At 44.2% G+C, this 144,179-nt stretch overlaps 1 protein-coding gene across 1 annotated transcript; it reads right to left on the bottom strand.

The window, feature by feature from the left end:
* Positions 1-74,632: 74,632 nt before the first annotated feature.
* On the bottom strand, positions 74,633-138,388 carry LOC144687422 (troponin T, cardiac muscle isoforms-like). Its single transcript, XM_078553558.1, has 11 exons — positions 138,332-138,388; positions 136,849-136,893; positions 118,675-118,696; positions 113,342-113,399; positions 110,845-110,961; positions 108,764-108,841; positions 104,470-104,583; positions 102,242-102,354; positions 100,499-100,589; positions 96,271-96,314; positions 74,633-75,059 (listed from the first exon to the last, which is right to left on the bottom strand). Exons 4-11 carry the CDS (start codon positions 113,390-113,392, stop codon positions 75,008-75,010), a joined length of 660 nt encoding a protein of 219 aa, XP_078409684.1. The 5' UTR covers positions 113,393-113,399; positions 118,675-118,696; positions 136,849-136,893; positions 138,332-138,388; the 3' UTR covers positions 74,633-75,007.
* Positions 138,389-144,179: the final 5,791 nt, after the last annotated feature.

The following is a 144,179-nucleotide window of genomic DNA, read 5'->3' as shown; positions in this document are numbered from 1 at the left end:
TCCCGCTCCTATTTCCAACAGATCCTATTTTTGCTGGTTGAGGTTAAAGGGGCAGGATGTGATTCATAGATATGGGATGGAATTTTATGCCAGCACAATTTAACAGTCCCACCAAAGTCAATGGAGTTTAGAATGGCTCTCCGCATTTTACTGCCATCTCCCGCCATGATAGGGCCTTAAAATTCTGGCCATGGGAAACTTAACCCAGCAGGGCTATTTGAATTCAGTGCTGAGCTCAAGCAGACCCCATTTTTGCTGGAGTAAACTCTGTTTCCCGCAGTGTGTGACTTACCAATTTTTAACGATGGACATGAATGTGCGTAAAAGGTAGTTAAGGTCTGTGGAACTGTTAAGCTGTCAAGTTATTTAAATCTCCTGCTCATTAAATTTTGAAAAAAAACACCCGGCTGTGTCTCTGAGTTGAAAAAACATTGATGCTTCCAATTTCAATAGCTGTTTGTTGACATAAGCCTGAGGGTTATCATTAAATTATTCAGCAGGCCTAACAGCATCTGTGGAGAAAAAAAAAGAGTTAACGTTTCGAGTCCTTATGACTCTTCTTCAGAGCTAAAGAGAAGTAAAATGTAATTAAATTTATACTGTATAAGGGGAGTAGAGGGTGAAGCTGGATAGAAGGCCAGTGATAGGTGGAAGCAAAGGAGAGATTGCCAGAGATGTCATGGACAAAAGGACAAAGGGGTATTAATGATAGTAGTGATACTGGCTAAAGGAGGTGCTAATGGTGGCATTAAGGTTGGACACCAGAATGTGATAATAGCAGGACAAGGGTAAACACTTTGGAAAGAACAACATGAACAAGTGACAGATGGCCCTTGTGGGGGTGGGGTATGGGGAGGGGACAGTTGTGGGAAAAGTGATTGAAATTAGGATAAAACAGTGAATAAAAATGAATTTAAATAAAAACAAATAAAAATAGTGGATAAAAAATACAAATTAAAAAATGAAAAAATAAAAATTAAGAAATGAGAATGAATGAAGGGGATATAAAGGGGGTAACGATGGAGGAGGGAGTTCATGGTCTGAAGTTGTTGAACTCAATGTTAAGTCTGGAAGGCTGTAAAGTGCTTAATCGGAAGATGAGGTGCTGTTCCTCCAGTTTGTATTGGGCTTCACTGGAACATTGCAGCAGGCCAAGGATGGACATGTGGACATGACAGCAGAATGGTGTGTTGAAATGGTAAGCGACAGGGAGGTCTGGATTATGTTTGCAGACAGACTGAAGGTGTTCTGCAAAGCGGTCACCCAGTCTGCGTTTGGCCTCTCCGATGGAGGAGACCGCATTAGGAGCAGCGAATGCAGTAGACTAAATTGAAGGAGGTGCAAGTGAAGCACTGCTTGATTTGAAAGGAGTGTTTTGGGATCTTGGACGGTGAGGAGGGAGGAAGTGAAGGGACAGTCGTTGCACCTTCTGCAGCTACATGGGAAGGTGCCGTGGGAGGGAGATGAGGTGTTGGGGGTGATGGAGGAGTGGACCAGGGTGCCCCGGAGTGAATGGTCCCTATGGAATGCCGACTGGGGGTGGGGGGGGTGAAGGGAAGATGTGTTTGGTGGTAGTATCATGCTGGAGTTGGCAGAAATGGCGGAGGATGATCCTTTGAATGCGGAGGCTGGTGGGGTGAAAAGTGAGGACAAGGGGGACCCTATCATGGTTCTGGGAGGGAGAGGAAGGTGTGAGGGCAGAGGCACGGGAGATGAGTCGGACACAGTTGAGGGCCCTGTCAACTACAGTTGGTGAGAAAACCTGGGTAAGGAAGCAGGAAAACATGCCAAAAGCACTGTTTTGGAAAGTGGCATCATCAGAACAGATGTGACAGAGGTGAAAGAACTGAGAGAATGGGATGGAGTCTTTACAGGAAGCAGAATGTGAGAGCTGTAGTTGAGGTAGCTGTAGGAGTCGGTGGGCTTGTGATGAATATTGGTGGACGTGTATCACCAGAAATTGATACAGAGGTCAAGGAAGGGGAGGAAAGTATCAGAGATGGACCATGTGAAGATGATGGAGGGGTGGAAATTGGAAGCAAAATTGATAAATTTTTCAAGGTCCAGACGAGAGCATGAAGCAGCACCGAAACAGTCATCGATGTCATAGTGAAAGAGTTGTGGGAGGGGGCCTGAGTAGGACTGGAACAAGGAATGTTCCACCTATCCCATAAAGAGACAGGCATAACTTTTATTTGGAGGAAGTGAGATATGTTAAAGGAGAAATTGTTCAGTAAGAGAACAAGTTCAGCTAGACGGAGCACAATGGTGGTGGATGGGGATTATTCGGGCCTCTGTTCAAGGAAGAAGCGGAGAGCCTTCAGACCATCCTGGTGGGGGATGGAGGTGTAGAGGGATTGGGCGTCCATGGTGAGAAGGAGGTGGTTAGGGCCAGAGAACTGGAAATTGTCGATATGACGTCGGGCAGCAGAGGAATCGCGGATGTAGGTGGGAAGAGACTGGACAAGGGGAGACAGAACGGAATCAAGGTAGGAAGAAATGCGTTCTGTGAAGCAGAAACAGGCTGACACAATCGGTCTACCGGGACAGTCCTGTTTGTGGATTTTGGGTAGGAGGTAGAAGCGGGCTGTCTGAGGTTGGGAGACTATCAGGTTGAAAGCTGTGGAGGGAAGATCTCCAGAGGAGATGGGGTCAGTGACACTCCTGGAAACAATGGCTTGATGTTCGGTGATGGGGTCATGGCCCAGGTAGAAGTAGGAAGAAGTGTCTGAGAGTTGGCGCTCAGCCTCATCGAGGTAGAGGTCAGTACGCCAGAGAACAACAGCACCACCCTTGTCGGCAGGTTTGATAACAAAGTCAGAGTTGGACCTGAGAGGATGGAGTGCGGCAAATACTCTGAGGCAAGCTCATAAGGACTCGAAAGGTTAACTCATTTTTTTTTCCACAGATGCTGTTGGACCTGCTGAGTTTTTCCAGCATTTCCTGTTTCTGTTTCAGATTTCCAGCATCCACAGTATTTTGCTTTTATCATTAAATTATTACTGTTTGAATGCTTCCACAAGCTATCATTATCACAGGGGCAGGCCTGTAAATTCAGTTTAATTGACAGCTCCCAGAGGTTATTACGGGATTAGCTGTGGGGCTATGAATACAAATGTTTGTTTTTTTAAAAGGGACTAATTATTTGAAGAAATTTAAGTGTATTGAATGGGCTTTTTTTAATATATATAGTTAAGTCTGTAATAGATACTTAAAACTATTTCATCGGATTCCTGAGGTCTGCACACAATGGATACTGGGTCAGTTGGCATGGATAGTATAAGGGCAAAGGGTGGTGGGTGGGGGTCAAGAGTTGGCTTAAATTGGCACTAAGTTTGCATAGGGGCTATAAGGGGCTATGGGGATGAATGGGGGGTCACAGGTGGACATGGAGAGTTTGAGGGGTCATGGGGAGTGGGTAAAGAGGCATGAGTTAGCACGAACGGGGCTTGGGGATTGGGTGAAGTGGTGAGGGGTGAGGGATAGAGGGCCTATCCACTTTTATTACAATTGTGCCTTTTAAACAGCCCACCTCAGCACCCAGCAGCCCCTGTGGCTGTCTCCACACTTTATTCTGGGGGTAGCGGACCCAACTGTGGCACCAGGCTGTAGACTATAGCCCACCCGCTCAGAACGAACATCCTGCCATTCAGGTCTGTTTCTCCCAAGATGGGGGTCCTGAGCTGGGAATCCTCCCAACCCTGCACACCCAAATCAGGAGCAAAAACCCAGGCCTGGGTGCCAGTTACCCCCACCCATCCCATTTCCATTCCATCACGTTCCCATTTTCCTCCTTTTGAGCACGAAGGAATTGGGATCTTGCTTTAACTATGCAGATTCAGCCCAGTGATGTCAACAAAGCCAGATCTGCAATATCAAGCAGAGGCCTAAAGAGAGGACCGATCACGGCCCAGTTTGCAGTGAAGGACAATAATGGGTTAAATCCTTGTGTGAGATTCTGCTAAGTTACAAGTTTGAGTGGAAGCAGACAGTCACATGGCCCAGTCAACAATTCAAGGCGCAATAAACATCTTGCAACCACAATAGAGGAAGGGGTCAAGGCCTGATGACCTTAAAAACCAGGGAATGGAGAGAGATGGGCTCAAGTACTGTGTAAATCACAGGGGGAGAAGTCTGAAAGACTGGCCTTCCTGAAATTGATTATCGGCAAGAAATAGGTGAGTTTGTGCCTCTCGCAGAATCACAGAATCACAGAATCACAGGGGTTGTGCGGGAGTGGGCGCGAGCGGGTGTGTTTCCAATCGGCGTGCCCAGTTGGGGGCGCGCCGCCATTTTACGTGGGCAGGCCAACTAAGGTCCACCCAACGCGATGTCCGTCCGGAAGCGCTATGCACTCCCTGTGCATGGTGGGGGGGGGGGGGGGGGGGGGGGGGGTGGATTCCCTGAGCTGGGAGTGCGCTCTTTTGCGCATGCACACGAAAGAGGGCACAGATCTGGGCAAAGTGCTGCCTCAGGGAGATTGGCTCAAGATTCAAAAGTTCATCAAAGGCAGAAAAAAATATCCCTGACATGTCCCCTCATGTGACACTGTCAATGTGTTGGGACCTGTCAATTTCTTTTATTTAAACATTTTTAAACAAATTTTGATACCCTCATGAAACCTCATCCTGCCCGTGGATGAGGTTTCATGTTTTTTCTGAAGGCCGCCTGGGCTCTTCACCTGCCCGCCAACCTTAAGGTTCGACAGGCAGCTCAGTTGATTCTCTTAATTGCTTGTTAACTGGCCTTAATAGGCCTTTGACAGTTCGGCGGACACGCAGCCGAATCGGCCACACGCCCGCCAAGCTGAAAATCTAAATGATGCAGGGTGACATTGGAACGCATGCCCAACGTCACCCTGTGTCATTTTACGCATCAGCAAGCGGGCCCCGCCCCTGCCCCCCGACAGAATCTTTACAGAGCAGAAGGAGGCCATTCAGCCCATCGAGTCTGCACCAGCTCTCTCAAGGAGCATTCTGCCTAGTCCCACCCCCCTGCCTTATCCCCGTAACCCTGCACATCCTCTCATTTCAGATAGCAATCCAAATCCCTTTTGAATACCTCGATCGAACCTGCCCCTACCACCCTTTCAGGAAGCTCGTCCCAGACTCCAACCACCCCCTGGGTGAAATAATTTTTCCTCCCCACATTTACTCCTTTTGCCAATTATTTTGAATCTATGCCCTTTAGAAGATTTAAAAAAGGACATCAAGAATGAGGACATAAGTTGTTAATCAGAACTTAAGGTTTGGAACATTGCCACATTTGGAGAGGAAATGGCCAAGCCAGCAGCAAGAAATGGCATAAACATGAACATAAATCAGGGTATATTACTGTTCCTGCCAACAGCCGAGGGAGATGGTAAAGCTTGGTCAGCTTGATTAATTATTTGAAGAGATTTAAATGTATTGAATGGGCCTTTTTACATATATATTGAAGTCTGTAATAGATACTTAAACTATTTCATAGGGTTCCTGAGGTCTGCACACGGTGGATACTGGGTCAATTGGCATGGAGAGTGTAAGGGCAAAGGGTGGTGGGCAGGGGGGTGAAGAGTTGGCATAAATTGGTACTAGGTTGACATATAAGGATGAGGATGAATGGGAGGTCATGGGTTGGCATGGAGGGTGTGAGGGGCCATGGGGAGTGGACAAAGAGGCAAGAGTTAGCATGAATGGGGCACCATCGGAAGACCACTGAGAGGTAATTGTAAGTATTAAGTTAGGAAGTTAAGTTACGAGTAAAGGGGTTTAGCCTCTAACAGGGCAGGGTCCTGGGGAACACAATTGTAATTGCAACTGTAACTTGTGATTGCTGTGTATGGATAATTCAATAAAGTGATTATGAGTGATCAGAAGAAACGTGTCTCACTGCTTTTTCTGTTTGAGTCATACAGCTGTAATTGTGGTGTCATGAACTAGAGTGTTGAGGGTCTCTGAGTGAGGAAGAGAATTCCCTACACAGCCTTCCCCCATTTCCCACTGATCATAGTTCTGAACCCCACTAAGTGCTGGGGACCGTCTCCATGGTTCCCAGATCCGGTCTTGTGTCGCTTGTTTGAGGCCGCATTACCAGCCAGGTTGTTGATATGGCAGGAGACTCCAGAATGTTAATTAACTGAGGCCCTATCTTTAGGATTGGCAGTACTTCCATGTCCCCAACCTTGCTGGGTTCTTCGGCTGCTTATGGTCTCCCCTGCACCTTTCACACCTCCCCGTAAATATCAGGGCCAAAGTCTACAGAGGTTTAGAGCGGAGGGAATCACAGGAGGGAATTCTCTTCCTATGTATTGAGCCAGCCCCATTTCAGCGAATGTTGATTTATAAACGTGATGCAAAGCTGATACTGGGGGATGAGTTTACATAGATTTACAAGGGGCAGTAGGATCAGATTGAATTGCACTGGAATCTGCATCATTCACCAATTACAAATTTACAACTGGCCTGTTTATCAATCCACCTTTTAGAAGATCAGAGAAATGCACACGGGGATGCAGGTGAGTTCACAGCTTACCTTACACAAAACAACGGATTTCATTGTCATGGCCCCCAGGTCATGTATTCTATAACTAGATATCGGGCAGTAAAGGTAAACTCCTGACTGTAAGGGACTTGGGGACAGATATGAGGGAAACCAGTGACACTGATCCAGAAATAATATTTGATGCAAACCTAAAATTTGAACAGTGAGAAACTTTCAACAATTAAAAGTTTCAATTTAAAGTGTTCAAAACTTCTTTTTTTTCGCCCAAAGGAGTGAATTTGTACTGGTGTACATTCTCAACACAGCTTTACAGGATGGCACATTTTAATCGTGAACATTGTACTATAATTTAACATGCTTTAGATCTGAGGCAGGGTAGGAATGACCAAGTCAAGCAGAGGCACATGCATTATAGCCCACTCCTGTGAAGGGGTGGGTCCATTTTCCTCATACAGGCTCATCGGTTTCTGCCTTTCTCTTGCTCTGCCGATGTGTGGTGTGGCTAGCAATTGTTTTTAGCAGATCTGCTATTGGCCAACAGTATACATGCTACACTTTGTTTCTCTGTTTGTTTGGTAGAAAAGGTTTTCAATCATTTGTAGCATGGGCTTGATTCCATGAATCAGCGCTCCTGGGAGCAAAGCTTTGCATGTGGATGTGTCAACAGTGAATTTGGGTGTGGAGTTCAGCACTGGCCCTGTGGGCACTGACCAGTGTGCAAACCAGTCACATAAACCACCAGTGGTTTGTATCAGGACCACCACTGATTAAAACCTAACCCTTCTATGTTTTAGCATCTCAGTGCTTATGAGCAACATACTAGTAGCAATCTCAACAATCTGCAGTATGTAAACTCTCAGCAGTGGCAGTAGGAAGTGTATTACTGCAAATGCTTTGAAATAAATGGCTAATGTTTTGCTATCAATGTAGCCAGCAGCCTTCTACTATCTGATTCTGGCTTTTAAATGATGTCTATTGTGGCCAGGTTAATTAAATCAATAACAATAAACATCCATTCCATTTCAAATCAGGATCTCTCACAGTGATGGTCACTTTGTGGTGCCTTTGTCTGATGCTGAAATGATTTAAATAATTGTGCTGGGGAATGTGAGTTATCAATCCTTCTTCACCATGGCTTTGAACAAAAAGCATTTTAGCTTTTGCTCATGTTTTACTCTGTTCGTACCATGTTCAATGCAAAATAGCAACAACTCTTTCCAATAACTTAATTAGGGCTACAAGATCATCAGAGGAGGTATCTGCTGCTGTTAAACCTGCCTCTTTTTATCATTTCAGCACTTCCCAAAGGATTCAAGACTAAGGAATTTGCATATTCTGTTCAATCTAAATCTGAAACACTAACAAAAACATTAAATCTAATATTTTGATGTAATAATTATGAGTCAGCTGGTAACACGCTTCAGGGTGTACAGTTCCAGATAATAAACTCCTCAACTTTTCCTAAATAATTACGACATAATTAAATGCAGAACAGAATGATTCCAGAAGATGTGCGGACTGTCTGATACTATCACGGAATAACTTCAGCAGGAGTGAAGCAGAAGATCCAGAAATTAGGCCAGATCCTGGAGGTGCTCAATTCCCACCTGCATGGGGGTTTTGCCTGGGTTGAAACCTCTACTGTCTCAATTATGAGCCCCTGGATCAGAGGTCAAGAGCAGGGACTTCCTATGCTGGGAATTCCCACTTACTCAACTGCTGAGGTAGCCTGTGAAGAAGAGTCATACGGGCTCGAAACGTTAACTCTGTTTCTCTCTCCACAGATGCTGCCAGACCAGTATTTTGCTTTTATTATCTGAGGTGCCCAGTATGGTCGGTCAGGTGAGGCATAACAGAAGGCTAAAAAATGCAAAGTTATCCCCATTGGCAGATTCTAGTCAGTGTTAGAGCTTTGACCCTTTAGGGCTCGCCAGTCCCTTCCCCAGTTCCTGAGATTTTGTTTTAAGTGGTCGGAGCTAACACAAATATAAGGTGCAGTCAGAAGGGTAACTGATCTCGAATTAATTCAAAAAGCTGTTGTAGGTGAAACAGAGAGGGTGGAACAGAACATGGTTGAGAGATGTGCCTCAGTAGGGTCAGCAAAGGAGAGCCTGAAATGATGCAGCTGAAAAAGACTGAAGCGTCTATAATTATTTTCACACATCTGACAATTAACATGCACCCAGACGGCTCCCAAACATTCTCACAAGCTTCCTGTAGGTTAGATACTTTATGATCGGATAAACTATACTTAAGGTCAAAAAACCTTTAAATACACAGCTCAGAATATTCACTCAAAGTATGACTTCTTCTCCTTAAAGTTGCTTTCAACAGAAGCAGCAAAGCTGTGGTAGGCGGAGGGACACATCAGATCAAACCATGCCAATACTGCCAATGCAGCAACAGCAGCATATGTGCCTTGAATTATCCCCTGACCCGTTCTTCATCTTACTCTTGGATAACAACCCCATGAGCAGAAATGGAGTCTTTCAGAACCAAGCCCCATCACACCACTCAGTGTCGTCAGCGCTTGGAACGTGGACTACCTCACTGACACACACCAGAGGGAGGTCAACATAGGTCACTTCAGATGGATGTGAATGAGACAAAAGCAGGGCCAGATGTCTGCTTGTTCTGTTGGACCGCTTGCCATTCTGTGCTCACAGGGACAGCAATGAAAGTTTATATATGCATCAGTTACTTGCATCCATAATAAAAACAGTTGGAAGCTAATTAGATAGGGTTGGGCAATCAGGTTTCTTTACTCTGCAGACTGCATTTGAGTAGCACTTGGCATCATCATTATGGGGAAGGCCTCAGATATATAGATAACAAGTTGCAGATTCTACCATTAATACTGCCACTGATGGTGCTGAGACATTGAGCTCTTTAGTCCATGATATGATAATGGTTAGTCTCAACTAAACAGGACTCTTAAAAATGATCGAGGGATTCAGAGACTATGAGGCAATGTAAATGTTGTTACTTCCTTTTCCTTTCTTACTCTGAATATTTTTAGATTCTGTGTATCAGAATCAAAATCCTGGTGCTCCCTCCCTAACAGCACTGTGGGTGTACCTATACCATATGGACTGCAGCAGTTCAAGAAGGCAGCTCACCACCAACTTCTCAAGGGCAAGGGGGGATGGACAATAAATGCTGGCCCAACCAGCGATGCCCACATCCCATGAACGAATAAAAAAAATCAGATTACTCTCACAATTGTGCCCTAGTTCTCTATAATCACTTTCACTTCTGAACTCCAGGAAATGTTTTATTTATGAAGGGAAAAGAACAGAGAATCCTCTCTCAGATGATCTGTGCTAATGAATCCCATTTCTCCATGGAATTTTCCTTTCCTTTGGAAGGCAGTAGAGTAACATGGCATTCAATTTAATCTTTATGTACAAGAATGTACTTATTTTAAGTCCATGGCACCCATATCTTAAGGGGATCTTGGATTCCTCATTTAGTTCAGAATGAAGAGAAGTTGGACTTGTAAATGTGAGTGAACCATTCAAAATATGATTCACAATATTGCAGAACAATAATGTTCCCTCCAGCAAAGAACACACAACTCTTCTGTTTTGAAGCGCAGCAACATAATTGAGGAGATATTTATCATATCTCCTGGAGAGAGTTTGCAGAATGTTAGAGATAAGCCACCAAATTCTCCTATTATCTAGGGTTATTTAGTGAGGAAGCAATAAGCCACATTCCTGTGCTCAACGTCAAAACATTTCCTTCAGCCCGGTTGCCTTGCTCTCTGATTCTTCGCTTGTGAAAAAAATTAATGTGGTTTTTGGCCTTGATGATTAAAATTTACACCCCTGGCTACTCAGCTTCCAATCCACCTGGTCAAAGAGAAAATTAGCCCTTTGCTGTCTGTTCATACCAACACCATGTTAAGAATTAGCACAGCTCTCCATTCATGTCCAAGTTATAAGGTGCATACAGTTCTGCTTAATAGTCAATAATACTTTTAATGTTAGAACACAGCAGAGTTTCCCAGCCCCCTTCCACCTTCAACTCCCATTTCAATATTTAAAGAACTTGGCTTCGTGCTCAAGCAGTAAATATAATGGGCTAGGATTTCTGCTGGTTTAACTGGTTTTCTCAAAGTGATCTGGGCGATATCGGCCAGACCAACACAAATGATTGTGGGGATCTTGAACACATTCAATCAAGTGCAAACTAAGGGCGGAATTTTACAGCCCCTCCCGCCGGCAGGATTTTCTGGTCCCACCGAAGTCAATAGACATCTGAACGGGGCTTTCCGGTCCCACCCCTGCGGCGATGGGTCTGTAAAATTCCGCCCTGCGTTTTCACAACCCTGTAAGGCATTTTTAAAGATCCTTCCACCTGAAGCCGGCCCAGCCCACAAAACAAGCCGCCCCCCCCAGATCAAAATAACGAGGATGGCGAGTTTCCACTGTTAGCCCCCCTTTAAAACCAACCGAATTGGGCTTGATTTTTCATTTAGAACTCACAGGCTTACACCCCACAATATTCCATCTGTTGTTGGCCAATGACGGGGAGACCATCCACAACTCCAAGTATACCCTTGAATCCACTCTGGGAAAACACACTACTTGCAGCAGGCTCCATTTCACTAAAAATTGTTAAAATTCTACTTTCTGAGTGTATTCCTTCTTTGAAAAATAGGCCTTAGGGAAGATGGGGCCTAACAATTTAAAGAATAAGATATTGCTTTATGTCTTACTTGCCAATGGAAATCTCAAGTGCTCCTGGATCAGCAGCCAATTGTGATTTAGTACACGTACTGAAACTTTGCATGTAAACCCAATATTCTCCTAATGCATTGATGCAATTTCTCATATGGAATAAAAAATGCTTCTGTTTTCTGGCATTACACCGGGAGCGTTTTGCCACTGACACTGTGTCACGCCATTTTACTGCTAAATTTTCAGGAAAACTGATGTTCGTAAGAAGTCTGAAGCTGATTTTGAGACTCATGTTTGAAATCTGCTCTGCTGTTCTTAGGGAAAAGATCCTTTGTGGGTAATGAATGATGACCTACCTTTTTTTTGTAACTGGGAAGCTGCTATTCCTTGTTGGATGCTTTGTTTTCCTAATCACAGATTGGATCATGGCTCTGGAATGTGGAACTCGATACTTTTGTGCGAGAATAATTGTACTGAGCTGGAACCACAACAGATTTGGTCATGAGTTATGCCTTTTATGCATAATAATGTATTTGGTTTCTTTGTTTCTAAACTTCTGAAGCTCATTATTTATTTTAAACTCTGCTTAATGTGCTGTGAGATGGCGTAGCCACAGGGTGTTGCCAAAGGCAACAGCAATGAGGGCACACGTCTTGTGAAATTGATCTATTGGTTCTTGAGGCATAGAACACAAAAAAAAAGGCCTGGGGAATTTATTGCAGGAGAACCAGCGGTCAAATAAAAGCAAGGCTTTTGAGGCAGCATTGACAGCTGCATTCAAGTTACTGTTGGCGATGCTGAGGATTTGTGAATGGTATGTTTTAAAGTTTTTCTTAAAATTTATTAAGCATCTCGGTTATAGCCTCCCCAATTTACTGGAACCAATGTGTTGTGGGGTGACCGAGTTGTACTATTAATGACAGAGTTGATCCGCAGATACTTCTTGGGTGGAAACATTAAGTTTATTTACAATATACTCAGCAGCAACTACACATATGCTTTCAACCCTAACTCCATCTCTACGCTAAGATAAAAGCAAAATACTGCGGATGCTGGAAATCTAGAACAAAAACAAAAATAGCTGGAAAAACTCAGCAGGTCTGATAGCAACTGCGGAGAGGGATACAGTTGACGTTTCGAGTCCGTATGAACCTTCATAGGAACTAAGACATGTAGAAATGAGATGAAATATATGCTGGTAGAAGGGGGTGGGATAGGAGAGCTCGATAGAGTGCCAGTGATAGGTGGAGGCCAAGAAGAGACTGCTAAAGATGTCACAGGCACATAGACAAAAGGACAAAGGGGCGTTGATGGTGGTGATATTATCTAAAAGATGTGCTAATGGGGACATTAAGGGAAGCAAGCTAGTGGCAGATGGCCCGAGTGCGGGTGGGGTGGGGGGAAGGGATCTAAGTGGGCTAAAAGGTGGAGATGAAAAAATAGATTGAAATAAATTTAAAAATAGGAGGGAAAGGAAAAAAATATAGTGTAAAAAAAAATTATAAATTATTGGAAAAAGGGGGGATCGGAAAGGAAGTGGGGATGGAGGAGAGAGTTCATGATCTGAAATTGTTGAACTCAATGGCTGAGCGTTAACTCGCAGACACTTCCTCCTACCTCCCCCTGGACCATGACCCCCACCACTGAACATCAAGCAATTGTTTCCAGGACTGTCACTGACCTCATCTCCTCTAGAGATCTTCCCTCCACAGCTTCCAACCTCATAGTCTCCCAACCTCGGACGGTCTGCTTCTACCTCCTACCCAAAATCCACAAACAGGACTGTCCCGGCAGACTGATCATGTCAGCCTGTTCCTGCCCCACGGAACTCATTTCTTGCTATCTTGACTCCATTCTCTCTCCCCTGGTCCAGTCTCTCCCCACCTACATCCGCGATTCCTCTCACGCCCTACATCATATCAACAATTTCCAGTTCCCTGGCCCCAACTACCTCCTCTTCACCATGGAGGAGCTATCACTTGTGCTCCCCACAATAAGATGCCATCCTGACTGTTTATTTCATGTCTTCTGTTGAAGTACGGTTTCATTTCATCAGATACGGGCTCCTGTGAACCACCATGTAGCCCTTGTTCTCGTACTTGAGTTAGGACTGGGTCCCAACTTGTCCAATCTCTGATCTGTCGAGTACATACCGGCAAGGAATCCAAGAAATTTAACAGTAAAACAAGTTCCTGTGGAACTGGGATGTGCTCAGCATTTTCTTGTAAAGGCAAACGGCTAAGGGCATCGGCGTTAGCGATTTGATTGCCAGGCCTATGTACAAAAGTGTATTCGTATACTGCCAGAATTAAAGCCCATCGTTGTTTTCTTGCTGAGGCTATGGGTGGAATAGCCTTACCCTCACTAAACAATCCTAGCAATGGTTTGTGGTATGAAACAATTGTAAAATGACGACCGTGTACGCACTGGCAAAATTTCTTGATGCCAAAGATGATGGACAGGCCTTCTTTTTCTATCTGTGAGTATCTCTTTTTGGCTATAGTGAGTGCTCTTCATATGTAACCTACTGGCTGTTCCGTACTGTTATCCATCCAGTGAGAGAGCACTGGTCCCACTCTGTAGGGAGATGCATCACATGTCAGCACCAATTCTTTGGTCTGGTCATAATGCAGTAATAGATTGGACGAGTGCAACAATTGTTTCACCTTTATGAAAGCTTCTTTCTGGGGCACCTCCCAAGACCAACATTTGTTCTTTTTGAGTAGAGAATGCAAGGGGGGCCAGCACTGTAGACAAATTGGATAAGAACTGCCCATAATAGTTATCAACCCAAAGAATTAATTGAACTCTGAGGTGTTCTTTGGCGCAGGTGCCTCTCTTATGGCTCTCACTTTCCCCTCAACCAGGTGAAGGCCCTATTAGTATTTCTGTATCTTCTATCCATGTGCCCTCTTCTTTCTAGCACAGACTTTAATCTCAGCTTTCTTTTTGACTTCACTATTGGCCAGACTTCTCTCAGATGCAAACTCAACTTGTCTGAGTTTGGTAGTTGAGCTACCCATGACTTTATTATCTACTCGCCACTTGGAAAGTTCTACGGCTTTTCTTTTCAAAGCCTCTTTAGCTTCATTCAGCTGATTCCTCAGCTCTTTGCTAGACAGCTAGCTTCGCTGAGCTGGCACTGCCTTGGAGCTTATCTGAGCTCCTGTCTCCTAGCTGTATCCAGCTATACATGACTCCCAAGGCTTCTTGTAAGCCCTCTCCAATTACCAGGGTTTCCCCTGAGCCCTCTCTGATTACCAGGGTTTCCCCTGAGCCCTCTTCGCATTTCTTCTGCTGTGCTTCCATTCTACTGTTTGAGTCAGCCTTCATTTCTTCATGTTACTGAATGGTTACACATTCCTTGTGCATTTGATCTTGAAGGACAATCGACTTTTCTTTCAACTGTTTAATTTCTTGTTGCCCTCCCTCCGGGGTCCCCTGTTGCCTATGGCAGAGTTGCCCCATCTCTCTGGGGTCTCTTGTTGCCTTCCACAGAGTTCCTGTCTCTCTGGGGTCTCTTGTTGCCTTCTGCAGAGTTGCCCCCTCTCTGGGGTCTCTCAGAATTTTCTGTCCATAGCCATTTTTCGTGTATTTATCATTTTAAGTGCATTGCCGCTTTAAAAGCAGTCACTGTTTTTTAAACTCAGGCTGTCTATGCAGCTATCGGCTTTTCTGTGCTGTGTTTATGTTTCCCATGCTTTTCCAGTTTTGGCAGGATCCCCATGATCATGAGTCTTCTTCTCTTTTAACTTTGCAAAACTTTCAGAAAAAAATGTTCGGGAAAAACCCAGCAGTGACTTGCTTCTCCCTTTTCTGGGCAATTCTGCAGGGTTTTCCCCTTTTACTCCGCAGGCTGTTTTAATGTTGGATGTCCCTCACTTCGGGAGACCCAGCGGCCTCATGGTCCAATCGGGCCATTTTATTTTGTTTAATTTTAAAACTGCAGCACTGCTTTCTGCTCTGATTGCTGCTTCCTTTTGACTTGCAAGCTATGTGCCAGCCTCTCCAATCCACTGAGCCTGTGGTCTGTCGCCCACTCCACTCCCAGCTGCAGAGTCAGTCTAACCTCAGTGGTGGGGAAACCATTGGAAGCAATGCTGAGGGACAGAATTAGTCTACACTTGGAGAGGCAGGGATTAATTAAGGACAGTCAGCATGGTTTTGTTAAGGGGAGGTCATGTCTGACCAATTTGATTGAATTTTTCGAAGAGGTGACCAGATGTATAGATGAGGGCAATGCATTTGATGTAGTCTACTTGGACTTCAGCAAGGTTTTTGATAAGATCCCGCATGGGAGGCTGATGACAAAGGTAAGAGCCCATGGGATCCAAAGCAATTTGGCAAATTGGATCCAGAATTGGCTGAGTGGCAGGAAGCAGAGGGTGATGGCCGAGGGGTGCTTTTGTGACTGGATGCCTGTGCCCATTGGCTTTCCACAGGGATTGGTGTTGGGTCCCTTGCTGTTTGTGTATTATATAAACAGTTTAGACTTGAATATAGGAGGGTTGGTCCGTAAGTTCACGGATGACATGAAAATTGGTGGGGTGGTAAATAGTGAGGAGGATAGCCTTAGATTACAGGAGGATATAGATGGGCTGGTCAGATGGGCTGATCAGTGGCAAATGGAATTTAATCCGGATAAGTGTGAGGTGATGCACTTGGGCAGGACAAACAAGGCACGGGAATACACAATGAGTGGTAGGACCCTGAGAAGTACCGAGAATCAGAGGGACCTTGGTGTGCATGTCCACTGGTCCCTTAAGGTAGCGGGACAGGTAGATAAGGTGGTTAAGAAGGCATATGGGATACTTTCCTTTATTAGCTGCGGCATAAAATATAAGAGCAGGGAGGTTTTGCTGGAACTGTATAAAACGCTGGTTAGGCCACAGCTAGAGTATTACATGCAGTTCTGGAATCCACATTATAGGAAGGATGTGATTGCACTGGAGAGAGTGCAGAGGAGATTTACCAGGATGTTACCTGGGCTGGACAGTTTTATTTATGAGGAGAGATTGGATAGACTGGGGTTATTTTCCCTGGAGCAGAGGAGGTTGAGGGGAGACATGATTGAGGCATATAAAATTATGAAGGGCATAGATAAGGTAGACAGGAAGGATCTTTTCCCCTTAGTGGAGGGATCAATAACCAGGGGACATAGATTTAAGGTAAGGGGCAGGAGATTTAGAGAGGATGTGAGGAAGAATTTTTTCACCCAGAGGGTCGTGGGAATCTGGAACTCGCTGCCTGAAAGGGTCGTAGAGGCAGAAACCCTCATAACTTTTAAGAAGTATTTGGGTGTGCACTTGCGATGCCATGGCATACAAGGCTATGGGCCTAGTGCTGGAAAATGGGATTAGAATAGCTAGAAACTTGTTTGACCGGCGCTGACTCGATGGACCGAGGGGCCTTATTCTGTTCTGTAGACCTCTATGACTCTATGACTATGACAATGAAAGTACAGATTCTCTCCCTTTTCCAATGTTTTGCTCACCCGTCCTACGGACTCTGACTCCGGGGTCCTGCAATCCCAGTAGTATTCTTCCAATGTCTGGAGTGCTTCAGGAAATTTCTTAGCCATTTGGAACAGGGCCTGTTTCTTCTTTAACCTAAAGCAACAGCATACCTGGTGAGTATATCTTCCTTTCTTTTTAACTTGATTTCTTCTGTTTAATCCTGTTTTATCCTCATCGCCAGTTTGTTGTTGGGTGGCTGAGTTGTACTATTAGTGATAGGGTTGATCTGCAGACACTTCTTGGGTGGAAACATTAAGCTTATTTACAATAACTACACATGTGCTTTCAACCTTAACTCTCCTATTGGTTACTACTGATCATGTGATCTTGCCTAACAAGTATTATTCTTAAAGGTACATTACACACTAAATAAAACCATATTTACTACATATAGTAAAACATTCACATTAATGTCTAGTCTATGGCTTGCCCAATGAAGCAGCATAATTAATAACCTTGATAAAGAACAGAAAGATGCAATCAGGAGCCATTTAAGCAGCTCAAAGAGCACAGGGGCTGGAAGTTTCTGTGGGGGCACAATCGAGATGTTATTCCTGAAGTTAAGCACATTCTGCCATTATTATTTATACCCAGGTTTCCTGCCAATCCTGTTAACGTACGCTGGAAAATAAAAAAGGACATAAACATGTGGAAATCAGCACAAACTGCTGGGGAACCTAAGCAAAGTGCAAAACTCACACCCTGGCCCCAATTTTTACAGGGAGGTGAGGAGGGAGCTTGGAGTGTTCTGGGAGGGTGCAATTGTAACAGCTGGGAAACCCATAAGGACAGCGATTCAGGGGTTCTGGCAAATTTAAAGACAGGGCCTCATTTGAATTTTTCAGTTTGAGAGGCTGGTTGGCAGTTGGTCAGAAAGGCCTGCGACATTTGGCTACAAGCAGGGAGCGCAGAGGAGGAAGTAAGGGAATATAGAGTTTCAAATTGCAGGTCCAGGGTTCTGGGGAAGCTGTCTTGCTTCTCCTGGCCCACAAGTAGCGCTGGAAAGGCAGTGAGCTGCTGGGATCAGTCATTCTCACCTCCCTTCATCTGTTGGGTTTCCTGAGTCCTGAGAAACCCAATCCACAGCCATTAAATATAAGGATCTACTAAAATTTAAGACCTCCGGCAACATGAATATATTTAAATAACTGAGGCAGAACAGGACCGGGTTTCAGAGTTTTGAAATTTAAACCCTCCATGCCCCTCTGCCCCTGTCTTAGGAGGGAGAGGTGGGGCTAAAATTACCCCATATATTCCCACTTTAAAAATGATAATTAGATTTTCAAGCCATCTAACTACTATCCATACACATTAGTTGCAAGGTTAAGAACATGCAATCATGGAAGACATTCACTTTTTAATGTTATTTATATTGATGAAATAAAAATGCATCCAAAGAAACAAGTGGGGGGCTTCAGCAATGGTAATGCTGTTGAACGTCAAGGGGAAATGGTTACATTCTCTCTTGTTGGAAATTGTTATTGCCTGGCACTTGTGTGATGTGAATGTTACTTGCCACTTATTAGTTGTAACGATTCATGTAGCGATGAAAAACTTTTTAAAAGAGATATAAATTTCCATGTGACCATCTCAAAAAGATTATCTGACAAGATTTCACATTTTAAGACTTTTATTGTGACAAACCCACTAAAATCAACATAGACTAAACATTACTTAGTAGGGAACTATCAAAACTACAGAAAAGGTATCCCTCCTTAACTTCATAGCACAACCGAAAAACCCATGCTGCATTTACACATCATACTGCACTCTCTGCAGAATTTAGTCTGGAGTTAAAACCCAAAGTTCCTCCTGGCCCTAACAGGATCTCTTCTCCCTGCTTCACTCAGGTGAATCTTACGTTGTCCTTTTAAACACAGCCTCCTTCTCTCAACCCTCTGAACATAATTGAATGGGCTTCCTGTCAAAAGGTTCCCTTTGGTGATTCCATGGCCTCTTACAATTCACAATTCTTGCTTCCTCAAACATGGGTTCCGCACTCACCAGCCCTCCCCTTGGTGGTTACCTCAAAAACAGTTATTTTCCTCTGCTTGGCATAGCAGCACCGCTTGTGGTCATCTTCCCCCAAAGTGTTCAGTCTGACTGCCGCTGAGAGTTTCCAAGTCTGCACGGCCAGTTGCTTCTTCTTTCATGTTCAGGTGTTAAAGCTACCACCTGACTTTCAATAGTGCTTGACCTGGGCCCCCTGTCCCCATGGCAACCGGAACACATGGGCCTGTTGCTGGTCAGAGCTCAGTACAACTTCAAACAATTCCTCATTCCAAAGCATTCTGTTTTGCCTTAAATTAAAAGATTTTAAAACATAACCGTTTTTTAAAGTAGTGGGCCTAAGGCAGCCTTAGGCTGAATGTTTGTCCATGTTTTACCGCGTATGGGCAAGGACTGTTTCAGTATCTGAAGAGCCACAAATCATGATGAACACTATGCAATCATCAGCAAACATCTCCACTTCCGTCCTTATTATGAAGGGAAGGTCATTGAGGAAGTAGCTGAAGATGGTTGGACCTAGGACAGTACCTGAGAAACTCCTGCAGCAACGTCCTGGGACTGAGATGATTGGCCCCCAACAATTATAATCATCTTCCATTGCATAACATTTGACTCCGATCAGTGGAGAGTTTCTCCCCCTAACTCCTATTGACTCCACTTTTGCTAGGGCTCCTTTATGCCACACTCAGTCAAATGCCGCCTTGATGTTAAGGGCAGTCACTCTCATCTCACCTCTGGAGTTCAGCTCTTTTGTCCATGGTTGGACCATGTAATTTAGGCCATAATGAGGTCAGGAGCTGTGTGGTCGTGATGGAACCCAAACTGAGCATCGCTGAGCAGGTTATTGCGTGTACATGCCACTTGATAGCACTGTCAATAACACCTTCCATCGCTTTGCTAATGTTTGAGAGTAAACTGATGAGGCAGTAATTGGCCGAATTAGATTTGTCCTGCTTTTTGTGCACTAGGATATACCTGGGCAATTTTCCACATTGTCAGCTAGATGCCAGTGTTGTAGCTGTATTGGGACAGCTAGGCTAGGAGCACATCTAGTACTAGAGCACAAGTTTTCAGTACTACTGCTGAGATGTTGTCAGGAGCCATCGCCTTTGCTGTGTCCACTGCCTTAGTCGTTGGTGATATCACATGGAGTGAATTAAATTCGTTGAAGACTGGCACCTGTGATCCTAAGAACTTCAAGAGGAGGCCAAGATGGATTATCCACTTGAAATATCTGGCTGAAGTTGTTTCAAATGCGTCAACCTTGTCATTTGCACTGATGTGCTGGGCTGCCCCATCATTGCAGATTGTTACAATTAGGAAATACATACAGCAATCTGCACGCACAGCAAAGATTGTTAAAGAGGCTTTGCACAGGAAAATGAATCATTAATTCATATGTAAGATCATCAAATGATTAAAGAAAGACAAAATCGCAGTCTTTCCCCAAGCCCATGATAAGAAACATTCTGCTGTTACATCTTATCACTCTTCTCACTGACTTAGCAATGTTCAGATATTCAATGGTTAAACACCAATTCCACACATCAGCAATGGCCAGATGTTCAATGGTTAAATGCCAAACCCACACATCAGCAATGGCCAGATGTTCAATGGTTAAATGCCAAACCCACACATCAGCAATGGCCAGATGTTCAATGGTTAAATGCCAAACCCACACATCAGCAATGGCCAGATGTTCAATGGCTAAATGCCAAATCCACACATCAGCAATGGCCAGATGTTCAATGGTTAAATGCCAAATCCACACATCAGCAATGGCCAGATGTTCAATTTTCAAATTATGGTTGCAAATCAATTTTGCATTCCTGGCCCTAAGAGAATGAGAGAAGCAGGTAATGATCAGTAATGGCCTAAATATAAGGTTGGCTGGAATTTTCCCATCCTGCCTGTGGCGGGCCGGAGTGGAGAATCCAGCGGCAGGCAAAAAGTCGGAAATCCGCCGGCGTAAAAACAGCTTGCAATTCTCCCGATGGTGGGTTTATGGCAGTTGGTTATCTCGCCGGCTGGTGGCGTGAAGGCCTCTTGCATTCATTAACATCTCATGAATGTTCATTAACACAGCTGCTCGCCAGAACCTTGTTACACCTTCCAATCTTGCATCACACCAGCAGGAAATTACGTCGGCCTCAAACCCATTTGAAAGTCAGACCTCAGTTCGCTGGTAACTTTGAGGTGAGTGCAACATACATAGCCTAACTGCCAAAGTGCTGCACCAGTTTTGTTGCGATGATCGACAGTCTGCTGGGGCTTTAGGGTGAGTCTGCTCCTGCTCTTTGCCTACATTGTCCCAAAGAACACCACTGTGTTCATGCAGGCCTCCACTTTCAGAAACTAGCACTTGAACCGGGGATGCACTGTGAGGCGAGGGTGGGGTTGATGAACACAAGGTGGGCAATGGGGAAGGAAAGCTGTGGAATGGCAGTGACGGGGAAAGGCGAACACGAGGGGGCCTTTCTGGGGTCACGCCCTAACTTTGTGTTGCTGCTGGAGTGAACAGGAGTCTGCTTAGAAAGAAAGGAGGAAGGCCTCCTTGCGATGAAAGCTACTTAAAGCCAATGGCTTCATTAGAGCTGCTAAAGGGCTACTCAGAATTCAGTGGCTTCACATCACAGTCACTGCATCTCAAGAGTAACACATAGGAATGTAGAATTTGGGAATGCAGGCAATACTGAAGGAGGCACAGCTGCTTCATATATGGCGTTCCATCAATGAAGGCCTACCACCTGTTCACCACATTTGACACTCCTAATGGGCCAAAGGGAATCCACTCATTGACCATGTTGTGGTTGTTGGAGGTCAATTATCACAGCTCCAGGTCATCACTGCAGGGGTTCCTCAGGATAGTGTCCTAGGCCCAACCATCTTCAGCTGCTTCATCAATGACCTTCCTTCCATCATAAGGTCAGAAGTGGGGATGTTGGCTGATGATTGCACAATGTTCAGCACCATTCATAACTCCTCAGATACTGAAGCAGTCCATGTGCAAATGCAGCAAGACCTGGATATGATCCAAGCTTCAGCTGACAAGTAGCAAGTAACATTCGCGCCACACAAGTGCCAGACACTGACAATCTCCAACAAGAGAGAATCTAACCAACCCCCCTTGACATTCAATGGCATTAGCATTGCTGAATCCCCCACTATCAACATGCTGGGGGTTACCATTGACCAGAAACTAAACTGCACTAGCTATATAAATGCAGTAGCGACAAGGGCAGATCAGAGGCTAGGAATCCTGTCACGAGTAACTCAGCTCCTGACTCCCCAAAGCCTGTCCACCATCTACAAGGCACAAGCCAGGAGTGTGATGGAATACTCTCCACTTGCCTGGATGAGTGCAGCTCGAACAACATTCAAGATGCTTGACACCATCCAGGACAAAGCAGCCCACTTGATTGGCACCCCTTCCACAAATATTCACTCCCTCCACCACCGACCAACAGTGGCAGCAGTGTGTACTATCTACAAGATGCACTGCAGAAACTCACCAATGCTCCTTAGGCAGCACCTTCCAAACCCACGACCACTACCAACAAGAAGGATGAGGGCAGCAGACACAGGCGAACATAACCACTTGGAAGTTCCCCTCCAAGCCATCCACCATGCTGACTTGGAAATATATCGTTGTTCCTTCACTGTCACTGGGTCAAAATCCTGGAACTCCCTCCCTTACAGCACTGTGGGCGTACCTATACCAGAGGGTTCAAGAAGGCAGCTCACCACCACCTTCTCAGGGGCAATTAGGGATTGGAAATAAATACCAGTGATGCCCACATCCCATAAATGAATTTTTAAAAATTGATTGGTCATTAACATGCCACATCAGAGATCGGAGCACAGAGCTAGGTTGGGTCACTCATCTCAATTAAACTTTAGCATCCCACGCAGAGCTCAAGGTGTTACATATCTGCGATGCCATCTTGGTTACCTCGATGTGTGTGCTAGTGTCTCATGGACAAGGCGGCATCAGCCACCATGCAAGTCAGGCAGGAAAAACTATGGACCCTTATAGTTGCCATTTGTGTCATCTTCTGAGCTTCATTTTCTTGCTTCTCAAATCATTAATGTCTTCAATGTTTCCTTTAAGAGAGAAGGCAAAAGCAGATATGGATCCAGGGCTGCCTTTGTCAGGGTCCTAATGCAATGGAGGAGGCAGAAGAGGGAGAGGCAATTCTGTGCCCTGCTCCAGCAGGAGACCATGCTTGAGGGACATGGTCAAGCGGAGCCAGAGCATGAACAGGAGGGTCAGGAGGAGAGACCTTGACAACGCAGGCAACTCGCCAGACGTAGGGTTTATTGTCCAAGAGTCTCCTATTTACAAATGAGTGAGAAGTAATTCCATGCATGTCTGTACTCATCCCGAGCTCTGTTACATCACATATGCCACATTCGTCATGAAGACCTGACACCATGTGGAATTGGAGGGTATCCCCTACCATCTCAGGCTGCCCAAGAGTGCATGGTGCAATAGACTGCACCCATGTGGCTAAATGGGCTCCATGGCAGCAGTCCCTAGTGCTTATAAACTGCAAGGGCTATCATTCCATCAATGTACAACTGGAAGCACAGACTGCACATTTGTGCACGGTACCCTGGGAGCTGCCATGAATCCTACATCCTGAGTCATTCCCAGGTGCCTGAGATTTTCGAGGGGTCTGTATTTCTGCAGGGATGGCTGCCTGGGGGTAAGGGGTACCCACTGAAGCGCTGACTGATGACACCAGTGCACCACCCGCAGAGTCCTTTTGAGGAGAGGTACACCACTACTCACAGCTCCACATGCTCCCTTATAGAACCATAGGGCTTCTGAAGATGCCCTTCAAATGCTTGGACTGCTCATGTGGCTCCCTACAATACACTCCTGATAGGGTTTCCCACATCATCGCAGTATTGTGCCCTTCACAATCTGGCACTGCAAAGAGGTGAACCCCAGCCAGAGAATGAACTGAAGGAGGATGAGAGCTCATTGGAGGATGAAGATCCAAAAGCCCAGGAACCTCAGGAGGCTTCTGAGGGTCAGTATGAGCGCAATCACACCACGGAGGAAGGAAGACGTGGGAGACGTGCCAGTGATACGTTAATTGCTGACAGCTTCCAGAGAGACTAAAGTTAAGTGAGGGAATATGACCACATCTCTCCTAGCCCTCAATACCATTTACTTTCATCTCAGGGGGGTGTCCACCCACTCGCAGCGAGATCAAGTCCCACATTCACACTTGCATGGTCTGACCTCGTGAATTGCCAGGCCGTGATCTTTACTTTGATCCATGGGGCCCTGTGAGTGAGTTCACTCTGGGAACTGAGAGTCCACTTAGGAACAAGAGCAATGAGAGAGAAGACTTGAACCTTTCTCCACCATCTAATGATGCAAACACTGCTGCGACTGAGATGGGGACATGCCTGGGGATCTCCTCCTCCCGTGCATGTCTTGTCTTCTACCACTACCACTGAGGAGACACAAATGTTGCTAGATTATCGATGCTGATGAGCTGCCCTCACTCAACAGTGTTCCTTGAGGAAGAAGGGTTAGAAACGCTTATGTTGCATACTTCAAATAAAGATTTAAACACATCTCCCTGACATCACACAAGGGGTGCGGATACTCGTTCAACTGAGGTAAACATCACAGGAATGTGAATCTCACAGTGGGACACTATTACTGAGTGGGAGGAAGGCTAAACCTCAAAATAAGAGCATTACACGAACAAAATCACAATGCCTTCAGTTGCCCAAAACATTGATGTAACCATCAAATGTATACACAAAAGTGCAAGTTCTTTACATGCCTAGCACACCCCTGACCCAAAAGTGACATCAATTTTTCTTAATTTTCCTAACTCCACTGCTATGTCTGGGTGCAGCCCTGATATCCGCAGCAGATTTGGAGGCAGCCTGCTGGCTGCTACGTCCTGATATCTGTGATGACCTTGGTGGACATCCTCTGGTGGCCTGAAGCCTGGAGGGCCCCGGCCTAATAAGGGCCACCTGCTCAGGGGCAGAAGTGCCCTGGGTGGCCTGAGAAGCTGGAGTGGATGGGGTCACAAGCAGAGGGGGCTGTGAGCGGCTGCACACCCTTGTAGTGTCCTGATAGGAGGCCCATTGGGTGTCCAGCTGACACTCATCCACCCTTTGGGCGCCCGAGGGCCCCGCCTTGACTCCTTCTGGAAACAGTGAACCTGGAGGGCAGTCAAGGTGTCTTGTCCCCATATCATCTACATCTTGATGGTGCCCAGCAGAGTGTGTGGCCATGGAGTGCAGGACCAAACGCAAATCCGGCAAAGCCTGCTGGACCAAGGTCTCCAGGGTGGTCTGTAGCTTTCCCATGGTGACCTCGAGGTGCTGGCATGTCGGAGCCACAACATCAGACAGAGTGCGGATGAACTCCTCCGTCATTCACTCTCGTCTGCTGAGTGACTGTTAAATCTCTGTCTGACATTCCACTGCCTGTCATTGTATCTCCACGGTTGGCAGCCACTTCCAGAGGCTCATCATTTGACTTGGACTGAGCGGGTGGCTTATTAGATCAGCCATGATCTCATTGAATGGTGCAGCAGACTCGATGGGCTGAATAGCCCACTTCTGCTGCTACGTCTTATGGTCTTATGTGGCTGGTCTCCAGCAGCCCTCCAAGTGCCGGAGACCTGGACTGTCCCTGTATCTGACTGCTGTGGGGACATGTCAGTGAGGTGTTCCCCAGAAAGTGAGCCTGAGCCTAATCTACATCTGTGCCTCACCGACATGTGTGTCTCTAAGCTGGTGGAGGGTGCTGTGATGGTTCTTCTAGAGCTCCCTCTTTGGACGTGGTCTGGGGGCTCGGACTGGTGCTCGACTGGCTTGGGGGCCTCGATCTGCTGGTGCCTAGAAAATAGAGCTTCAATTAATGACCATGAGCTAGCTAAAACTGCCATGTGACTCACTGTGAATGTCAGGATGTGATGAGGTGATGGAGCTGTGATCCGTAATATGTTGGTGGGAGAGGCCGATCTCCCCTTCCCCACAGGAGCAATTTCTGTCCTCCCAGCCAGCTCGGCTGTAACCTCCTCAAACTCACTGAGGGCAATGATGTCGGCCATCCCTCCCCCGGCCTGCGATCTCTCACACCTGTTGTGTGCCAGCTTGGCCTGTATGAAGAAGAAAGTAAGGCATGTGATGAGAAGGAATAGCGCATTGGGTGAGATGCATGGCCCCTGTGTGTGGTGAGTCCTTCCCAGAAGGACCTGAGGGTGGAGTGTGAGCAACATGATAGATGGGATGGTGGTGATTTGAAAGTCTCAGTGGCAGAATGAGTGTTGATATGTGGCCCCCACTAGTGGCTTGTGTGAGATCCCTGAAGAGAGTAGCTGTTTGAGTGCATGATTGCCATGATGAGAGTTTGATATTGGAGGAAGGTGAAGGATGACTTACCCTGACAGAGCAGATGGGATCATTCATCCTCTCCCTGCGCATTTTGGGTGCGGTTGCCAGCTGCGCTCACCTGCCCTGTGAAGCCTCCCAGGCCGGAGAGGTGAGGTTGCTGCACTTCTGCAGCCATCCCTGGGATACAGGAATTGCCTGTGCACCTGCACTCCTCTGATCAAGGCCTCAAGGGCCTGGTGGGTGAAGCAGGGCACTGCCTTCTTCTTGAGGCTCTCGGCCTTCTTCTTCTGGCTGCAAGACATCTCTGCACGTGTCCGGAAGACCAATGGGCTGGAGCGAGTGAGATTGTGAGTTGGATTGGCCTTTAAATATGGTGCCCAAACATTCGACCTCGCCAGCTGACGGCGGGCGGACGAATCAGCTCCCGACCGCCGGGTGATTCGGCCCAATACCCACCTGTGCACAGTTAACAACCCTCCAAGCGCAGAATTGGGCCCGAGTTCCCACCATTTTGGCCAGCGGGGTGGGCACCGCCAAAACCGCCTGCCTCCACACTCAGTCTTACAAATGGAAAATTCCACCTGTTATGTCCAAATTGTTTCAAGTCTTAGACCCTTCAAACCCAAACATGAAAAGCATACAATTCTCATTCTTATTCAGTTCTTGAGTGGATAGTGACATGAGTGTATGTCTTTTCAATACTTCATCTGGATAGATAGCTGAGGTTGTTGTGCCTTTTAATTACGAACTCCCTAAAATTTTTGAAGGAACTTGAAGTACTTTTTCACTGGAAACACATCTTCATTTTGACATGTTGAACGAGAATAAAAATTGAGAATTTAACCTTGGTGTGGCAAACATTGATCTCCTTTCAAGTATAAGTGAAGTGTAGCCCTCTTATTACATACAGTTTGCTAGCCGCATGTATCATATTACATGAATCAAAGGTAAGAAGTTTTGAGAAAGGACTGAAGGCCATAGATAAAAGGTGAGCAGTGAAAATGGAAAGTACAAAAGCAAAATGAGAGACTTAAGTGTCATGATATATTAACTAGTTGGTTGTTCAGGTGTAACTCCTTTGAACACTCTTTATACCCTGAATGCTTGCACTGATATTAGCATTTGGAAATACCTCATTACATCTTGTAATGACTATATGATGTTTATTAATAGATTTAAAAATTAAGTAGGACCACAGTAGTGAATTGTGCATGATTTATAGCTAAGGTGTTATGTTGCAGACTCAAACTGATATTATTGGGATGCCAGGACTGTCCAGTTGGCTTGTTTATCAACATTTCTGTGTGTATGTTGAAAGCAACACTCCTTCCCTACTGGGATGTAGATGAATTACCACAGGGCTTCTCAAGTTATCACTGCTGCACAGCCCTGATCACCATAACACTACAAAGTCAAAACAGAGTACATTCCTTTGGTTTAACACTGATATCCGTGTAAACAGGGTAACAAAGTAATGCTGCTTTTTTGCACTGCTGCTGTGCATAGTTACAGCTGCTGAAAGTGATGTCTATTTAATGGAGAGTCTGCTGAATTCATTTAGGCAGCAGCAATGATGAAGGCAAGGTGGTTGTAGTTTATACAACAAAAATATTTGAACAGCCTTAGATCAAATCTTTGCCAATAACTGGAATACTAAACAGTAATGAAGAGGAAACATTACCAGTGAGAGTGGTTAATCCGGAATATGAAGAGAAGCGAGGGAAGGGTATATAGAGAGAGAAAGCACAAATGAGTGTGATCCCCATGACACTGTGGCCAGACTTGGCGCTGCTTGATCAGTTTGGGCCCTCAGCACTGATAGAAATTGCTCCTCGGGGAGGGTTGCTGGCGGCGATCACACCTCCACTGGCAGCTCACCCAACAGTAAAAAGCAATTTAGGGCCACATACCTTGCCAGCCCTCGAGCAAGTTCCAGGAGGGAGGAGACTTGGAGTGGGATGGAATACAACTCCTGTTGAATCGGGGGTGAGGTGGGGTACTCTATCCAAGAAATGGGCCTCTCAAATGTGGCAATCAGATTAACAGCTGTACGATTGGGTGCAGGCTATCCCAACTCATTGTATCTGGTGTTTGGGCATAAAATGGGAGTAACACACAGCATTTTCTACCGCTTTCAGATTGTGAACTTGGTGTCCTGAAGTAACACTGGCCTTAAACTTAAAAGTGAATAATGTTGTTCCTGACGCATAATGACTGCCTTGGCACTGCAGCAACACTACATTTTCCTCCTTCTTCCCCCATTAAGGGTGACTGCCTATTTAAAGGATGCTAACAACACTCCAAAGAACAGTTAATGAAGGTACATCAAAGAAAATTACTTCTGGGCTGAGTTATACTGAGAGGGGAATTCTTGTTCACCACTGAGAAAAATCTGACCCTTTCTCAATGAAGAATGCAAATGTCTAGAGAACACTTAAGAATGGTAATTTCTTTATAAAGATAGAAGCAAATGAAATCTAAAGACCATTAACTAATGTTTACACCACAGTTCTGCAATTTGATGGAACTTCCTATACTCTGGACTTCACTTCTCTTGCATTGAAGGGCCAATTCCAGATTGTCAGTAATCAAGTGAACCTGCATTACTTAATTGTCACAAGTTCAACTTTAACAATGACGGTGTGCCCTTCCCACAATGTAGAATTTCAAAAATTGTTTTATTGACCTGTCTGGGAGAGCCTGACCTAATGGTGGCCAGAGAATGGTGCCCTTTAGCAGTTCACACTACCACAGGCAGCCATTTACACTTAGCACTACCAATGCAATACCTTTGATGCTACAAGAAACCTCTTAATGTATCACAGGAGGATCTAACGTTGTCTCAGCTATAGTATAACACTGCTAAGTCTGGCTATAATGAATGGAAGCATCCCTGCAATATAAATTTTTGTTGGGTAAACAAGGAACTTCACTCAAAGAGCACATGTCATTGATAAGGTATAGCGCTGATTTTACATACTCCCTTCAAGCATTGCCCACTGCAGGGGTTGGGGAGGAGACTGAATTTACCCCCACATTTCTGTTCCAAACCTTACACATATAGGGGCCAATTTTGCAAGGCCCCATGGGGGTCTCACAATGGTGGGACATCAGCTGTAACAATGGCCTGGATTTTGTGGTAGTAATGATAGTGAAACTATCAGCATTCATCAGCGGTACTCATCTGGAACTGAGACCAAATTCTGGGGTCCGTGCATATAGAATCATAAAATGGTTACAATACAGGAGGAGACCATTCAGCCTGTTATGTCAATGCTGGCTCTCTGCAAGAGCAAGACATGTGCAATTAAACATGGAAATCCAGGGGCAGAATTTTTCTCTCATTGGGCAGGCGCTCACCCGACCTGAACGAGGGTAAAATAGTGCAAGATGATGTCAGGCAAGCATCCCGACGTCATCGCGCACTCTAGCAATATTTCGCTTGGTGGGCGCATGTGAGAGGCAGCAGCGCGCCTGATGACAATTAAGCAGCCTATTAAGGCCCTTCATCAATTAATTGAATCGAATTTTTTCGCTGCCCATCCAACCATTCAGTCAGCGAGCCAGTGAATAGGTCAAGTGGTCTTTGGATCTTTGGCGAAACCTCATCCACGGGCTGGACAAGTTTTCGACCAGTGATTTTAAAAAAATCTTTTAAAACTCATATTTAACAGAGTCACATGAGGGGACATGATTCCATTATTTTTTAATTCTTTATTTTGATTGTTATGAGTCTTCAGCTCCCTGAGGCAGCTCTGTGCTTCAGGAAGCTTTTATTGCGCGCACCCGCGCACATGCGCGAACTTCTGCGCTCGCTCTCCTCCCGCCCCCTCCGTTAATTGGCCAGCCAGTGTGAAATCGCAGTCGAGGCCCGATTGCGGGCACTGGTCTGCTTCGTGACCCCTCCCAGGCCCCCCCGCCCAACGAGGGCAAAATTCTGCCCCAGAAGTTGCAGTTTCGCTGTTAGTAATTCTAATTCCTACCCCATGCTGCAAACAAGTACAAATTACTGAACTGATGAAAACTTGCCTTTTAACTCTATTAATCTCGCTGTAAAAGTCCTTGAAAAAGTTACGTCTTGTGGACTGGTCAACCGCATCAAGGGCCTGCAAAATTAATTGTAAGGATTCTGGACACTGCACTCACCCACTCTGCTGCCTACTGGGTTCTTAGTTATTTCAAACCCATATTGAGTATCATGAACCAATGGCTCACAATCAATTGATTTGTTGCCTGTCTTTTCTTAAACTGCTGACAAGCTGCCTGAACTTTTACCGACACTCTGAAACTATCGTTGGATGTCTTATATATGGCCTATCACACTGGGTGTGGTAAAATTGGTCTGCTTTATTTGAACTAACTGCATATAAATTATGATTCTGAATAGGCATAAATTATGGTAATTAATCAATAGCCAAAACAGAAACACAATAGGGAAGTGACTTATTAATGGAAAGAAATGGGAGATAGCTTGAGTCATCTAATTTTTCTTCAATTCTTAATATTGCTTTAATTCATTCCTTACCAACCTTTCACATCTGTGTACATTTTCAATCACAGCACTGAAAAAGGAAAGGTGTTTGTATTTGTACAATATCTTTCAGATCTTCAGGCTTGTCGCAGCTGATGAATGACTTCTGAAATGTAATCACTGTTCAAATGTAGGTAATTCCAGCAGCGAAGCTGTTTCTGGTTAGAGGAGGAAATGTTGGCTTGGACATTAGGAGGTCTCCTGGCTCATCTTTCACCTGAATAGTACCAGGACCTTACTTTAATACCTTAACCAACTGATGGCGTACTGGCTGTAAAGGACTCTTCAGTACTGAATGCCTGTGTGGAATATGGACTTAAATTCTGGAGCGCTGTTCAAAACAGAGGCAACAGTGCTATCAACAGAGCCAAGCTGCATCTAGGGGTTGGTAAACATATGCGGGGTAGCGTGCTAGTCAAGCCATAAACATTGATCCAAGAATGACAAAATATATTTAATAATCATGTAAGATAATCTAACATCACGATAATTTGGAACATTTGTTCATTCTACTTTTTATATGCGAGAATTATACTTTAATGTTATAGGTTTGATGCTTTAAGGATAACAGACAATGAATAAAAGATTTCTGTACGCTGACAGTAACTCATGGGCCAAGTGAAACATTGTGCATTTGGGAATTCAAGCCCGAGCCCTTATGTTTTGCATTTGTAGCCTTTAAGATCAAAGGAGCTGTGCCAGCTACACGGTATTGAGAAGGAAACTGGATCTTCAACATCAGTTTAGTTTAAAAAGGTCAATTCAAAAACCTCTCTATGTTTACTCTAATGTATTTGGTCAAGTAAGCATTACAGGTGTTTGCACCGAAGAGAAGATTAAATCATTAATAAATATCAATAGTCAGTTTAGTCAATTGTACTAGTTAACTAGGTAAATTAGGTCCAGTGCTGCAATACTCAACCCCACAGTGACTAGTAGGGCTCCAGGTCGATGATGTATGTATATAAATGACAGCTTAACATTGTTAATTTATAAATAAATCAATAAGGACAATTACTTATGTGGCCAGGTGTTTCTCATGTTGGTCATTAATTATTCTTCTTTCAGTAATATAAAACTATGCCCCCCAAACCATGAAAAACAACATCATCTAAAAGTGCATAGTGTTTGAGCAGGCCAATAATAACAGTGCAATCTCAGTCTGGGGTCCCTGGATACCTGGGGATCTGCATAGACTTTTCAGTGAGGCTACAAGTACATTTCGGGCAGAGCCTGGTTTACCTGTGGATGTCTGGAGGGGTGCTTGGAGTGAGCCGGGGACTGGGAGCAGATTGCAGCCACCACACGTGCAACACAGAGTCGACTGGCTCTCACCTAGCAGGAGAGTATGCTGGGAAGAGTGCTAAGAGCAGGATGAAGATCTGTAATTAATCTGCAAGCAAATGTTTATTTCCTTAAAAGCAGGATTAAAACATTCTTCACATGCATCACTTTCATATTATGACTTGCCTTTGACTTGCTGTAGTGAGTCAAATACAAGTGGCACAGAGGATTGCTGCAGATTGAAGGAATCATGACAGCTGCCAGGGTTATTGGTATTCAGCTGCATGACGCTCTGCCTCTGGCCCCACCGCAGGCCTGCACATTGAAAGAGTTGAAGCCTACCCCTTTTGGTTCATGTAAATGGCTGAATTCAGATGAGATGTATGGAATGCCAAGATGCATGCAGTCAATGCCACCCTGCACCATGGGGAAGCCTGCAATGCATGCAAACCCATATGCTCACTCCTCTTTAGCATTAGCACAATCCCCATTAGCACATTCCTTAGATAATATCACCACCGTCAACACCCCTTTGTCCTTTTGTCTATGACATCTTTGGCAATCTCTTCTTTGCCTCCACCTATCACTGGCCCTCTATCCAGCTCTACCTGTCCCACCCCCCTCTACCAGCTTATATTTCACCTCATTTCTCTATTTCCTTAGTTCTGATGAAGAGTCATACGGACTCAAAACGTTAACTGTATTCCTCTCCGTATATGCTGTCAGACCTGCTGAGTTTTTCCAGCTATTTTTGTTTTTGCTCACTCCTCTTGCTTGTCTCTGGCAAGAGGGAATGAGATGAAGCTATCCCTCTGTATATACAGGGCCTCAGTGACCTCCATTATGCAACAGTGACTGTAAACTGCGATATGTTATAAAGCACTTAGAAAATGGACACTGGATGTCCAATTTAGCCCCTATCATACCACACTGGAATTCTTAGTAGTGAGACACTGTTTCTATGCATTGAAATTATTAAATAAATTTATCATACAGCACCGCCTTAGGAATGGCAAAGGAGCAAAAGGTGGCAAGAACCTAAGGAGAAAGAACATCAAATTGGCATTTGTTTTAAAAAATGCCTTTAAAGTAATTACAATAGCTTTAGATTTTTTTAAAAATTGAGCATAACACCACCCAGTGGTCAGATTCTTTAATTACAAATACGAACAGGTATTTATACCACAGCATCAGGCCTTTCAGTCCAACAGGTCCCTGCTGGTATTTATGCTACACATGTGCCTCCTCTCACCCCACTTCACCTAACCCTATTTACATATCCACTAATCTTTTCTCTGTCAGATCCCCTTAAATGCATCTGTGCTATTGACCTCAACTACTGCTTATGATAGCAAGTTCTACTTTCTAGCTGTGTAAATAAGTCTCCTTTGAATTTTATTTTGGATGTAGTGGTGACTATTTTATATTTATTGTCCCTAATTTTGATTTACTGCACAAGTTTCCTCTAGGCTTATCCTATCAAACCCCTTCCCAACTTTAAAGAAAAGCTTTATTAGGTTACACCTCAGTCTTCTGTTTTCTAGAGAAAGGAGCCCCAGTCTGTTTAATCTTTCCTGGTACTATTCCAGTAAATATTCTTTAGTGCCTCTATATCCTCTTTTTAATATGGAGAAAAGAGCTGTTCACAGTACTCAGCAAGTGTGATTTAAACTAGGCTCTATACAAGTTTAACATAACCGCTCTGCTTTTCAATTCTATCCCTCAAGAAATGAACTCCGGCGCTTTTTTGCTTTTTTTATGGCGTTGGATAAAGGTGTTTGGCAGAGTAAGGGTTAAGGTAGGACTGGAGAACAGTATCGCCCACATAGTGATGTATACAGTCACATGATAGGAGGCTGTGTGTAGAGTACAGTCTGGAAGGAGTCGGTATGGAGACAGCACCCATGCATGGCAGTACCTTGGATTTGTACACAGTTATGGGTCAACGATAAACGGTTTATGTTCAACCATACAAACCTCCACACCTCTCTGTGAAACACCAGCAACCTTTACAACATGGTGGCAGTGAAGGATGGGTCCCAAAATCCCAGAGAAGCTGGTGAAGGAGCCCAGAATCTCAAAGCATGAAGAAGAAAAGGAACTGAAGCCTGACCTGAGAGAAGTGTGCCTAAATTGAAGGCACAGTTGGAGATCACCTCAAAAGAAATTGATGACAAAGTTGAAAAGTGCCTAAATAAAAATCTCCACTACAGACATGGAGGCTGAAGGATTCCATTGGGGGACGTGGAGGTCCATTGCCAGACCTGATCAAAGGCAGAGTCAAGGGTCCTAGCTAGATCTATAAAGGCTCAGCAAAATCCAAAATAGCAAAAAAATAATCCACAGTGCAGATTAAAAGCCAGACCTGATCGGACGTAGAGGCAAAGTCAAAGGACCTAGCCAAATCACAAGAAGACTGAGCAAAATTCAAAAAACAAGAAAAGAGGCTGGAAAAGAATAACCCACTGTGCAGATAAATAAAAGACCCTGAGTGAACCCAGTGTCAAGGATGAAAAGTGAGACCTGAGTGAAAGCAGAGTCAACAGACCTAGCCAAATCACAAGAAGGGTGAGCAAAAAAAAAACAGTAGTAAAACTGAACTTACCTTTTAAAGTAGGCAGCCATCGGGATCAGCAAATCCAGAGTGCAGCTGGAGGAGGGCTGCTGTGAGAGTCCCGGCCGGCACCATAGCTTAAGATGGCCGAGCTGAACTAGAAAAAGAGAAGTTTAGAAAGAACGTGGCAGGCAGGGTTAAAAAGTCACATTCCACTATCTCTCCTCTGATTTAGAAATTCATTAGACGGCCCAAGCTTTTTGTTTTAAACGGTTGCTATAGAGAGAATTTTTTTTTTAAGCGGCCGCGGCCTGCAATCGCAGTGGGAGCCCACCAAAAGTGACAAAGCGTGGGAAGAAACACAGAGAGAAAATAAAACAAGAGCTGTGCAGCCATCTTGAAGAAAAAAATTTGAAGAGGTACTCACCTGGTACAAAAAAACCAGCCATGGATAGAAAATTAAAACTTCCAGACCAGTTTAGGGTAAGACAAGAGCCAAACCAGACCCAAAATTGGGAGCCTTGGAAAAGGACATTTTTAGATTACAGGAGTACATCAGGATTAAGTCGGAAATCGGAAGAAGTGCAAATAAATATGTTTTTATACTTATTGGTGTATTTGCGGATGAAGTGATCCTAACACAAGGTATGGATGAATCTTCAACCACATTTAGTGAGATGTTAAAAGCCTTTGACAAATATTTTAACCTCCAAGTTGTGGAGAGCGCAGACCTTAAAGGAAGGTCTGGAATACCCCCAATAAAGTGCAAGGGAGACAGGAGACCCCAGATTGAGGGAGACAAGACAGCCAGGACCGTGGGAGGCAATACTCAAGCAGACCACAGATGGTGGCAGACCATGTCAGTGCAATGAAGTGAATGAGGTGAAGAGTTTAGCACAGAAAAAAGAAAAGGCTGAGAAGCAGCCGAAAAACTTAAAAATACAGCTTTATGAGAATGCTGACGCATTACCCAAACTGCAACATCAGGTGGCAGTGCGGAGTGAGCAGATGGCTGTGAATGAAGGAAAGCTATCTGAAATAACCCAAAAGAAATAAACCTGCAAAAAAAAAGCAATTCCACAGGGAAATGTTTGTATCAAACCTGAGTTGAAGGAACTCAACCAGAAGTACAGCCAAGGGCAACAGCAGACAGAAAAGGCACTCAAAGTTGCTGCCCTGAAAAACGCTTTGAAAAATCAATGCATAGCCCTGGAAAAACATGAGGAATTAAAAAATATGTAGCATATTACTTCAGCAAAAGCAGTGTTAAAGCTATCAGTAGTGACAAAACAATGCACTGAAGCGCACCAGGAGTTGGCAAGATGTCACCAAGAAAACAAACAGTTGAAAGAACAGTTGATTGTCCTTCAAGATCAAATGTAAGAGGAGTGTGTAACCCTTCAGCAGCATGAAGAAATGAAGACTGTCTTGAATAGTAGAAATGAAAGAACAGAAACAAACCTGTTGAAGGACCTTCACACATTACAAGGATCCCTTAGGTCAAAGTTTGTTCCTCTGGAAAATTACCAAGAAAAGCAAAATGTATTAAATGTCACTCTCAACGAACTGAAGGATCAGTTGACAGGGAAGACTTAGCAATGTTCAATATTCCAGGAGGAAGTCAAGAGGTATAAGAAAGAGATTGAAGAGCTGAAGAACCAGCAGAATGGAAAAGATGAGAAAGGAAAACCGTAGAACTTTCCAAGCTGTGAGCAGACAATGAAGCCATGAGTAGCACAATTACAGAACTGAAACAAGTTAAGACTTTGCCTAGAACAGACCTGGCCAACAGTGAAACCAAAATGAAGGACAAGGACAAAGCTCTGCTGCAGGCAAAGAAAGAAAAGACAGGAATAGGATCAGAAAATGTAAATCCGATGCTGAAAACTCAAACAACTGGAAGAAAAAGCACAGGATACCTCAAATATACTGAGAACTATTGAGCTGCTGAAAAACGAAATGGCTAAAATTGTGAAACAAGTGGAAATGGAGGTTCCATTTTTGAAATGTCAATGTCCAGCAAGAACATGGCGGACCCCTTGGAAAAAGTAAATCTGAGTCTAAGAATGAATGGAGTTTACATTCCCTTTGGCAAAAAGGACAAACCCACGGTGCCTGAACAAAACAAACATGTTGTTGATAAAGAGGAAAGCAACTCGAAGGAGTGCAAAAAGTGAATCAAATGGAGATAACCAAGTACTGGAAACACAGGGCGCCACAATTTCAACTCCAAACTGACAGAGTCAGCCCAAAGCAATTCCAACCACCATTCCTCCAAACACGGCAGAACGAGATCTGGAAGAATTATCAAGCCTCCAGATCACCTGAATTTATGAAGTCAGAGACTTGAGTGGGGGAGAAGGGGTAGCAAGTAAAGTAAAGATTGTATTGTAGATGTATTTGGGTAAGGGTTTATGGGAAGGTGTCAGATAAGGGTGTTTGACAGACTAAGGGTTAATGTAGGACTCGAGAACAGTACCGCCCACAGTGATGTAGAGTCACATGAGATTAGACTGTTTGTAGAGTAGAGTCTGGAAGGAGCCTGCATGGAGACAGCACCCTTGCATGGCAGTACATTGGGATATGTACATAAATATGAGTTAACAATAAACAGTTTATGTTCAACAAGCCTCCATGAAACACCAAACAACCTTTACAACATATGGCTTTATTAGCCTTTGTTGCTATATTAGTGACTTGTATATCTGTACCCGAGATGCTCCCGTTCCTCATTTAGACACTTATTTTTCAAGGAATATGTGACCTCCTTATTCTTCCTACCTTGATGTGAGATTGTAATTCATTTGCCAATTACATGCCTATTTTGTTGGTTTATTAATGTCCTTCTGTATTTTGTCACAGTCCTACTCTGTGTTAACTGCATCCGACAATCTGGTGTTCGCACATTTTAAAATTGTACTACTGATTCCCGAGTCCAAATCCTTTATGAAAATGATAAGCGGATATCATTGGACCCAGCACCCATCATTGTATAACAACATTTCCTACCTTTTGTCTGAATAGCTAGCTTTAACCCCTACTCTTTGGATTTGCTTTATCGCCAGTTTGCTTTCTATTCTGCTACATGTCTCCTAATTTCGCAAGATCTGACCTTGGTTGTGAGTTTACAATGCCTTTTGTTAATGCAAATAGGAATTCATTGCAGAACAAGAAATGTCATTCTAGAACATGACCCTGCCATGTGGTTGGGAGCAGAATAATGTCCTGAATCTATAAACAGGTCGTAGCAAGCAGATTACATTTTGGATGCACTCTATGTGCCTGACACCCACCTGTCAGGAACAGGAAAATTGTGTCATCTAAGTGAAGTCCTACACTCCTTCTCCCATTCAATGGCTCTGCCATTAATCAGCTGTGGAACTTTCATTAAAAGATTTACAAAAATCAAAAAATATGTTAGCCACATGTCCACCGGTAACGTCTTCAAAATTACCCCCTTGAGTTCGTAAAATATGACCTCCATGCTCTGCCTTTCTTCTACAGGTTATGCTTTTCCAAGTGTTCCATTAATTGAGTTCCCCAGATTGCTTCAAAGACTTTCTGAAGAGATATGTTTTACGTAGTGATCTATGGTGTACTCAGTACCCCCTGATTAAATAATTAGATATTGTCCAACCTTCATAAATCTCATGAATTTAGTAAGCTTACATGAATGTTATCAAATATTAGTCATTTCCATGCCTAGCTATTTTATGATAACTTGTCCAAACCAAATACCTTGTCCATTTTAAGAGCACCAGACACTTTTAGAACCATCTGACATTGCACAGCAGGAGTCAAGCCCATGTGTAGGAAAAGTGGGGTCAGGAATAATCGGTCAGAACACCGACATAATTCAATTTCCCCTTTTAAAGTCATATATTCCACTTGTCTATTTATATTTTCAATGGAAATCCCTCAATCCACATTTATAATTGAGACTGCCTTTTTAAATTTGTCACACTGTAATTATAACCTCCCACCAGTGGTGGTGCTGCATAGCAACAGCGGCTGAACTGAAGAAATTGGCCATAAGTTGTGTAGGACTTTGGGACGTAATAAGCTGTTATATAAATGCAAGTTCATTTGTTCCTAATTCTATTACGGTACCAAAAATCCAAGGCACCCTGCCATTTTAAGTCAGATCATAAGCCCGCCCCTGGGTTGTTAGTCCATTAAATGAACCCTTTACTGAGAAAATCACAACGATGCTATATTTCCACCAACCATTCATCGGCATTGACAGTTCTTAAGTTTCATGAATGCAAAATAAAGCTGTGTAACGTTGCCATCACACAGCAGCCCACAGTTCATACATTTGAATTTGAAAACCCACGCTAGAACTTGTTCTCACAGCATTACTCCCAAGTCCTCTTATATAATTTCCTAGTGGGTTTGCATAGATTTCTATTCAGAAAGATATAGCTGTCAGAATTCAAGGAATACAGATGAATGAAAAGTGCAGAATCAAATGCTGTTCTCCTAAAGAATCTCATTAGTTACAATACTATTCTCTTATGAAGCAGGTCTTTGCAGTCCTGTGTGTAATTTCTTTGTCTGATTAAATGCATACCTGTAAAGGCTTTTTTATCATTTGTTCATGGGATGTGGACATTATTAACAAGGCCAGCATTTATTGTCCATCCCTAATTGCTCTTGAGTAGGTCGAGTGGAAGGTCTTGTGACACAGTGGGTAGTGTCCCTGCTCTGAGACAGAAGCTCCAGGTTCAAGGCCCACTCCAGGACTTGATGGCCAAGGAATGTGCATTCATAACGCAGCCAAACAAGTCAAGAATCAACTTGTAAATCCTTCTAAACATATACCAGTGCCAGGCAGTAAGAGTGGGAGAAATCCCTGGTCAGCCATGTGACAAAAAGAAACTGGAGCCTCTACCATCGCTATCTAGAACTCCAGGCTACAACATGCATATAAAAGTGTATGTTACCACTGCAACACAGGTCCCTGGGAAGTTGGATGGTTAGTGTGGATCAGATTGCTGCCAGTAGCATGGGGTTCGATCCCCATTCTGCCTGGGGTGGATTCAGGACCTGCCTCCTTGCCCTACTCGCAGTGGAGGTCATGGTGTGATGGTGAGCCACCTTCTTGAACCACTGCAGCCCGTGTGATGTAGGTACATTCACGGTGCTGTTAGGGAGAGAATTCCAGGATTTTGACCCAGCGACAGTGAAGGAGCGCCGATATAGTTCCAAGTCAGGATGATGTGTGACTTGGAGAAGCACTTGCAGGTGGTGGTGTTCTCATGCATTTGGTGCCCTTGACTATTTAGGCAGTAGAGGTCGCAGGTTTGGAAGGTGTTGTCAAAGGATCTTTGGCAATGCAACTTGTAGATGGTACACACTGAAATCATAGTGCGCTGGTGTTGAAGGGAGCAAATGTTTAAGGGGGAGTATGAAGTGGCAATAAAGCATGCTGTTTTGTTTTGGATGGTACTGAGCTTCTTTACTGTTGTTGGAGCTGCGCTAATCTAGACAAACGATTTGCAGATTGTGCATAGGCTTAGGGGAGACAGGAGCTGAGTTACTTCCAGCAGAATTAGGGTCAAGGTAGCATGATGGTTATGTTATTGGACTAATAATTCAGAGGTGTATACCAATGATCTGGAGAAATGAGTAGAAATCCAATTAATTAAATAAAATTGTGACCATGAAAACTACTCAAGCAGATTGTCTCAAAAACCCAACTGTAAGTCCTTTCTGGAAGGAGATCTGGTGTCCGTACCTGATCTCACCTATATGTGACTCCAGACCCACAGCAATGTGGTGGGCTCATTAACTGCCCTCTGAAATGGAAAGCAAACCATTCAATTGTATTCACAAAGGCACCACCACCCCCTAAAGGCCAATTAGGGATGGACAATAAATGCTGGCCTTAACAGAGATGTCCACATCTTGAGAATGAACAAAATAAGATACTCAGCCTCTGAGCTACTTGTGTAGCCACAGTATTTGTGTGGCTGCTTTAGCTAACTGCTTTAGTTTCTCGTCAGTGGTATCTCTCAGATGTTGATGTTGATAGTGGGGGATTCAGTGATGGTAATGCCATTGAATGTCAAGGGGTGATGGTTAGATTCTCTTTTGTTGGAGGTGGTCATTGCCTGGCACTTGTGCATCACAAATGTCACTTTCCACTTATCAACCCAAGCCTGAATGTTGTCCAGGTCTTGTTGCTTGCAGATATAAACTACTTCAATATCTGAGGAGTTGCGAATGGAACTGAAACATTGTGCAATCAATAGCAAAAATCCCAACTTCTGACCTTATGATAGAGGGAAGGTCATTGATGAAGCAGCTGAAGATAGTTGAGTCTAGAACACTACCCTGAGGAGCTCTTGCAGACATGTCTTCTGGCTGAGATGATTGACTTCCAACTACCACAAAGACAGTATCAAACTTTAAGAAAAAGCATATAATTATGTAAAGATGGGCAGCAGGTGAGAAGATTGGAAAGAATATAAAGAACAGCAAAGAATGACAAAAGGGTTAATAAGGAGGGAAAAATTAGAGTATGAAAGAAAGCTAGCTAGAAACATAAAGATGGATATTTAATAAGAAAAGAGTTAACAAAGTGAGCATTGGTCCTATAGTAAGTGCGTCTGGGGAATTGGTCATGGAAAATAAGGAGACGGCAGATGGCAGATGAGTTAAACAGGTATTTTGCCTCGGTCTTTACTATAGCGACACAAGTATCATCATGGAAATAGATGTATATCAGGAAATGGAAGGGAGGGAGGAACTTGAGAAAATTACAATCATCAGGGAAGTGGTATTGAGCAAATTGTTGGGCTGACAAATCTTCAGGTCCAGATGGACTTCATCCTAAGGTCATGGTATAGGGGTAACATATTGGCATGGATAGAAGATTGGTTAGCTACCAGGAAGCAGTGAGTTGGCATAAATGGGTCTTTTTCTGGTTGGCAGGATGTGACGAGTGGTGTGCCATAGGGATCAGTGCTGGGCCTCGACTTCTTGCAATTTATATAATTAACTTTGATGAAGGGACTGAAGGAGTGGTTGCTAAATTTGCTGATGACACAAAGATAGGTAGGAAAGTAAATTGTGAAGAGGACGTAGGGAGGCCACAAAGTGACATAGATAGGTTAAGTGATTGGGCAAAGATCTGGCAAATGGAGTATAATGTGGGCAAATGTGAAATCGTTCATTTTGTCTGGAAGGGAAAAAAAGAAGCTTATTATCTAAATGATGAGAGATTGCTGAGCTCTGAGATTCAGAGGGATCTGGGTGTCCTAGTGCATGAATCACAGGGGGTTAGTGTGCAGGTGTGGCAGGTAATTAGGAAAGCTAATAGAATGTTATCATTTATTGTGAGGGGAATTGATTACTAAAGTAGGGAGGTTATGCTTCAGTTATACAGGGCATTGGTGAGACCACATCTGGAGTATTGTGTACAGTACTGGACTCCTTATTTAAAGAAAGATGTAAATGTGTTAGAAGCAGTTCAGAGAAGGTTTATTAGACTAATACCAGGAATGGGTGGGTTGTCCTATGAAGAAAGGTAGGACAGGCTAGACTTGTATCCACTGGAATTTAGAAGAGTAAGAGGCAACTTGATTGAAACTTTTAAAATCCTGAGGGGTCTTGACAGGGTGGATGTGGACAGGATGTTTCCTCTTGTGGGAGAATCTAGAACTAGGTGTCACTGTTTAAAAATAAGAAGGGGTCGCTCATTTAGGACAGAGATGAGGAGAAATTTTTTCTCTCAGAGGGCTGTGACCCTTTGGAACTCTCTTCCTCAAAAGGCGGTGGAAGCAGAGCCTTTAAATATTTTTAAGGCAGAGCTAGATATATTCTTGATTAACAAGGGGGTGAAAGGTTATCAGGGGTAGGCAGGAATGTGGGGATGAGGTTACATTCAGATCAACCATGATCTTATTGAATGGCAGAGCAGGCTCGAGGGGCCAAGTGGCCTACTCCTGCTCCTAATCGTACGTAAAGGATTAATATGCAGGTACAGCAAGAAATTAGGAAAGCTAATAGAACATTATTGTTTATTGCGAGGGGAATTGAATACACAGGTAGGGAGGTTATGCTTCAGTTACACAAGGCATTGGTGAGACCACATCTGGAGTAATATGTACAGTATTGGTCTCCTTATTTAAGAAAAGATGTAAATGCGTTGGAAGTAGTTCAGAGAAGGTTTACTAGACTAATACCTGGAATGGGTCTTATGAGGAAAGGTTGGACAGGCTAGGCTTGTATCCACTGGAGTTTAGAAGAGTAAGAGGTGACTTGATTGAAACATATAAGATCCTGAGGGGTCTTGACAGGGTGGATGTGGAAAGGATGTTCCCTCTTGCGGGAGAATCTAGAACTAGGGATCATTGTTTAAAAATTAGGGGTCGCCCATTGAGGACAGAGATGAAGAGAAATTCTTTCTCTCAAAGGGTGGTGAGTCTTTGGAGCTCTCTTCCTCAAAAGGAGGTGGAAGCAGAGCCTTTTTTAAGGCAGAACTAAATAGAATTTTGATAAGCAAGGGGATGAAAGGTTATCGGAATAGGTGGGAATGTGGGGTTAAGATTGCAATCAGATCAGCCATGATCTTATTGAATGGCCTACTCCTGCTCCTAATTTGTATGTTTGTATCTATGTATGAATGGGGAACTTCAATGCCCATCACCAAGAGTGGCTCAGTAGCGCCACGAATGACTGAGCCAGCCGAGTCCTGAAGGACATCTCTGCTAGACTAGGTCTCCAGCAGGTGGTAAGTGAATGAACACAGGGAAAAAAGTTACTTGCCCTTATCCTCACAATCCATCTGTCCCAGATGGATCTTTCCATGACAGGATTGGTCGGATGCACAGTTCTTCCTTGCACAGAGGATACCCTCCATTGTATTCTGTGGCACTTCCACCATGTTATATGAGATAGATTCAGAACACATCTAACAGCTCAAAATTGGGCATTCATGGGGCACTGTGGATGTCCTAGTATCTCAGTGCTCTGAAATCTCTCACCATTTAGATAATATGCTTCGTTTTTATTCTTCCTGCTAAAATGGACAATTTCACATTTAGCCACATTATATTCCATTTGCCAGATCTTTGCCTACTCACTTAACCTATCTATATCCCTTGATGGCCTTCTTATTTCCTCTTTGCAGCTTACTTCCCTACCTATCTTTGTATCATCAGCAAATTTAGCAACCACACCTTCTGTCCCTTCATCCAAGTCATTTACATGAATTGTGAAAAGTTGAGGCCCCAGCACTGATCCCTTTGGCACACGACTCGTTACATCTTGCCAACCAGACAATGACCTATTAATGCCTACTCTCTGTTTCCTGTTAGCTAGCCAATCTTCTTTCTGTGCTAATATGTTAGCCCCTACACCATGAGCTTTTATTTTCTACAATAACCTTTGATGTGTTACTTTATCAAATGCCTTCTGGAAATCTAAGTACAACACATCCATCGCTTCCCCCTTATTCACAGTACATGTTACTTCCTCAAAGAACTCCAATAAGTTGGTGTACATGATTTCCCTTTTACAAAACCATGTTGACCTTATTCAACCATGCCCTTGTTCAATAAGGGGGGGAGGCAGAAAGTAGGAAATTATAGACCAGTTAGTTTAACGTCAGTCATTAGGAAATTGCTGGAATCCATTATTAAGGAAGTAGTAATGGGGCATTTGGAAAGTCAAAATGCAATCCATCAGAGTCAGCATGGTTTTATGAAGAGTAAATGATGTTTGACTAATTTGTTAGGGTTCTTTGAAGATGTGACAAGCAAAGTGGATAATGGAGATGCTATAGATGTAGTATATTAGGACTTCCAGAAGGCCTTTGATAAGGTGCCACACAAAAGATTAATACACAAGATAATATCACATGGAATTAGGGGTACTATATTAGCTTGGATGGAGGATTGGCTAACCAACAGAAAGCAGAGAGTCGGGATAAATGGATATTTTTATGAATGGCAAGCTGTAACTAGTGGGGTGCCACGGGGTTCAATCCTTAGGCTCCAACTATTTACAATCTATATTAATGACTTGGATTCAGGGATAGAAGGTATCATAGCTAAATTTGCAGATGACACCAAAATAAGTGGGAAAATAAGTTGCAATGAAGAAATAAGAAATTTACAAATGGGTATGGACAGGTTAGGTGAATGGGCCAAAATCCGGCAGATGGAGTTTAACGTGGATAAGTGTGAGGTTATTGATTTTGGTCGCAAGAATAAAAAGGCGACTTATTAGTTAAACGGAGAGAGACTTCAGAATGCTTCAGTACAGAGGGATCTGGGTGTCCTCGTGCATGAATCGCTGAAAGCTAGTATGCAGGTACAGCAGGCAATAAGGAAGGCAAATGGAATTTTGGCATTTATTGCTAAAGGAACAGAGTATAAAAATAGGTAAGTGTTGTTGCAACTGTACAAGGCACTGATGAGACCGCACCTGGAGTAGTGTGCACAGTTTTGGTCCCCTTACTTGAGGAAGGATGTAGTTGCATTGGAGACGGTTCAGAGGAGGTTCACTAGATTGATTCCAGAGGTGTGGGGCTTGTCTTATGAGGAGAGATTGAGCAGTTTAGGCCCATACTCTCTACCAAGTTTAGAAGGATGAGAGGAGATCTAATTGAGGGATATAAGATGCTAAAGGAGATAGACAAAGTAGACGTGGAATGAATGTTTCCTCTTGTGGGGCTTTCTAGAATGAGAGGACATATTTTTAGACTAAGGGGTGGTAGATTTAAATCAGAGATGAGGAGGAATTACTTTTCTCAAAGGGTCGTGAATCTGTGGAATTCACTACCTCAGAGTGCAGTGGATGCCAGGACACTGAAAAAATTTAAGGAGGAAGTAGACAGATTTTTAATTAGTAATGGGTTGAAATGGAAGAGAAAGCCCCAAAAAGCAAGAAGACTGCAGCACCCCAGTTTAATGATGCGTCCCTCAAGCACTTTTTGGAAGCAGTGGAGGCCTGCTGTGATATCCTCAGCCCCCACTCTGGCCGCAGGATGGGCGACAAGATCAGTAATCCAGCATGGGAGGCAATGGCAGTGGTGGTCAGTGTCAACTCCCTACAAAAGAGGATAGCTACCCAGTGCCTAAAAGAATGAACAATCTCCTCTGTTCCACCAGGGTAAGTCACTCAACTCACACACTCACAAGCCCATCAGACATCCACAGGGATCTCAATCACTGACATTTCAAGGGGCATCATCATTCACTCTCTCACACACACCTTCAAGGACACACACCTCGGTGGGACCTAGCTTTAGAGTAGCCTCGGGATCACAATCTGGTGAGCACATTGCAGTGTCTAATCCACAGCAGGCGGAGGCAGGGACTTTGAGGGTTTCTAGCACTCGGGGGACTGCTGGAGGCCAGAAATCTGCTGAGTCCGAGTCAGATAATGAGCCTCTAGACTCAGTCATACCTCAGTTGCTGGAGCTGCAAAGGCAAGCTCAGGAACATCAGGACTAGATCTCTGCTGCACTCCTCAGATTGCAAGACACGATGGAGGAGTCCGTCCACCTTCAGGCTGAGGTGATAGCGCCAGCATGCCAATGCACTGAGGCCAACACTGGTAAGATGGCGGCCACCATGGAGACCTTGGCCCAGGACATTGCTCCTGCACTGCTGCGTGGGCTAAACTCCATCACTGATGCCATAGTTGGCTTCCAACAGTATATACACGAGAGGGTTGCGGAGAGAGGTCGATCTCACTCCAGCTACCCCTTCTCCTCAAGGAGTCAGCCAGCAGCCCTCGGGCACCCATAGGGAGAAGAATCAGCAGGTGCACACCCCGGGGCCATCCATCCAGGTGACTCCAGGAATGTCCAGCCCATCCGAATCCCCTCTTCCTGTGAGCCCAGCAGCTCTAGCTCCACAGGCCGAGGAGGGTGCCACTGCCACACAGCAGGATCCCGAAAGCAGGCCAGGGCCCTCACAGGTCTCAGCCCTCCAGAGGACGCCCACCAAGGTCATCACAGACAGGGCGTAGCAGTCAGCAGGCTGCCTCCACCTCCACTGTGGATGTCCAGGGAGCACTAAAACATAGCGGCAGGTTTAGGAAAGCTAAGAAGATGTATTTGCACAGCCTGGGCATGGGTGTTAATCACTTGTACATAATGTTCACTATTGTCAAGAAGCTATCAAGAATGTCTCCCTGCTTATGGCTCCTTCTTCTGATGAGCCGTGTTCATGTCACTCAGATGTGAAATTTTTCCGCACCGCCTCGGACTCAATTGTGAGGAGCCGGGAAGGCGATGCAGTCTCCACCCCACATTCCCGCCCCATTCCACAGCCCACTCTGGGAGGGTTATTAATCTCTGCCCTTGAGTTCAAATCCTCCCATGGCAGGTGGGGAATTTAAATTCAGTTAATTAAGTAAAATCTGGAATTAAAACCAATAATTTTGATCTTGAAACTACCGGATTATCATAAAAACCTATCTGGTTTGCTAATGTCCTTTCAGGAAGGAAATCTGCTGTCCTCACCTAGTCTGTCATATATGTAAGTCCAGGTTAACTCTTAGCATGGCCAGGCAAGACACAGAAAACCAAAATCAGAATAAAACCAGTCGGGCTACTGGGCATTGACCTAGGCACCAGACACAATAGCCCAGTCGATCCTGCAAAGAGCCAGGAACCATGCTGGCAGCCAGTGGGCTGCCTAATTGGGATTTAATCCCACCGGGGCTTCCAGAAATGATGACGATGGGGTTGTTACCTGCTCTGCAGCCAGTGAACCACCACAACCACGAATTCCACCTCATGTCTCTCGATCATTACCCCAGGCTTTGGGTTACTAGTCCAGTAAGATAACCGCTATGCTACCATATCCATATAGTATTCAAAATTATATTGAATAATTTGTGTTAAATGACTGTAGAGTAAATCATGCATTTGCAATGGTCTGAGACAGATAATTATAGTTCAGGTTCCAGACAGGTAGAACTGTGTTTACATTTCCCTGGCTCCTTCTTGGCTGGAACTGTAACCACTTATCCGTGTGCTGCTTGGACACGAAAGTGGATGAGCATGCTAATAGTTAGATAAAGAGTGTGAAGGGGAGAATCCCTGCTCGCTCCATATTTAAATTGTCAGGTACTTTAGTAAAGTACCCATCCAGGTCTGAACTGAAGTTCAGTGAGATGACACCCCCCCCACCCCCTCCATTGGAGTGTAACTGCACTTTACTCCGAGGTCAGGTCAGAGCAAGATTTACACTAAAATGTCAAATGCTGTGCATTCTGAAAACAGAGCATGTTGGAGATATCCAACAGGCCAGGGACCATCTTTGGAGAGAGAAACAGTAAAAGTGTTTCAAGTCAACGACCTTTCAGTTCTGATGAAGGTCATCAAGCGAAACATTAACTCTATTTCTCTCTCCCTAGACGCTGCCTGGCCTGTTGAGTGTTTGCAGCATTCTATATTATCCTAGGTTTACACTGCCAGTGGGACATGGTTGCAACACTAATCTGGCAGTGTCGATGCATTCTGTGGTAACTTGTTGGTTTCAAGCAATCCTGAAGCAAACTGCGTTAGGTATTTTTAACTCTAAATGCATAAGATGCCAGGAGCTGCTGCCTGTGAGTTCAGTGGTAAAACCCTAGATTCTGATTCCTTTTGTGTTTTCATAATATTTTGATGGAAATAGGTTTCTTTCTCCAGGTAATTATAAATTTCAAATGTTGTTTCTGAAACACAGCCAGTAAAAACAAAATCCCCATCTAAAAGCATTTTGAGATCTGCTGAGCTGCTTTGATTGCTAACATTTCGAATGAATTGGTGGCTTTGATGTGTTGACCTCAAACAAAGGGTGAAACATTCCAGGACACCAAAACATAAAAATAGAAAAAATTGACATACTTTGTTCTGCACTTTGAATATATGAATTATTTGCTTTGCTTCATTGAAAATATTTATAGTAATTTACTGCAAAATTAAAGGGAATAAAACGTGTTTGAAAATCAAAACCGTTTTTACAATTGATATGCTCCACTTATCGAATCTTACGAGATTGGAAACATACATAGTGCCAGATTTTCATGGGGTGGTTGGGTGGTGGCAGGAACTCGACACCTGGATGAATTCGGGTCCCAACCCCATGCCTCAACAGCATTATTGGCGTGACACTCTTTTTAAATGTAAATGCCCGAATTTGACAAGAGGTGAACTCAGTGCTCAATTAGTGGTGCTGAGCACCTCCTGGTGGTGGGAGCTGCCTGCCTGGCAGCAGCTCATCAGACAGCCAAGAGGATAAATGGTTAGAATGAGGGCAAATGAAGGCATGTTCCAGTGCAGATTACCCGAGGGCCTTACAAACTTTCACCGATGGAACAAAAAGTTTCTTTTGGCCCCGTGGTGAACCCGATAGCTATGCGCTGTTTGAGTTTGCCAAAATAAGCATCATTAATATCAATGCTGACTGCTCAGACCCATTAACAAGCTCCTAAAGAAGCTTAATGGCCCGTTAAATGGTGGCGAGCAATTCCTCCTTCCCTCCACATGTTGAAAATTTCAGACTGCCCCAGAGGCATCGGGATCTCGGGTCGATCTCTGGGATCCTGATTTCAAATGATGCCCCCATTGGATTGCCAACAGTGATTAACTGAATTCCTGGAGTTTTCATCACATGACCTCCCCCCCCCCACCCCGTGCTCCAGCCATTCTTCGGCCAACACATCCGTTCTTGTGACGTACGGCCTTTCTCCTGCAACTGGTAAACAAAGAGACTCATTACCCAATTGGATGACACTTGACTGTCAGCCAAACAGCCTTTTTCTTTCCTATTTTCAATATTTTTTATATCTGGTAAAGAGAAAAGCTCAAGGAAAGTGTCAAAACAAACAATCTTTTTTAATGTCCCTATGATTTTTCTCCAGGGTTGCACACAGCAGTGTCCTGGAAATTGATCTTCACTTCCTGGAGACTCCAGGCCGATCCTGGATGATTGGCAACCCGACTCACCACCAGGCCCCGAACCTGCCGGGATTTGAAAATTCAACCCTTAGTGTGGGAATGTTCCTGGGAGTTCTCTGACCGGTCAACTGCGTCTTCAGTTGGAGAGCCACGTAAACGCCGCAAAAATCGGGAATGCTTTTTTGTCGAGGATTTCTGTGACTGGTCTATCAAAGCTATGCAGGGTGAGCAGGAGAATCCCTTCAGGAAATCATACCCATAGGCCGGGATTTTCCAGTCCCGCCACAGTGGATGCGGCGAGCCATTCAAATTTCCGTTGAATTCGGCAGGACTAGGAGATTCCGCCGACGGGAAGGGCTGGAAAATCCCGCCCATAGCCACCGATGAGCTTTACTCTAAATTGTCAGCTTGGCTCAGTTGGTAGGGCTTTTTGCTGTGAGTCAAACATTTGTGTGTTCAAGCCCCGCTCTGACTTGATGACACATAACCCAGGCTGACATTTCAGTGCTGAGGGAGCGCTGCATATTAAAAGGTGCCATGATAGAAATAAGGCTGGTGGAATTGGTATAAGGCAGCTGGACAATATGCATCACAGTGAATCAGCAGCCTGATTTAGATTGCTCTCAGTTTTATTTTTCCTGTTGACTTTGATAGAAAAGAAAATTAGTCCTGGTGTAAAACGAATTGTCAATTTGCTCTTGCCCATGAGACCTTAAAACACAAAACCAGCTCCTACAGCAAGCTGGAACAACATTCTACATTTAACAGAAGTCAAAAGCTTCATGCCATCCAAGAAATCTAGTTACTGAGCCTAGACCTCACTCCAATTATGCCTTGTCTTGAATTATAGCACATTAGTTTTCTTCAACAGTGTTTCCATAGGAATTCCCCTGGTTGTTTACTTATAACGAAGGATCTCCTCACCATAGATTCCTAATTAAGGCGACCTCCTGCCCTCCTCACCAAATAGTCTAACCCAGGGCCTCCTGCAGTAATAGATCAGTGGGGTATCTCCTTACTTATGTTTCATGATTGAATCTATTGAAACATCCTCTTTGGCTATCTATGCATGTAACCTGCCCCCCAACAAAGGTTTTTCTAACCAGGTGTTTATTAGAGTGAAATGTAAATGACCGTATACTTTCCAGTGATGAGGAGTTCATTGCCTTAAAAATTGAGGGCTGGTGGTTATCTTGCAAAAATAACTTCTTTTTACATTGGACTTCTCAAGGACAGTCACACTTTCATTATCAGTAGGACAACCCTTTCCCTTCCTCCATTATCTTTTCATGGAAAGATTCCACACTACACGTGTCAGAAGTTACAGTCTGATTACAGACTCCTTAGTTAGATCTTTAGGAAACATTCAGCAGTAATACAAACAGTTTTAAATAACTGACAGGCACACATCTTCATTAACAATTTTCAAACCTAGCTTGTAGCTTTGTCCATCAACATAGCCATGCAATTGCAGAATAGCTGGGATTTAATCGAGCCTACCAAAATGGGCATTCTGGTGGGGGCAGTGCAGGCCAATCAGGTGGGACAACTTGCTCCTGATTCCTGGAAACAGTAAAACTGTCCGGGAAGCGCACAATGAAACTCTTTCGAGTTATCAACAGTCACAGATTGCAACTCTTTCGAGTACAATCACAGTTCTTGGTTTCCGGGAGTGGGACATGAACCCACAACCCTCTGATTCAAAGGTGAGGGTGCTATGAACTGAGCCACAGCTGACATCTCAAGCGCACAATGAATCCCGCCCACTGGCAGCAGGGTGTCAATTAGGCTCATTAATGAGCAACTGAAAACCAAATGTGCCCACCTGAACTTAATGGTAGCCCAGGGATTTAACAGGACCCGCATGGGTCTCCCAAAAGCCACCCAGCAATGCCAGCGGCCTATCAGGGTGCTCTCTCATTCACAAGCACTCAGTGTCCGAACAAGGGACCCAGCAACAGGAAGGGAGGGCCTCTGACATCAGCCCCTGCCTTCGCCTCTGACCACTTTGACCCCCTCACGGTGACAGTCTCCCCACGACCCCCATCCCACCCACACTCACCGTGGATCTGGCAACGGGTCCCTAGCGAAGGCCTCAGTGCATTGTCGACAACAGCCACTGCCCTCGGTGGCACTGCCGGCTATGGTGAGCTCAGGTCTCTGATTGGCCAGCAGCTCTCAGGGACAGGATTTCCGCCTTACTGGGGACTGCGGGGAGACTTCTCTACAGCTTCCCATGAAAAGAAAAAAAGATTTGCATTTTTAGAGCACCTTTCAGAGTATCCTAAATCACTTCACAGGTAGTTTTGAAGTGTAGTCACTGTTTAATATAGGAAACGTGGCAGCTAATTTGCACAGAGCAAAATCCACAAGCAACAATGTGATAATAACCAGATCAACTGTTTTAATGTCATGATTTATAAAGATTGTGGAGAGTGGCGAATACTTCATTTTAAAAAGAGCATGGAGACTTCATTTTTAAAAAAGAGCAGACAGGCATTTCTGTGGCTGTATACGTGGCTCCAGGATGGTATGTTGCCTCCCTAGTGCCCAGGGCCAAGAATCTCACAGAGTGGCTGCAGGACATTGTTTTTGGGGGAGGGTGAACAGTCAGAGGTTGTGGTTCACATTGGGACCAATGACATAGGTAGGAAAAGGGATGAGGTCCTGAAAGCAGATTTTAGGCAGTTAGGAAGGGAATTAAAAAGCAGGCCCTCAAGAGCAGTAATCCCAGGATTACTCCCAATGCCACATGCTAGTGAACATAAGAATAGGAAGATTGAACGGTTCAACACGTGGCTGGAGAAATGGAGTAAGAGGGAGGGCTTTAGATTTCTGAGGCATTGGGACCAGTTCTGGGGCAGGTGGGACCTGTACAAGAAGGACGGGTTACACCTTAACAGGACTGGGACTAATGTCCTCATGAGGAGGTTTGCTAGTGCTGTTGGGAAGGGTTTAAACTCGATTGGCAGGGGGATGGGAAGCTGAGGGGAAGTTCAGAGTGCAGAGGAGAAAAACTAGTAGTGGGAAGTATCAACTAATAAGGAGGATATAACAGAGTAGTATCAGGGTAAAAAGAATATTTGGAGTGTTTGATAGAATTAAAGTAGGCAATAGGAAGCTATTAGATGGGGTCAGAGTAAGAGGGAAAGTAAAAGAGCCTTAATGTGCATGTATGTGAATGCACAGAGTGTGGTTAATAAGATTGGTGAACTACAGGCACAGGTTGACAAATGGAATTATGATATTATTGCTATAACAGAGACCTGGCTCAAAGAAGGGCAGGACTGGGTGTTAAATATCCCTGGGTACAAGGTATTTAGGAGAGACAGGAAAGGAAGAAGTGGGTGGGGGGGCGGGTGGGAGTGGCAGTATTGATTAAAGATGGCATTACAGTACTGGAGAGAGAGGATGTTCCAGAGGGGTCAAGGACAGAATCTCTCTGACTAGAGGTAAGAAATGAAAAAAGTGCAATCACATTGATTGGTGTAGTATATAGACCACGGAAGGGATGTAGAGAAACAAATTTGCAAAGAAATTACAGAGAGGTGCAAGAATTATAGAGTCATTATAATGGGAGGCTTCAATTATCCAAATATGGACTGGGATAGGAATAGTGCAAAAGGACGAGAAGGGTAAGAGTTCCTTGCGTTCAAGATTATTTTCTGCGGCAGTATGTTTCCAGTTCAACAAGAGGTCAAGCACTGTTGGACCTGGCTCTGGGGAATGAGTTGGCCCAAGTGGATCAAATATCAGTGGGAGAGCATTTAGGGGACAGTGACCATTGTATCAGAAGTTTCAGGTTGCCCGTGGAGAAGAACAAGGAGCAATCCAGAGGAGGGATAATTAACTGGGGGAAAGCCAACTTAGATGGGGTGAGAATGCACCTGAGTCGAGTGAGCTGGAATTAAATGTTGGCGGAAAAGGCAATGGCTGAACAATGGGCTCCCTTCAAAGAGACAGTATTGCAAGCAATGTCAAGGTATATTCCCTTGAAGGGGAAAGGTAGGGCAAATAAACCTAGAACACCCTGGATGATGAGAGATATAGAGGTGAAGATGAAAAGGAAGAAGTGTGTGTACAACAGATGTCAGGTAGAAAATACAATGGAGAATCAGGCTCAATATAGAAGGACCAGAGGAGAAGTGAAGGCTATCTTTACTTAAAATTGATAAGGCACCAGGACAGGATGAGGTGCATCTGAGAATACTGAGGGAGGTCAGAATAGAAATTTCAGAGGCACTGGTGATAATCTTCCAGTCTTCCTTAGACACAGGAGTGGTGCCTGGAGACTGGAGAATTGCAAATGTTACACCTTTGTTCAAAAAGGGGTGCAAGGATAATGGCGGCAACTACAGACCAGTCAGTTTGACTTCAATGAAACACTGAAACATAGAAAATAGAAGGAGGAGTAGGTCATCTGGCCCTTTGAGCCTGCTCCACCATTCAATATGATCATGGCTGATACTCTATCTCAACGCCATACTCCTGCTCTCTCCCCATACCCCTTAGTGCCTTCAGAGTCTAGAAATCTATTTCCTCCTTAAATATATTCAGTGACCTGGCCTCCACAGCCTTCTGTGGTAGAGAATTCCATAGGTTCACCACCCTCTGTGAAGAAGTTTCTCCTCATCTCAGTCCTAACTGGCCTAACATGCATCCTGAGATTGTGACCCTTTGTTCTAGACACACCAGCCAGAGGAATCATCATCCCTGTCAGAATTTTATATGTTTCAATGAGATCCCTTCTCATTCTTTAAACTCCAGTGAGTGCAGGCCTAGTCGCCCAATCTCTCTTAATACAACTATCCTGCCATCCCAGGAATCAGTCTATTAAACCTTTGCTGCACTCCCTCTATGGTAAGTATATCCTTTCTTAGGTAAGAAGACCAAAACTGCGCACAATACTCCAGGTGTGGTCTCACCAAGACCCTGTATAGCTGAAGTAAGACATTCTTGTTCCTGTACTCAAGCCCTCTTGCAATGAAGGCCAACATACCACTTGCTTTCTTAACTGCTTGCTGCATCTGCATGCTTGCTTTCAATGTAGGGAAACTTCTGGTAACTATAGTTCGGCACAAAGTCAATTGTCACTTAGACAGGTGCGGGGTAATTAAGGAAGGCCAGCATGGATTTATTAAGGGAAAATCATGTTTAACTAGCTTGCTGGAGTTTTTTAAGGGGGTAACAGAAAAGGTTGATAAGGGCAATGCTGTTGATGTGGTGTATATGGATTTTCAAAAGGCATTTGATACAGTGCCATGCAATAGACTTGTGAGCAAAATTCTAGCTCATGGAATAAAAGGGAAGGTAGGCACTTGGATAAGAAATTGGCTGAGTGACAGGAAACAGAGAGTAGTGGTAAATGGTTGTTTTTCAGATTGCAGGAAGGTTTGTAGTGGAGTTCCCCTGGGGTCAGTGTTGGGACCCTTGTTCTTCTTGATATATATTAATGACCTAGGCTGTGGTGTGCAGGGAATGATTTCAAAATTTGCGGATGATACGAAGATTAGAAGCATTGTCAACTGTGGTGAAGATAGTCTTGAACTTCAAAAGGACATAGACATATTGGTGGATTGGGCAGACGGCAGATGAAGTTCAATGCAGAGAAATGTGAGGTGATTCATTTTGGCAGGAAGAATGTGGAGAGACAATCAAAATTAAAGGGAGAAACTCTAAAGGAGGTGCAGGAACAAAGGGACCTCAGTGCATATGTACATAAGTCATTGAAGATGGCTGGGCATGTTTAAAGAGCAGTTAATAAAACATATGGTATCCTAGGTTTTATTAATAGGGGCATTAGGTACAAGAGTAAGGAGGTCATGTTGTACTTGTATAAGACACTAGTTAAGCCTCAACTGGAGTATTGCGTCCAGTTCTGGGCGCCATACTTGAGGAAGGATGTGAAGGCATTGAAGACTATAGAGGAGATTCACAAGAATGATCTCAGGGATTAAAAAACTGTAGCTATGAGGATAGATTGGAGATGTTGGGTTTGCTTTCCCTGGAGAAAAGAAGGCTGAGGGGAGACTTGCTTGAGGTATTCAAGATCCTAAGGGGTATAGACAGGGTTAATAGTGAGAAACTGTTCCCACTCAAGAGAACATCAAGAACTAGAGGGCACAGATTCAAAATTACGGGCAAAAGCAGTAGGAGTGACGTGAGGAAAATTTTTTTCAAGCAGAGAGTGGTTGGAGTCTGGAACAAGCTCCCTAATAGGATGGTGGAGGCAGCTTCGATCGAGGTATTCAAAGGGGAATTGGATTGCTATCTGAAGAGAAACAATGTGCAGGGTTACGGGGATACGGCAGGGGAGTAGGATTAGGTAGAATGCTTTTTCAGCGAGCTAGTGCAGACTAGATGGGTCGAATGGCCTCATTCTGCACTGTAAAGATTCTGTGATTCTGTGAAAGATTCTGTGATTCTGTAAATGTTGGCCGGGACACCTGGAAGAAAACCTATTTGATTAAGCCATGGACTTGTATGTCAAGACAGGGCCTTGATTTGACATTGTAGCTGAAAGATGGCACTTCTGACAGTGCAGCATTCACTCAGTGTGTTACTGGCAATGTCAGCCTGGATTATGCACTCAAGCTTCCAGAGAGGGACTTGAACCCCAAACTCTGTCTTAGATTTGAGAGTGCTGCCCACTGACATGTATTTGTATTTTAACATAACCGATAATTGTTTATATGCAAGTTACATTGGCGAAAGCTGACCGTTTCCATTCATGTAGCAGGGTTAACCATCTGTAAAATTCTTTCTCGTGGAAAGGTGAAACATCTATCAAATATCTGGGAGGTAACTCGTGATGATTCATCATGTCACATATTCCTTGGGTAAATCTACTAAATGTGAAAGAGGAGACAGCAGTCATTTCTTAATCCTGCACCTGACTAATTCTTCAGTGTATCCTAAGGAGGTAAATGTCATTGAGCTGTAAGTTGCCACTTTTTCATGCCACTTAATGGTGATATGTATCTGTCTGAAAAAAATTCTTTGCAGTGTTTCACCTACCATGGAGGTCCGGAGTGTCTCCCAGTGCAGCAATGACAAATAGGGTGACTATATGACACACCATTGTACCCCTGGTTGGTGGTCTAAGTGGAAACTCTGCTTTTCATTGTTATTTACTATACAGCATAAAAGGCCATTTTAAAATATCTCTTTCACCAATGCGCAGTCAATTTGAGACCCACCACAAACAAGTACCTACAGTAACATTAAAAGGGTCTTGCAAAAGGTCACTGGAACTATCTAATGGAAGATAAAAGTTTAAATTATCCTCCCTGAGGGTCTTTCCATCTTGTCCTGCAAAGTGGAATGAGATTGAGTACTCAAAGGAGTCTCTCAAAAGCAGTTATGATTTATATATGTGAATTCTATCTGTCCATTGTTAACAGCATGAAATATTTTGCTTAGCCATGCAGGTACATTTGTTAGTATAATTTACCAGGCAATGTTTTATTCCATTTTCCTTCATATTTGATTCATTCCCAAAGTGGACAGATTGTTGTTGTCCAACCATGATATCAATTACTAGGACTTTCAACCTCTGTTTCACCGGAACCTGATTCATTGGAATGAATGGGATAAAATCAGGGGCTGGGTGTGTGCAGAATGAGTTGTAGCCTGTCTCATCTGTGTGCAGGACCCACCACAAACACTGGCCCACTTCACAGGCCCTTTGTTCTAAATATATGGGCAGGTGCGACAGGATGTGATTATGCTCTCCTGTTATTCATCCTGTGCCTCAAAGTTGCTGAGTATTGCTGAAGAGAGAGACATGTCGAAGCTTTTCATCTTTCACTCATCGGGACGCTTCACAAGAAGACCAATACAAGGAGAAAACAACAATTTATACTGTATGAGAAGAGAGTGCTGATTCATTGGCAAGTAAACTCTGATTGGTAGAGGCACTTCCATGGAGAAAGCGCCAAATCATGGTGGCTGACTGTTAACTGCCAAGCATTGTTTGAAATTTAAACCAGGCACCTTGACCCAAATTGGTCAAGGCATCCCCCTGAGGAATAAGTCAGCGAATGGCTGTAACTTATTTTGTTTAGTTGAAACAGGTGCAATGCGTGTACATGCTCTTTCTGTCTGCAAGGAACAGGGCCCTGTGTATTATTTTATGTAGCTTGCAGTATATGTTTACAGAACATGTACACACATTACACCTGTTTCAGCTAAACAAAATAAGCAACAGCCATTCATTGACTCATTCCTCAGGGCAACGCCTTGACCAATTAGGGTCAACCTGTCTGGTTTAAATTTCAAACAATGCGTGGCAGTTAACTGTCAGTAATCATCAATTGGTGCTTTCTCCATGGCAATGCCTCTACCAATCAGAGTCCACTTGCCAACCAATCAGCACTCTCTTCTCATACGGTATAAATTTTTGTTTCCCCTTTGTATTGGTATTTTTGCAAAGTGTCCTGATGAGTGCAAGATGAAAAGCTTTAACATGTCTCTTTTTTCAGCAATACTAAAGTTACTGTAGTGTTTTACAGTCATACATTGTTCAACATTCAAAAAATTAACACCTCTGTTTTGTTTTTCTCTGATTTGTTCTAACTGCAACAATATTGTCTCCATTATGACAAAGAAAGCTGAAGTGGATGATACAATCTTGTGGATGCTGCAAGAACAAATTGTATATTTTTCTTTAAAGCATTTAAAATATTGATCAGCAAATCCAGGAGGACTTAAATTATGTGTTTGACTAGAGGGTTGTCTAAGAGCTCAGATAAAATTGTATTTAATGGGTGGATTGTGAGGGGAGGGTCAAACATTACAGATTGGAAATACATTGTCAGGATGATAGTCTACCTAAACCATGGAGAGTTAATCAACCACATCTTGAAGCCTATTGACAGCCTCATAGTGTGTCCCTCCTGAATGCTAAAGTCCTTTCCTTGACCTGTGATCCAGTCTCAGATGGTACATTTAGGTCTTTGAAAGCCAGCCTTGGCCCAGTGAATAGCGCACTTGTCTCTCTGTCAGAAGATTGTGGACTCAAGAATCCACTCCAGAGACTTGAGCACAAAAACCTAGGCCAGCACTCCAGTGCAGAGGGAGTGCTGCACTGTCTGAGGCATTGTCCTTCGGTTGAAATGTTAAACCAAGGCCCTGTCTCCTCTTTCAAGTGGATTAAAAGCTTCCATGACTCTATTTTGAAGAAGAGCAGAGTAGTTACCCTGCTGTCCTGACCAGTACTTGCCCTCAATCAACATTACTAAATGAGATTATCTGATCATAGGTGTCTGTGGAAACTTGTTGTGTGTGAAAACTGGCTGCTGCTTTTCCTACATAAGTTTAAAAGTATTTCATTGGCTGTAAAGCATTTTGGGGCTTCTAGGTGTCATATAAGTGCAAGTCTTTCTTTTTACATTTGGTCTGTTCCTTGTTGCTTCAAATCTCTCCTACCACCACCCAGCTCTCCTGCTACATACCTTTAGTAGTCATGGATTGGACCACCATCCACAGCCCGCCACCCCACCTACCTGCCCTGAGAACCTCAGTGGATCAATAGATCCCTGTCTCAAAATTACTGTTATGAACACACTGTACAAAATAGTTACAAGACTCCTCTATGAACTAATGCTGGACAGCACATTGACCCATTCTATTACTTCATCCTTTGCTATATCAGTCAGTTGCTTGGAAGGAGGGTGTCAAGCAGGTTACCCTCCCTATGCCTTTTTTGTGTAAGGAGCTGCATCATTTTTTCAACAATTTTCTGCCTCAGATTTGTTGATGCAGCAAGAAAAATATCCTTTAAGAGGCGAGCTGTGCTGGATATTCCCCTTTGATAGCTACTCGCTGGGAAGGAAGTCTAATCCAGGCTAGGAGGTCATTCTGTCTGTCTAATCAAAGTCCTATCTCAAGCAAGGACCAGGGCCTTAATTTTTGCTCTTGCGTCAGGAGCTCAGAGAAATTCCCAACTCCACAAACCCGACTCCTGAGGAGCTGGCCCGGATGTTCAGATTTTCGTTCAGGGGAGGTTGGTGGGTGGGTGGGTGGGAGCGGATGTTCATGGAAGTTGGGCCTCTACCCTCCGAAACAATGTGGAGGCAACCACGGGAGCTGCTGGATGTTGAAGTGGGCTCTCTGAAAGGCATGCCTCGGTGCTCCCGGACTTGTAAGGAAATTATTAAAATGAAAAACAGCTCTCTAGCACCCTTTGCACCCCCTTATGTTCCACACACACTCCCCATGCCCCATCCATGACAACCTATGCCACCTCATGTCCACCCCACATTCCTCATGGCCCTCAGACCCACCATGTTAACCTATGCCCGTCTACACACCCTTATGGTCCTTTATAGCCCCTATGCCAACTTAGTGCCAACTCATGCCAAGCCATGACCCCTCCCACTCCCCTTTACCCTCACACCCTCCTGCCAACTCACCCAGTATCCACCATGGGCAGACCCTGGGAACCATGCTAAGATGAAATAAATGTCTAAGTGCCTATTGGTAACCTCACTATTTAAAAAATGCTCTCATGCGTAAAAACCCATTAATTACATTTGAATTCCTTGAACTACTTAATCCCTTATAAAAGCAAACATTTCATTCAAGTACTTAACCCTCATAAAAACAAACAATTGTATTCATAGCCCCACATCAAGGATTATATAAGCACAGAGCTGTCAATCAAACTGTGAACTGACAGGCACCTTACTGTGATAATAATAGATTGTGAAATTAGCCATGCAGCACAAATTCTATAATGATAACCCTCATGTTTATGTCAACAGTGTGGGATAGCAAGTATTGACTGTTTTTAACTGCAGACTTTTCTTTTCAATTTAAAGGCCAAGAGATTTAAATGTCTTGACAGCTTCATAGTTCCAATGAGTTTACCCACTTTCTATGCACATTAATGTCTAATTTTAACAAGCTCAAAGGACACTTTACCTCTCCCAAAAGTGTCCCTGGACCTATTCAAAAGGGTATATTACTCCTCTAAAAGGGTACCCTCCATGTTCAAAGTACTCCGGTAAGTTTAGATCTTCACTTGAAAAGTGTAAAGCCCACAAGTCATGTCTTGGGCACCTGCTAACAAATAATGTATCTATTTGAAGGTAGCTGTACTTTTACTTGTGCAACTGCCTCTGTAAACCACAGATGTGCAAACTGCAATCTACCACCATTACCCCCAGTGGAAATGGTGGATGCTGGGTTCAGGGGCAGGACTTCTGGAATTGGGGCTGTGGTGCCATTTTGGCTAGGCCAAAGGCCCTCTTTATCATTGCGAAAATTCAGTGAAAGTTCAGGACAATTAAAGCTCGCTCTGGTCTAAATCAGGACTAGAAAATCTGCCTCATTATGTTTTTGAATAACAAGAACAGTTTTCAACTAATTCTGCTGAAAGCTCATCAACCTGAAATGTTAACATTGCTTCTCTCTCCACAGAGGCTGCCTGACCTGCTGAGTATTTTCCAGCACTTTCTGTTCATATTTCAGCTTTCAACTATGCCAATTGATTTTTAGCAACTGAAGCAATGGCAGGGCTTGTGAGGGCCACAAATTAAACTGATTGACTGCCCCTCTAACTTTCAGATTTTATGGCATTCAAATCGTTTGCTTGAGGGCAAATTGTGACATTTTTTGCAAGTTACTGACCCTACATCCCAACAGGGAACTGCACTTGAAGTATAAGCACATGCCGGAGAATTAGCACTGTTGTAGCCCTGTCTCTGACCTGTGCTCCCTTTGAGTGTGGCATCACACTGGGAGTGCTGAATGTGCCTAGTGTTCATTACTATAAAATCTAAGGAAATAGCATTTCAGTTACTAGTTTTGGAAAATAGCTTCTGGATTAAATATTTAGAGAAATAGAAGACGTAATAAAGCAAATATTGTAACACTCATTCAATCAACTTGACGTACAACTGCTAAAATTCTACAAGTAGAATGGCCTCATTTGCACTGGTTACAAAATAACAGCGTTAATCTGAGTCCCATCTGAAATTCTGAACAATACTTAACTTTTCCAGCATTAGCGAATTGTGTTTTTAAAATGTAACAGATCAGTAAAGTGTAGGAAGCTGAGGACAGGAAGCATTCATTTCACCTTTCCACCAAATCCAGTGAAAATATTTAAACAGCAGGCACTGTTTTGATTTCCTTTTGTCCGACAGGCAAGTTTTCAAAATGTGAAAGGGAAATACTTTTGTAAATAATTTACCTCTCCTTGGTCTCGCATCTGTTCAAGAAACACTGGTAGATTGTTCCCCCAGTAGCGCTGTTATATTTTGCTTGATCAGAGTATGCTTGCAATAAGAAAGTTTCCATTACTGAGATGGATTTACTACAGGCAGATGTCGTTGCTCTATATTCAAATTAATATATCCTTATAGATTAACATCAAGATCACTCAGTCAAAGCAGTTATACTTTTGCTTTTTGTGTTATATGCAAAATCTTGCTCAGTTGTATAAGTTAACTAGCTTTTTAAATAGTTTTGTCCATCTTTATGACTGAAATGTTCCACACTACAGAGTCTTTCCAACTGGTCTTTTATGTTTTAAAATTATAGAATTTTTGCACATGGAAGGAGGCAATTTGACTCATTGCATTGGTGGCAACTCTTTGGAAGTGTGAGTCACTCAGCTCATTTTCCATATGTTTTCCCCATTTATCTTGTATGTTCCTCTCATTTAAATACTATCCATATACCTTTTAAAAGCATTATGAATTCTGCTTATACATTTGTATCTAGTAGGGCATTCCTCATTGCAAAAAAACCCTCTATGTGAAAATAATCTACTTGGGAACTTCTCCCTTCATTTTACATTTATACCCTCTGGTTATCAATTCCCTGACCAGTGGGGGGGGAAAAAACTTACCTATCTACCATAGCAAAACTGTTGTGAGAATGGAGTTGGAAGATCTTAGGTCCCATTTTACTTTGGTCATTTTGATCTGTTTATTACCTGAAGACTGACATGGGAAATTAACTCGTGGAGTTTGTAGAATTAGTTTCCTGTATAATGTTGTCATAATGAAAAGCAGACCATTAAAAGAAAGGAGGCATTTATAACATGCTTTTCATGCCCTTAGGATGTCCCAAAGTGCTTTACAACCAAGGAACCTTAAGAATATGATTCCTATGTGTTAGTCTCAACTTGTGATGTGATAAGTCTAGTGTCCATTCATTTATTATCATTTTACAGCCTGCACCTTTAGCTGACAGCTTTTGGTTGATAACTACCGCTCCTTCTGGAAACCTTCAACATTATCCGTTCTTCTCAGCAGTTGTTCTTATCTTATTATTATTTTGTCAAATCTCCCAGCACGTGCATTTATTCAGAGCGACACACTGCACTCTTGTTGAGAAAGTTGGGTCTAGTCACAGTTCTTAGAAATGTGAGATTTAGAATCAGCTCTGCATGGTTCAACACAGCCTCAAGAGTTTTGAGTCAGTTTTTGAAAATGACATCTTTTCATTGCCTTAATTAAGAGTCGCTGATACCTGTACTTTCAACACTTGACATGCCAATGTGAAATACATGGAGATCCAGAAGGTTCAGGAAACAGCTGGTTTCCTGTGGGTTACATTTTATTCAGTGGCTCAGTGGACAGCACTCTCGCCTCGGAGTTTAATGGATATAGATTACGTTTCACTCCAGGACTTGAGTACAGAATCAAGGCTGGCTGAGCGAGTGCTGCACTGCTGGAAGTGTTGCCTTTCAGGTGAGACCTTATACCAAGGCCCTGTCTGCCTTGTCAAGAGAATGTAAAAGATCCTTTGTCACTACTTCGAAGAAGAGCAAGGCAGTTATCGCCAGTGTCCTGGCCAATGTTTATCTCTCAACCAACATCACGGTGATTTTCTGGTCATTATCACATTGCTGTTTGTGTCTACCCTATCAATTAAATACCTCAATAAAATCACTGCTCAATCTTCGATATTCAAAGGATTACAAGCTAAGCTTATGCAACATGACTTCATCATTTAACCTCCTAAAACCTAGGGCTGGATTTCCAGTTGCTAGTGGGAGTGGCAATGGGTGCAGTGCGATTTGACAATTGCATTCCTGGAGGGTGGCACTCGATCCTGCTGCCTCTGGGGCGGTTTGTGATTTTCAAAGGGCTTGCAGTGGGGAGGGAACAGGAAACCTGCTCACCACCAATTAAGTCCCTTAAACTCCTTAAGGAGTTTGTTAAGGGGCCTCTTCAGAACAGAATGGGATTTTCAATCTTCCTTCCAGACGAAGCTGCACAGTCTGGTGCATGTTAGTCGTCACTGCAGGGCAAAACAAAGTTCACTTCCATCTGAGTTTTATTGTGCAATTTGAAGAGTCAACTAGTGCCCGCTCGAGCGCTGTACCTTGCCTTGGCCACTTTTCACTGTCTTTATCCTTTTGGTCCTGTCATACACTGCCTGTTCTCCTCAGAAAGGTAGTGGCAGCCCCTAACATGGCCTCCGCTTGCCTTTGTCGCTAGCCAGACAAGCAGCTCCCACCTCCTGGAGGTGTTCAGCGTCTCTAATTGAGCACTGAGCTCGTCTGCTGCCTAATCAGCCCATCGACATTTAAAAATTGGATCACAAGAGTGATTCAGTTCAGGCACAGGGTTGGGACCTGGAATTCACCTGGGTATCAGGTTCCCGACTCCACTTTGAAAACCTGGCTGCTAGTGTCATTGTTATGGCACAGTCGATGGTAAATGCTAAGTTGTTCAAATCCCAAAGGGAAATTTGAAATAACTGCCACAACTCATATTGCAATTTGTATAAATTTCAAGATGCGTGCCTTGAATTCAATCATTATAAGACCACCAAGTCTTATAGGTTTTTACAAAACTAGATTAAACACTTATTAATAAGAGAAATGATTTTAAACACGTATGTGGATCTACAAATTATTACTATGATAACTTCTAAATCCCCTACGTACTCTGACTCCCAGTTATACTTTTGTTAAGGCAACAGTAAGATACGCGATTGTAAAAGACCCAGGCAAAGAGACATGATAGCCTGAACAAGTCGAATTCAAACTGTTCTCTTAACTTCAGTTCTTTGAAAACAGCAGCTTGAGGCATAGATGCTGAAGGCTTTTCACACTTGTAAGATCTTAAAATGCCTACCCTTACTCACAGCCTTCACTCCTTTATACATATTTTCCCCTTTGAATGCAAATTCCCATTGTTTCACTATGTCTTTGGACTTTATCTTCCTGATAATAAAAATCCCTCATAGCACTAAGTTGTACCAGTAATCTTTGGGAAAACTAAACACACTGGGCAGCATTTTCTGGTCAGTGAGCGGGGTCCGCTCGCCGACGTCTACAATGATGCTGGGCATGCGTCCCAAAGTCACCCTGCGTCATTTAGATTTTTAGTTCGGCAGGTGCGCAGCCGACTTGGCTGCATGCCCACTGACCTGTCAACGGCCTATTAAGGTCATTAAAAAAGTAATTAAAATGATTAATGGACCTGCCCGTCCAACCTTAAGGTTGGCGGGCAGGCAAAAAGCCCAGGCGGCCTTCCAAAAAAGCCTGAAACCTCATCCATGAGCGGGATGAGGTTTCATCAGGGATTTAAAATGTTTGGAAAATTTTTAAATAAAAGCAATGGACATGTCCCAGCTCATGTGACAGTGTCACATGAGGGGACATGTCAGGAAAATTTTTTCTTACCTTTAATAAATTTTTAAAAGCTCAACCAATCTCCCTGAGGCAGCACTTTGCCTCAGGGAGATCTGTGCGCTCTTCCGCGTGCATGCACGAAAGAGCGCACAGGCCTGCTCAGGGAATCCACCCCCCCACCAACCCCCCCACCGCCCGCACAGGGAGTGCACAGTGCCTCTGGTTGGAAGTCACGCTGGGTGGGCCTTAATTGGCCTGCCCACATAAAATGGTGGCACCCCCCCCAACTGGGGGCGCTGATCAGGAACCCGCTCGCTCTCACCCGCTCCCGCACATCCCCCTCAACAGGGGGAAAATGCTGCCCACTGTTTCTAAACTTCACCTGGCTAGGTGACACATTTCACCCCTCCTTTTAAAGCAATCTAGTCTCGTTTATTTAAAAATGCTAAAGTCCTTTTACCTTACACTCTAAACTTCCCCCATGTTTACCATGTTTATATCAAAGCCTTTAGACCAGCTGCCTTTAATTCAATTAAGTTTCTCACACACACACCCACACATAGATAGACACATCCCACTATTACTCAATTTTACAGAAAATTCCAATAACATTATGAGAATTATTAGATCTTCCTGAGAGTCTTAACCATTACCACAAGTTCAGTAAACCCTGCTTACATCAGATGTTTTATTTTATTTTATTTCTTATGAGATGTCATTTTACTGATTATACTCCTGTTGCAATAATGGGATTGAAAATTGTGATCTCGGGGTCTAGGGCACAGCACATCTCATTCATGGCCCAAGTGGTTTTCCATCCTTTGAAATTAATGGCTGGAAAGTTCTTTTAGACTAAAAATCAAGTGTATTTGGCATCAGAACCTGAATTTCTGATATTTGAAACTGCAAGAAGAGCAGATGTTTGAAAAATTACTCTCACGTAGTCATTCATGTGGCATCTTGGAGTCAGATTCCTTATTGTCGTGAATTTTTGCTATAAATGGATGGATCGCCCATGGGTCCTTGCACCCAAAGGTGAAGCCAGGTTGAATCAATTGAATCCATTCATAATCCCTTCCTTTATTTTCCTGAATTTATTTACTTATTTTACCATTTTTAATCATTCTTTTTTATCCTCCTTTTCTTTAATTGTTTTAATCCTATTGATTTTGCCTTTTTGCTTTATTATTGAAGTTAAAATGTACAAAACAAGGTGTTTCTGCTTTTTTTTGTTTCATTCAATTCTTCTGAATTAATTTTTAAAAATAACTATAGGTACAAGGAAAAACTCTCCCAGTGCAGAGCTTGGCAGACCATGTGGGCACATTAGGAATATCAGCATGTTGGTGGGAGTTCATTTCGGCCTCTTGGATTTTGTGCCCAAATGCTGATATAGACCTTAAGTGCATCTTGTTCTGGACATGATCAGTGCTAAATCAGATAATCAACCCCACAAACTGCATTCTCATCTTCACCTACTTTACTTAATGTTATCCTAAGTCACTTTGCTGAGTAACTATGACTGAAAAAATATTAACTTTCAATTCTCTTTGGTGAAGACTTTTTATATTGGGTGATTGAGCTTTGTTATAATAAAAATTCCATATAAAAACAGCATGTGGCACAATCTTAACCTGCATGTTGCTAAGTGCAAATATGTCTCCATTTTTGTTCACCTGACCAATACATTTTGAGTCAAAATGCAATCATTTTAGTAAGATAAGTAGGAGACCAGAGTCACGAAAAATGGCCGGTGGGGTGGCGGGGGGTGGGGGGGGGGGTGGACAGAATAGCTGGACACTGGTAATTGTAAATGAAGAGAAAAAAACATTGCTAACTGGAAATCTGAAACATAACCAGATGTTATTGGTCAGCTATCAGAGCTGAATGTGTTTCCAATATTTTCTGATTTTTTTTTTGCAATTACCTTATGAAATCTTATTTATTGTTAATTATTTATTAATTAGAACAGATTAATAAAGGATTAATTAGAGCATAGACAGAATCTGAGTATGGGCGTAATTGTCCCAGATTTGCACTAAGTGCGATAGCGGGTGGAAAAAATACATTCCACCCGCTGTCTGCAATGGTGGCTTTTCACCCCAATCCCACCACATAAATTATGCATTCCCGGGAAAGACGCTGTTTCAATGGTGGGCAGGTTCTCTTTTGCCCGCCACGCCATTACCTTGCCGTTTCATCACGCTGGGCACCATATTTAAAGTGCAGCTGCACGCACACCTCTCAGTGCTCCCACTCCAGCACTGCTGCACAGAAGACGGGCAACATCACCAATCCAGCATGGGAGGCAGTGGCAGAGGTGGTCAGCGCCAATGCCCTCAAACCAGGACAGCCACCCTGTGCTGCAACAGAATGAATGATCTCATCCGTTCCGCCAAGGTAAGTTACTCTTCCCATCACTCTCACAAACCCATCACACATTCACAGGGATCTCACACCTCAAGAGACAACACCACTAACTCTCACACACACCCTCACATCTCCAACAGGCTCATATCCTCTGGAGCTCGTGTCCTTATCCCGTCAATGTCTCCACTCACCACACAAATATTCCACACAGTGCCATGTGTCCTGCTCACACTCTCTCCATCTGTTTTCATGTAGGAGAAGCCTGCTCACATCAGCAGAGAGAAGTCTTAGACCGGGGGTGGAGTGGCCCACATTAGGCCCTTCACTCACTTTGAGGAGCATGCCATCACGCTGACTAGTGAGGACATGTCTGCGGTGATGGTGAGGTCAGCGGCGAACACCCTCCTGAGGACCCTGCACCACATCATCCCCCTCTCAATGCACATGTGTTTGCTCTCTCTCCTGCTTTTGACTCTGCTGCCATGCACTACTTATCTCTACTTTGGCTCACAGGGAGCTCTGCCAAGCAACTGACACCCTCAGCCATCCAGAACCTCAGCTCCATCAGGTCCTCACCTTCAACCAAGAGGACTCCTCCTCCATTTAAGAGCTGGAAATAAGCAGCCTGGAAGACCCGTCACAGCGCTTACCCACACCCTGCACCAGCGCAGAGACACACACCTCGGTGGGACTTAGATCTAGAGCAGGCTCAGGTTCACAATCTGGTGGTCATCACAAGGACATGTGATTGTAGCAGGAGGAGGCAGGTTCAGCTGAGCTCCCCAGCACTCAGAGGGCTGCTGGAGAACAGGCATCTGTGAAGTCTGAGTCAGATGATAAGACTTTGGATTCGGCCTTCCAACTTATCATGGATGGTCAGCAGAATGCAGGGTAACATCACGCAGAGCTGTTGGAGGCCCTCAACAGAGTGGCACGTGAGTCGGAAGAGTGCGTCCGCCTGCTCTCTGATGAAGTAGCGCCCACATGTGTGCATATGGAGGTCTCCATGGGAATGATGGCAGATGCCATGGAGACCCTGGTCCAGCAGAACATGGGGATATGCGCAGACCTGCACTCCATTGTGGTAGCCATGGTGAGTTCCTGCAGTGGCAATGTGAGAGGGAAATGGGGCACATTGACATCCCTCCTGGTGCTCCTTCCCCTCAAAGAGTCAGGCCGAGGCCCTTGGGCACCCGAAGGGAGGAGGAATGGCAGCTGGACACCCTTAGGTCATCCACTCAGGAATCTCAGAGGCTGTCCTCTCCCTCCGAGTCCCCATTGCCTGTGACCCCCTCAACCTCATCTTCTGTCACTGCAGAGGGAGCAGCTGGCCCACAGAAGGACAGCCAAAGCAAGCCGGGGCCCTCAAGGCCTCAGCTCTCCAGAGGACCCATGCTGAGGTCATCAGAGGAAACAAGGCCAACCATTGCACAGGCCGTCTCCACCCCTGCTGCAGATGTCAGGGCAGCACCTAGAAGAAGTGATAGGCCTGGAAAAGTTAAGAAATTCTGATCACAACTGGTTGCATGGGTGAACATATTTTGTCACTTTATAATCTGAAAATATATTCACTTTTACTGAATAATGTGTAATGGTGTCTTTCAGCTTCATTTACAGGCTTTGCAAATGCTCCTCCTGCTGCCCCCTACTAGCAGTTCAGCTGCACACAGCAGGAGTGATTCTGGAGGGAGAAGTGTGTATGTGTGGCAGGGCCTTTCAGAGTCTCGTGCAAGCACTCTCGCAAGCACACAGAGCCTTCCTCCATCACCCTCATCTCACTGTCCTGAGCATTTTCAATGCTGCCAGCTGGGGTTCTCTTTCAGTTGTCCATCTGAGCCGACCTGCATCTCCGACCACCCCCTGATCACACTCCCGTGCAGTACCTGTGCCCGTCCAACACAAGGCTCCGCTCATTTTCGATTTCAGAAGCATGGTGATTGTAAAGTGTGTTTTCAGCTCCCCCTTCCTTTCCCCTCCCCAAGTCACCCATGTCCTTACCCCCATCATTGTTGACCCCCCCGCACTCCAGGTATCATCTTCCACCTGCCCACCATCACCTACCAACCAGAAACCTTTTCTGCCTGGGATGTCCAAGTGAACATGCACATTCCCCTTCTTCCTGAGAATCCCACCCCCATCCACATTGACCTCCCCTACACCCTCCCTAGGGTCCATGTCTGCCTCTGAGTCCCCACCAACCACCCTCGCCTTCACTTCTACTGTTACCTTCGTGCCCTTACCCTCCCTCCCTACTGGCTCCCTCTGCCCTCTCTTACACTCACCATTCCCTCCTACCATGCCCAATCTCAGTTTGACAGTCATTGACTCCACAGACCCCTCCCTTCCACGTTCACCTAGACATCACCCCCCCTTAGCCCCTTCCTCCCCCCGGGCTTCTTCCACCCTCTGAACTCCCACCTCCCCCTGGACTCCTTCCTCCTCCCTCCCCCAAGTCCTTCCCTGCTCCAAACCCCTTCCTCCCCTGAAGTCCTGCCCCTTTCTGAACTCCACCCCCCCTCCGAATTCCTTTCCTCACACCTTCCTCCCCCTTACAAATACCTCCTCAGTTGCCACATTCTCCATGTTGCACCCTCCTCTCCCCATAGTCCCTCCCCTTTCCCAACCTTACTCCGCCCCGACACCATCATTCCCTCCCCTCCCAACCTCAACCCCCGTCACCATTGTTCCCCCTGTCCCAACCTCACTGCCCTCTAACACCATTGACCCCCCCTCCCAACATCACTCCCCCCTGGTTTACCTTCCTCTCCCAGTCAAACCTATACCTTCCTCTCCACCCCCTCGATGATCATTCGTAGCAGCCCATGGCCAAGATCCTGATATTCCATGGTGGAACCATGGTGGAGCCATGTCCGTGAGAATCCACCCAGCATGCGACGCACATGTTCCTCTAGGGTCGGGTAGCTGTAGGGCTCCAGCATCTTATAATCCTTGCATGTCTGCACAGTGAACAAGACCCTAACGGTAAGTCCCAATTTCTGCACGTCACAATTGTCAAGACGTGTTCTGGGCTGGCGTGTTTTTCTGCTGGTGTGCCCGGATGATCCAGCGTGGGAGGGATGATTCCGGTGAGCAGGGTTTATAATTAGATGCAGATTTATTAAAATGACGTTCCTGACGTGTGGCAGGAGAAAGACGGCCGCCATTGACAGGGAGAGCAGACGATCGCAAACTGGTTTCACGACGTCGTGAAACTGATTTTTGACCTTCTGGCCATATTGTCTGCTCATGCCCGGCATAACACCCGATGTCAATGGGGATGGAAAATTCCGGCCACACTCTATACTTGATTCAAGGTAAAATAATCCAGAATTTGTACACAAGTCATGTGGAAAATTTATTCATTTCCTCTATTTTTGATGGTTTATTGACTTGTCTCAAATTTTCCAAATATTTCAAAATGTTTTAATTTGGAAAGTAAAATGAAGGTATACTGTATTATATATGTAAGGCTTATGCTATTGGGTGTCACATTATTGGACTGAATCTTCCGATGTCTAGAGCGGCAAAATCTGGATTTAAGTCTGTGTTGCATGTCGGGACCCTGCAGAGGTGCTAGTGCACAAACATGCACTGTAATTGCTCAGGAAGTTTAAACTTCCAATGGGCTGATTTGGGCTGCCTAGGGCACTATGTGAAAATCTCTTACACTGATTTCAATGTCAGGGACTTAGGCTAGATGCACTTAACCAGATACTTACCTGGAAATGCTATACAGTTTAATCTCTGGTGTAGCTCAGTGATGAGCTAGCTTAACTGAACTGATCACCACAACAGACTCACCCAATCACCATCCCAACCCGACCCGGCCACTCTGCTGACACAAGCCAAGCACACCTCCACCCGACGGCCCACCCAACACAATTATTCACCCGAGCCCGCACCTGCATCTGCACCCACCCCCCCAGACTTGACTACCCATCCCCTCACTAACCCACTCACTCATTGTAAGGCTTGAGGCCTTTAAAAACCTATCTGAATATGGCAGCTGCTGTAGTAAAAGAGGGCATATTCTCTCTTTGTCCATCTTCTATGCTCACCAATCTTTCCCTGGAGAGGCTGTGCTGGTCCATTTCTGTCCCGTCTGAAAATGTGCAATATAGCCTGGGCGCAGAAAACGTTGCGGGCAGTGACAATGCACCCAGAATCACTGCTGACCAGAAGATCTGTGCCATTATTTATTGTGATTATACCTAGTGTCGGATGCCATAGGAGTCAATCAATAATAAGCCAAAGCTGTTGTAATAGAAAAAAAAGGTAACATTTAAAAAAAATTATTATAGAAGCGAATCAAATGATGTGTTGATGTTTGCGCCATTGCAAAAGGTGGGGTGTAGAAGTGGGTCAAAGTAGCTCAGCTCCAGTAAAATGATTTGAAAAGGTGTGTCAGGTTACATCAATTTGTAACACTCTCACCTTCAAGTTGTAGGTCAAACTCTACTTCAGAACACAAATGCATAGTCTAGCTAACAACATTTGGAAATGTATTGTTGGCATGGTTGTCCTTTGTATAATGCGTTAAGCAGAGGCCATGTTTGTCTGTTCAGGTAAATGTAAAAGGTGGCATTATATGTAGAACACAATGGAAGTTTTCAGTATTACTGTCAACATTGCTATCTCAGCCAATACCAAAAACAGATTGGCTGGTCATTCACCTCATCTGATGGGTGGCGAGTTTACTGCTAAAATGACAACAAATTTAATTGCATACACTTTATTAATATGCTACTAATGTTATAAACCATTTAGCAATTTGTGATGAGGAAGACATCCTGTGAATTATGAATTGGCATAATTTACTGGACAATTTTCACTGCTCCACCATTAGCCTTGCAAAAACATCTCACCCTCAATCTCCCTGTGAGTTTCATAAAGTTACTGCATTTTTGCATTAATTACTAGTTAAATGTGCCATGGAAAGCTATGGCTCCTTTTTAGCGGCATTAGTACTTTTAACTGAGGAGACTTATGTTCTTGCAAAGCCATTTAACCTCTGCGGCCCAGAAAGAGAAGAATTTAATCTAAAAACAGAAAATTCTGGAAAAACTCAGCAGATCCGACAGCATCTATGGAGAGAGAAACAGTTTCCTTTTTCTTTATTCTTAGTCTAATCTTTCTTACCCTCTTTTTTTCTATTGTTTGATTCTAATTCATTCCTTCACCCACATTCTACTTATTATTTCTCAATCCTAAAATCTCATTGGTTAAGGACATTGCTGGGTTCATCGTTCATCTGTCTCCCAGATGTCCTGTTGTTCCCATTATCAGCTTGCAGCTCAAACAACTTATAGGGCAAAAGTTTTTCGAGCTGAACATGTACTGACAAAACATAAGAGATCTCATCCCAAGATACCCACTACAGCAAAATATAGGCCCTGCTGTGGCTCGTGTGCAATAACTGCCATATTTGCCTTATAATAGCAGTGACTGCACTTTAAAACTATTTTATTGCTTGTAATGCACTTTAACATGTCCTGAGGATGTTTTTTAGTGTTACATAAAGGCAATTTCTTTCCTTGCTTTTACGATGTCCATCCAGAAGCAGTGGGAAGATTTTTAACAAACCACGCACCATCCCCCATCCCATGAAAATGGCGGTTAAAATGGACATTAAGTCATTAAAAATCTGAATCTTAATATCAACTTGCCCACTTCTGCTTTTAGTGGAGGTGGGACTTGGGAGGGTGAGCCACCTCCAGGAGGTGAGGGTTAAAATACTGTGGATTCTGGAGACCTGAAATAGAAACAAAGTTCTGGAAAAACTCAGCAGCTCTGGGACCATCTGTGGAGAGAGAAACAGAGTTAATGTTTCAAGTCCAATATGACTCTTCTTTGGAAGTGAAGTCACATTGGACTTGAAACGTCAACTCTGTTTCTCTAGAGAACCCTCCACAGATGTTGACAGGCGTGGAGATTTTTCCAGCGCTTTCCATTTTTATTATAATGAGACAGCCTGTCTCATTCTTCTGCACCATTTTAAATTTTACTCTGGAAAGCCAGTTTCCTAAGCTAATGAAAGGCAAGGACTGTTCGGATCCAGGTGGTGGGTGTCAATATCCTGCAGTCAGACAACCCATCCCAGACCTTTTGTAACTCCCCAGGTCCTGCAAGACCTTTGATCTCTCCTCTTTTCCCATCCCCATGAGGCCCCCAACCTCATCCTGGGTGTGTCAAGCTCCTTGTCCAAATTCTCATTGCACACTTGAGACATAACCTACTGCTGATGTTTGTCATGTGAACTAACCTCTCTGCCTGAATTCATGGTGTGCACTCCAATCATGCAAATCTTCAATTCACAAAATTCATTCCCTTTTGTAAACACTGTGTTCAAGTAGGCATCTCAATTCATAGCATTACTGTATATTTTGACAGTTCTTGTCAAATCAGATCATAGATCCAGAATACATGTAACATCTGTCCACACCTTCACCAGGACCACATTCAAATGACACCCATATCACAATGATACCAATGATCACATTCTGAAAAAAATCACATTTATTAGTTTCATCTTTAAAAGATAAAACTATTTGGAAGTAAAATAAAAGCACAAATGTTTGAGGGAGGCATTTGTCTATTGACAGGCCTCGCTAGCTTCCCTTCTGCTCCTGCTGGTGGGAGATCCAAGGTATTTTGAGCACCAGGCCTATGTTTCTCTGTTAATGGTCTGCTGCAACTCTCCAGCTCAATACTGGATGACCAGAAGGTTGACCTGGTCAGCACTAAGATAGGTCCATGTAAGATTGATTGCTGGAGCCTGGGGCTGTAGTGGTCTAGATTAATCTGTGAAACAGCAGAGTACTCCTGGCCCCACAAAAATAATTTCAAGTTTTACCAATGTGGGGCCTCTTTCTCTTGACTTACTGGATTGACTTAGTGGGGCATCCATGCAGCACAATCTGCTTAGCAGTTTCTCAAAGCACCCAATTCGTATTAGATAAATGATTCAGGCAGGGGTCCAAGTCATAAATACAAGGCCAGAGTTAAAATGGTGGTAGACCAGGAACAGGCTGGCAAGTTGACGGTCTTGATTTTAAATAAGCCACTGTCCCATTTCTGTGGAGAGCAGCGAGTTTAAAAACCTCTTTTGTTAATTATTTCATAGAGTTCAAAAAGTGAGCACTGGTTGTGAGCAACATGTTGAACTTGCCTCACAGTCTGTTGTTAATGTAGATCCAAAAGACTTGCAGAATTTTCTGCTATTATATACAAAAGAATATTTTTAAAACAACAGTTTTACATTGAATCTTGGAATAGATTCTGTGCCAGTAAAGATATTAGACCACACATAATTTTGTAAATAATGTTTTAATGTGCACATTTACAATTTTCTTCACCACTGAAATCAGCAATAATATTATTTTCAAACATGGTGACTTTGAAATACATACTTTAGAGGGACAGTAAACTAATTCGAATCCATTCATATTTTCTAAAAAAACCAAATATTTTAGACACCACAGAGACTGAGATATGAAGTAATCATATAACTAATATGAGGGACTATTACTCATTTAATTCTCCACATTAAAAAGTGAACTTACTATTTTATGACAATGCTTTTTTGAATCATTTTAACATTGAGAAAAAAATGCTCAGTCTATAGTTGGTGGGAAGATGTATCAGAAGACGGTGCTTTCTTTGTCGATGTGCCCAATCCATTGTTACTTCCAACGACCACCCACTTTACCCTTGCCACGAGGTCCTTTTGCACTGCTGTAAGTTTGCAAACAAAAATATCATTCACTAAGATGTAATTTAAATAATATTATGTTAAACATTATCTATTACCTAGTTCCCAGTCTCTGATTCTCGCATAAATATGAAAACATAAGAGCTATTTCACCTATTTCTATTAAATATAATAAATTAAATTGTGCAATTCAAGATTAATAGCTTTGTTTACAATTTTCTGATAAGCAATAATTTAACAAGTCTGTTGTAAATTGATGGAAACAGTCTGAAGACCAGAGGGCTGCATTAGCAGGGCAGCTAAAACCCCACCTTGTAGCTGAATATTTCATTACTCAACTTGAAACAGCCCCAGATGGGGGATAGCAGTAAATAGACAATTAATGATTGTTTTTACTTAAAAACAAAGACAAAAATTCAACAACTTCATAACTTGAAAAAGAGATTGGAGATTGCAAGGGTACATGAAGAATTTCATGCTTATACTATCCTTTTACAACATTTTCTCCTGGAAATTATCAAAACCATCCAACAGGTGAGAACTTGTTATATTGTAGATTTTGTGCTGTATGTGGGACAATAAACAATACCAGCCCTATGAGGTTGCTGTTTATCATACATAATTAGCAACAAGCGTTTTTTACTAGGTATACAATTCTCCACGTTGGGGGGCTTGTGCAGGGGCAGGTGCGCAGCCGATTGGTGCCCCTGATCAGCCGGGCGCCGCTATTTTACGCCTCAATTGGCCCACCCAGCGTGACGCACACCCAGAAGCGCTGAGCGCTCCCTGTGGGCAGGGGGAGTAGGTTGAGTCAGAGAGTGCGCTCTTTCGCATATAAGACATTGAATAACTTATGTGAAACTGTCACATAAGCTGGGACATGTCCATTAATGTTAATAAAATTTTTTCCAATACTTTAAAAACATTCCTGAAACCTCATCCTGCCCGTGGATAAGGTTCCATGAAAAATGCGAAGGCTGCCTGGGCTCTTCGCCTGCCCGCCAACCTTAAGGTTAGACGGGCAGCTGAGGTCAATGATTTAATTGATTGTTAAACGGCTGCGCGCCTGCTGAACTGAAAATCTGAATGACGTGCGGTGACATCGGGACACACGCTCGACGTCACCCGTGTTATTTTACGCCTTGGCGAGCGGGCCCTGCCCCCGCTCCGAAGATTCTATCCCAAATATAGATGGTTGTTGGAACACGACACAGCAAGCCCTTGCAAGCGCTTTTGTCACATTGATTCAAAAAAAAAACAATTATGTTTTATGATGTAAACTTTTTATAAGATACACAAAAGGTATTGGAGCTAGAAGAAAGAATTTCAATTATTAAGCAGTGGAAAATATAAACCTGCAAGATAGGATCCAGCATTTGTTGGCTGTTAGGTAGCTGCACAATATTACTGTCAGTGATTGAATTACTGTTCATCTCTTCACCATCAATGAATGATCAATGCTGCACCTTCCTCTCCCCTAACTGAATGGCAGAATCAACTTCCTGAATTTTTATTGGTAAGGATCAGTAAAGATGCATTAAGATAAAAAGAAATAAACTTGCATTTACTGCTAACCTTCCATGACATTAGGACGTCTCAAAGTACTTTGCAGCCAATGAAGTACTTTTTAAAGTGTATTCACTTTTGTAATATGAAATTGTAAACTTGGCAGTCAGTTCACACACAATATCCCATAAACAACAATGAAATAAATGGTCAGATCATCTGCTTTGGGGTTCTTAGGTGTTGGCTGATGGATTATTCTTGTTCAAATTGTGTCTTGGGGTCTTTTCCATCACACTGAGGGGGCAGATGAGGCCTTGGTTTAAACTCTTATCCGAACGACTATATCTTTGATAGCTGCAAGTGCCACTAGACTATACGCTCAAGCTTCTGGCATAAGCTCACAACCTTCTGACTCCGAGACAAAAATGTCTACAGCAATTGATGACGTCTAACAAGGTTTCATTTCAATTATTCCAGCTCCACTTTAAAAATTCTGGAACCTATTTTTGTCTTCTCAACAGCACAAAATACAGTTAACAAAAGCCCGTCATAATAAATTAAGAAACATCCACAAGGGAGGAGGAATATGAAAGAACACGAGACATCAGACTGCCATTTAAGACAAAGGCAAAATATACCCTCAAAACGCCATTGATCAGAGCTATAATTGTGATTTAAGTGTAAAGGCTTGCCTGCAAATTTTACTGCACTTATTGTTGACAACCAAACATAACGGCCAGAATTCTTCGCTCAGTGTGCGAGCGTGCACCCGATATGCTCGAGTGTAAAATGACGCACGATGACGTTGGGCGAGTGTCCCGACGCCACCGCGCACTCGCGCGATATTTCGGTCAGTGGGCGCGCGCGAGAGTCAGCAGCTCGGCAACTGAGGCCTTTAACCAATTAATTGAGTACAATTTTTCGCTGTCCATCCGAACGTTCAGTTGGCGGGCGGGCGAAAAGGCCAAATGGCCTTTGCAATTTTGGCAAAACCTCATCCACGGGTGGGATGAGGTTTCGACCAGCGATTTAAAAAAAACTTCTTGCACTCCTATTTAACATGACTCCTGCTCATGTGACAGAGACACATGAAGGGACATGTTTTCATTATTTTTCATTTCTTTATTTTGAGTGCTGAAAATCTTCAGCTCCTTGAGGCAGCTCTGTACCTCAGGGAGCTTTTACTGCATGCACCCACGCGCATGCGCGAACTTCTGCACTTGCACTCCTCCCACTCCCAGCCCGACAGCGCTGAATGTTTCAGCACACGTGTCACGCTGACTGGCCGTTAATTGGCCAGCCAGCATGAAATCACTGTCGGGGCCTGATCGCGGGCGGTGGTCAGCTTCCCGACTGCTCCCGGGCTCACCCGCCGTGCCTGCCTGACGAGGGCAAAATTCTGTCCAATGTTTCTTTAAGTAATTTAACATTTTGTTGAATAGGTATTTAAAACATATACAAGAGCTTGAACAGGGAAAGTGAGTAATGTTGGGCATGAAATTCATTCCTCCAGTGGTTCTGTGCAGGTCTACCTGCAGATTTGTAGTGCGGGAAGTGCTGGTGACCACTTCCAACATGCCCCAAGTCAACCAGAGTGGTGCCTGCAAGTGCTTCTGAAGTCGCTGAATGTGCATGACCATGCTGTCAATAGGCTGATGCAACACCAAGATACTAAAACTGGTCAATGAATGTGCAGGGAATACCTTTCTAATGCACTCCAGAAACAAGTGTGTGGAAGAAAAAGAGGCCATGTTTTGCGGCTGGTTAAAAGGGCCAACCAACAAGTTGCAGTTTAGGTGTTTTTGACTGGTGCTGAGGTGAAGTTTGGAAGGATTGTGTTGAGTTGCTGGAGCAGTTTGGGGGTTTCTGCTGACCATAGAAAGGCAGAAAACAACATTGTTTTGCATAGGTATCAGCAGTGGTCACAAGGCCACTTACTCTGCAGCGTGCGCAACTTAGGCAGAGGAGGGAGAAGGAGGAGGGCGCTCCTCATAAGGTCCTAACCCGAGAAGGTCTTTCAGGTACACAACTCCAACTGCTGGTGAGCCAGGAGCACTGCATCAGGAGGCTTCATTTTACTAAGGAGGTGGTGCCAGAGTTGTGCCACCTCCTTCATCACAATCTGGAGCCTCAAACCAGGCTGAGGACGACTCTTCCAGCGGCTGTGAAGGTCACTGTGACCCCTACGTTTTACACAGCTGGATCCTTTTGGCTTGTGTGCCGGTGACACCAACAATGTGTCACAGTTTGTCATCCACAGGAGCATCAGGGAGGTGATGGAGGTACTCTACAAACGGAGAGGGACTTTATTCACTTCTCCCTCAGAAGGGAACACCAGGGTGAGAGGGCTTCCCACATCAACTGCATCACTGTTATGCTGCTGGCCCTTCATGTCAGTGAGGAAATTATACTGTAACCACAAGGACTACCACTCAGTCAAAGTGCAATTGGTGTGCGAGCCAGAATCAGCAATTCCTACCTTCTTCAGGCCTCAAAGACAGTCAAAAGGATGGTTGCTCAGTGGCAAGGGATAAACCGCTCCCTCCAAACATAGCTCATGACTTCCTTCCGCCATCCCACCATGTGAGATCAGGGAACCTTGGATGGAAGCCATGGAGCCACAGACAACACACTGGAGCAGCAGATTTTGCTGCTTTGATCACTCGGAGAATTTCTGCAGTACTCGCTGGAGGGGGTCTCCACATGTGTGGTGTGTGCAGCATCCTCCACAGCCTCAAAATTATGAGGGCCCAGCCACTACCCTCCTGGATCCAGAATCACAGAATAGAAGAGTCCCTTCGGCCCATCGAGTCTGCACCAACACGTGAGAAACACCTGACCTACCTACCTAATCCCATTTACCAGCACTTGGCCCATAGCCTTGAATGTTATGATGTGCCAAGTGCCCATCCAGGTACTTTTTAAAGGATGTGAGGCAACCCGCCCCCACCACCCTCCCAGGCAGTGCATTCCAGACTGTCACCCCCCTCTGGATAAAAAAGTTTTTCCTCACATCCCCCCTAAACCTCCTGCCCCTCACCTTGAACTTATGCCGCCTTGTGACTGTCCCTTCAACTAAGGGGAACAGCTGCTCCCTATCCACCCTGTCCATGCCCCTCATAATCTTGTACACTGCGATCAGGTCGCCCCTCAGTCTTCTCTGCTCCAACGAAAACAACCAAAGTCTATCCAACCTCTCGTCATAACTAAAATGTTTCACCCCAGGCAACATCCTGGTGAATCTCCTCTGCACCCCTTCCACTGCTATCACATCCTTCCTATAATGTAGCGACCAGAACTGCACACAATACTCCAGATGTGGCCTCACCAAGGTTCTATACAACTCCAACATGACCTCCCTATTTTTGTAATCTATGCCTCGATTGATAAAGGCAAGTGTCCCATATGCTTTTTTCACCACCCCACTAACGTGCCCCTCCACCTTCAGAGATCTATGGACACACACGCCAAGGTCCCTTTGTTCCTCAGAACTTCCTAGTGTCATGCTGTTCATTGAATACTTCCTTGTCAAATTACTCCTTCCAAAGTGTATCACCTCACACTTTTCAGGGTTAAATTCCATCTGCCACTTATCTGCCCATTTGACCATCCCGTCTATATCTTCCTGTAGCCCAAGACACTCAACCTCACTGTTAACCACCCGACCAATCTTTGTGTCATCCGCAAACTTACTAATCCTAACCCCAACATAGTCATCTATGTCTTTTATATAAAATGACAAATAATAGGGGACCGAGCACAGATCCCTGTGGTACACCACTGGACACTGGCTTCCAGTCACTAAAGCATCCTTCTGTCATCACCCTCTGCCTCCTACAACTAAGCCAATTTTGAATCCACCTTATCAAATTACCCTGTATCCCATGTGCATTTGCCTTCTTTAAGTCTCCCATGTGGGACCTTGTCAAAGGCTTTGCTGAAATCTATATAAACTACATCAACTGCACTACCCTCATCTACACACCTGGTCACCTCCTCAAAAAATTCAATCAAATTTGTTAGGCATGACCTCCCTCTGACAAAGCCATGCTGACAATCCCTGGTCAAACCTTGCCTCTCCAAGTGGAGATAGATACTCTCCTTCAGAACTTTCTCCAATAGTTTCCCTACCACTGACGTGAGACTCACTGGCCTGTAGTTCCCTGGCTTATCTCTACAACCCTTCTTAAATAGTGGAACCACATTAGCTGTTCTCCTGTCTTCTGGGACCTCCCCCGTGGCCAGAGAGGAATTAAAAATTTGGGTCAGAGCCCCTGCGATATCCTCCCTTGCCTCCCTCAGCAGTCTGGGACACAAATCATCCGGACCTGGAGATTTGTCCACTTTTAAGCCTGCCAACACCTCCAATACCTTGTCACTCCCTATATCAATTTGCTTAAGAAACTCACAGTCTCTCTTCCAGAGTTTGATACCTTCATCCTCATTCTCTTGGGTGAAGATGGACGTGAAGTATTCATTCAATACTCTAACGATGTCCTCTGGCTCCATCCATAGATTGCCCCCTTGGTCCCTAATGGGCCCCACTCTTTTCCTGGTTATCCTCTTCCCATTGATATACTTATAGAATATCTTGGGATTTTCCCTACTTTTGCCAGCTAGAGCTTTCTCATATCCCCTCCTTGCTCTCCTAATTGCTTTCTTAAGCTCCACCCTGCACTGCCTGTACTCCATTAGTGCATCTGCTGATTTGCTTCCCTTGTACCTGCTGAAAGCCTGTCTTTTCCTTCTCATCATAACCTGAATATCTCTGGTCATCCATGGTTCTCTGGGCTTGTTACTGCTTCCTATCACCCTAGAGGGAACATGTTGAGCCTGTACCCTCCCCATTTCCTTTCTGAACACCCCCCACTGTTCCTCTGTAGATTTCCCCACAAGTAACTGTTCCCAGTCTACCTTGGCCAGATCCTGCCTTATTCTACTAAAATCCACTCTTCCCACAATCCAAAACATTTTTTTACAACTTGTCGATTTCTTTGTCCATAACAAACTTAAACTGTACCATATTGTGGTCGCTATCGCTAAAATGCTCGCCCACCACCACCTCAGCCACCTGTCCGGCTTCATTCCCCAGAATTCGGTCCAGCAATACACTCTCCCTTGTTGGACCCTCTACGTATTGACCTAAAAAGTTCTCCTGTACACATTTCAAGAAATCCACTCCATCCAAGCCCTTTACACTATGTCTATCCCTATTAATGTTGGGAAAGTTGAAATCACCTAATATAATTACCCTATTGTTATTGTTTTGACACACCTCCGCAAATTGTGCACATATTTGCTCCTAAATTTCCCACTGGCTATCTGGGGATCTATAATAAACACCTAATAATGTGGTTGCCCCTTTTTTATTCCTAAGCTCTACCCACAAAGCTTCATTTGATGCCCCCTCCAAGATATCATCTCTCCATACTACAGTAACTGACTCCTTAACTAATAATGCAACGCCTCCTCCTCTTTTACCCCCTCCCCTGTCTCACCTGAAGATTCTATATCCTGGAATGTTGAGGTGCCAATCCTGCCCTTCCCTCAACCACGTCTCAGTGATGGCCACTATATCACAATTCCACATGTCAATCCTCACCCTTAACTCAGCCGTTTTACCTGTAATATTCCTGGCATTAAAGTAGAGGCCATCCAACCTTGCCTTACTCCCTTGAAGCTTATTGCAGCTGTACTCCCTCTGACTTGATTGTTTTACTGTATTATGATGTGTCCCTATTCTGCTAACATTCTGTGTCCCCTCCCCCTGCCGAATTAGTTTAAACTCCTCCCAACAGCACTAGCAAACCCACCCGCAAGAATGTTAGTCCCGCTCTGATTCAGATGTAGACTGTCCCGCTTGTACAGGTCCCACCTTCCCCAGAAACGGTCCCAGTGATCCAGGAATCTAAAACCCTCCCTCCTGCACCAACTCTTAAGCCATGTATTCATCTGTGCTATTCTCCTATTTTTGAGCTCGCTAGCACGTGGCACTGGGAGTAATCCAGAGATTACAACCCAAGCGGTCTTGCTTTTTAGTCTACTGCCTAACTCCCTGAATTCTTGATGCAAGACCTCATCCCTCTTTCTACCTATGTCATTGGTACCAACATTTACAACGACCTCTGCCTTATCACCCTCCCCCTTCAGGATGCTCTGCAGCCATTCAGTGACATCCAGAGGCCAGATCAGGAGGAGGCAACAGGGGGGAGACCACGTACACCAGGCAGAACTGGACAGAGTAAGAGAGTTCATATTGTGAGGCTTTGCTGCAGTAAAAAATAACTTTCTGACCCTAACATGGATCCAACCACTCTCTTACATTTCATTTCAGACTTCCCATCACAAATTCCCCTTCACTAACATCATTCCACGAAGGCCAACAACAAAAACCTTCACTCGACAACTTGATACAGCAACCCATCAATAATACGAAAAAACACAGAACTAATCACCCTTGTGCATATCTTAGTGACTGTTTTGTGAGTTCCCGTACCTGGCCTAGTGCTCCTAAGCAGAGCTACCCCAGTGGCTGCAGCATGGCTGCTGGAAGACTGCTAACTTGCACTAGAAGAAACTGGAGATGGCCTTGGGGGATGCCCTCGAGCAGCTCTGGACCTTGAAGGCCTGGCTTTGGATGGCACCACATATGGGTGACAGAATCTTGGTTGGATGCCCGAGAGGTAATGGCAAGAGCACCAACAGAGTGGTAGTAGTAGGAGCATGATTTCTGAGCGAGGACGGCAGATTTATTCTCCACGGTGTCACTGCCACTCTCACTCCCAAGGGGTGGTACCTCAGCGATCTCATAATCTGCTGCAGCACAGATTGTTGGGCTGAGAGAGTTGGCATTCCCCATTGAGCATGGATATCCGCATCGATGACGCCAGCAGAAAGGGATCTCACGACCTCTGTCCGAGCTTCCACTGCAGCACTGGTACAATGGGAGGTCTTTGCCTGTGCAGCATTGGAAGCTGAGGTAGTAATTAGCAGACATTCGCTCATTGGGTGAGTCTGACAGTGCTGCATGGAGGTGCCATCCACTTCCATGGTGGAAAGGTTGGACTCCAAGCGCTGCACACAGTAGAGTTGGGCTACTCCATGCTCTTACCCAGTGACTGTAGGCTATATTACAGGCAACATCTTGTGTTTTCCTTGGTCCACCCCAACAAGGCCCTCATCTTACAGGAGAACTGGTGTGACTACACCCTCAGGGGAGTTCACACATGAGTTGCACCATCCCCCTGGCCTGGCTGCAGTCCACTCATGTTTGGTGATTCACCACGTGTAGGTCCTGACTCTAATCTAGCCTCCAACATTCACGCAACGCCAGTATCTGAGCTGATGGCTGCAAGTATTACATGAAATGACAGCGTTTCTTCCTCTGAGCTGTCTTCCTCCTCTAACCCTTCAATGTGAGACTGCAGTCTTGACAATCTCAAAGCACCAATGCATCAAGGGAGGGGAAAGGTGATGGAAGGAAAGCAGAAGGTCACAGTCGCTCCATTATCAGTTTCCATTTCCAGACCCTTTCAGGGTGAGGAATCTGTGGAGAACGTGTGTAAGGCAGCAACTTACCATCATCCAAGATGGCCTCAGCAGGGTTGGGTGCCAGTTGCTACGTGGCACTGATACATTTGAAACTGTGGACCATCTGCTTGAGGCCCCTCAGTGGATTCTTGGTGGCCCTCCACCAATCATCTGGCCCTGCCCCCTGTCATGGGCAACCTTCCTCTGTAAGAGAGAGGGCACGATGTCAGTGACTGTGTGTCAGCCTGGTTGGGAAATGTGCCTGCCATTGCTGAATAGCTGTAGGTTTGCAGAGGTGTGTAGAAATTTGTGTGGTCGAGGTGTAGTATAAGGATGCTAGGTATGAATCCGGGGTGTCAGATGTGCTGCTGGGTGAGCGATGGGGATGAGTTGCATTGAACAGTGTGAGGTGCATTGTGTGGTGGGAGAGAGATGTGATGCGCAGATTCAATCAACCACTTTGACCATCTGACGGAGCTCATTAAATTTTTCCCTGCACTGCTGTCAGGTTCTGGGAGTCACACTCTGAGCATTGGATTACCCTTGCCACCTGTTCCCATTCCCTTTGAAGGCTTAGTCCAGAGGGCTTCCTACCCTTTGCCAGAAACATGACCTCCTTCCTGGTCACTACCTGTTTGTCTGTCCATGGCAGTGTCATTACAGTCAGGAGTGTTGTAATATGCCTTTAAGAGTGTTGTAATATGCCAGAAACATGACCTTTGCCAGAAACATGACCTCCTTCCTGGTCACTACCTGTCTGTCTGTCCATGGCAGTGTCATTACAGTCAGGAGTGTTGTAATAAGCCTTTAAGAGTGTTGTAATATGCCTTGTGTCTTGTACAGTAAGGCCAAGGTATTACATTATTATATTAACATGACATTGTGATCAGCGGTGATAAGACAGGTGGCAGCAAGATTAAGTACGGCTACGACATGGTGAACAGCCTTAGATCATGCTACATGGCATGAGAAGACCCTCAATATTGTGGTCATACTGCAACAAAGTCGCAGTGCCGGAGTGTGTTGAAAACACAGCATTGAGAGTGAGAAGAAAATCTTTGGAGGTACAGTGCCGAGTTGGTGCCTAAATAAAGAGCTGGTAAGCAGACGGATCCCTTGTGGTGTGATTTCAGCATATAGCTGGTCAGTTCAGTGAGTGGGACAGCGTGTCGAGAGGACTAGCACTGGGTTAGCTCAGTCGGGAAAGGAGAGTGAATAGGGTGGACCCGATTGATAATGAGCGAGGGAGAGTCAATCCAACAAAACCAAAAAAGGCATAAAAATCGGGCCAGCAAGGTTGTGAGTATAACAGCTGGCTTCAGAAGTTGTTGAACAATAAATTGAAGAAAAAGCAAAGACGCCATTACTCCATGGTATGTTCCTGCCACAGTTTGTCTTTGTAGGCAGAGCTTCAGAAAAACGTACAAAAGTGGCTACAGTGAAACTCATCCCAGGTACTACTGAAGAAAGAAGGTCAAAGGGATATTGTCAGAATGTTCACAAAATTCCCCAGTTTGAATTAGGATGCTGCTGACTTGCTATCCATTTCACAATATTTAACAGCATACAGAGCTATGGTTTCTTGATCCCAGTGTGTCTGAGTCAGATAAGCAAGCGCAAACATATAGCTACTCATGGATGGACGCAAGTACGAACTGATCCTCACAGGTCGATGTGCTGGGGCATAGTAGTATTGTCACTGGAAAGGGTCAAAGTGCAATGCACCAGAGCAAAGGCTGAAGCAGCTACAAAGAGCCATGCACTGATCCAAACAGACTGTACACTGCGGATACCTTCAAGCAATAAGAACAACCATCCGGTGTCCCATCAGAAACATTTACAGGAGGTAACTGACAAACCTGAAAATGACAATGGAGTGCACGATGAGGCGAAGAGCGTTGGACGAATGTTTCACACCGTCAATCTTGTGGAAAACATAGATGCCATCACACCGTCCAAAGTGTTTGCCAAGATCTGAATTATCTGCCCTCTGTGAATTCTAAAAGACATGTATTCACATACTTGGAAGGCTATGGCGAAACCTACCACTGTGAAACTTTCAGCGTACAACCGTTCACTAATTCTGTGTGCAGGATCCATACTCCTAGAAATGAAAGGCCCAGTGATTGCAGGTTTACAGATATGTCATGACTTCACACAAGTAACAATCCATGGAATCAGTCAAACATCACAAGGCAGATCAACCTCAGAAGCTACTCCTATCACCTCAGCTCACAAGAAATATTGAGAATGTCGCAATAATACTGGCAGTTTCAAGGAACTGCAACATTACACTTGCAGGAGAATGCATGTCTGTCAATTGATCCGCCAGATAAGTGCAGCATCCACGTACAAGAAAAACTGAAAGTCAAACTAGACAAAATGGAGAAAGATGGCATCATTAAAAAAGTACAAGAGCACACAGATTTATGCAGCTCAATTACATGTCTCATAAAGCAGGGCAGGTCATTGAGAGTATGCCTCGATCCATGACTTTTCAACACAGCTTTGAAACATTGTCCTTACAAAATACCCACATTAGAAGAGTTAAATCCAAGATTTGCAGATGCAAAATTCTTCTCGAAGCTTGATGCTAAGCATGGTTACTGGCCAGTACACCTTGTGGTGTTTCCCAACAAATTCCCAACAGTTTATAACATTTTGTACCCCTTTTGGATGACACTGTTTTCAACTACTTCCTTTCGGGTTGTTAGCTAGGATCTCTTTCAAGCCCAAATGGACCACATTACACACACTGTACCAGGATGCATCTGTATCACAGATGACATAGCTGTTGTGGGAAGAACAAAGCAAGAACATGACCATAATCTGCCCTTATTAATGCAAGCGGCGCGTAACACAGCATTGGTGTTCAACAGTCTGAAATGTGACAAAGTGCAGTAGCAGATCAATTTCTTCAGTTCTATTTATTTCAGTGTTGACATATGGCCTGATCCGAGTACGATAGAGGATATTACAACCATTCCAGTCTTCAAGATGTCTAGGGGAAAAATTTTCCCCAGTTGGGGGTGTTGTGCGGGGGCGGGCACGAACCCAATCAGCGCCGCTGATTGGGGACACGCTGCTATTTAAGTGGGCAGGCCAAATAAGGCCCGCCCATCGTGACGTGCACCCAGAGGCGCTGTGCGCTCCCTGTGTGGGCAAGGGGTGGGGGGGGGGATTGCCTGCGTCATTTCCTGCGCACAAAAGAGTGCAGAAATTTCCCTGAGGCACAGAGGTGTCTCAGGGAGATCCGTTTGACATGTGCAAGTTTAAATAAAGGAAGGAAAAAAACTTTTGAAACATGTCCTCTCATGTGACACTGTAAAATTATTGATTACATTTTAAAACATTTCATGAAACCTCATCCTGGCCGTGGATGAGGTTTCATGAAAAATGCGAAGGCCGAGTCGGCCGTGCATACGCCAAACTGACAATCTAAATGACAAGCGGTGACGTCGGGATGCACGCCCGATGTCACCGCGCATCGTTTTACATGTCAGCAAGCGGGCCCCACCTCTACTCACCGACCAGAGAATTCTGCCCTAGGTCTCTTTAATTTTTTTATCTCCATACATTCCCAATTTTGCTCAAAGATCTTCATCATTAAGGGAATTGTTGAGAAAGGATGTGCCTTTCCTATGGCACGAGGACCACCAAAGCCTCTTCGGAGCTCAAAGGGTCATTACCAGAAGCATTGACATTGCAATTTTACGATCCTAGGGAGGCAACTATCCCGGAGATAGATGCCTCATAGAAAGGTCTGGAAGCATGCATATTGCAAAAAGGCAAATAGATTGCATTTGATTTAAAATCTCTGTCTGTAATGCAATCCAACTGTCCAGCATCGAGGGGGAAACATTAGCTTTAGTGTTTGGAATCACTTATTTCATACCAATCCAATCGGGAAAATATTTATGGTAGTTACCGACTACAAGGCACTGGGGATAATTTGGTGAAAATTACTGACCACAGCACCATTAAGATTGCAACATCTCTTGATTAAGATTCAAGGTTATGACTGTGAGATCAGGTACAAGCCAGGTAACTTGATGATCACATCAGATACACTTAACAGATTGCCTAACCCAGTGAAAACAGAAGATATACCTTTACATCTACAAGTTAACTTCATTGACATCAAACTTGAAGATGTTCTCCAAATTGATCTGGTACATTTTGCACAATGCAAATGCCGGCAACTACAAGAAGAAACGGTGGAAAATTCTACACTACAGAAACTGTGGAAAACTATCCTCAAAAGATGGCCCGATTCAATTCAGCATGTCTATGAATACGTAAGACCATTTTGGCCTTATCAGGATGAGCTAGGTATCTCATGGGGAGTCATTTTTAAAGGCAGACAAGTCATCAAATTGGAATTTTTGCAACTTGATATTCTTCAACATCACTCACACATGGGCAGAGATTGAACGAAAAGACTCTCAAGAGAGACTGTCCATTAGCCAGGTGTGAACCATGACATTGAAGTTGTCGCCAAGAAGTGCGAGGCATGTCAAGAGTATATACCAAGTCAATACAGAGCACCAGTGATTATACATGATGTTCCTACACATCCTTGGTCCAAAATCACATCCAACCTCCTTCATGTCCATGGCACTGAATTCATCATCATCATTGACTACTTTACCAAGTACCTCATTATTTGTCAATTGAACAATACGTCAAGCACAACTGCCGCGCACACTCTAAGAGCTATTTTCAGTTTATCTGGTGTGCCTAGAGAGATCATTACAGATAACAGTCCACAATTTATTGGTAAGCTATTTCAGGATGTGTGAGAGAAGTGGCATATCCATCACACTACTTCATCTCCTCATTATCCTACATCTGATGGCCTAGCTGAATAATTGATTCGCAGTGAAATCCCTAATTCTCAAATGTAAACAGACCAAGCAAGATCCACATATTGCAATATTACATCTGAGACTGACGCCTTTAAGTGCAACTATTCCATCACTGGCAGAGCTCATGTTTGGCAGACCTGTGTGTACCAATTTAACTATTCTTACCCATTCTACTCTCTCAGAACCTAGAGAGCAACTTTTCAAACTACAAGAGAAGATGACCAAGGTGCACAATAAAAATGCAGCTACAAAATTGCCAAGTTTACAGCTGGGACAAGTTCACATCCAGGATCCCACAGAAGGTACACGGCAACCAGCCGAGCTAACAAGAATTTGTTCAGAACCAAGATCCTATGAGGTCCTTACACACAAAGGTGCAATAGTGAGGCATAACAGAAGACAAATCAGATTCATTCCAGTTCCTCAACCACTGTACAGTCCTGTTGCATCTGGGACAAGATCCCAAATATAGCCAGGAACAACATCCAAGAATGACAATCCCACAGATCTCTGTTAGAAATTAAAGACACCTCCAGACAAGGCTATCAGCACAAGGTCTGGATATACCAGAGATTACCTTTAGAGACTCACTGGCTGGAATTTTCCACCTGTTCCTGCCAGTGGGATTCTCTGGTCCCACCGAAGTCAATGGATGTTTGAATGGCTTGCTGCATCTGCTGCGGAGGTACTCACCGCAGTGGGGCAGGAAAATTCCAGCCATAGATTCATCAGCTCTATGCACTTATGTAATGGTAACTAAACAGGAACATGTATTGTAAATAGTTATATTTTGTTGGAAGGGGAGGAAGTATCTTTAAAAAGGGAGATGTAATGTACCTTTAAGCAGCATGACATCACTAGAAATGTGTCATGTGATCTAGTCTTAGTTTCACTTTTGCTTTGAGCAGAGCACACACATAGATGTTATGACTTCCATCTTTAGACCTGTGTATAACTGTTCTCATGTGCCTAGCCTTAAAAAGTGAACCCACAATGTGTTTACTCAATCCCTTATAAGTGATTGGTGCCTTGTGTCTTGTACAGTAAATAAGCCCAAGGTATGATATCATTATAATAACACATCGGGGAGCCCTCTCCTTCCCCTGGTGTGTTATACCTTGTCCATCAATGGCAAATATTGATTATCCAGCAGCCTGCAGTGCATTGCTGCAACTTCCCTTGTATAAGGACTATATCTTTTAGAAGAGAAAGCTGCCTGGAGCAATGCTACTGAATCCCCTCGTGTGCACAGAGGGAGTTGGCAGAGAAAGTGTGTTCGGGACTGTATCGGAGGTGCTCCTGGCCGTGCCACTATCAGGGGAATGAGGTGCGTAGATAAATTTTGAGTCCTACCCGCCTGGTTTCCAGCAGATTTGGGCATGTCATGAATTGTGACTGCCATGCCCAAAAATTGGGGCCAATGGATTTCATGCCCATTGTGTTTTCTAGATTGCAAGCTATTATATTATAATAGTATGAAGAAAATGTTTATGTGGAATTTTTAAAAATATATTTTCTATTCCAAAAGTTAATATTTGTCCAGCTAAACTTCTATTCTGGATCTACGGGAACCCCCAGAAACTGGGAATTAAGATGATTATGTTACCGAGTGAACTTCTTCCAACTATAAATGAATGCACTTGGAATCACAGTTCAAATCATATTCATCTCTGGATGCTTAGCCTTGATAATGTTAGGGCAACTCTGAACTTGAACAACCTGCAAGAATACCTTTGCTTACTTGGAAATCACAGGGTCATGTTTAAGCTTGAAAAAGATTGACACAGAGACCTGCTGTTGTGTTCTCTGCATTAATCTGTTTATTCAGGCTGTGAATTGTTGGAAATTCTTAAAATGTCTTTTTTTAATAAATTATTCTTACTTTTCCTTTGCCTCTATTTTCTTTCACTTATTCTAATCATTCTTTATCTCTTTTTATTTTCTTACCTGTTTTAACATTGAACTCATCCACTCTAATTCACCTTCCTTATCAGTCCTTCATCTGTATATTCCTCAATCCTTCAATCTCATTGGTTTAAGGCAATCCCCTCTTTGTCCTGTTTTTCACTAAGGATGCCCTGTTCCCCTTGCTGCAGTTTTATCAGATGTCACTTACAGCAACTTAGTGGACAAAAAATTTAAAAACCTAAACATGCACAGACAAGTCTAACAGGGCACACTCCAGCAATGACTTTCCCAATTAATGGTTACACTCATATACTATAATAATAGGATCTTTATTTGTTTCTTGAGAATGCAACAATAGTGTTCCACATGCTTGGCAGGCTAGGTGATTTTGATTTAGTGTTTTTTTTTAAGGTTGAAAAATTCAAACTTGTACTGACATGTTAAGCTCTTCAAGAACTCATGGTTAACTGGAAGCCAGCAGATTTTATACTATGCCATTGTGTCTCTTGAGAAAATATGTCACATAGCAATGAATGCATAGGTTAATACAAACTAAGATTTTTGATTTTCAACAAATGATATTTGACTTTAAATATATGTTTCTCTGGGAACATTGTGAAGAAAAAGTAAACAATAAAAAACAAAGGATTCTTTAATTACCTCTTTGGTAGATGTGACTGGAGAACTGATAATGAGGAACAGGGAAATGGCAGATAAGTTAAACCAATATTTTGCATCTGTCTTCACAGTGGAGGACAGTATAAACATCCCAAAGATATCAGATAAGCAAGGAGCTAATGGGAGGAGAGATCCTGTAACAGTCTCTAACACAAGTGACAAAGTATTTAACAAACCAATGGGACTAAAGGCAGAGAAGTCGCCAGGACCTGATGGCCTGCATCCAAGGGTTTTAAAAGAAGTGGCTGCAGAGATAATGGAGGCATTGGTCGAAATATTCCAGAACTCTCTGGATTCTGGGAGGGTCCCAGTGGATTAGAAAAACGCTAGTGTGATGCCCCTGTTCGAGGAGGGAGATAAAAAGCAGGAAACTATAGGCCAGTCAGCCTAACATCTGTGGTTGAGAGAATGCTACAGTCCGTTATTAAGGAAGAAATAGCAGGACACTTAGAAAAGATTAACACAATCAAACAGAGTCAACATGGTTTTTGTGAAAGGGAAATCATGTTTGACAAATTTGCTAGAGTTCTTTGAGGATATAACAAGCAGAGTTGATAAAGGGAAGCCGGTAGATGTAGTGTATTTGGATTTCCAGAAGGCATTCGATAAGGTGCCACATAAAATGCTATTGCACAAGATAGGAGCTCACGGTATTGGGGGTAATGTATTAGCATAGATTGAGGATTGGTTAACACACAGAAGACAGAGTCGGGATTAATGGGTCTTTTTCAGGCTGAAAAGACGTAACTAGTGGAGTGCCACAAGGACCAGTCCTAGGGCCTCAATTATTTACTATCTATATTAGTGACTTGGAGGAGGGGGCAGAGTGTAATGTATCCAAATTTGCTGATGATACAAAAATTGATGGGAGGGCATGTTGTGATGAGGGCATAAGGAATCTGCTAGGGGATATAGATAAGTTGAGTGAGCAAGCAAAAACTAGGTAGATGGAGTTTAACGTAGAAAAGTGTGAAGTCATGCACATTGGAAGGAAGAATCAATAGGCAGACTATTATTTAAATGGAGAGAAACTCCAAAAAAGTGCAGCACAGAAGGATCTGGGTGTTCTTGTGCATGAAACACAAAAGGTTAGCATGCATGTGCAGCAAGTAATTAAGAAGGCAAATGGAATTTTGGCCTGTATTGCTTGGAAGTTGGCGTTTAAAAAATAGGGAAGTCTTGTAACAGCTGTACAGGGTGTTGGTGAGGCCACACCTGGAGTACTGTGTACAGTTTTGGTCCCTGTATTTAAGAAAGGATATACTGGCATTAGGCACAGCTCAAAATAGATTCACTAGGCCGATTCCTGGGATGAAGAGGTTGACTTATCAAGAACGGCTAAACAGGTCAGGCCTTTATTCATTAGAGTTTAGAAGAATGAGGGGTGATCTTATTGAAACGTACAAGATTCCGAGGGGGCTTGACAGGGTAGATGTTGAGAAGATATTTCCAGTAGTGGGGGAATCTCAAACTAGGGGACATAGTTACAGAATAAGGGGACACTCATTTAAAACTGAGATGTGAAGGAATTTCTTCTCAGTGGGTAGTGAATGTCTGGAATTCTCTATCCCAGCGATTTGTGGAGGCAAGGTCACAGAGTATTTAAAGAGGCGTAGATAGATTTTTGAAATAGAGGAGTTGAGGGCTATGAGGGGCTGGCAGGAAAGAGGAGTTGAGGCCTGGGGCAGATCGACTATTATCATATTGAATGGCGGGGCAGGCTTGAGGTGCCAAATGGCTCCTATTTCTTATGTTCTCTGTTAAAGCATAAGAGGGAGGCCACTCGTGTGATGTGGTGGATAGCAGCAGGTTTTACAATACTGATATCAAACTTTTAATACAGAAAATGCTCTTAAATCCTGCCCAAGCTTTCTTCTTTCACTATCATCAGATTTATTAATATGCCAACACCCCTTGATCCTCTATTCAGTTTTGATCCAGTTCCTTTAAAAGGTAGCTATTGATCCAGAAATATTTTTTTCTCGCTGATAGTTGCATTAGACTCAGGTGATAAAGTAGCAGAAATTGGCTACAGATCAGAAAATATAAAGTCGGGGTTAAGAGTAGGCTGGCAAAAGTTAGGCAGTGTTTTCCACATGGTGATGGAACAATTGTTCACAATTTACAAATGATTTGGACTCAGGAATTCAAAGTACAATTTCAAAATTTACTGATGACACCAAATTGGTGGCATAGTCTGCTCTGCTCTCTTCTATTGTGGGCCACCTTTTCCTGCAAGAGAGAAGGTAGAATGTCAGTGATTGTGTCGTGTTGTGTTTGGGTAATATGTATACTAAAGCTGAATAGCTGCATGTACATGAAGCCAGTGGGAGTTGGGTGTGAGGTTTGCAGGATTGGTAAGTGTGTGATGGTAAGGTGGAGTAATTGGATGTTAGGCACACGTCCCATATGCCAGGGAATAGAGCTGGGTGAGTGATGGGAATGTGGTGCGTTGAGCAGCATGAGAAGTTAGCCGTGTGGTGGGTAACAGATGTCATTTGAAGATGAATTAATTGTCTTTGAGCACCCATATGTCGTCATTAGACTTCTTGTGGGATTGCTGCAAGGTCCTCAAGTCCAGACTCTTAGAATTGACCTCCTCGACTACTACCTCCCACTACCCCCTACAGGTGGTTGTTGCGAGCCTCCTGACCTTCTGTGGAAGCAGGACATCTCTTCCCCCCTACCTACCTCAACCATGAATGGTTTTGGCGCTGGATCGATCACCCTGAAACTCACTCTCTCTCTCTGTCCTCGTGATCCGTTTTGTAGGTTTCAAATTTCCCTTTAAGAGGGCCAGAATGCCTTTAAGAGGAGCAGACTGGCTGTACTACGTGCTATCAGTACAACACTGCTCAGTCCCCTGTTGAGCGCAGAGGCAGCTGGAAACATGATAAGGCAGCTAGCAGCCAGGAAAGTGTTTGGCCCCACGCTACAATCATGGTAATGAGGTGGAAGCACCACATTTCCATTCTGCTTCCTCCAAAGAAACATTGTAAACATATTGTGAATTGTGACCCAAAATATGGGGCAAATGCATTTTTAGCTGTTGTTAAATAAATTTGATGTGCAATTGTGCAGTAAAACACACACATAATACAAAGGATTTAGAATAATTCAAAATTAGATTTACAAATATGAAAATGTTATTGAAAGAACTGATGGTATGGAGAAGACTTGCCTTTACATAGCACCTTTTACAACCACCCAGATGTCCAACAGTATTTTATAGCCAAAAAAAAAGTGCTTTGGAAGTGTAGTCACTGTTGTAATGTAAGAAACGCAGAAGCCAATATGCATACAGCAATATCACATTGCCATTAGTGGGATCATGAGCAGATAATCCGATTTTGGATAAATATTGGGCAGGATACCAGGGGTAACTGCACTGCTCTTCATCAAAATAATGGCATAGAATCTTGAACATCCATTAGAGAGGGCTGACAGGTTCTTGATTTGAACATCTCAACTGAAAGATGGCACCTACCACAGTGCAGCGCTCTCTCAGTACTGCACTCTGTTGTCAATCTTTATCTTATCAACAGAAGGCCTGGAGTGGGTCTTGAACCCATGGCCTTCTGACACAGAGGCGATCATGACACTGAAGTTATATATATATATATATACTGACGTTAAGACGGCAAGAACATAAGAAATAGGAAAAGGAGGCGGCCACACGAACCCTTGCATCCGTTGCTCCGCCATTCAATCTTCTAGCTTAACTCTACTTTTCCACCCTATCACCACTCTCAGTCTTGAACATACTCTGTGACATCCCACGCCCTCTGTGTTAGAGAATTCTAGCGATTCACAACATTGAGTCAGGAAATGTCTCCTCATCTCCGAAATGGCCAACACCTTATCCTGAGACCATGACCCCTAGTTCTAGACAGTCTAACAAGTGGAACAGCCTCACAGCCTTTAGCCATCAGGCCCCCTCAGAATTTTACATGTTCTATGTCTATAAATATGGATCTTACAAGTTCACTCAATAAGATTTCCTGCGGTTGATATTTCTATCAAGATCATGAATACATTCAAAAGATTCTACTTTTCATTCTTTCAAAATTCCAACCAGAGGAAATCTTCACAATTGTATGTATAACGCCACCTACATAACAACTATATAAAATAGTTTCAGATGTTCTCAAAGCTAGCTAAAGCTGAGGGATATTAGGTTGGGTGGGGATCAGAAGGGGTGGGTGGTAATCAATTCAAGTGTTAAAACTGAGAATTTCAATTGCTTCAAGAAACTGATTGTAGTTTTGACCTTGCTAATTTGAGAGATTAATAGAGTTCATTTTTGATGATGAAATCTGAATACTGGTGTACAGCTCATTTAATACTTCATCAGAATTGCATGTCCATTGGAAGTGCTTTTTTGCTTCAACTTCTGTATTGAAAGAGAAATCATGACTGATCTGTGCTGTTATTTAAAAGAGTGTGAACTCCTATGAGTTAAATAATTAGGTGATTTGAAACACACTATCATCTGTAAACAACACATATAGAAGTCAGGTTCAGCAAAGGCTTGTACAAATAATTAATTCAAAATGGGACCTTCTTCCATGTCCTACTCAGCAGGAATTGTACAGTTTTCAGTTTGTTGGTGTTTATTGGGTCTTTTTGTTAATATTAGGAATGACTCAGCAATCCAGTGATCTATTCTCTGCACACAAAACAGAAAGACACAGGACTGACACTCCCAAGACAAAGGGAAATTTCTGTTAGCGTTTTTACTTACAATTTTCCCATCTGCTCATGGACTCGAATCTGCAGCACATTGATCTGGAAACAACAATATTTGTAACAACATTATTTTCCAGCCTATAAACTCCTAGTGAGTTTGGGACCTCAGGCTGAAGTGAACAGTGAGACTGTATCGAAAACAACAAGCTATATGCCTCAGTCCAGCGGTGTTCTTCTTCTAACTTAACCACTAAATCTTGTATGAAGCCTATTACACTCCAAGCCGAAAGGTGCACATTCTAGTCATTTAGTCTTAGTCATTCTAGTCATTTTTTCCCCAATTGTTAATCATTAAGATAAACATATGTGCAGCTCATTACCAGAATGAAAGTAAGAAAAAAACTAATGTCATGCCCAAATTAATTCATCTGTAACTCAGTCAATATTTGATAAATGCACATTTTTACAGCACTTTTCATGGCCTCAGAAAACTCTGAAATGCTTTACAACCAATTAATACTTTTAAAGTGTTCTAGTCATTGTTGTCAGATAGGAAATGTGGCCAATTCATTCCCAGCAAGATTTCACAAATTGAGACATAAATGTTGACCAGGCCATTATTATAACTAGTAGTCAGTTCTGCTAATCTCAGAACATAAATTAATTATGATCAATAAATATAGTCAAATGCTTTGCAGTTACTCTTTTCCCTCATTATATGTTTATTTCTTCCACAGTTTTCTTCAGTGAATGAGTGTGAAGGACATAGTTTAAAAATAAGGGGTCTCCCATTTAAGGCAGAGATGAGGAGAATTTTTTTCTCTCAGAAGTTCATTAGTCTGTAGAATTCTCTTCCCCAGTGAGCAGTGGAGGTAGGGTCATTGAATATTTTAAGGCTAAGTTAGAGAGACTCTTGATTGACAAGGGAGTCAAAGTGGGTAGAGAGGAAAGTAGAGTTGAGGCCACAATCAGATCGGCCGAGAGGCCGAATGACCTATTCCTGCTCCTAATTTGTATGCTCGTATGAGTCAGCCATGGGTCTCTCCATGATATCCATGTTCATACTGCTCTCTGTTTACTGATACAAAACGCACTCATTATGGGGCAAGATGCACTGAAACTATGACAAGTATGTTAGATTTCATTGGGCAAAATTTTCCCCCCATTGGATGGGAAGTTTAGGAGCGGGCGTGTGGAGGTGTATGGAGGCCCGCCTCCAATCGGCGCCCCCAATTGGGGGCGCACTGCTATTTTACATGGGTGCTCCCTGTGCGGGCTGGGGGGGATTCCCTGAGCCAAGAGTGCGCTCTTTCGCACATGCGCATGAAAGAGCGCACTCATCTCCCTGAGGTTAAGTGCTCCACAATAAAAAATCTTAAAAATAGAAAAAAATTTCCCTGACATGTCTCCTCATGTGACACTGTCACATGAGTTGGGACATGTCCATCACTTTCAAAGACACTTTTATTACATTTTTTAAAACCTACATGAAACCTCATCCCGCCCGTGGATGAGGTTTCGTGTTTTTTCCAATGCCCATCAGGGCTCCCGGCCTCCCCGCCAACCTTAAGGTTGGACGGGCAGGTCCACTAATTACTTTAATGACTTTGTCAATGGCCTCAATTGGCCACTGACAGGTCGGCGGGCGCACAGCTGATTCTGCTGAGCCCCCGCCTACCTGAAAATTGAAATGACGCGGGGTGACGTCGGGAGTTCTGCCCAACGTCATCCCGCGTCATTTTACGCATTGGCGAGCGGGCCCTGCCCCCCGCCCCCCCCACTCGCCGACCAGGAAATCCTGGCCATTATTTTTCTTTTCAATCCAGTTGATAGAATAAGAAAAAAATATTCCAGATTATTTCTATGTAGCTTATGTTGTAATGATTAATTCTGAGCTTTGACTGTGGCCAGACGTCTAGTAGGTATATAAAATAAAGAGCTGCACCTGAATTTCTCAACTAGGGTCTATTAATGTCAAGTCGGAATCTATAATTTGTACCATAGCTCTTATACAAAACAAGTTTTTTTGCTGGCTAATTCAAATTCCTAGTTGAGAGGGCTGTTAAAATCTTGCATGATCATAGGTTTAGAACAGAGGCACAAGAATACAAAAGCAAAGGCGTTATGCTAAACCTTTATAAAATCACCCATTTGGCCCCAGCTGGAGTTCTGTGTTCAATTCTGGGCATCATACTTTGGGAAGAATGTTAAGACCTCGAAGAGTGTGCAGAGGTCATTTACATATTTGTATTCTTTTTATTGGAATGTGGGCATTGCTGGCAAGGCTAACATTTGTTGCTCATTCCTAATTGCTCTAGAATTATAACAATTATATCAGGGATATGGACTTCAGTTATGTGGAGAAATTAGAAAGACTGGAATTTTTCTTTGTGCAGAGAAAAGGTGTTCAAAATTATGTTAGGTTTTGATAGTAATTTTTTCCTTATTTAATGTTTCACTGTCAGGTATGATAACCAGAGGAATTGGATTTAAGATAATTGGCAAAAGAAACAGAGGGGAGACAAGAAGAAATGCATTTACACAGCAGGTTGTGATGAACTGAAATGCACAGCCTGAAAGGGTAGGTGAAGTAGATTCATTCTGAAATAACTTTCAAAAGGAAATTATAAACACACACACACACACACACACACACACACACACACACACAGATATATCCACTTGAAACAGAATCATTTACAGGGCTATAAGGGAAGAGCTCAGGACTTGAACTAATTGGATAGCTCTTTCAAAGATTTGGTACAGACACGATGGGCTGAATGGTTTCCTGTGTTGTATGATCCTAATGCTTCAATAATTCTCAAACTTTGGATGCCTAAATAATTAATAAGTTATTCTATTCCATTTTCTAATGAGTAAACAAAAAATGCATCACATACAAAGTAATCAATACAAAATTTGCCACTAGAGGACTAACAGCAACAGAGTCACTTTATCAACGTTTCCTTCTCCAAATTGTAATTCTTGTGGTTACATAACGAGCAGCTGCAGAAGTGATTATGTTGGAGAGACTGTACAACAGGCAGGGGCTGGTTGGCTAATGGAGCATGTAAGGTGCCACTATGCCAGTGTCGTACAGGCCCAAATGGATCAGCTTTTATTTTCTTGCTTGTTATCTTGTGTTCATACAATAGAATCATCTTTAGAGCGGTTGGACAATTTAAGTTTCATTCAGTTACTGTACTAGACTTGAACCAGTGACTAAAGAACTGTGAAGTGAATATAATACTACCTAGGCTGTGAATAGAAGAATCTTTTTAGAAGTCAATGGAGCTGAATTTCAACCCTTAAATCTGCGTAAAAATAGGCTCGGACCCAAAGGCATCCACTTTCAACCCTTTTTCCTTCTGCCAAAGTTTTTCTTTGCTTTGAAGGCTGGCATATTATGATGCCATGCAAATGAGGGAGATATATAATGCAAGCATTTATGCCCAGGCCATAATAGGTTAAGAGTGTCCCACTAGAATCTAGTATTGCCAACAGCCTCTCAGTGTGGGGGAAATTGTATTTTGAAGCTCTACTTTTCTTACAACAATAATTAACTACAGGAGGCAAATTCACAACTAACATGGTTGCAACAAATTTCCTTTAGTTCCGTCAAATGAGGTGGGCACCCCAGTTGTGCCTGCTGATAGTATGCAAATGACTGACACTGGAATTATGAATGGGTTCAAGGGCACATCTATGAAGTGGACAAAATTTCTATCCAACCCTAATTCATTGACAGAAAACTGCTTACAGAATTTCTGTAGAACTACATCTAAAAGACCACACCTACATTTATTTCCTTATAGGCTCAATTTCTGCTTGCTCGTTGTGATAAATGCTGCTTTACTATACCCAGGTCTGAACCATTCAGACCATCTATCTGTCAGGGTAGTACATTATTGATCTTGTATTCATTCATTTTTAGGCAGCAAAAGTATTGCTTAGAGTTGCAATGATTAATGGGCAACAAGGCTATTTATATTTGTGGATAGTGGTAGGAATATTAGGAAGATATGAATGGCTCAGACCTAGGTATAAGTAAAGCAGCATTTCTCACAACAAAAAAGCAGACATTGAGCCGATTTGGTCCCACAATGACTCAAACACTTAGGCAATAATGTGTTAAGTGGCAATTTTTAAATGAGTACAAGAATAGCTTTGTACGAGAACCAGCATTGACAAAATAGGATGAATCAACTCCTCGTGTGCTGTAAAATTCTGTGATTCTAACAAAGGGCACATGTTAAAACGAAAGATGTAAAAACTCTACATACGTCGTATTTCTGCTTCTTCAGTCTTTCAGACAGGTCAAACTTCTCTCCCTCAAGTTGCATCAGCCAATCTGCGAGTTCCTTTGTCTTCTCCCTAAATATGACAGATAGTATGATAGGCTATGTCTGTTGTATATTCTCTTATAAACATACAAGTGTACATGTATCAATGCCCTAATTCAACAAATTGTGTAGTTAGAAATACTCCACATCTTTGCTCAAAACTGTTGAGAGGTGCCCAATTCCTCAAAGGAGAGTAATACTGGAAGAAGTGGACAATAAAAATGTTAAAAGCAAAATACTGCGGATGCTAGAAATTTGAAACAAAAACAAAAATTACTGGATAAATTCAGCAGGTCTGACAGCATATGTGGAAAGGCAGAGTTAATGTTTCGAGTCTGTATGACTCTGCTTAACAGGGCGGGGGGGAACAGGTGTGAAGCTGGATAGAGGGCCAGTGATAGGTGGAAGCAAAGGAGAGATTGCAAAGGATGTCATTAAAAGGTCGCAGGGGTGTTGATGGTGGTGATACTGGCTAAAGGAGGAGGTAACATTAAGGATAGAAAGCAGGATGAACAAGTGACAGATGGTCCTAATGGGGGTGGGTTGGGGGGAGGTGACGGTGTGGGAGAAAAGATCAAAATAGGCTAAAAGATGGGGATAAAACAATGAATAGAAATACATTTTAAAAATAATAATAATAGAAATAGGTGGGAAAAAATATATATAAAAATTAAAAAATAATAAATATTTGGAAAAAGGGGATCAAAAAGGGGAGAGGATGGAGGGGAGAGTTCATGATCTGAAGTTGTTGAACTCAATGTTAAGTCCAGAAGGCTGTAAAGTGCCTAATCGGAAGATGAGGTGCCGTTCCTCCAGTGTGTGTTGAGCTTCACTGGAATGTTGCAGCAGGCCAAGGACAGACATGAGTGCAGGGTGGTGTGTTGAAATGGCAAGCGACAGGAAGGTCTGGGTTATGCTTGCGGACAGGTGTTCAGCAAAGCGGTCACCCAGTCCGCGTTTGGTTTCATCAATGTAGAGGAGTCCGCATTGGGAGCGGCAAATGCAGTAGACCAAATTGAGGGAAGTACAACTGAAGCGGACTTGGAAGGAATGTTTGGGCCCTTGGACGTTGAGGAGGGGGGAAGTAAAGGGGCAGGTGTTGCTCCTTCTGCGATTGCATGGGAAGGTGTCATTGGAGGGGGTTGAGATGTTGGGGGTGATGGAGGAGTGGGCCAGGGTGTCCCGGAGGGAATGTTCCCTACGGAATACTGACAGAGGAGGGGGGTGAATGGAAGATGTGTTTGGTGCTGGCATCATGCTGGAGTAGGCGGAAATGGCGGAGGATGATCCTTTGAATGCAGAGGCTGGTGGGGTGAAAAGTGAGGACAAGAGGGACCCTATCATGGTTCTGGGAGGGAGAGGAAGGTGTGAGGGCAGAGGCGCAGGAGATGGGTTGGACACAGTTGAGGGGCCTGTCAACCACTGTGGGTGAGAAACCTCGGTTAATAAAAACCTTAATTTTGTTCCTTGATTTGAGATAGCTGATCCAAATCTACAACATAGTATACAGCTGGCAGTTTAAACAGAGATACCAGGAACACATTAACAAAATCAGCTAGCATTTGTCACAGTTAACAAACTGATAAAAGGTTAGCGGGTCCTGGCAGCACTTGTACTAAGCTTACAATTCATCACCATGGCAACTATTTTTGCAGCTACTGCAGATCTTGCTTGCAAGCTTACTTGAGTTTGTCTTCACTAAGGTGCTCGGTATTAAGAGGTTTGCGTCTGTCTGCCAGAATCTTCTTTTTCTTTTCTCGCTCAGTTTGCTTCCTGCCACCTCTACGGCCTTCAGTCTACCAAAATGATAATTTGGCTGTTAAGTATTTTACCATCACATCATGCCCATTCCACTGACTCCATATATAAAATGCTTAGTTATCTACTAAATTGTAGAAACCAATGATTCTCTTTAGCATAACTAAATCCAAGTATATGAATCCCTAACCTTGCTAAATAAATATGAATTTACTTGGCTCATACATGTAAAATGTTACAATATGCACTTTAATGACAGATGTTGGGGGGTGGTGGGGGTGCGGGGGGAGGTGTTGTGTGGTGGTGGTATTGTGTGGTGGTGGTAGTGGTGGGGGAATGAAATGCGAGGAGGGAATATGGAAGAAACTTGCAGCCAACATAAAATGAAATCTCAAATTCTTCTATAGGCATACAATAGTAAAAGGCTGGTAAAAATAGGAATAGGGCAAATTAGGGACCAAAATGGGGGTTTACAAATAGAGGCAGTGGGCATAGCTGAGATATTAAATGAATATTTTGCATCTGCTTTACCAAGGAAGAAGATGCTACCCAGGATATGGGTAAAAGGTGAGCTAATTCAGATACTAGAATTGTTTAAAATTGGTAAGGTGGTATTGGATAGGCTCTCGGTACTTAAAGTGGAAAAGGAACTAGGACAGAATGAGATGCATCCAAGGATACCAAGAGAAGAAAGAGTGGAAATTGCAGAGGCATTAGCCATAATTTTTCAGTCTTCCTTAGACCCAGGGGTGGTGCCAGAGGACTGGAGAATTGCAAAAAATGGTGTAAAGCGCAGCAACTACAAGCCAGTCAGTTTAACTCCGGTGGTGAGGAAACTCAGAAACAATAGTTTGGGGCAACATTAATAGTCACAAATGCAGATCAATTAATGAATGCCAGCATTGATTTTTTAAGGAAAAATCATGTTTAACTAACTTGGAGTTTTTTGAATAGGTAACAGAGAGGTTTGATGAGGACAATGCAATTGATGTGATGTACATGTACTCACAAAAGGCATTTGTGCCACACAGCAGACTCGTGAGTAAAGTTATAGCTCACGGAATAAAAAGGACAATAGCAACAAGGATAAGGAATTGGCTGAGTAACGAGAAACGCAGTAGTGTTTAGTGGATGTTTTTCGGGCTGGAAGAAGGTTTGTAGTGGAGTTCCCCAGGGGTCAGTATTGAGCCCCTTGCTTTTCCTAGTATATATTAATGACCTAGACCTAGACAGGGCACAATTTCAAAGTTTGCAGTTGACAGACAACTTGGAAGTATTATGAACTGAGAGGAGGATAGTGTAGAACTTAAAAAGGACATAAGACAAGTTGGTGGAATGGGTGGACAGGCGGCAGATGAAGTTCAATGTGGAGAAATATGATTACTTTTGGTAGGAACAACATGGAGAAACAATATAATATAAAAGGCACAATTCAAAAGAGGGTGCAGGAGCAGGGGGACCTGGGTGTATATGAGCATAAATCATTGAAGGTGGCAGGACGGGTTGAGAGCGTAGTTAATAAAGCATACAGCATCCTGGACTTTATTAATAGGGGCATAGAGTACAACTGCTCAGAGTTACGTTGAGCTTGTATAGGACACTAGCTTGGCCTCAATTAGAGTACTGCATCCAGCTCTGAGCACCACACTTTAGAACGATGTGAAGGCCTGGAGAGAGTGCAGAAAATATGCACAAGAATTGTTCTAGGATTGAGGAACTTCAGTTATGAAGGTAGATTGGAGAAGATAGGGCTGTTTTCCTTGGAGAAAAAAAGAGGAAAGGGAGATTTGATAGATGCATTTAAAATCATGAAGGATCTGGACAGAGTAGATAAGGAGAAACTGTTCCCACTCCTGAAAGGATCAAGGACGAGAAGGCACAGATTTAAGTAATTTGTAAAAGAAGCAAAAGCAACATGAGGAAAAACGTTTACGCGCAGTGAGGCTTTAAGGTCTGGAATGCACTGCCTGAGTGTGTGATGGAGACAGGTTCAATCCAAGCATTCAGAAGGGAATTAGATAGTTATCTAAAAATGAGGAATGTGCAGGGTTATGGGGAGAGGGCAGGAGAGTGGCACTGGGCGAGTTGCCTGGTGGCTTCCTTCTGCCCTGTAACAATTCTGTGATTCTGGAGTGTTAAGACACATCTAGTACCTTCTGTAGGTAGCCTCCATAGTGCAGTGACATGTTAGACAGAACCTTCTTCTTCTTGAAATCCTCTTCTACTTTTTTCCGAAGTTCTTCCTCTTCTTTTCTTGCCTTTTCTTCCTATGGAACAGTCATTTTAACATTTTTTAAAAATATTGGGATTCAGTGTTGGTCTTTTGTGGTCTCATTGCAAAGCTTTGCACAGCTCAAGTGCGTTCAGGCAATTCCTGATCTGTGCTACCAGTGCATAGAGTTCTAGTCTGCAAATATTTCTATTGTGTTATTTGAACTTACGACATCTGGCTTGGCAATCTACTATTATAACCACCAGGCTACTGTAGCTCCCTTAGTCTGGAAACATTAAAGATGAAAATTTACTCTGTAATTAACTTTTGCAATTGCTCTTTGATCATTATGTTAGTTTTCAGTGCTAATATACTTCCAATTTCATTCACCAGTCCTATCACCTTTCTCAAAGCAGAATTAATGTTGCATGACTACCAGTCCACTACTGCCACTCTTCATGGGCCAAACCCATCCTCTGAGTTTCCTCGCTTTAGTTTCCAATTCTTACATTAAGCTCACAAAACTTAATGCATGAATACTTCTGAATTAATTGAATACACATTTTACAACCTCAAGTTTCGATAAATTAATTAGTACACAACCATTCAGGGTTTGTTTATAATATAACATCTGCCATTTTGGTTTAAAATTTTGTGATTTGTAGAAACTTAGGTCTGTAGAGATAGTAAGCCAGGAGGCTACAGTAAGGGCCATATGGGTTACAATGAGTTTAGGACAGAAGTCAGGAAACATTTTTATATACAAAAAAAAGTGTAAGCAATCTTCAGAATGGTCTCTAGGTAGGGTAGAGGAGGAAAATTTGTTCATGATAGATAGATCAGGTTCTGGATAAGCATTTTTAACAGGTAATTTAAGAATTTCCTGCCCCTCCCTGTCTATAGTAGTTATCCTATGAAGTCATCAATTGTACACTTATAGATACCTGAGCTAAATCATGATGTTGCACTTCTTTATTTTCTTTTCTCAAAATACAGAAGTTTTCCAGGCATAAATTTTGAAATGATAGAATACTGTTCCTGTTTCACCAGAACATAATGTTCATCAACACCATTAGAATTTGGATGTTCTATGCAATTTGTTAAAATTATTTGGGCTACAATTTACTTTTCATGAATATCTTAGTTGTAAAATTCCGCCTTGCAATCTTGGTGAGGTGCTTCTTACGCTTATTTTATTCATCTGCCATTATCATTAAATTCGGTAAATATTAGCCAGTCCATTTGTATCTATTTCCAGTGTGGTTTTGTATTGGTATAATAATTCTGTCCAAACTTCAGGGAGGAAATTGCCTCCCAGTGTATACCATATGTATGAGGACAATATTCCCACAACAAAGATGAAAACACAAAGGGAAGATTTATTGCAGAAAGTTAAAAAATATAAAGTATTAATTGGATTTTTAAAGAAAAATTTCAGTCCTATGCATTGCTGTCTTAAAATGATTAAGTTACAAATTTTGCCATATAGTTCCTAAACTGTTATTGATTTGCTCCATAAAAGCCTAAAGCCTTGGAGACTGCAGGCAGCTCGGAAATAAAATAAATTTGTATTGTGAGCCTAAATTAAAAAAACTCAACCTATTGCCCTTTAGCTTCAAGCATCCAAAAATTAATCAACTAATGTTTTAAAGTGTCATATTCAATGGTTTAACTAATCTGTGTCTGATTTTTTTTTAAAATTTCATTTTTACAGGATGTGGGCTTCATTGGCCATCCCTAATTGCCCTTGAGAAGGTGGTGGTGAGCTGCTTTCTTGAACTGCTGCAGTCCCTGTGGTGTAGGTACACCCACAGTGTTGTTATGGAGGGAGTTCTATGGTTTTGATCCAGCAACAGTAAAGGAACGGCGATATGTTTCCAAGTCAGGATGGAGAGTGGCTTGGAGGGGAATTTCTGGGTGGTGGTGTTCCCATGGGTAAAATTTTTACAGAGCGTGAAATTACGTGCAATGACGTCGGGCCCCCCGACAATTAAAAGGCCAAGGCTATTTAACAAGTTAATTAAAATAAATTTTTCGCTGCCCATCCAACCTCACGGTTGGTGGGCAGGTGAAAAGGCCAAACAGCCTTTGTGCTTTTTTGAAAACCTCATCCACAGGCGGGATGAGGTTTCCAAAACCAAATAAAAATCAAATAAAAACTTTATTTTTTTATTAACATGTTCCTGCTCATGTGACAGAGTCACATGAAGGGATGTTTCATTACATTATTATTTTAAAAAATGTTTTCTCATATATCTTCAGCTCCCTGAGGCAGCTCTCTGTAGTGTAGTCCGCACTCATGTGCATGCGCGAAGATTGCGCTCACCCAGCTCGCACTCCTCCCCCTGCCCGGACAGGCAGCACTCAGCACTGCTGCTCACTTTTCACACTGGGCGGGCCTTAATTGGCCTGCCAGCGTGAAGTTGCCTTCCGGGCCCGATCGCAGGCAGCGGTCAGCTTCCCGACCACCCCCGCCGAGCCTGCGCGCCAAGGGCAAAATTCTGCCTCATGTATCTGCTGCCCTTGTTCTTCTAGATAGTGGCAGGTGTGGGTTTGGAAGGTGCTTCCTAAGGAGCCTTGGTGAGTTTCTGCAACGCATCATGTAGATGGTACACACTGCTGCCATTATTTATTGGTGATGGAGGGTGTGAATGTTTGTGGGAGGGGTGCCAATTAAGCCAGCTGCTTTGTCCTAGATAGTATCAAGCTTCTTCAGTGTTGTTGGAGCTGTACTTATCCAGGCAAGGGGGGAGTATTCCAACACCCTCCTGACTTGTGCTTTGTAGATGGGGGACAGGCTTTGGGGGAGTCAGGAGATGTGTTACTTGCCATAGTATTCCTGACCAGTTCTTGTAGCCACAGTATTTATATGGCTAGTCCAGTTCAGTTTCTGGTCAATGGTAACCCCCAGGATATTGATAGTGGAGGATTCAGTGATGGTAATGCCACTGAATGTCAAGGGGCGATGGTTAAATTTTCTCTTATTGGAAATGGTCATTGCCTGGCAATTGTGTGGTATAAATGTTACTTACCACTTGTCAACCCAAGCCTGGATATTGTCCAAGTCTTGCTGCATTTGGACATGCACTGCTTTAGTATATGAGGAGTCGCTAATGGTGCTGAACATCAGTGAACATCCCCACTTCTGATCTTATGATGGAAGGAAGGTCATTGATGAAGCAGCTGTAGATGGTTGGGCCGAGGACACGAGCCTGAGGAACTCCTGCAGTGACGTCTTGGAGCTGAGATGTCTGACCTTCAACAACCACAACCATCTTCCTTTGTGCTAGGTATGGCTCCAACCAGCAGAAAGTTTCCCCCCGATTCCCATTGACTCCAGTTTTGCTAGGGTCCCTTGATGCCACACTTGGTCAACTGCTACCTTGATGTCAAGAGCAGTCTGCTGACTGATCCATTCACTGTGTTTGACTGATTAAGCCTGGGTACGGCCTATGAGAGCTAAAGTGAACAGAAGCTCCCAGTGAAAGAACTGAGAAGCCAGAGCTGTGAACATGCATGTAGAAATCCTGTGATTGCTGAGACATTGCAAAGCACAGTAAATAACCTATTGTAGACTTAAACTAGTGTCATCTCTGCATTGTTCCGAGTTAAAACAGTTATGTAAAATATATATTAAACCCCGAATACACACTACTCACATATGGTTCATAACTTTTGGACCGGCATCAGTCTTTCAATACTCAACAATATACATAATTGTATAGCCTGGCAATCCCTTCAATTTAGGTTGACTTGTACTATCAGAGGTACTTCAAGGTACGTAGCTTGCATCATCATACTTGGAGTAGCTCCTCCCACACTAGTCTTATCCCTCCAAGGTATTATTTATGCTAGGATCCTTTTCCACCCTCGGGTAAGGTAAAATGTAAGGAAAGAGTGGAACTAAATTGATAGCTTTTCCAAAGAGCGGATATAGGCCTCCTTCTGTGCTCTAAGATACCTCTCCCCAGTGGTCATGTCAGAGATAGATCAGTGATTCATAGTAGGTTCTGAGTGTAGTAGCCAACATAACTTAGTACAATCCTGTTCTTCCCAAACATTCACCCTAAGGGGTGTTTTCACAATTTACACTGAATGGTGATGAATGAACATCAAGAATCTGGGCCAATTTTTGCCTTTCCTTGCAATCTATTTGTGTTCTTAAAGCAAGATAATGCATCAACAATTGAACCCAAGGCCTTTCTGGCCTCTGCACTGTGATTCATAAAACTTACAGCCACTCGGTTCAGTCGCTCCTTCTCCAGTTCAGCTCGGATTCTCTGTTGCTCAGACCTTTCCGCCCTACGCTTTTCCTGTGAATATAGCGATAATGATAAAAAAGGATTGGATACAAGAATGCTTTATAAATTGTAAGGTAGTGAAGGTATACACCGGCCTACATCACAACAGTTACTGGACTTAATTAATTGGACGCGAAGAGGCATTTCTGAATACATGTGACTGGGCGCTACATTTATGCAAGTCTTTCTTTCGATGAAAGGGCTGCCAGTGAGATATGGAAAATATTCCCACAGGAGCTACCATGTAGCTTGAGGTCAGCCCCACCATCTTTCCACCTTCACTCTGATTAAGTCCATGGATGGAAGGCCCGTGGGCGACCTTCCCACCTCACCGCCAATTGAGGCCCTTAAGTGGACAATTAATGCCTACTTAAGGGCCTCATTCCACCGCCGCTGGTATTAACCTAGTAGTGGACAGGGGGTCTTGCCACTTGAGGCGTATGACAAGCAAACCCTTGCAGGGTTGCTTACAGGTTCCCGGAGTGGGGGGTCCCTTGTTTAAAGGCAGTCAGTGCCTGATTGAGGATCCTGGCATGGAAAGAGGGGAGGGGGGTGGTGAGTGACTGCTGAGAGCCACCCTGCTGCTGATCCCGTCACCCTCCCTTCCCCATGTCATCATTCACTTCTGGCCTGGGATTCAGCGATGATCCCAGGCTTCAGGAGGGTGTCATACTGGTAGCAGTCACCAATAGCTGCAGTTCAATAGAGCTGCCAGCCTCTGATTGGCCAGCATCTCTCAGTGGGCGGGGCTTTCCCTGCAGTCCTTGGACCTGGGAGAAGGCTCACTGCTATCCTGTCAAGTGCCTGATGAACGAAACAAAATGCAGCGGGAGGCGAGGCGGGGCTTCTGCCGCTTTCCAGCCAGCAGCCGAGAATAATCGCCTCCACAAAATTCCATATTTCACTTTCTAGTCAGTTGTAGATAATTGCTTTAAAAACTAGGCATAAAATTAAAGAACCCAGTCATATTGATGATAGTTGCTACTTTAACACAGTGATATACCCTGTCTGTGCATGTGCTCATCATCGTGCACAGCAGCTGCTGAACATATGTTGGTGGAATAAATAAAGCACACAGAATTATTGATTAAATTACTGCCCATAAAATGTATTTGAATCTTTAACACCATCATGTCAGAGGATTACAATCTATTTGGCAAGAATTGATATATGTGGGGACGGTTGGCAAACTATGTGAACATGCTATGTTTTTTACATCTGGCACCTGCCTTAGAACATAATTCAGACTGCTTAATAAAAAAAAATCCTGTTTTACTTGGTTCCAAACACCCTTTGGATGAAAAAAAGAGGGAATTTCAAGCCAGCTCTTAACATGTGTGGGTCCACAGCACCAATCTGTGAGGTGGGTTTGCGTCTTCAGATAATGTTTGATGCTGTTTGTATTGAGGCTGCCATGACATTGGTGAGAATTATCAAAACCCAAACACTACTGCCATCTGCCTTAATGTGTTGTAGGTTTGGTTACAACTTAATGTTAAATATAAAGTACTCTGCGCAAACTTTGCAATAGAGTCTTGCTTGATGGGCGCACTCAGGGAAATGGGCATAGAGTCCAGGGTCCAGTGCTGACCCCTCTACACTCAATTCTATGGTCTGTATTCCATCCAGTGACACTCAGAACCAACAGTGACAACTCTGAAAACTAAGCTTTGGGTCTTTCACACAAAATCAGGGCTTAAAAGATACGCATTTAAATGGCAACCTGACATAGCTTGAAATGTCACTCAATAATTCAGCATGCTGGTGGACTGTTGTTCTTTGCAAACATATAGACCAAAAATATATATCAACACTATTTTAGGTTTTTAAACAAAGAGGACAAATCACAATTCCAAGATTTTACAAGATAGCTAGTCTAAAATTTCTAGGAGACAGACAGCATCAGGCAAGCTCAACACTTGATAATTATATACACTCACTGAGTAACAATTGCAAAAAGTAGCACTATTAGACATTAGCTTTATTATAGATATAGCCTTTGAACCAAACCGTACAATTCTATCTTTTAAAGCAACGAGATCATCTTCTTCTTTTTTCCTCCTCTCAAAATGAGCTTCGATGAGGGCTTGCAGTTCCACTAGGTCCTTTTCCATACGCTTTCTCTGAATGTCCTAGAGACAAAAAGGAACATAACATTGATAGTGAAGAGTACGGAATAATTATATCAGCAATGTAAGTCATTTGTATCTTTAGAGACTGTGCCTTAGTTGTGCATACAAAGCCAATTCTACAAAGTTATACACTCAGCATGGAGTCTTGGCCAGCAGGAGAGCCTGTGGGCAACTGGGGCACAATCGTAACCAGCACCTATGTTGTACCTTTATTCATGACTAGGTAATGCAATTTAAAGGTGACCTAAAAGATTTATGTTTTCTTGAAACAAAAGAACGATAGCGCCAGCAACAAGATATCATATTAAGTGATATCGCAGAAAATAGTGGAAAATCATGGCCAAAATTCCTGATGTGTGTTCCTAATGAGTCCCGAGTGTGATTTTTGTAAAATTCTCCTTCAGATTTATTTGTCTCTAATAAAGATATGGTACACCATGGGGTAATGTGTTTTTATACCTAAACTCTAATCATTTTGATTAGAATTTATTCTTGTCCAATTATTTGGATAGAAGGGAAAATACAATATCATTTAATATGATGTCTTGTTGCTGGCGCTTTTGTTCTTTTGTTTCAAGAAAACATAAATCTTTTGGGTCATCTTTAAATTGCATTACCTAGTCATGAATAAAGGTATAGCATAGGTGCTGGTATGAAATGAATGAGATTTTATTAGAGGTTTGGTCAAATTGGTATATTTGATCCATATATATCTATCTATCTATCGCTAATTTATTTTTTTTATGCCCCAGGAAGAGAATAATAGTGTTCGTGCAAAAGAAAATACTCCAGATGCTGAAAATCTGGATTAAAACCAGAAAATGCTGGAAATACTCAGCTGGTCTGGTAGCATCTGTGGAGAGAAACGTGTTAATGGGCAGAATCTTACCATCTTAGTTTTCCCATCAGCACTTGGGACCATTTTTTGTTCTCAACCCTCATGGTTTTTGAGATCTGCCACTTGTGTGATCTTACTGGAGGTGGCCACATAACAGGCTGTCTCTGGGAGCCCTGTTCAATTAAAGGACAGAGGGCAGTTTGCACAGGCGGGAGGATCAATGGTAGCACCTGAGGGTGAGAGTGGCTAGCAGTTCCACCGGGAGAGGCGGGCACTGCTGATGTAGGAGGGCGACAGTGAGAGTGCGTCAAGATGGTGGTACCTTTTGAGCACAAAAAAAAATGTATAAAAATAAGTGTGGCCACAGCAACACATAAGATGGCCTGTGGCTGTAGCTGTGGCCCTCATACAGATGTGGCTCTGGGGAGATGAGGGAAAGATAAATGAGACCTCTCTCTTGCTGAAAGGCCGTCTCCAGCCATCTGCCAACTTCGGCTGCGGATGGGAAGATTTTGGTAGCATTGCCAATATGCCCACAAGTGGCCACTTAAATGCCACTGATTGGCAGTGGCAGGTAGTCATTGGATTGCTGGTGCCAGTATAAACCTGCCTCTGGCAGGATTGCTTGGGGAAGGTGGGGTGGGGGAAGAGTCATGCTGGGTAGCTGACCTGATGCGCTACTTTGTTAAATTCCTTCCATCTCCAAAGCTGCTTCCATGCAGCTGATAAGACTCTGCCCAACTATTTAGGTCAATGGCCTTCCGTCGGAACTGCAACATGTTAGAGATGTAAGCGGTTTTAAATAAATACAGAGGCAGGGATAGAAGGGGAGTGGGAAAGAGCAAAAGGGAAGCTCTGTGATAGGGTGCAAGAGAGCAGAAATTAAATGACAAAAGGGATGACAGTGTGGTAAAAGGAGATTTTAATGGAACAAGTGAAGAATAAAAATGGTTCCAGAGGATGTGTAAATAGTACAATCAGAATAGTATCAGTGCTGGCAGTTTGGTTCAGTTGGTAGAACTCCCGATTTTGGAGTAAGTTGTCAACATATTTTAAAGAAATTATTTTTAGACACCAAAACAATGAATGATGCAACATTAATTGATATCTGCTTCAATACTTTTATTACCCAAAAAGAAAGCCGGTGAACTACAAGTTACTTTTGAATGTTTAATTATAGTTTTAAAAAAAAACTTTGAAGTTGCAGTTACAGAATTCAAAAACCTTAGTGAATAAATAAATATCAGTTTTCAAGATTAAAGCAAAATATGGCATCATAAGTGTAAATTATTTTGAAGCTCTTCTCTCTAAATCAGAGCCCCACTTGACCGGAGTGCAAGCTGAAGAATTGAGCGCAGAGGTCAGCACTCCCAATTTTCAGGTCACCTAAACTAATCACTGGCAAATCAGGAGCCCTGGAATTCATCCAGACAGACATCAATGCCAATTTTTCCTGATCCATGCTCTTGTCAAGGGAAGAACCACACAGGCAACATCATTCAGAGTATGTACCCAAATGAATTAAGGAAGAAATATACTTGCATCAAAGTCAACTTTTTCCCCATCAGGAATTTTGGGAGCAAGATTTTGCATAAATAACCTAAAAGAGAAAGCCAGATTGAGTTAAATATTAATTCTGAATTTCTGCATTGACAATATACTTAAAATGTAGGGAGTCATAAATGATGCAATATGAAGGTTACTCTGTCACTAATCTTTCATCCAAAAATACAATGCACAATGACAACATACACTTCTATAGCATTTTTAACATTGCAAAACAATAAGTGTCATAACAAAAACTAACATTGAACCAAAGAAAGAGACAACTAGGACAAGTGATCAAAAACTTGGTTGAAAAGTTAGGCTTTAAAGCAGGGTCTTAAAAAGGAGGAAAGAGAAATGGAAAGATATTCCAGAGCTTAGAGCTTTTATGACAAGGCACAGCCACCAATGGTGAGTCATGGAAACATACCAGAAACAGAGTTCTTGGAGAGTTGTACATCCAAAGGAAGCTACAGAGATAGGGAGGGGCGAGGTCATGGAGAATTTGAACGTGGAGGTAAGAATTTTAAAATTACAGCCTTTGGGGACTGGGAGACACTTGCAACCAGTGAGCACAGGGCTGGTGGGTGAGCAGGACTTGGTGTGAGTTTCAGCGATAGATGGACTGAGGCAAAAGGTGGACATGGGTGATACTACAGACTTAGAAGTAGGCAGACTTTTTAAAAAAATTCTTTCATGGGACGTCTGTGTTGCTGGCTAGACCAGCTTTTATTGGCCATCCCTAATTGCCCTTGAGGTGGTGGTGGTGAGCTGCCTTCTTGAACTGCTGCAGTCCATTTGGTGTAGGTACACCCACAGAGCTGTTAGGGAGGGAGGTCCAAGATTTTGGGAAGCTGCTTAAATCAAGAGCAATTAGGGATGGGCAAGAAATGCTGACCCCACCAGCGACACCCAAATCCTATGAAAGAATAAATTTTAAAAATACTCATCTGCAAAGGTGTTAAGGAGAGTGGTAGCCTGCAGCATTAAATGGCACAGTAAAGGGGCGTACACATCCTGGGGCCAGAGGCCGGTGCTGGAGGCCTCTCATCAGAGGATGAGGCAGGGGAGGGTGAGGACCTTGATGCCTCAGGTGGAGATGCCACTGAGGAGGAGGTTGACAATGGAAGACAGCCTAAGGAGTAGGCCTGGGTACCCATGGCCGGATCCATACAGGGCACCATTGTTCCCATGGACCACTTAATTAGGGCTGGTCATATGCGACAGTGCTTCCTCGGACATCTCTTCCTCCTCTTGAAGCCCGAGGGATGATCTGGCTTGGGGGCGTGAGGAGGGGGGCAATGATGGGCGAACGGTGGTGGGATCTGTGCGAGACACATGAGATAGTTAGAATAAGTTTTGGGCATTTTGAGAGCAAATGCAACTCGAGGTCATTGCATACAACCATATCAGCAGAGCCCTTAGCCTGCAACCCATCCTTCTTGTAGCACCATGCACCAACTGCCCAATATCCTCTGTCCACCTCTCTTGTGCACTAACACCATCATCCCCTCCAATGAAACCATGTTCTAATATGTCTCTAATATCACCTTTGGCACCTATGGGTGATTTGCCATCTCTGATACTGGCCTCAGAGGGCACCCTGGTAATCGCCATGGCTCTTTCTTTGACTGCATGAGTTACCCTCAGGCATGCTGGTCTCCCTCAGGTCTGGGCCATCTCCTTGGCATTGTGAGCCCTCTTCTCCTGCAAGTACAACATAATGAGGGATAGAAGGCCATTCTATCCTGCATCTAGGGACGAGCCTCCTCAATGTGGCAGTGGGTGACAGTGGGCATTCGCATGCCACCCCATGAACGCTTGGGCATAAAAGATTGACATGGCCATTCATTTGTCCATGTTAGAGGGCAGAAGTACATGCCAAGTGTGTCCCAGCTGATACACATCACCGTGACAACTGTGTGCTCCTGCCAAACAACTCACCTTGCCTGAGTGCAGGTCGTAGAACCACTTGCGACACTGTGGCTATTTCCTGCCAGGCTCTCGTCATGACAGTGGGAGGGTTCCTTTTTCTTGCTGGATACAGGATGTGCCTCTGGCCTTCAACTTCCAGGGCCAGGAGCTCCAGGTCCTGGTTACAGAGCCTGGGTGCCCTGTCTTTTTTTCTTTATTTTTTGATGGGATGTGGGCAAGGTCAGCCTTTGCTGCCCATCCCTAATTGCCCTTGAACTGAGTGGCTTACCAAGCCATTTCAGGGTGCAGTTAAGAGTCAACCACACTGCTGTGGATCTGGCATCACCTGTAGACCAGACCAGGTAAGGATGGTAGATTTCCTCCCCCTAAAGGGACATTATTGAATCACATGGGTTTTTATGACAATCGATGATAGTTTTGTGGTCACCATTACTGGGACTAGCTTTTGATTCCAGATTTTATTAACTGAATTTAAATTCCACTAGATGCCATGGTGCGATTTGAACCCTTGTTACCGCAACATTAGCCTGGGCCTCTGGATTACTAGTCTAGTGACGTCCCAAAGAATAAAGAAAAAAAGACAGGGCACCCAGGCTCTGTAACCAGGACCTGGAGCTCCTGGCCCAGGAGGTTGAAGGCCAAAGGCACATCCTGTATCCAGCAGGAAAAAGGAACCCTCCCACTGTATGAAGAGAACGTGGCAGGAAAAAGCCACAGTGTCGCAAGTGATTCTACGACCTACGCCACCATTCCCCCCCGCCCCCGAAGCCTCCTGGGCATCTAATGCATTGCTCCTCTGCGGAATTCTGGCATGGCAATGAAGAAAGCACCATGGGTAAGTAAGGCTTCTCGGTTGCTGCGGCACTACACATTCACATGCTGGAACAATAGTGAGTTGAACACAGATTAATGTTGCTGGAAGGACAGTGTGAAAGTTGGGTGGACTCGCCTTAGGGACGAGCACGCCAAAAGTGCTGGGAGTGCTCCTGAGCTGACTTGACATTGCTGGTCTGCTCCTTCAGAGTCACAATCACCTGAAAAGACCGTGTGCAACTGTAAGGGCTATGGCAGGGTACTTTTGGGTGGTCACGCTTGGATGTGTGCAAGGTGAAAGGGTATGTGACAGGGCTAAGGATCTGCATGCAGAGTCCAGAGAACAGCCCCCGAGGCATAATGCTGATATGACTTAACTGCAGTGAGGCTGAGTGTCTTGGGCTACAGGAAGATATAGACGGGATGGTCAAATGGGCAGATAAGTGGCAGATGGCACACTGAAAAGTGTGAGGTGATACACTTTGGAAGGAGTAAATTGACAAGGAAGCACTCAATGAACGGCATGACACTAGGAAGTTCTGAGGAACAAAGGGACCTTGGCGTGTGTGTCTAAAAATCTCTGAAAGCGGAGAGGCATGTTCGTGGGGTGGTGAAAAAGGTATATGGGACACTTGCCTTTATCAATCGAGGCATAGATTACAAAAGTAGGGAGATCATGTTGAAGTTGTATAGAACCTTGGTGAGGCCACAGCTGGAGTACTGTGTGCAGTTCTGGTCGCCACATTATAGGATGGATGTGATTGCAGTGGAGGGGGTGCAGAGGAGATTCACTAGGACGTTGCCTGGGATGAAACATTTAAGTTACGAAGAGAGGTTGGATAGACTTGGGTTGTTTTCGTTGGAGCAGAGAAGACTGAGGGACGACCTGATCAAAGTGTACAAGATTATGAGGGGCATGGACAAGGTGGATAACGAGCAGCTGTTCCCCTTAGTTGAGGGGTCAGTCGCGAGGGGACATAAGTTCAAGGTGAGGGGCAGGAGGTTTAGGGGGGGGATGTGAGGAAAAACTTTTTTTACCCAGATGGTGATGACAGTCTGGAATGCGCTGCCTGGGAGGGTGGTGGAGGCTGGTTGCCTCACATCCTTTAAGTACCACCTGGATGAGCACTTGGCACGTCATAACATTCAAGGCTATGGGCCAAGTGCTGGTAAATGGGATTAAGTAGGTAGGTCAGGTGTTTCTCATGTGTTGGTGCAGACTCGATGGGCCGAAGGGCCTCTTCTGCACTGTATGATTCTGTACTGCTGGAGCTGCTAAGATGCAACCTTCTGCATGGCTGGATGTTGTGAAACTTTGCCAGTGAGTGATTACTGTGTCATTCCTTACACAATGCAATAGGCAGCATTAAAATCTATTCGTTTCTATGGAATGCCCATGATGGACCACCTCTTGCAGCATTTACAACTAGTTGGTCCAATTTAGTTTCTACTAACATGACTGCTTTTGGCGTCGCTTCCTACAAACCTTGTCAAGTCCTGCAGCTTCCTCCCTCTCAGAATGAATGGCATCCAGGGCAACCCTTTATATCCGGCCAGAGACACAAAATGCCCTTCTCCTCACCGGGACCCGCTTCTGCCTCTGATCTCTTCTACCCGACTTCCCAGAGTGAAAATAAGGTCTGATGGTGCACTTTCTACTGAGGTAGGTCTGCTGAGTTGGAAAAATTTCCCAACTCAAGCTGCCTGGCCTTGGTAGCGAAAATCTAGCCCTAAATAAGAACAGAATCCCACACTTCTTTGACAGTCTGGTTTCTAAACAGATAGCGGATAGGACAGAGTGTGTGCTCATGGTTCTTTAGCCAGCCTACTCTGAAAAAACTGGTAAATGTTGTGCCAGTCTGATGGTATTCAGTGTATTAAACAAAGATACATGAATAATAAGGAAATACAAGTACAGTACCTCAAAATTGGGCTATCCAAACTGGAGGCGTCCGAAAACCAGTCATTTTTTTTTTTAAAGTGGGCCATGCAAGAATTTTAATTGCTATTAAATGAGTGAAAATAACTTACTGGCCTGTTCAGGGGGTTGCTGCACCGGTGTGGTGGCATGCAGAGTAGTTATCCGCTTTGTGCGTCTGTTGTTTCCTGTACCTCCGAGTGGTCAGAGTGACCCTTGACCCCAACTGACCCTGCTCAGAAAAGTTCAGGGAGTGGCACTTCTCTGCATAACTTCCATCCTGAATGTTTCTCTAGTGCTCCAGTGACCCAAAGCGAACATAGTTTTTAAGTTGTGGCCTTACCAAAGCACTATCCAGCTTCAGTGTGGCTGTGACTTAGACTTGATCACTGTCAATCTTTGGCTAATTATACTATAGGTACTGTGAAATGCTTCGGGACCTTTTCGCGAAAATGGGCAAGATCCGAAATCTGGCATGGTCTCAGTCCTGAGGTTGCCAGTTTTGAGACACTATAACTGTATCTTGAATCAAGACATCAATACAACAGAAGTGGCTGGGCATTTGCAATTTGCTGCCCAGACCGCGTCCCTTTTAGACAGATTTCACAAGATATTTTAATACTGTTTAGCTTGTGTTCTATAAGCGTTCGCATTTATGACTTACTTTGGTTTAGGCTTTGCCTCTTCTGTAACAAAGAAATAAAAAAAATCAACCAGCACATTAATAAATGCATGATACTAGGCTATTATAAACAAAATCTAGTTTTGGTCAATTCAGAATTACAAATATATAAAGAATTTGTCAGCTACTTTATGGCTTTAATTTTCCATTAGCCGGGTGGGTGCAGCTGAAGCTGTCATGGGCGACCGCGATCGGCCGCGCCGCCATTTTGCGCAGGCAGGCCAATTAAGGCCCGTGGAGAGCGGGAGTCTTAAATTTGTGGCGGGCATGCACGGACCGCTGGGTCCAATGGCGACCCGGCAGCCTGTTTAAAAAAAGGCCAGGCAGCCTCCTTTAGGCTGTTCGCCATGGCCAGCTACAGGTGGCACCTCAGGGGATCTGCACAGCAGGCCAATGTAGAGGGAAGGCCAGGGGAGGAGGGCAGGCTGCAGGGTGTGGGCCAGGAGCAGGGCAGACTGCAGGGTAGGCCAGCGGGGGGGCCAATGTGCCCCTCACTTTTCCGATGACTGCCTTGCTGCCCTTGTGGAGGAGGTGGCAGCATGGCGGGGGGTGCTGTTTCCTCAGGATGGAAGGAGGAGGGTCCCCCCCCAACATGACGAAGCGTGCCTGGGAGGAGGTGGCGGAGGTGGTGAGCTCCTGGGACGTGGTGCGCCGAACCTGATCCAGTGCCGTAAGCGGTTCAGCGATTTGTTGCGCTCTGGAAGGGTGAGCACCATGTTGGCCTTGGGCATTTAAACCAGCAGGTAGCCTTAGTCTTTGAGGGCCCCCCACCCACCCCCATGTCTTAGTGTTGTGACTGTATTGACTCATGTTGGACATTTGTTGTACGCTGGCTGGTCAAGCAGATAGTGACCATACTTACATCAGCTTCAGTGGTTAATGAGAAGATGGGTTCACCCTGCACCATATGTTGGTCTTAGCTGCACATGACTAGTCTGGGTGCAACCTGCAGGAGATGCAGCTAGGCACATACTCAGAACTCCAACACGCCCTATTCACAGTGATGAGATGGTGGAAGAGGAGCCTCAAGGTGTCATGACCAAGTGCCATCTGGTGCCCTCGGCGCCGCAACTAGTTGTGCCTCCTTGCCATGGAAGCCAAGACCGTGTGTTTCTGAAATGATGGACACAATGTGTCCAAGGTTGCTGTTGGGGGTGGGGTGGGGGGTGGCAGTTGGGAGCAGCCATACGATATTTGGGTGACTGATCAGCAGTAGCGGGGAGAGGAGGTGCTGGAGGCCTCAGATGGGCCACTGTGGTTGGGGTGCGGCGTATGTGTGCAGAATACATGAGCGATCAGCCCCAATAAATGGCCCTCTGTTCTGCGGGAGAAAAATATGTGCATAACGCACATGAATGTTCGCGCACTGGAGACGGCCAGGCCCAGCTTGAGCTGTTTCAAACAGCAGGCCCTGGAGCTAGAAAACCGCCATGCGCCCAGGTCCACAAGTGTCGGCGAGGCTGGGGTCCAGCGGCCAGGTATTTGAGGCCACAGTCCCATCCGCTCTGTCTTCCCACCATCCAAAGCACTGATGATTGCTGCAATCATTAATGCAGCAACACTGCTCACTCACAGACTGATACAGTCAGACGTGTGGGTCATACACAAAGGTCCCTTGGCCCTTCGAAGATGCGCGTGTCTAGCACCTTCCAAAGTCGCCTTATCCCATTTCTGAACACTATCCCCATGGCCTTATATGTCATGGCATCGCTGCTGCACATCCAAATACTTATTGCAACTTAAGAAGGTTTGTACCTCCACCACCCTTTCAGCCAGTGCGTCCCACATTACTCTGTCCAAAAGTTCCTCATCACCTCACCTGTTAACCTCATGCCCCTTACCTTAATTAAATGCCACCAGGTTAGTCATCCCTCCACCAAGGGGAAATGTTGCTTTCTGTCCACCCAATCTATGCCCCTTATAATGTTATGAAGCTCAATAACGTCACCCATCAATCTCCTGTGCTCCACAGCAAATTTCACCAGTGTATGCAATGTTTCCTCATAATTCCAACTCTCCAGGCCAGCATGCATCCTGGTCATGAACCTCTGCACTCTCTCCACTCCAATCACATCCCTCCCATGAAGCGCTGATCACAACTGAACGCAGAAGTGGAGCTGTGGCCTCGACAGTGTTTTCTGCACTTGCAACATGACCTCCCTGTTCCTACATTCTATTCCTCGGCTAATAAAGGCAAGTATGGCTTTTACCTTGTTAAACACCTTATGTTCCTGTCCCGCTACCTTAATGGGCCTGTTGACATGCTCAGCAAGGTCCCTCTGATCGTCCTTACTTTCCATGGTCCTACCACTCCTCGTGTATTCCCGTACCTTGTTTGTCCTGCCCAAGTGTATCACCTCACACTTATCCACATAACATTCCATGTGGCATTCCTTAGGCCATCTGACCAGCCCGTCTGTAACCACCTGTAATGTTAGGGTCTCCTCCTGACTATTTGCCACCCCACCAATATTCGTCTCCTTAGGTTCTGGAAGGTTGAGCGTATTATGAGCCTGGGGGGAAAGGGATGAAGTGTGTCACTGTGTGCACGTTAACTGATCCACTGTCCTTGTTGTTAATTTCAGCATCAAAGCATGACCGCCATGAGGAAGTGCAGATGCCCCCTCTCACACCTGAGGGGCCTGCGTCACAGCATTTCAGCGAGGCAGGCACCAGCACAGAGAACACCACATTGATGGAAACTGATACATCGGCTAGTGTCTCGGGGCACAGTGGAGAAGGCACTTCAAAATCGCTGGAGGAGCTGGCAGAGGCAGAGAGTGCCGATGGCGCCAGCAGCCGGAGGACTGCAGGGGACCAGGCATCTGCTGAGTCGGGCCGTGGTGATGTGCCTCTGGAGTCGTCCACCATGCAGCAGCTGCAGGAAAAGCGGCCAGGTGTGCAGGAGCATCTGGGAGTGTTGCATGAGAGTATGCTTCGCTTGGTCTCCATGGTGGAAGAGTCCACACGGAGCATCAGTGATGCCATGAACCTCATGTCAGGGTGTCAGGCTTCCTCCACGGAGAGATTGGCAACCCTCATGGAGAGGGGCTTCCAGCAGAATAACCAGCTTTTCCTGGGGATACGTTTGGACCTGCAAGCCCTCACTGTGCCAGTGGCCACAGCTGGTCATTGGCAATGTGGGAGATGGTCTGGGCACCAAGTGTCCCAGCTCGGTGCCCATCCATCTGCGGTGAGCAGGGAGGTCTGAAGTGACCTCTCGTCAGCGCAGCAGCTGCCTGTCGTCTCTGCGGGCACCTCTCAGGGCGCTCCGGGTGAGGGCAGCAGCTCCTCCGCCCCACTGCCAGTGTCTGTTGCATCCATTGAGGCTGCAACGTCTGGGGAGACGGCAGCTGTGGAACTGGCCACTCCCTCCCAGGCGGGTCCAGCACAGGCTCCACGGGCCAGAGGACGTCCGCCAAGGTCATCTAAGCCAGCAGGACAGCAGAATAATCAGGCTGTCTCAGAAGCCACTCCGAGCGATGGGACGGCACCCAGACATAGCACCCGTGAACGTAAACATAAGGCACCTTCGGCACATCACGGGTTTCTCACTGGTGCTTTTGTGTTGGCCCTAGATTAGGGAATTTATATTTTTTAACGTTGTTACAACGTTTGGAATTAATTTTGTTGCACCATATAATAGATAAAAATAAAACCCTCATGTGTTACCATGGCTGAGGGTGGCTCCTTTTTGCTGCATTTGTATGTTTCACAGACATATCATGAGTGTTTGAGTGGACATTGATGTTTCTGTACTAAGCCCTTAGTTGCAGCTGATGAAGTAGAAGATGTAGCACTTAAGTGCCGCGTACAGATGCGCCAGGCAATGCTGGTCCTGCAGATCCATTTGTGTGGAGCTAGCTGAAGGTTTGTTGGAGTAAAGTCTCCTGGGTGTCCTTGCCTCCTTGGTGTAGTTCCGGGTCGGCATGCAGCGCCTCATCATTGCCCTGTGCTTCCTCATCCTCCAAGCCACTACTGGAGTCATCGTGTGCAGCCGCATCCACTGCATCAAGGTCTTCATCATCAACTGCGTCCCCCCTTTCCAGCGCAAGATTGTGGAGAGCGCAGCATGCTACCACTATCACCGACACACGATCTGGGGGGTACTGGCGTGCGCCCCCTGAGCGGTCCAGCATCGGAAGCGGACCTTCTGAAGACCGATGGCTCTCTCCACCACAGCCCTGTGGAGCCGTGGCTCCTATTGTACCACTGTTCAGCTTCTGATCTTGGATGATGGAGAGGCGTCATGAGCCACCTTTTGAGGAGATAGCCCTTGTCACCCACCAGCCATCCATTCAGCCGGGCTAGAGCACTGAAGAGCCCCGGCACCTGGGAGTGTCTGAGGATGTAGGCGTCGTGGGAGCTGCCTGGGTACCTTGCAGAGAATTGTAGAATCAGCATCCTGTGATCAGCATCCTCTTGGCCCTGCGCCCGTACTCCCAAAGGTGGCTCCCCTGGAGGCTGATTGTCCATTCCTGGCCTCCTCTTTATTCCAGCCCTCCCTTCCTCCTCAGAGGAGCTGCCTCCAGTGGAGATGTCAGAACCCATACCTAGGCTAAAGGGAGGCCTCTGGAAAGCTGCAGGCCCGATAAAGATCACTGACGGCAGAGTGCTGAGCTGAAGGTTCAAAATACACAGGAAGCTGCTGGCATTTGTTCTGAACTGCTACAGATCACACAGGCAAGTTTAAAACACTTTCTGTAATAAATACTTCACAGAACAGATTGACAACCCCACTGAGCCCTCTTATCCCGCCCGTGGATGAGTTTTGTTAAAAAGTCGCTTACCTGCCTGCCCGTTGTGCCCATGCACCGACCTGAAGATCGCACAGGCACCTGAAAATCGGCATCGACTGCCAAGTTAAGGGCCTTAACTAGCCCCTTAATTAATGGTGGGCGCGCGTCGCACTGCATCGTGCACCCGTCCAGCGAAATATCATGATGGCGCGTGGTGAGGTTGGGACGCTCGCCCAGCGTCACCATGCGTCATTTTACGCCCTGACGTGTGGGGTTCGCCCCCCGTACTTCACCCTGAAAATTTTGCCCTCTCTCGAGTTTTACAAAATCACAGATTTTAAATTTAGTGAGATTAAATGCTAATTTTTCAAAAATGAGGTTATGGTCATATAGTGCTTATATTACTGGATTAGTAATTCAGAAGTCCCGATCAATAATCCGGAGAACTAGTTCAAATGCCACCAGAGTAGTTTGAGAAGTTGAATTAATTTTCTTTTTTAAATTCTGGAGTTAAGAAGAAAACTGGAATCAGTATCGGATTGTTGGAAAAACCCAATAGGTTCATCAATACCCTTTTAGGCTCTATTCATACACCAGATGTTGACTTTTCTTTGACAGAAGGCAACCAAGTTATCAATTCTTCCCAAAGATTATTTCCAAAAAAAGGTGTTGATGATCCTTGGTCCTCAATTACAACCTTAAAAGGCGGGTTTAGGTTATGCAGGAGGTTAAAGATTGAAAGCCTGACCCAAACCTACTTCTAATTCTCCCATCTCCAGCTTCAACTGAGATCAGAAGGTGGACGGGTGACCAACCAATACAAGGGGGTGGTTTGCAGCTTTAAATATGGTAACGAGGCTGCAAGCATTATCCAGATTTTCAACTTTAACTTTGGTTGACAGGGTTTCCCAAGCATCAGGAAACCTGGCAACTTCATCAAGATGAGGATGGTGGCGAGTGCCTTTACAACTACCTCCTAAATCCGGGCACCATTCTGAGGAGCATCCCAGGGACCTTCCCCACGAAGCTTCCAATTCCATTTCAAGGCCTCTGACCACCCTCCACCATGTCCCAATTTCAAGCCCCCTCATCCCACCAGGCCACTACTCTCCCCCAACGCCCCCTCCCCACATGAAACCTCCAAATTGCAATCACCATGATTGCACCACGAGCCTCCAACCTCCTCCCCACCCCCGAAGTCGGCAGGCCACCTGATCAACTGAAGTCAAGTATAATTCAGATACATATTAAGGATCCTTCTTCTCCTGCGCAACAACACACCACAACCGCCCAACCTCAAAAGTATTCTCATTGCATGATATCTTTTCACTTCCAAAACCGAGCATTCGTGGACCAATGAATGACAAATTAGGGATAGTTTTGTTTGTAGACCCATTTCACTGGGAACTGATAAAATCCTTTTTTTTTTTACATATAGGACCTCTGCACCCAGCAGACAGAGGAGAAATTTTCCTATCAATCTTGGCTGGACTTACACTCAATTCAGTGTGGTGCCCAACCTAATGTGTCACTTTGGACCAGTGGTTCTGAAACAGTCTACCTGACCAGATGAGGTTTAATACAGCCATTCCTAGGTTTTCTAGCTTGCTCATTTATACTTTGCATCAAAATGAAAATTATAAATCAATTTTGATTTGATTTTCATTTACAAAAGTCTTTCACTTGTCTACAAGTGCTTGTCACTGTACCAAAGCTCAGAAAAAAATCACCAATATTAACCGCTTGTAATCCTATTAAGTCGTTAAAAGGAGAACACAGTCCATGCAAAAACTGTCCAGTTGAAACAAAAATGAGTCCTTAAAATTTAATATACCTTCTTCTGCTTCTCCTGCTAAAAAGAGGGGGAAAAAGTGATTTTAGGGAATTGGCAAAAATAGTTGGGTAATTTTAAATTTTAATCACTAGGCAATTGTGAATCAACTGCCAAGTGCTGCACCTGATTTACTTTTAAGTCAATGGAAAAGATGATCAGATGGTGTGTAAAACGGGCACTTGATTTGCTATCACCCGACAATCGGTTAAATGACTCTCTTCGCCCCCCCCCGCCCCCCCAAATAGCATCTAGGACATAGGATTTTCTTGTTTTAAAATGACAATTTAATACAGAAAAAACATAAATGCTAACATTGTTCTAAGCTTAACAGGCTTGGCAGATCTAAGCATTAAGCATTGCAAGCTAATAAAAACATAGCTTAGGTAATAACATTAAATGTTATTAAAATTTGCATCAACCCCGCAGTCCCAGTAGGGAGCCACACTCCAAAAGTGAGAATAGTTTGGTGTTAGCGCTTCCACACTATAGCCCTGATCCTCCTAACCCATCAACCACATCTTACTGGGAGTGTGGGAGGGTAATGATCATCCTATATTTTTCAAATTAAGTACATGGTTGTACTTAATCCATACACTGCTCAAATGTTTTGCTGAGGAACAGAGCTACTGTATGGTTTACTTGAAAAGGAGGTCTGTTAAAGGATCGACTTGTACTGCTTCATTATTTGGGTCAAGCAGAAACTTGAATTCAGAAAATAAGTAATAACCTACCTTGGGGGACTTCTGCAAAGTGCATGAAAATTGAAGAATTTTTAAAAAAAAGAATGGAGTTAAACATCAGGCTCCTGTCTGCCTACTGAGGTGGATGTAAAATATCCAGTGATACTACTTGGAGAAGAATAGGGGAGTTCTCCTCCTGCCCTAGCCAACATTTATTCATTAAGCAACACCAAAAAAAGTAGATTATCTAGTAAATTATCAGGCAAATTAAAAGGCTACATCATAGATTTTTTCAAATGCAAATATGAAATTGTAGGGTCAATTCAATGCAAAGATGATCCCAAATGGATTCTTGCTTGCTAAAAGTGCTCACCATTCTCATCTGACCCTCTAATAGGCTCTTCTACTGAGCAAATTCCTTGCAGGATTTTTGCCTGACTGAATCTATGGTTAATGAGGGTTGGATGGTCTTTGCTGCTGCGCTAAAATACTGAGCAAACAGAATTAGGCTTCTAAATTGCTCATAAAGCTTTGTATTTATTTTTTTAAGTTAATATTTGTTTGCAGATTAAAACGTTTGGAGATGTAATCGGAGGGCTGACTTTTGGACTTGCTGGGCAGGAAATCAGAGGGCACCGTCCTCAATTTCACATCCATGAAAATTAGGAAGGAATTGGTGTATCAAGTGCTGTAATTTCCCAGTATGCATGGCCGGCAGACAAGGCTACTTGCAAACACTGCCAAAATAGAGAAAAAAAAAATCGGCTCTGTATAATTATAATAGTTAATAGCCTGCAACAGGGCAACTTGGCCCAAAAATGGTACTCTCTCACACCTATTCCTTATGCTCTTACGAAATGTCCGAGTGCTGCAGTGGTAGCTCAGACTGAAGCTCAGCTTGCTGCCATGAATGCTCAGACTGCTGTCATCATGGCTGTGGATACCAGTGTTCAAAGGAGCTTGCAAAGTACCACAGCAGTCAGTTGTCCATCCTCCAACAAATTTCTAGGGTTTCTGAGCTGCTGCCCCAGGGATTGACTTGCCCCCAGGCTCCAGCCTTTAAATCAGCCAATACATTCACCCTTGTGAAACACTGCTTTTCTACGTCAACTGGAAAACAAAAAGACTCGCTACCCAATTGGAAGATGCTTAACTGTTAGCCAAACAGGCATTTACTCCCCCACCATTTTCAATATTTTTATATGTGCTAAAGAAAAATGTTCAAAGAAAATGACAAAAAAAAACAATCTTTTTCAGCGTCCCGATGATTTTTCTGTAGGGCTGCACACAGTAGTGTCCTGGAAGTTGGTGTTCAATCCTGGAGGGTTGGCAACCCTACTGGTGCACAGTCCTAGCCCCCAAGCTAATGACCTGCCCAAAATAGCATCTGCTGTGGTCCGCACCAGAAGTGTGCGCGCACAGTATGGACGAGAAACATTCCCCACGGTACCAAAAACATTGGTGCTGCCCATCTAATTTTGTGGCCACTCTGTATGAAACTCAAGGGCCCTGAAATACTACGGGAATTGTCCTGTTTTTCCCCAAGGTTCCATTAGTTTCCTTAGCAGTAGCAGAAGGTCAAGGCAGCATTATGCACTAATGTCACTGCTCGTGGCCCCCAATGCCCAGTGTTGTTATGGCTCTGATGAGGGTGATGTGGTGGTGGTGGTGGTGGGGTTGGGAGGGGGGTTGGGGTAGTGCTCAGGAAGGTACACAGCATATTGGCTGCCAATCATTGTGCAGACTATGCATTCCTCACAGAACTTGGGTGTGTGTTGAAATTAAGGTACCCGAGAATAAGCATCAGTGCAATGTCATACCAGTTTCAGGAAAAGCGGGTCCACGTTGCCCAGGAGAGAAACAGGACTGGAGATGGAGTGCCCGATCTGGCAATCCTCACGCCACTGCAGGAGGGTTCTACTGTTGTCATCCACGGAATGGACTCATTTCATCGACAGCAGGCGAGACTAGAGGAAGACCTCAGGCTGGGGAGAGTTCAAGGGGCTGAAAGCAGATCTGGGGCACAGAGGATGAGATGGGAATAGGGGGAGGCTGACTGAGGCCTGGCATGGTGACATGAATCGTACATGTGTGGTTAATGCGTTCAAAGGCCAGGAAGCTTCCTGGTTGAAGCCCTGTTTGTTATAAGTACTTTAATATTTGCAAGGTGTCATATCTCCTAATCTATAGTACTAATCATGTTAAATATTGTGTCCTTGCACAAACCATGAAGGCTGTGAAAGGCCAATTAATGCCCTTTCTTCTATGTTTCCTGCACAGGTGAACCATCGTCTGCTGACCCCCTCAGCCCTGAGGGAGTGATCCTAGCCTCCAAGGAGGGAGAAGTGTCAAAGGATGCAGCATCACATCCTCTCCCTGCACCAAGCACCAGCCAGATTCTGACATCTCGGCAGGGATTAACACAGCGAGTTGAGGGCAAGAACAATTTGGTGAGGGCACCTCACACGTCCGGGAGTGTGATGGAGCAGGCCTCAGGCATTCAGAGGAGTGTTCAAGGTGATCATGAGCCCGAGGCCAAATTGGATGATGAGCTTCTCGGGTGGTCTGTGAGGCAGCAGATGCTGAAGGTCCAGGGCAATGTGTGTGGAGAGTTGGCGGATATACCAGGTGGGTTGCATGCTCTGGCCTAGACTGTGGAGCTGTCTGTCCAGGCCATGTGCACTGTGATCACCCACTCCTCAGAGTGCCAAGTTTCCTCCGTGGACAGGCTGACAACTGTCCTGGAGGATCAAACCCACTGAATTACAGAAGCAATCATGGGTATGCATTCTGACCTGCACAGGGTCCAGAGACAGGGGGACTGGGATCCAGGACCCTAAGCCAGCCCCTGGGACCTCAAGGGAAGGCAGAGAGGACTAATCGGTCCTCGTGGCAGAGGATGAGCAGCTGCTGCCACCATCTGGAAGCATCTCTCAGAGCACTTCTAATGGGGGCTGCCTCTCCTCTGCCCCTCCACCATTGGCACAGTCCTCGATTGCCACACCAACAGAAGCTCCTCCTGCCACTAACACCTGTCAAATTTTGTTTTTATTAATTCATGGGGTGTGGGCGTCATTGGCTAGGCCAGCATTTATTGCCCATCCCATGCCCTTGAGAAAGCGATGGTGAGCTTATTTCTTGAACTGCTGCAGTCATGTTGTGTAGGTACACCCACAGTGCTATTAGAGAGGGAGTTCCAGGATTTTGACCCAGTGACAGTGAAGGAACAGCGATATATTTCCAAGTCAGGATGGTCTGCAACTGGGACAGAACACCATCACCTGCAAGTTCCCCCTGTGTCTGGAGGAGTGAGACGGGATGGAGCTGACAAGGGCCAGGATGTCACCCAGCCAACATGCTGAGACCATAGCAGGGCTACGACATGGCAGATGGGCCCCATGCCAATCTGATAGCTACCAGATTCCAGGCTGAGTAAGCTGCTGACACATTTGATGAACTTCTTAGTTTTCTATTCTCTGCTGGCTGGGAGATCCCAGCACCTTTGTGGGTACAGGCATTATTTTTCTCTAATGTTCCCTAATTTATGATGGCTGAATTAAATTACACTAGTTACTGTCTGCCCTGCTGTTGGCTTGATCCTTCGCATGCAACAAACTACACTATAATGGAGAGCCCTGGCACAAGTGCCCAGCACTCTGTTCTCCCATGACCTTGGGCACCTGTAAGTAGAATTGTGATTTCACCCATACACTTAAAAATCCATGAGCATGGCAACTTGGTAGCAATATCAAATCTAACCTTGGCAGGGATGCACTCATGGCACCCTGACATCTACCCAAAGGGGACACCAACCTGGCAAAGAGCTCCATCAAGCAGAACCAGATAGGTGAGTCTACAGAGAGGAGCAGCACGAGAACACCAGTTGCCTCAACATCACTCCTCCATGCAGATTGATGAGGATGATAGTGTTCCTGCCTCCCAACCACCACTTGATCATAGACCCATATCCCTTGACACCTTTATATGCTGAGAAGTCAAGGTAGCTTTGTAGTCCACTCTCAGAATGCCTCAACTGCACTCTGGTTTGCTGATGTGCAGCCACTCCAGTTGCAGGATATTGACATGATACATGGTGGGGGTAATAGGGTATGGAGAAGTTGGAGGTCGGGGTGGGGAGGGAAATGATGGTAGGCAGAGGGAGACCAAGGGTGGGGAAGTTGGAGCCCGACATGGAGGACTATAGCGCAGACACAAAGGGGTGGACAGGATTCGAATTGATGGGAGGGGATGTACACCGACTTCAGAATAGGAAGTTGATATGGCACAAGAGGAGACAGACAGAGACTCATTGGCTGCGGCAGGGCAGTCAAAATGGAGAACTGTGTTATTATCAGTCATGAGGAACCAGGGGAGCTCATTTAAAGACAGTCATAGTCACTGGTCTGGGGCCAACAGGTTGGAGAGAGTATACAAATAAATAGGTAGAATTCATATACAATTAGGACATTATACTTTAGAATTGAGAAAATGGAAACAGATTCATGGATAGCCATTTTTACTCAGAAGCCCCCAAACATATACATGGGCAGCACTAGCCTTGCAGCTCTGCTTCAAACGAGAAACAGACATCACCTCATCTGTACCATCCACGAGGTATCATTGGGCCTCATTCCCTTTTTGGAAATGGAGAAAAGCTTAATTGCCTTATTAACTAGCAAAGGAAATTTAGGGAAGATTAATGATGGCACAGCACGGTACTATCCCCATTATCTATTATGAAGACATCCCTAAAAAACTTAGCTTAGTGAATCAGACTCGGACATGATCAGACACCCGATACAAAAACAATTATAGGACTACAGCTCTATCCAAGCTGGAGAGCAAAAACAACTTTTAAAAATCTCTATTTTTCCATTAAAAGTTTAAAATCACTATGAAGAAATAGAAGCAATTGGAAGAAATCAGGAAGGATATTGGAACACATCATAAGTATGCATTGACCAGATATCCACTCGGTGTTGATATAATAAAATTCATTATTTAATTGTGCTAAGGGTTAATAAAGAAGGAGTTTAATCAAGGAGGCAGCACCCACAGCTGCTAAAGATGATGTAACCTGGTTTTGGAAGGGTACAAATGTTCAGGTTTCCCTTCAGAAAACCAGAGACGTTGCAGAAGAGTATAGAGAACCCTTCAATATTTCTCTGGTGGTCAAGGGGTGGGATATCTTAAAGTGGACAGCTTGTATGTCCAACTGCCCATCAACTGAACCACTCGGGGATTTAAGGTGACACATTACTTTGAATGTTTGATGGATATCCATAACTAATTTTTAACTATAGCATTGCATTTTAAAGTCTTTTTCACTGGATTCTCTATTAGAATCATTTTATAGTCATTAACATTGCGATGTACTAACCCAATTTAAAGTGTATTGCATGTTAAATAGTTTTTAAATGAATTTGTAAGTAAGTTAGTAAAGTATAACGTCTTCTGTATGCAGTTTAAGAACCCACCTCTCGATTTTCTGAAAGTGGGAAGATACAGTTCTTTGAAGAGACCCCCCACCTCCCCCCTGAACCCTTATAATATCCAGGTAATTGTAACTTGGCCAACAAAGTCTGTTAAATAATATCTGGAAAAAAGTAATATCACTGGATAGTCATCTTTCTTGGGGGAGACCAAGTTCACTTTCTCAGACCCAAAATAAGTGTCTGAGAGGTGGCTGCTTTGAACTCAAGTGATTAAGGGAGTGCTCCCGATCTAGGGTAGCCCCCACTGGGGATAGAGTTACAATCCTCTTAGAGATTAAGGACAGTCCTGGGGGTGTGTACCTCACAGTAAAGGGTGAGATATTAAAAACGCAGTCCTGGGGCTTTGCAAGCCATACTACAGGGCTGTGCATGGCACACCAATGTCATACTCCCGCTCCAGGGAAAGGCAAGGCCCATGTGCTCAACTGAGATAAGGTATAACTTTTGGTGTGCAGGACATGTTCAGTCAGTGGCGATGGGCTTGTCTGGCTTGACACTGGGCTACAGTTGGATGGTCAAGGTTGGGGGGAATGGACATCTGCAGCCTGTAAATGGGGAAAACAGTGTGCGGGGAGGTAGTCGAAGCTGTCCTGGGAAGGATTCAGAGAGAGAGAGATATCAAACTTTCCGAATTTTTCTAACTTTTCTGCTACATCTAGGTACACCCCCAACATTAGCAGCAGAGGTGGAGGCAGCCTGACGACTACTATGCCTTGTTGTAATGTGCTGTCCTTGGCAGATGTCCTCTAGGAGGCCTGGAGGGCCCCAGCCTGATAAGGGTCTCCTGCTCATGGGCAGATGCAGCCTCCTCAGCCTAACTAGCTGGGGTTGATAGGGTCACAGGAAGAGGGGATTCAGAGCAGCTGGACAACCTTGGAGTTTCCTGTCTGGAGGCCCTAGTTTGTCCAGCTGACACTCATCCTCCCTGTGGTTGCCCAAGGGCCCTCCCTGACTCCTTGAGAAGGGGCACCTGGAGTGAGGTCAAGACGCCCTGTCCCCCTCTCACCTAGCCACTGATGAATCCCATCAATGCCTGTAATGATGGAGTGCAGGTCCAAGTGCATATCCGGCAAGACCTGCTGGACCAAGGTCTCCAAGGCAGATGCCACTCTTCCTATGGTGAACTTAAAGCACTCGCATAGCAGAGCTATGACATCAGACAGGACATGGACAAACTCCTCCATCCATCACTCTAGTCTGTTGGTTGCCTCTTAACTCTGCCTGATATTTCACCACCGGCATTGTGTTGGTGGCCGCTCGCAGGGGCTCATCTGACTCCGACTCAGCGAGTGGCTCGTCTCCAGCTAGACCTGGGTTCTCCCTGCCTCTGACTGCTGCAGAGACATGTCACTGAGGTGTTAACAGAAAGTGACCCCGAGCCTAATCAAGAACTATGACCCACTGATGTGTGCGTTTCTGTGCTGGTGGACGGTGCACGTGAACACAGTGACGAATCTTCGGATGACTGCTCAGCATCCTCCTGGAGGTGGGCTGGGGCTTATGTTGGCTCTACTCCTCTGCCTGGACCTGCTGATGCATGTGAGAGAGGAAGGATAGATTTAGTTCATGAACAGACTGCATGCCACTCACTGTGAATGAGATGTGGTGTGAGAGAGTCTGTTGGCGGGGGTCTGGCTCACTCCCAGTGAGAGGATTCTTACTCACCCTCACCCTCACCCCCACACTCCAACACGAGTGAGTGAGTACCCTGACTCTAGGAGTGAGCTGAACACTGAACCCCTCACACTCAAAGCTCAACTTTATTAATTACTTTTTCAAAAAATGATCAATTTATTGTTTTAACATTGCTTTATTTTCACCTCAACAAGTGGTTGCTTTTCTTCATACCTCAGCACTTCTTTGAAGTTTAATGTTGTGCCAAACCACATCTTTCAGAAATTTGTCAATTGGCCCCATGACTGAGAAACAAATGGCAATGTGGCCTCCCCCCCGACATGAAACGTTTGAGCAAGCCTAATGTGGAGCTTCAGTCTCAGCCCTGAAACTGCATCTATAATTTTACTTGCCACTCATAACAGATTTAATACCCCTTGGGTACTTGAGGTATCCCCCACATCTTACATCAGGCTAACAGCAGCAGATGATCTCAATGAACACATTTACAGAGGTCAGAACATGGTGAGCTGCAAGTAATGGTTTGCATGAGGAGTGGCCAGGCAGCACACAACTGACAGCCAGTGGTTAATCATGCACATGTGGGATTATTGAGTAATCATTATGTTGATAATATTGGAGAACAGAATTTATGGGAGTTCGTGATTGGACTCTGATGTGGGTCCACATAAGTGTGAGGTGATGCACTTGGGCAGGACAAACAAGGCATGGGAATACATGATGAAAGGTAAGACCCTGGGAAGTACCAAGGGTCAGTGAGACCTTGGTGTGCATGTCCACTGGTCCCTTAAGGTAGCAGGACAGGTAGATAAATGTGGTTAAAGCAGCATAAGGGATACTTGCCTTTATTAGCCAAGGCATAGAATATAAGAGCAGGGAGGTTATGCTGGAACTGTAAAATGCTGGTTAGGCCACAGCTAGAGTATTGCATGCAGTTCTGGAATTCACATCATAGGAAGATTGTGATTGCACTAGAAAGAGTGCAGAGGAGATTTACGAGGACGCTGCCTGGGCTGGAGAGTTTTAGTTATGAGGAGAGATTGGATAGACTGGAGTTATTTTCCCAGGAGCTGAGGAGATTGAAGGAGGACATGATTGAGGTGTATAAAATTATGAGGGGCATAGATAGGGTAGACAGGAAGAAGCTTTTCCCCTTGGTGGAGGGATCAATAGCCAGGGGCCATAGATTTAAGGTAAGGGGCAGGAGGTTTAGAGGGGATGTGAGGAAGAATCTGGAACTCACTGCCTGAAAGGGTGGTATAGGCAGAAACCCTCATAACATTTAAGTATTTGGGTGTGCACTTGCGATGCCATGGCATACAAGGCTATGGGCCTAGTGGTGGAAAATGGGATTAGAATAGTTAGGTGCTCGTTTGACCGGCGCAGACTCAAAGGGCCGAAGGGCCTGTTTCTGTGCTGTAGACCTCTATGACCCTATGACACATTCCGGACTGCGAAATGCCCGTAACTACTGAAGCAACTTGCAGCAAGATGGAATCCAGGAAATTTCCAAACAGTGAAAGTGAACATAAATTTTCAAGTGTTAAAATATATACAATGAGCGTACACCTGTGCGACCTGTGTGCCTTCAATACTTCTTACATTTTTATTTTCTTACTGCTACGTCTAGGTGCAGGCCTGACATCCACAACAGAGGTGGAGGCAGCCTGCTATGCTCTATTGACTGTGAGGACTTTGGCAGGCATCCTCTGGTGGCCTGAAGCCGTGAGGTTCCCAGCCTGCTAAGGGCCTCCTGCTCAGGTGCAGATGAACCCTCCTCGGCCTGACCTGCTGGAGGCGGTGGGGGCACTGGCAAAGGTTGAGCAGCAGAGCACAGAGTCCTGGGATGAAGCCCCCAGCGTGCCTCGCTGGCACTCCTCCATGTGGGTGCCCAATGGCACCTCCCGACTCAGAGGGGGCACCTGGAGGGAGGGAGGTTGAGGTGCCCTTTTCCCCCTTATGAAGTGGCTGGTACGCATTCAGTGCAGGTGTTCCATCTGCTGCAATCCAAACTCACCTTGATGAGCACGTAGGTCAGGAACTCCAAGTCCCGACTGACCTCCAACTTTCTACACATGCGCAGTTCAGCATCTTTACGTTAGTCAGGCCCAAGACGGGTCCTGCGCATAGAGGGGAAAAGAAGGGCGTGAAAACAGAAGCCAGGTGACTGGGAGCAGAGCACCATAGCCAGCAAGTGTCCCAGGGAGGGCACAAGAGAGGGGTGGGAGATGCCCCAAGAGGAAGTCCCAGGTAAGGGACAAAGACAGGGGGAAGAAAAGGTCCCAGTTAAGTTGGAAAAAAAAAAGAGCAGAGAAACAGGCTCCAAGCTAGAGAAAGGGCTGAGGGAAGCAGACTTTGAGGGCTCAGGAGAAGCCCTGGTGATTGAAGAGGGCCATTGCTTCAAAAGGTAACCCTTTGGAACAGTAGCATTCTGCTCAGCTTGCGCAAAGATCTGAAGCATTGCCTGTAATTTGGTGCTTGGGTGAATACTCGAGAATCTAGGGGGACGGAATCTCGAGAGACAAGATTAAAACCTGTGAAGTGGGCCATCGGTGAAGCCATCCGAGTTGGAGTGACGTTTGGATAGAATTCCAAGGCAAGGTCTTTGAAGGTGAAGACTGGAAATCCTCATGAGATAGTTGAAGTTTCAGTGAGATTGGATGACTCGAGTGTTGCAAATGTCTGTTATTGAGAAATTAACAGAATCTGTTTTGGTCACATGTGGCATTTATTGTGAAGTGCGCTGTGTTCGACCACAGGTTGCTTGTTAGTTCACATGTACCTCATATACTCTAACATTTGTGTAAATAAGCTAGATATTGTAAATTGTGTTATCTTTCTAACTTTGCATAGTAAAGTTTACTTTTGTTTGTTCAAAACTTGGAGTCTTATGGCTTTATTCACTTAGTAAGCACCTTGAATCTCAACTTTGTCTACTTTAAACAAAATGTTATTGGTCCTTAACTGGATCTCACCAACAACTTGGCAGCCTTGGCCAAGGATCATAACACATCCCTTTGCACTCGCACACTTATACTACTGATACCCTTGAGTGTCAGTTCGCAGTGAACAGATGGTGCACGTACTGTGGCGCAGCACAGCACATCACTCAGCCTCTTCCTGCACTGCTGGGAGTCTCTGGGCTGGACCCCATTGGAGCTAACCTCTGCTGAGGCTTTTGTCCAGGTCGCCATGGTCAGACAAGAGGGCCTCCTGCTTGCATCCCTGGGAAACAAGGCCTTCAACTTTTCCTGAACAACCTAGAGGAGAATCTGCAGGGAGGCATTGCTGAACTGCAGGGCCACACATTGCGATCTTCTCCTTGACATTCTTGTGGATGCAGAATCTGGAACTCCTGGCCTGCATTGAGTGAATAGCTGTCCAGGTGCCCTTTAAACTTGATGCCCGGACTTTTGACCCCATGAGGTAATGTCGGGGATGGTGATTTCCTGCCCACCCCGAGATTCGATCAGCTCCTTGCAGATGCATAAATAATGAGCTGAACAGCAGAAGATCACACGTGTTCAGCCATCTGTCTCCACCCCACCCCACCAAGCATGAATCACTCCCCCTTCTGTGCCCACCAGAGCTTAGACTTCAGAGCAGAAGGTTCCACCCTATATTTTTAGCAAGTCCTCTTCATGCATCAACGTGGAAAAAAAGTGACTATTGCACATGCCAGTAATAAGAGAACAATTTTGCAAGGTTATTACAATTTTGACTGACTGCATCTCAGTAAAAGATAGTAGCAGCTTATGGACAAACATTTGTACCTTCATGGGTTGGTTGTTCAGCCTGAAGTGCAGAGGGATCTGCTTCTGCCAGTCAGATATGGAAAGAAGAAGAACAAATTAGTGTCTGGTTCTGAAAAGTCAGGGCACATGTTCCACACCATTGCTTGCTTGCTTTTGATAAAGAACAAGTTGATGGTGTGCTGGTATTTAGTGGTGTACAATCTAATACTCAGCACCTCATCTTAGTGGTTTGCCCTAGCAGCTTGATGGATCATGTTGTGGTGATTTCCACAAATCAGTATGATTCATTTATGTTAATACATTGGATATTTTAAGGGATTTAAGCAGCATTCATTTTCTATCCATTACAGGTAAATACTGGTTATTCCAAAAACAATTGAAAATCTGCAGATAGATATTTAATATAAGAGTATAAGCTTGTTTGGCACTGAAGTCTGGAAGATGATTTCTTTTCAACTTTCCAAAATTATGACCACAAAAGACAGTAAAAGGAACAGAGCTGGCATCATTGTGGTAATGCCACTGAACCAGTAATGCTCAGGTCTATGTCTGGGGACATGGTTCAATCCCACCATGGAAGCTGGTGGAATTTAAACTTAATGAAAAGAAAAAATCAAATAATAAAATATCTGGAAAATAAAGCTAGTCTCAGTAACGATGGCTATAAAGCTATCATAGATAGTCATAAAAAAACCCAATTGATTCATTAATCCCCTTGAGGCAAGGAAATCGGCTGTCTGGTCTACATGTGACTCGAGACCCACTGCGATGTGGCTTATTCTTTACTGTCCTCTGAGCAAGCCACTCAAGGTGTAGCAATTGGGATGGCAACAAATGCTAACCTTGTTAGCAATGCCCACATCCAATGAAAGAATAAAAAAAAGAGGCCCACTGTCACAATAACTTTAGGACACAATCTTTTCATGATGCAAATGACCACGACATATCATGGATTATTACATCCAAAACACATGAAAAGTGTTTTCCTAATAATTATCTTTTTACTAAACTAAGATAACCCAATGATGGTGGAAATTAGGAATGTTAGCCAGGGCACAGGGAGAACTAGTTAGTTATTCTCCATTGAGTACATGCTATGGGAGTTTGAACGTACCACAGGAACAGGCAGTCAGGACCTTGAATCCAAGGGACAGCACCTCTGAAAATGCAGCACTGTCTCAGTAATGCAGTAGGGTGTTCGGCTAGCCTATGTGCTTATATCCTGGCACAGGGTTTGAATTTGTAATCTTTGACCCAGAGCTTAAGTCACCACCAACAGAACCAAGCTGTTAGTGAGGGCCAATTTTCAAGGTGCATCAAACTGAGCCTGATGGGAGTACCCATCGGAAAATAGTACTGAGCACATCCACGATTTCCAAGTGGACAAGGCTCTACACAGGAAGTGCCCATCAGAAAGTTGGCCTTATAAAGTTGACAGTTGGTGGGGTGAAAACAGCAGAGCAATAAATGGTGACTTTAAGGACGTAGGCAACAATTTTACCTTCTTCCAATTTTTCTTCTTCCTCTACTAGTTCTTCTTCGTCTATAAAAGTTTTAAATAGCAAGTTGAACAGCAACTGAAAAAGACACTTTTGATTTTGTGCAGAAATTCATGTATGGCACCATCAATGAGTCAGCGAGTTTATCCAGGTGCTAGAGAGCTCACATACATCTCAAGATTAGTACCTGCTCTGTGCTGAGGTTTGTGTTTTGGAAAATTCATTCAGTGCCACTGCACAATTGCTCAATGCACCAATCACACACGAGAAGCAAAAACATTTTTAGTGTTCATGCATGATTTGATCAAACTTGATGAGTTGCCAGTGCTTCTTATGCTGTTCATTGGCAACCTGCGTAATTGTGGGGGTTGGGGTGGGGTGGGGTGGGGGCAGGTAAACACATTGCCATTTAAAGGCAGATTCCAACTCTTTAGAAAAAGGGGAGGTGCATCTTGGCTGCAATCAAAAGTAACATTCATGCCACACAAGTGCCAGGCAATGACCATCTCTAACAAGAGAGAATCTAACCATCACCCCTTGATATTCAACGGCATTATCATCACTGAATCCTCCACCATCAACTTTCCACGGGTTACCATTGGCTACAAACTGAACTGAACTAGCCACATAAATACTGTGGTTACAACAACATGTCAGAGGCTGGGAATTCTGTGGCGAGTAACTCACCTCCTGACTCCCCAAATCCTGCCCACCATCTAGAAGGCACAAGACAGGAGTGTGATGGAATACAGCTCCCACAACACCTGGATGAATACAGCTCCCACAACACCTGGATGAATACAGCTCCCACAACACCTGGATGAATACAGCTCCCACAACACCTGGATGAATACAGCTCCCACAACACCTGGATGAATACAGCTCCCACAACACCTGGATGAATACAGCTCCCACAACACCTGGATGAATACAGCTCCCACAACACCTGGATGAATACAGCTCCCACAACACCTGGATGAATACAGCTCCCACAACACCTGGATGAATACAGCTCCCACAACACCTGGATGAATACAGCTCCCACAACACCTGGATGAATACAGCTCCCACAACACCTGGATGAATACAGCTCCCACAACACCTGGATGAATACCATCCAGGACAAAGGGGCCCATTTGATCCATACCCTATCTACCACTTTCAACATTCATTCCCTCCACCACCAGCACAGTGACAGCAGTGTTCAGCATCTATAAGATGCACTGCAGCAACTTGCCAAGACTCTTTCAAAAGCACCTTCTAAACCTGCAACCTTGATTCATAGGGGCGCCACATCCAAGTTCCCTTCCAAGCTACACACTATCCTGACTTGGAATTATATCACTGGTCCTTCACCATTGCTGGGTCACAAGCCAACTCCCATAACAGCACTGTGGGTACCTACACTACACTGAACCACCGGAGTCCTGAAGAAGGCTCACCACCACCTTCTCAAGGGCAATGAAGGGTGAACAATAAATGCTGGCCTTGCCAACAATGTTCACATCAAGAAAATGGCACACAGAGGAAGCACTGAAACTGCCCCTAGCAGCCTCCATTCCCCCACCCCAAGATTTTCTGACACTGCTTCAAAAGGTTCTGGTCAAGAAAGGAGGGAAGCACTCCTCCAAACACAGGGCAGAAAAGTCCCCAGGCTAGGTGCCCAACAGCAGGGGGATGAAGGGGCCTAAAAGGTTGATGATGGAAGCATTGCATTTAGAACTTAGCTGTAATGACAGAAGAAGTGTAATGATCTAAGCTTTGCTGCTAAGGTAAGGCTCCAAACTCATTTCTTCTGAGTTCTGCAGCACCTATAGCTCTAGCACTTACAAACAGATCTCCCAGTGATGGAAAGCCAAGGAGAGAACAAGTGCACAGGAGCAATGGCAGGGTAATATGACAGCCCAGAAAGCAGCTTACTGGAAGGGGAGCTTGGATCCTAACCTTGCGACAGAAGGCAGAAATATGAATTTCGAGGGCTCAGCCTATCTGATAGGCCAGATGGGAAAAAAGTGCAATGGAGGTGTCTGCCACCAAAACTGCTCAATGTCCAAGAGTATAAAGGATTCAAGCTCCAATTTGTGGGAAGTCTTTTTAGTCAACCTTAGCGGTCAGATCTATGAACATTGTAGTGGGGCCAACAGCAATAGAACCAATGGGGGCAATGCTGACAGGAACTGAGGCTGCAATATTAGCTTTGGGTTCAAATATCTCCTCTGACTTTTTTTTTGGGGGGGGGGGGGGGGGGGTGGTTGGGAAAGTGAACAGACACTACAGCCTTAAGTTTCCATTAGTTGTGCTGAAAAGATCAGCACAATTTGAAATTAGTCAAATCAGCACAAAATATTGAGGAATTAAGTGCAAATTAAGTTTCTACAGCCTTTTGCACTCGTTTAATAAACATCACAAGCTAGAAGCTAACCCCATCCACAAAACTGTGCATGCCCCCCAGATCAAATTGAGTTTTTGCTAATTGTGTCAGTTTTTGCAACTTTGAGGAGGCTCTTAAAATTAAGCAGCGACATCATTGACATTTGTTTTTAAGTACTTAATAGACTAAGTACACCAATGTAACTGGCAAATGGTTCTGTATAAAAGTCTTTGGTTAAATAAAAAATCTGGTTATTCACAAGTGGCGGTGAAGACACCGTTAAAAATGCTTTTGCGATAAACACATTTTCAACTGTATTAATAAACTGCGCCATGTTACCACTTAAAAAATCCTTGATGTATTTAAAATGCAAGCTTAAAAAAAAAATCCACTGCCTACTTGCTTTGGTTCCTGGCAGCTTTTAAGTTCAGCTATATACAAATTGGTTTATGCCTAAAAAAACTTCTTAAAATTAACATCAATCTAGTACAATTTGCACCCAAATTGTTAATTATGCCCAGTGGTCTAGGGATTTGCATAAGGGTGGCTTTTAATGTTCCATTGATTAAAATGTGTAACTGAAATGAAGTGTAATAAATCATGTGGCGTTAGCTTTTTCTTTACATTATTGTTGGCCTGAATATTCCTCATAACTAAAAAAGTATACCATTTGGGGGCATTCATGTGGGTGTAAAGATCTTGCTTTAGGGATTGCATAGTGGTGCATTTTCTAATTGGCTGACAAAAATATTGTGGCAGCTGGTGGGTGGTGATAATCCTGGTTCTTCATTGGCACTAAGCTTCCAGCTGATCCTGCTGCTGCCAACTCTACTTCTTCCTTCCTAAGAGTCTCCAGGGTTTAGTCCCTTCATAGGGCAAAACAATGGAGTATGAAGCACACAAAGATAAACCGGAGGCAAGGCTTGTACTTACACCAATTAAGTTTAGGTTAACTTTAGGTAGTTATGTGAAATCCTTCCATACACCAGGCTGGTCTAAAAAGCTGTCTGGAAACCATGTAGTTTGTTAATGGAGTGGACAGCCAGTCCGAATTCCCAGCTCTGTGCCGGCAACACTAATCCTGTCAACTGGTAAATATGCTCTCGTGCTCAAGAATGGTTAACATACTTAAGAAAAAGATACACAAGAGTAAGTTCAATGACCCTGCTCTGTCAGCGAGGACCCTCAGTGGACAGGAGCTCCTGTTGGAGACACCATACACCAATTTCCAATGCAGGTGGGAAACAGGGCTACAACCTTATTGTGCTCCAAGTGCAAGTCTTTTCCCTGGGTGTACATGTTAGTCTATCAGCAACCCACGATTTAACATTCTTTTATTTTGATGGATGGAAAATCCTGGGTTACAGCTTTGTGATTTTCCAACACAAGTTCCTGTTTGACAAGTCTCAGTTCGGGAAAGACAAAGTGAATATTTTACCTAAAGTAACCTTCTTTGATTGCTCTAGGAAATGGTAGTTCACAGATAACAAACTGCTCTTACATTCTCAAACTTCTCAGTGGCTGTTCAACAACTTCATTCCATTTTGCTTGGCTTACTTTAAATTCTTTTACACCCACACAATCAATATGCTGTACAATTTCAGTGCCATTTTTAATAAACACTTCTCTCCATTTCCAACCCAAGGCATTTTATTGTTTCATCACAAAATGCTGCAAGTAAAAAACAAGATATGTTGGAAAATATGTATCTCATATCTTCTATGGCTGGCATTTGTTCTGCAGAAAAGAAAGTGGAAAAAAGAAAAACCGACAATCTTGGAAATATCAAAGTAAATTTTTAAAATATTTTATAGTATTGGTAATGTCTTACCTTCCACTTTCTCCCTGTTAGCAAAAGAAAATGTGCAAATGATACATTCAAATGAACAAAATAAACCCATTGCTCTTAACCGTTATAAAATGGATATTATGTAATACTTACTGCACTTCTTCCAAGACATCTTCAATGTCTGCCATCCCTGCACAATAGCGATGTACCTAGCAAAAATAAAATATGTCATGTTTAAATTTATGACACCTAAACCCCACTTTTAAAAAATCTGCTGCAGCAGTAGACCAATGTTTTACGGACAAGCTAGCAGGAGTGTTGTGTGCCCAGGAAGGGCAATTTATTTCAGGACTCTCCCCTGCATCACAAATGGTTTAATGGGATGCGAGTGTTGCTGGCGAGGCCAGCACTTATTGCCCATCCCCAATTGCCCTTGGGAAGATGGTGGTGAACTGCCTTTTTGAACCACTGTAGACCATCTCGTGCAGGTACACCCACAGTGCTCTTAGGAAACGAGTTCCAGGACTTTGACCCAACGACATTGAAGGAACGGTGATATAGTTCCAAGTCAGGAAGGTGTGTGGCTTGGAGGGGAACTCTCAGGTATGAGGTGTTCCCATACATCTGCTGCCCTTGATCTTTGAGATGTAGAGGTTAGAGGTTTGGAAGGTGCTGTCAAAAGGAGCCTTGATGAGTCACTGCAGTCCATCTTGGAGATGGTACACACTGCTGCCACTGCTGAAGAAGCGGGATGCTTTGTCCTGCGTGGTGTCAAGCTTCTGGAATGTTGTTGGAGCTGCGCTCATCCAGGCAAGCAGGGAGTATTCCATCACACTCCTGACTTGTGCCTTGTAGATGGTGGACAGGCTTTAGGAAGTCAGTAGGTGAGTTACTTAGAAGGACTTAGAGGTCAATTTGTCTAGGGAAGAGTGTGTAGTTAGCCTGGAACATGTTGAGATCAAAAAAAGAGGAGGTGTTAGGCATCTTGAAAAATATTAAGGTGGATAAGTCCCCAGGGCCAGATGGGATCTACCCCAGAGTACTGAGGGAGGCAAGGGAGGAGATTGCTGGGGCCTTGACAGAAATCTTTGTATCCTCACTGGCTATGGGTGAGGTCTGGAGAATGGCCAATGTTGTTCCATTGTTTAAGAAGGGTAGCAGAGATAATCCAGGAAATTACAGGCCGGTGAGCCTTACGTCAGTGGTAGGGAAATTATTGGAGAAGATTCTTCGTGACAGGATTGACTACCATTTGGAAGCAAATGGGCGTATTAATGAGAGGCAGCTTGGTTTTGCGAAGGGGAGGTCGTGTCTCACTAACTTGATCGAGTTTTTCGAGGAAGTGACAAAGATGATCAATGATGGAAGGGCAGTGGACGTTATCTACATGGATTTCAGTAAGGCCTTTGACAAGGTCCCTCATGGCAGACTGGTACAGAAGGTAAATTTGCATGGGATCAGAGGTGAGCTGGCAAGATGGATACAGAATTGGCTTGGTCATAGAAGACAGAGGGTAGCAGTGGGAGGGTGCTTTTCTGAATGGACAGCTGTGACTAGTGGTGTTCCACAGGGATCAGTGCTGGGACCTTTGCTTTTTGTAGTATACGTAAATGATTTGGGGGGAAATGTAACTGGGCTAATTAGTAAGTTTGCAGACGACACTAAGGTTGGAGGAGTCGCAGATAGTGAA

The sequence above is a fragment of the Cetorhinus maximus genome, chromosome 12 (genome assembly GCF_964194155.1).
Source record: "Cetorhinus maximus chromosome 12, sCetMax3.hap1.1, whole genome shotgun sequence".
Lineage (NCBI taxonomy): Eukaryota > Metazoa > Chordata > Chondrichthyes > Lamniformes > Cetorhinidae > Cetorhinus > Cetorhinus maximus.
Note: the sequence above shows the minus strand (reverse complement) of the source record. Positions and strands in the feature narration are given on the sequence as shown.

Bases quoted from the DNA above. Each gene is read 5' to 3' on its own strand.
- LOC144687422 (XM_078553558.1), bottom strand. From the start codon at position 113,392: ATGCAAAATCTTGCTCCCAAAATTCCTGATGGGGAAAAAGTTGACTTT. The intron at 108,842-110,844 runs GTACGGTTTGGT...CTATATTCACAG, and splicing joins TTGCTTTAAAAGATAGAATT to GAAAAGCGTAGGGCGGAAAG. The intron at 100,590-102,241 runs GTAAGCTTGCAA...TGTCATATTTAG, and splicing joins CTTAGTGAAGACAAACTCAA to GGAGAAGACAAAGGAACTCG.